The following is a 144,179-nucleotide window of genomic DNA, read 5'->3' on the forward strand; positions in this document are numbered from 1 at the left end:
TCATTGTTCATTCAGTATTGTTGCAAATGTCATTATTACAAAAATGTGTGTGTGTGTATGATATATATATATTTAAAAAAACATTTTTTTTTAAATAAATCGGCCGATTAATCGATATCGGCTTTTTTTGTCCTCCAATAATCGGTAGCGGTATCGGCATTGAAAAATCATAATCGGTCGACCTCTAGTTCAAAGCCAGCGATAGATAGTTTAGGTTGAGAAAAAAAAATCTATAAGCCTATCTCAAACCTTAACCCTTATCTTAACCATTCAGTGTTAATGCCTAACCTTAAGATTACGGAGTTAATGCTAAAACTTAACCCTAACCTTAATGCACTACCTTCGACCTCTTCACGCTCTCAATACTAGAAGCGCCGATGCTATCACTAGCGCTTATAGCAGGACCATTATTTTTATTTTTCCTTTTACCTTTCACCACAGATCATCCAGGTCCTTGACTCTCATCATCCCCACCCATACCATCAGAACTATCATCTATGTATACCACATTCCAGCATTTCCACCTGGCTACCCCTACCCCGGTCAACTGCCCGGCACCCTCCACAGCAACCCGCCAAAGCCCCCCCATTTCTCCTTCACCCAAATCCAGATAGCTGATGTTCTGAAAGAGCTGCAAAATCTGGACCCCTACAAATCAGCCGGGCTAGACAATCTGGACCCTCTCTTTCTAAAATGATCTACAGACCTATATCTATCCTACCCTATCTTTCTAAGGTCTTCGAAAGCCAAGTTAACAAACAGATTACCGACCATTTCGAATTCCACCGTACCTTCTCCGCTATGCAATCTAGTTTCAGAGCTGGTCATGGGTGCACCTCAGCCACGCTCAAAGTCCTAAACGACATCGATAAGAGACATTACTGCGCAGCCGTATTCATCGACCTGGCCAAGGCTTTCGACTCTGTCAATCACCACATTCTTATTGGCAGACTTGACAGCCTTGGTTTCTCGAATGATTGCCTCGCCTGGTTTACCAACTACTTCTCTGATAGAGTTCAGTGTGTCAAATCGGAGGGCCTGTTGTCCGGACCTCTGGCAGTCTCTATGGGGGTGCCAGAGGGTTCAATCCTCGGGCCAACTCTCTTCTCTGTATACATCAATGATGTTGCTCTTACTGCTGGTGATTCTCTGATCCACCTCTAAGCAGACGACACCTTTCTGTATACTTCTGGCCCCTCTTTGGACACTGTGTTAACTAAATGGACACTGTGTTAACTCTTTGGACACTGTGTTAGCATCAACCGGACGGGCGGCAGGTGCGGGCAGCGATCGGTTGAAGAGCATGCATTTAGTTTTACTTGCATTTAAGAGCAGTTGGAGGCCACGGAAGGAAAGTTGTATGGCATTGAAGCTCGTCTGGAGGTTAGTTAACACAGTGTCCAAAGAAGGGCCAGAAGTATACAGAATGGTGTTGTGGAGCTAGGTGCTGCAGGGCCTGGATTAACCTCTACATCACCAGAGGAACAGAGGAGGATAAGGGTACGGCTTAAGGCTATAAGAACTGGTCATCTAGTGCGTTCGGAACAGAGAGTAAAAGGAGCAGGTTTCTGGGCGCGGAAGAATAGATTCAAGGCATAATGTACAGACAAAGGTATGGTAGGATGTGAATACAGTGGAGGTAAACCTAGGCATTGATGAGAGAGGTTTTGTCTCTAGAGACATCATTTAGACCAGGTGAGGTCACCGCATGTGTGGGAGGTGAAACAAAAGGGCTAGCTAAGGCATATTGAGCAGGGCTGGAGTTTCTACAGTGAAATAAGACAATAATCACTAACCCAAACTGCAATGGACAAGACATATTGACATTAGGGAGAGGCATGCGTAGCCGAGTGACCACAGGGACCAGTTGGAGGCTAGGCGAGCTGGAGACACAGCGATTCAGACAGATAGCGGGCCGGGGAAAGCAAACTATCAGAAGGGCCTTAGGGGGGACTTCGTGACGGAAGAAGTCTGTTGTAGCCCCCTCGGACGGTTATGTCGGCAGTCCAGTCGTGTTGGATTGGCAGGGCTCCGTGTAGGCAGTAAAAGGGTCCAGGCCAATTGGCAAAATATGTATTGTAGCCCAAGGAGTGGCTGATGGACCTCTTCAGCTTGCCGGGGGTGGGCCTAGCACGAGACTAGTTCCAGGCTCACTGGTGCTTGCTTTGGGACAGAGACGTTAGCCAGGGGGTAGCCACTCGGATAGCAGCTAGCTGGCTGCGATGATTCAGGTGAAAAGGTTCAGAGCTTGCGGTAGGAAACCGGAGATGTGGAGAAAGAGCAGTCCGGTATGCTCTGGGTTGAAACACGCTGTGCAGACTGGCAGAGCTTGACCAGGCTAAGGTTAGCTGATGACCGCTAGCCATGGCTAACTGACTATTAGCTAGTAGCTAGTTAGCTGGCTAACTTCTGTTGGGGGTTTCGGTTCTAAAGTATAGAAAATAGCAGATTCATACCACATTGGGTGAGGCGAGTTGCAGAAGAGTATGTTGAAACTGAGGTTAAAATATAAAAATATATACAAAATATATACGAAGGGGAAAAAAGGTATATACACGGGACACGACAAGAGGGAGACAAAGACGTCTGAACTGCTACGTCATCTTGGATTTGGAGTATGGTGTTGGAGTCGTGCATGGACATGCAGTTGTGGGTGAACAGGGAATACAGGATGGGACTAAGCACACACCCCTGTGTCGCCCCCGTGTTGAGGGTCAGCGTCGCGGAGGGGATGTTGCCTACCCTCACCTCCTGTGTTCGGCCCGTCAGAAAGTCCAGGATCCAGTTGCAGAGGGAGGTGTTCAGTCACAGGGTCCTGACCTTGGTGACGAGCTTGGAGGGGACAATGGTGCTGAATGCTGAGTCAATATACAGCATTCTCACATAGGTTTTTCTCTTATGTAGGTGGGTGAGGGCAGTGTGGAGTGCAATTGAGATTGCGTCATCTGTGGATCTGTTGGGCTGGTATGCAAATTGGAGTGGGTCTGGGATGATGGAGTTTATGTGTGCCATAACCAGCCTTTCAAAGCACTTCATGATTACAGATGTAAGTGCTACAGGGCGGTAGTCATTGTGGAATGAAGCCTTAGAGTTCTTGGGAACAGGAATGATGTTGGCTATCTTATTAAGACGTGGGGATTACAGACTGGGACAAGGAGAAGATGAAAATGATTGTGAATATGCCTGCCAGTTGTTCTGCGCATGCTCTGAGAATGCGCCCCGGAAAACCATCCTGCTAGAGTTGACCTGATTAAAGACCTTACTCGTGTCGGTGAGCGATATCACCCAGTCCTCTGTGTCCTCGGTCCAGTTATGCATTTCTGATGCATTGGATGTACATGTTGTATCTTTAAATTCCTGGCTGTAATAAAATGCTCTTGAGGAGTTTATGACATGCCAACATAGGGTGTGGCTCAGGCTCAGTGCAGAAAAGCCCCAACTGATAGGCTACAAGTGTTATTTTCACATGTAGGCATAGTGTGAACCATTGATCTATGGCGCCCCCAGGTGTTCTTTTCAAGCACCATGGAGATTTTGGGATTGTCAGTCATATGCAGAGTATGTGAGCTGAGATGAGCAGTCAGAAATACCACTCATCACTCACGGAGCGACTTCCTTTCCCCGCCTCTGCTAATGAACTGAGGTCCACACTCCAGTCCAGGTGGAGGTGGTAATGCACCTTGAAGTTGGTTGCCAACTGCCATATAAAGTCCAAAGAAGAAGAAGAACCCTGAAGGAGGAGAGATTACTAGAAAAAAATTAGGTTTACCCTTTTATCTGTGTATACATTTTTGGAGTAGAGGACTTTGTGCATTTCAGGTAAATAACAAACCCTAGCTAAATTTCCATGAATGTTAATGCTTTCGACCTGTCCCCAAATGAATATACTTGGTTCAGAGTTCGTTTTGATATTTAAACCTGTGTGTTCTGATCGTGTCTGGTGTGGGTGGACAAAATCAACATGCGTGCGATGGCACATGCGGACGCACGCGTGTGAGCAGTGTGGTCAGCATGTTCGACTCCTCTTTTTTTTAACAATAGCCTGATGCATGGACTCATTTGCACTGGCGTACCGGACACCCCCACAGCCCCCGCCAGTTAGGGGTCCACGATCTCTGGGGTGCCATGGGCCTGTCATCTACTGTATGTCAATGTTTTTACATTTAATAAATCTTTTTTTCAGTAACCCTCTAAAAAGTAATTCATTAACCATTTAATTTCCATATGTACTAGAAAGCTTAGCATTTGTTTCTTGGGTTTCAAGAATGTGACTGATCAAAGTGTCTCTGGCCGTGAAAAATAAATAATGGAACTAATTTAAAATAAGGGTATATTGGCTAACAAATGCCATGGTCAAAAGGCTAAGACGGCGCCAGTGCAAAGTGGAGCTTACTCAAGTGTTCAAGAGCGCATATCAGACCGAGAAGCATTTCGTTCTAGGCTAGAAATGACAGTTACATGGATGGTTAAAAACAGCTTTATTGCCCTAGCAACATCACGTAAACTGGGCAGAAGGGAGTGGTGATTCAAATACAGCAGTTCTGCTACATCTTTAATAGAGCTTCTCCCATCCTCTGAAATTGCGGCCTGAACACTTTATTGAAAGAGATGAGCTGTATATATAGGAATCTCTGGAACAGACCGTTTGGATACTGGACAGACAGCCAATAAATGCGAACAGATCATCTTCAGAGGAATATAGTTCTTTGCTATTTTCTTCATACTGGTGAACCGGTTTTTGAGTTGTGTGTTTGCAATATCAACAGACCCTTATCTCTGGTATATCTTGACCAGTGGTGTAAAGTACTTTAAGTAGGCTAGTTATTTTGAGTATCTGTACTTTACTTTACTATTTATATTTTTGACAACTTTTACTTTTACTCCGCAACATTCCTAAAGAAAAATAATGTACTTTTTACTCTGTACATTTTCCTTCACACCCAAAAGTACTTGTTACATTTTGAATGCTTAGCAGGACAGGAAAATGGTCCAATTCATGCACTTATCAAGAGAACATCCCTGGTCATCCCTACTGCCTCCGATCTTGTGGACTCACTAAACACAAATGCGTCTTTGTAAATTATGTCTAAGTGTTGGAGTGTGCCCCTGTCTATCTGTAAAAACAACAAGAAAATCGTGCCTTCTGGTTTGCTTAATATAAGGAATTTGAAATCATTTATACTTTTACTCTGATACCTAAGTATATTTTAGCAATTATATTTACTTTGGACTTAAAAGTTAAAGTCACCCAGTAAAATACTACTTGAGTAAATGACAATTGGGTACTTTTTCCACCCCTGATCTTGGCATACATCATTCAAGACTTCGTTTAAATTGGGTGCAATGCAATGGACATATAGGCTAACGCACAATATCTCTGGACTTCATAAGACCAGGGGTGTCTCAAGTTGGATTTAATTTAATTTACCTTGATTGCAGCCCATTTGTGTAGGCTATTAGACAGACAAAACCTGCTGAATTCAACAATAAATAGTGGCTAGATTTATCCTCAAGTCGACGACTTTTTTCATCATTGTTAGGATATTTGATGTGTAATTTGTATGGATGTTTTATAAATAGCAACTTAATAACAGCTATAAACATAACATGCAACAATTTCATCGATTTTTCTGAGTTACAGTTCATATGAGTAAATCAGTCAATTGAAATAAATTCCTTAGGCCCTAATCTATGGATTTCACATGACCTGGGAATACAGTTATGCATCTGTTGGTAACAGATACCTTTAAAAAACAATGGGCCATAATATCTTGTCACGCTATTTTTGTGCATTCAAATTGCCATTGATAAAATGAAATTGTCTTCTTTCTCCGTAGCTTATACCTGCCCATACCAAAACCCGACTGCCACCGTGGGGCACTCTGTTCACAACATTGACATCAGCAAACCGCTCACCCACACAATCAATCAATCAAATGTATTTATAAAGCCCTTCTTACATCAGCTGATGTCACAAAGTGCTGTACAGAAACCCAGCCTTCAACCCCAAACAGGAAGCAATGCTGGTGTAGAAGCACTGTGGCTAGGAAAAACTCCCTAGAAAGGCCAGAACCTAAGTAGAAACCTAGAGAGGAACCAGGCTATGAGGGGCAGTCCTCTTCTGGCTGTGCCAGGTGGAGATTATAACAGAACATGGCCAAGATGTTCAAATGTTCATAGATGACCAGCAGGGTCAATTAATAATAATCACAGTGAATGTACAGGGTGCAACAGGTCAGCACCTCAGGATTAAATGTCAGGTGGCTTTTCATAGCCGATCATTCAGAGTATTTCTACCGCTCCTGCTGTCTCTAGAGTTGAAAACAGCAGGCCTGGGACAGGTAGCACGTCCGGTGAACAGGTCAGGGTTCCATAGCCGCAGGTAGAACAGTTGAAACTGGAGCAGCAGAAGCATAACCAGGTGGACTGGGGACAGCAAGGAGTCATCAGGCCAGGTAGTCCTGAGGCATGGTCCTGAGCCAGGTCCTCCGAGAGAGAAAGAAAGAAAGAGAGAGAGAATTAGATAGAGCATTCTTAAATTCACACAGGACACCGGATAAGACAGGAGAAATACTCCAGATATAACAGACTGACCTCAGCCCCCGACACAAACTATTAGAGCATAAATACTGGAGGCTGAGACAGGAGGGGTCGGGAGAAGCACAGGAAGCAGCTCTTTCAGTAGTTTAGTTGGAATAGGGTCCAGTATTCAGCTTGAAGGTTTAGAGGCTATGATTATTTTCAGCAATGTGTCAAGAGATATAGTATTAAAAAACTTGATTGTCTCCCTTGATGCTAGGTGCTGGCAGAGTTGTGCAGACTCAGGACAACTGAGCTTTGGAGGAATACGCAGATTTAAAGAGGAGTCCGTAATTTGCTTTCTAATGATCTTTTCCTCAAAGAAGTTAATGAATTTATCACTGCTGAAGTGAAAGCCATCCTCTATTGGGGAATGCTGCTTTTTAGTTAGCTTTGCGACAGTATCAAAAATACATTTGGGATTGTTCTTTTTTTCCTCAATTAAGTTGGAAAAATAGGATGATCGAGCAGCAGTGTGGGCTCTTCGATACTGCACGGTACTGTCTTTCCAAGCTAGTCGGAAGAGTTCCAGTTTGGTGTAGTGCCATTTCCGTTCCAATTTTCTGGAAGCTTGCTTCAGAGCTTGGGTATTTTCTGTATGCCAGGGAGCTAGTTTCTTATGACAAATGTTTTTTGTTTTTAGGGGTGCGACTGCATCTAGGGTATTGCGCAAGGTTAAATTGAGTTCCTCAGTTAGGTGGTTAACTGATTTTTGTACTCTGACGTCCTTGGGTAGGTGGAGGGAGTCTGGAAGGGCATCTAGGAATCTTTGGGTTGTCCGAGAATTTATAGCACGGCTTTTGATGATCCTTGGTTGTGGTCTGAGCAGATTATTTGTTGCGATTGCAAACGTAATAAAATGGTGGTCCGATAGTCCAGGATTATGAGGAAAAACATTAAGATCCACAACATTTATTCCACGGGACAAAACTAGGTCCAGAGTATGACTGTGGCAGTGAGTAGGTCCGGAGACATGTTGGACAAAACCCACTGAGTCGATGATGGCTCCGAAAGCCTTTTGGAGTGGGTCTGTGGACTTTTCCATGTGAATATTAAAGTCACCAAAAATTTGAATATTATCTGCCATAACTACAATGTCCGATAGGAATTCAGGGAACTCAGTGAGGAATGCTGTATATGGCCCAGGAGGCCTGTAAACAGTAGCTATAAAAAATGATTGAGTAGGCTGCATAGATTTCATGACTAGAAGCTCAAAAGACAAACGTCGTTGTTTTTTTTGTAAATTGAAATTTGCTAACGTAAATGTTAGCAACACCTCCGCCTTTGCGGGATGCGCGGGGGATATGGTGACTAGTGTAACCAGGAGGTGAGGCCTCATTTAACACAGTAAATTCATCAGGCTTAAGCCATGTTTCAATCAGGCCAATCACATCAAGATTATGATCAGTGATTAGTTCATTGACTGTAACTGAGTGAGGGATCTAACATTAAGTAGCCCTATTTTGAGATGTCTTTCAATAATGGCAGGAATGGAGGTCTTTATTCCAGTGAGATTGCTAAGGCGAACACCACCATGTTTAGTTTTGCCCAACCTAGGTCGAGGCACAGACACGGTCTCAATGGGAATAGCTGAGCTGACTACACTGACTGTGCTAGTGGCAGGCTCCACTAAGCTGGCAGGCTGGCTAACAACCTGCTGCCTGGCCTGCACCCTATCTCATTGTGGAGCTAGGGGAGTTAGAGCCCTGTCCATGTTCGTAGATAAGATGAGAGCACTCCTCCAGCTAGGAAGGAGTCCGTCACTCCTCAACAGGCCAGGCTTGGTCCTGTTTGTGGGTGAGACACAGAAAGAGGGTCAATTATCTACAAATTCTATCTTTTGGGAGGGGTGATTGAGTTGTGAGACTCTGCTGTAGAGCTCATCACTCCCCATAACTGGGAGGGGGCCAGAGACAATTACTCAATGCCGACACATCTTTCTAGCTGATTTACACGCTGAAGCTATGTTGCGCTTGGTGACCTCTGACTGTTTCATCCTAACATCGTTGGTGCAGACGTGGATAACAGTGTATGTTCGCTGGATGATTCGTTTTAAGTCTAATACTGCGGGTAATGGAGTCGCCAATGACTAGGGTTTTCAATTTGTCAGAGCTAATGGTGGGAGGCTTCGGCGTCTCAGACCCCGTAACGGGAGGAGTAGAGACCAGAGAAGGCTCGGCCTCTGACTCCGACCGGTTGCTAAATGGGGAGAACCGGTTGAACATTTCTGTTGGCTGAATGAGCGACAATGGTTGAGCATTCCTACAGCATTTCCTTCCAGAAGCCAGGAGAAAATTGTTCGGCTGCGGGGACTGTGCGAGGGGATTTAAACTACTATCTGTACTTACTGGTGGCACAGACGCTGTTTCATCCTTTCCTACACTAAAATTACCCTTGCCTAACGATTGCGTCTGAAGCTGGGTTTGCAGCACAGCTATCCCTGCCATAAGGCGATCGTTCTCCTGTATATTATGAGTACAGCGACTGCAATTAGAAGGCATCATGTTAATGTTACTACTTAGCTTCGGCTGGAGGAGGTACTGGCGAACCACGTACAGATAAAGTGTCCGGGTTGAAAAAGTTTAATGAAAAAAGTTGAGCGAGGGAAAAACTAAAAATATAAACGGTACTTAAAAATAAAAAAACGGAAAGTCGGCAGGTAGCAAAGTAAGGTTAGCAACGAACCGCACAGCAGCACGTAAACAAGTCTACAAGTTGTGACCTCCGTTTGCTACTATACCAGCCTCCACTCACAAGGCCATATACATGGTCTGCAGTTGTGATACCAGTTGGACGTACTGCCAAATTCTCTAAAACGAAGTTGGAGGCAGCTTATGGTAGAGAAATTAACATTAAATTATCTGGTAACAGATCTGGTAACAGATCATTCCTGCAGTCAGAGTACCAATTACATACACCCTCAGAACTTGAGACATCTGTGGCATTGTGTAATGATCATGATGTTTAATCAGCTTCTTGATATGCCACACCTGTCAGGTGAATGGATTATATTGGCAGAAGAGAAATGCTCACTAAGAGGGATGTGAACAAATTTGTGCACATAATTTCAGATAAATAAGATTTTTGTGCATTTGGAAAATTTCTGGAATCTTTCATTTCAGCTCATGAAACATGGCACCAACGCTTGACATGTTGCATATTTATTTTTGTTCCGTGTGGCTATAGATAGTGATGAAACAATCCATAATAAGCTAGAGTTTTGATGGTGGACTGACTGTATTATTTGGAAATAATAAACTTTCCATCCAAGCTGGGATATGTAGGTTCATGTCTAGGTAAAAAATAAATATATATTTTTTCCTTTTTTTTGTTATTTAAATGAGAAAATGACAAACAAATACCAGTTGAAAAAAATTATTGAAGTATACTGCATATGGAGACTGTTCAGTGCCAAAAACAAGGGGTTAATTACTAAAAAATAAGGGGTTAATACATTTTTTGTAAAAGAATAAAAATTCTTACACTACATGACCGAAAGTATTTGGACACCTGCTCATCAAACATCTCATTCCAAAATCATGGGCATTAATATAGAGTTGGTCCCCCGTTTGCTGGTCCCCCGTTGGTCTTCCCAGAAGAGCCTCCACTCTTCTGGGAAGGCTTTCCACTAAATCTCGGAACATTGCTGCGGAGACTTGCTTCCATTCAGCCACAAGAGTATTAGTGAGGTTGGGCACTGATGTTGGGCGATTAGGCCTGGGTCGCAGTCGGCGTTCCAATTCATCTCAAAGGTGTTCGATGGGTTTGAGGTCAGGGCTCTGTGCAGGCCAGTCAAGTTCTTCCACACCGATCTCAACAAACCATTTCTGTATGGATCTCGCTTTGTGCATGGGGGCATTATCATGCTGAAACATGAAAGGGCTTTTCCCAAACTGTTGCCACAAAGTTGGATGCACAGAATCAACTAGAATGTAATTGTATGCTGTAGCATTAAGATTTCCCATCACTGGAACATAGGGGCCTAGCCCGAACCATGAAAAACAGCCACAGACCATTATTCCTCCTCCACCAGATTTTACAGTTTGCACTATGCATTGGAGCAGGTAACGTTCTCCTGGCATCCGCCAAACCCAGATTCATCTGTCGGACTGCCAAATGGTGAAGCCTGATTCATCATTCCAGAGAACGCGTCCAGTGGCGACAAACTTTACACCCCTCCAGCTGACGCTTTGCATTGCGCATGGTGATCTTAGGCTTGTGTGCAGCTGCTCGCCCATGGAAATCCATTTCATGAAGCTCCCAATTAACAATTCTTGTGCTGACGTTCCTTCCAGAGGCAGTTTGGAACTCGGTAGTAAGTGTTGCAACTGAGGATAGATGATTTTTACGTGCTATGCGCTTGTGTAGCCTACCACTTCACGGCTGAGCCTTTGTTGCTCCTAAACATTTCCACTTCACAATAACAGCATTTACAGTTGACCGGGGCGGCTCTAACAGGGCAGAAATTTGACTAACTGACTTGTTGGAAAGGGGACATCCGGAGAAGAAGGTTGACATTTTACATGTGCCTAACTAATTGTGTTTTTTTGTTTTTCTTTGGGTTGTTTGTAACTTATTTTTTTACTGATTTTGTGCTGTTACCGTCTCTTATGACCGGAAATAACTTCTGGACATCAGAACTGCGATTACTCAGCACGAACTGGCAAAATCTTTTTTTTCCTTTCAATAACGAGTCCGACGAGATCGACGTGAATGACATACTGCTTTCCCGGGAACAGGCCCAGATCCCTGTCATTTGCATGAAGAGAAGGCGGAGAAAAAGGGGCCGGAGCGCGGGCTGCCTTCTGAGAATTCATAGGCGATGGAATAAACCCTCACTGCCTTCCATTCTGCTAGCAAATGTGCAATCTTTGGAAAATAAAATCGATGACCTACGCGGAAGATTATACAACCAATAAGACATTCCAAACTGTAATATTTTTTGTTTCACGGAGTCGTGACTGAACGACGACATTATCAACACACAGCTGGCTGGTTATACGCTGTATCGACAGGATAGAACATCGGCGTCTGGTAAGACAAGGGCCGGGGGACAATGTATTTTTGTAAACAACAGCTGGTGCACGATACCTAAGGAAGTGTCGAGGTTTAGCTCACCTGAGGTAGAGTATCTCATGATAAGCTGTAGACCACACTATCTACCTAGAAATTTTTCATCTGTATTTTTCGTAGCTGTCTACATACCACCACAGACTGATGCTGGCACTAAGACTGCACTCAATGAGCTGTATTCCACCATAAGCAAACAGGAAAACGCTCACCCAGAAGCAGCGCTCCTAGTGGCCGGGGACTTTAATGTAGGGAAACTTAAATGCATCTTACCAAATTTCTATCAGCATGTTAAATGTGCAACCAGAGGGGAAAAAAACTCTGGACCACCATTACTCCACACACAGAGATGCATACAAAGCTCTCCCTTGCCCTCCATTTGGCAAATCTGACCATAATTCTATCCTCCTGATTCCTGCTTACAAGCAAAAATTAAAGCAGGAAGCACCAGTGACTCGATCAATAAAAAAGTGGTCAGATGAAGCAGATGCTAAGCTACAGGACTGTTTTGCTAGCACAGACTAGAAAATGTTCTGGGATTCCTCCGATGGCATTGAAGAGTACACCACATCAGTCATTGGCTTCATCAATAAGTGCATCGATGACGTCGTCCCCACAGTGACCGTACGTACATACCCCATTCAGAAGCCATGGATTACAGGCAACATCCGCACTGAGCTAAAGGCTAGAGCTGCCGCTTTCACAGAGTGGGACTCTAACCCGGAAGCTTATAAGAAATCCCGCTATGCCCTCCGACGAACCATCAAACAAGCAAAGTGTCAATGCAGGACTAAGATCGAATGGTACTACACCGGCTCTGGTGCTCGTCGGATGTGGCAGGGCTTGCAAACCATTACAGATGACAAAGGGAAGCACAGCCGAGGGCTGCCCAGTGACGCGAGCCTACCAGACGAGTTAACTACCTCTATGCTCGCTTTGAGGCAAATACCACGCTCTCCACAGCCGATGTGAGTAAGACCTTTAAAAGGTTAACATTCACAGGGCCGCAGGGCCAGACAGATTACCAGGACGTGTACTGCAAGCATGCGCTGACCAACTGGCAAGTGCCTTTACTGACATTTTCAAACTCTCCCTGTCCGAGTCTGTAATACCAACATGTTTCAAGCAGACCACCATAGTCCCTGTGCCCAAGAACACTCAGGTAACCTGCCTAAATGACTGCCGACCCGTAGCACTCACGTCTGTAGCCATGAAGTACTTCGAAAGGCTGGTCATGGCTCACATCAATACCATTATCCCAGAAATCCTAGACCCACTCCAATTTGCATGCCGCACTAACAGATCCACAGATGATGCAATCTCTATTGCACTCCACACGGCCCTTTCCCATCTGGACAAAAGGAACACCTATGTGAGAATGCTATTCATTGACTACAGGTCAGCGTTCAGCAACATAGTGCCCTCAAAGCTCATCACTAAGCTAAGGACCCTGGGACCAAACACCTCCTGCAACTGGATCCTAGACTTCCTGACGGGCCAACCCCGGGTGGTAAGAGTATGTAAAAACACATCCGCTACGCTGATCCTCAACACAGGGGCCCCTCAGGGGTGCGTGCTCAGTCCCCTACTGTACTCCCTGTTCACTCATGACTGCATAGCCAGGCACGACTCCAACAACATCATTAAGTTTGACTTGTCTTGAAGCCACTCCTGCGTTGTCTTAGCTGTGTGCTTAGGGTCATTGTCCTGTTGGAAGGTGAACCTTCACCTTCATCTGTACAGGTGTTCGAAAGGTGATTTGATAGTTTCTGATCTACCCCCTGGGAAAGACCTCACCTTTAATGATTTTATTTGTTAAGCATCTTGAAATGCATTTGTTGTAAGAAATGTGCCATATAAATAGTTTGATTGATTGGCTGACGACAACATTGGTTCCTACCATTAACAACTACACAATACAATGTTTATTTATTCATGACACAAACATTCTTTAGTTTCTCAATAAACACTTGTAAATCGTCATTAATTTAGCTTTTATCACTCAATTTGTCATAATTTACACACACATGTCACCAAACTAAGTAGCCTATTTATTTGTAGGATGTACAAAGCAATTATAGTTGCCTCTCCTTTTAGGCTTTTCAATTATTAAAGTGTAGCTAATAATGCAACTGTAACGGATGTGAAATGGCTAGCTAGTTAGCGGGTACGCGCTAGTAGCGTTTCAATCAGTTACGTCACTTGCTCTGAAACCTATTAGTAGTGTTGCCCCTTGCTCTGCAAGGGCCGCGGCCTTTGTGGCGCGATGGGTAACGATGCTTCGTGGGCGACCGTTGTTGATGTGTGCAGAAGGTCCCTGGTTCGCGCCCGTGTCGGGGCGAGGGGACGGTTTAAAGTTATACTGTTACAATTGATGCTGTTGACCCGGATCACTGGTTGCTGTGGAAAAGGAGGAGGTTGAAAGGGGGGTGAGTGTAAGGGATGTGAAATGGCTAGCTAGTTAGCGGGTACGCGCTAGTAGCGTTTCAATCAGTTACGTCACTTGCTCTGAAACCTATTAGTAGTGTTGCCCCTTGCTCTGCAAGGGCCGCGGCTTTTGTGGAGCGATGGGTAACGATGCTTCGTGGGTGACCGTTGTTGATGTGTGCAGAGGGTCCCTGGTTCGCGCCCGAGGTCGGGGCGAGGGGACGTACTAAAGTTATACTGTTACACAACATCATGTTGAATTTGTTTTAACTCCTGTGAAATGTATAACGGTTGTCTTAAAAGGCAATAAAGTATTGCAAGAGTCTACAATCAGCTTGTTTCTGAAATTCACAAAGAGAGCTCCATAATGGGACTTCCTGACCAATAGTGGAAATCCATTGTGCACCAAAGTGCTGATGGACATAGCTTCTTTTGTCCATGGCCAGTCGGCTTTCTTTTTCATTCTGACCATGCTCACAATATGTAAATGACCATATCTCCACCAATCTGTTCAGACTAGGATATGTTTATTTCGCAGAAGGTTTACTTTGCAGGCAGCATCAGACAGGTTGCCTGAAGAGTGTGACACTGTGCAGCTCTCTCGTGATGCCTCCTCCCTCCTGTGTCAGCTAGCCAAGTGAGGACTTGGGGCGTATGGATTCACATATGAGCTAAATCTGTATCAGACCTGGGTTTCTTATTGAAATGGAAATTAGATTTGACAAAGAAGTACAGTACACGACATACAATATAATCAAAATATGTGTTAATGCACTTCCACAAATACCCAGCAGGTAGCACAAGAGATCCATAATAGAACCAGGGAGATTGTTTTGAGTTCATACTCGAACTACGGTACTAGATTACCTACCAAGTACTCTGAGAGTGTATTTGTGAAAAAATGTGACAGACATGCTGGTAGGTAATAAACCTATTTGGCTGCATGAAAATGCCACTGAAGTGTGCTGTTCTAAAGTAATCCGTGTTGTTGTTTTTCTGAACAACTTTGCAGCGTCTCAAAAAAAATCGACAACCGGATGATGGCAGCCGAGTTTAGCGCCGCAGTGTCCCGGATGTAGTAGTGGGAGGGGGGACCTGCAGGCTGAGCTTCACCTTTCGGTAGATAGGGGCATAGCTAGTTGGTGTGCGCGCGAGTGGGAGATGGACCGAGAGCGTTCTTCCGATTAGCAACTGAAATACTCAGAACTATTAAAATAATATAACCGGTTGCTGAAACAAAAAGAAAACATAACTTAGTCCATCTTTCACATCCAATCCACACACACTAACACGGCATTGATGGTAATGTATGCAAGGAAACAACCGAGACTCAGCGATGGGTAAACAGCTCTAACGTTACTTCTATTCAGTTTTTTCTTCTCAGTTTTGACAATCCGCCATTTTTATTGCAATAAAAATAAGTAGAAACTTATGGAAGCTATTCAGCTGTTGCAGATTATTGAACTGTTTTTTCATTGATGTTTGAGATCATCTTTACAACCTGTTTCTTATTTTTTTTAGGTGCAACGACCGAAGGGATTCACAGCCCTACCAGGTACTTGTTAGCTAGCAACAAATAAGATTAAAATGGATACTCTAGTGCAGGCTTGTTGAGTACTACAGGCCTCGGTGCGGAAAATCGCAAAGTAGCGAATTTCCTTTGGGTTTGAACAAAAAACAATGCCGTATGTTGGTTAACATTACCATTATGTCTGGTAGATTGTATAAATAATTTAAACGTCGAATTTTGCTTTGTGAACACATTTGCTAGCGAGTTTTATTGGAACCCATAGTTAACTATAATTCCGGCCTATTCGTAATGTCAGTTTGCGCGATATAAGATTAAGGAGCAAACTTCAGAAAAATAAATGTAGTTAACTAAATAACCTTCATGTTGGTAACATCCAAATAGTATAATAAATTAGGTTTTCTTTGCAATTTTAAGAATTAACGTTAGTAGCTATCTATATATGGTCGGCATTAACGCTAACTAATGTTAGCTAACGTTATATGATAAGACAGAAAAACACTTGAATAAGCTGTCTACCACATCTATTGATTTCAAAATGTGGCGTTACACCCCACGTTTAGTTTGAGTCTTACATGCGCAGGGTTTAGGTAATCAATTGTCAATGCCCATCCATGGAGCCAATAGCTTGTGACGTAGCCACAGCTGATCTAGCTAACTACAAGATTAAGTCACGACTTTTTAGAATTTGCAAGACATTGTAAACACATTTTCATGGCATGCGTATTATTTGGCTGCATAATTTTGGGGCTAACAAGCTTTTGTGCTATGCAACTTGTAATGATATCACAGACACTCAGTCAGACGTCTAGATTCAACTCGAGCATTTCGAATCGATCGCCGTTCCAGAATCTATTGATGTTTGATTTGTGTTTTCAGACTCTCAAGTACTCATCGAAGAGTCACCCCGGTGGTGATCACCGCCATGACAAGATGCGAGACTCCGCAGATGCCACTCCGCCATGTAAGATGCTTCGGCGATCTGACAGTCCTGACAACAAACACATTGACAGCACGGGGCATGGCAGGGCAAAGGCAGTCCACGTGCAGCGGGCCAGAGAGAGGGATGGAGGTGAGAAATGCATATAAGATCTAAAAAAACTTTAAAAAAAACTGTTCAAGTAGCTAACCACCAGTGTCTTACTTAGTTTCTCTCTATGCTAATTTTACTACTGACATGTATTCTGCATTCATTTGTTAAGCTGTATGGTGTAGGCCGAGTCAGAAATATTGCGTTGCTAAGATCAAGCATACATGTAAGTCGCTCTGAGTGTCTGTCTGCTAAATGACTAAAATTTGAATGTAAACAGTACTTTCTCTCAAATTATGTTGCCATTATAGATCTGAAGCACACGGCAACAGCTCTGTCTAGTAGTGTTTGGTCACATGCCTTAAATCTATCTTTAAAGATGCACTATGCAGAAATGGCTCCACCATATCCTGGTTGCTAAAATTCCATTAGTTTGCCTAATTTCAGTTTGTGACAAAACAAGCAGTCATTGTGTAGAGCATAATTGAACCATCTAAACCGCTGTGAATTATATTTTCCAAAACAAACATTTTTGTATATTCAGCTGTTTGAAGCTTGTGTACAAAACCGAAAGTAAAAGACAAAAATGAAACTTCTGAACAGGAGGCATAGAAATAGCACATAGATGGTTTAATGACACACTTATTGGAAGTGAAAGACTGCACAGTGTCTCATATGTGCTGCTTAGTATACCTATAAGACAGTGACGAAATCAAGTCCAGCATATTAGCCAGGACAACACATGTAATAAATCATGGCAGAGGTGTAAACCATAAGACTGATCATCTAACAAATCAGAAGTGTCTGTCTAAACCCAGAATCATATTCTTATCCTCTCGCTTCTCCTGTTTTCTGAGTTTGGGCTCTGAATGAGGATCATTATCCCTGGTATTTTGATCTTGAATTGAACACTTAAGTTACTCTACCTTCTGCATTGTCAAACAGTAGTCGGATGGCACTCTCTAGGATAGGTAAGACTAGACAATATTCTGAGTGCTGTGGTGAAACTAGACAATTATGTCAGATTCATGAAAAGTAGCTAGCTGGCGGAAGCCAGCTCTGTAAAGTGCATCTCCTTCTTGAACTAGCACTTCATTCCACTGTCTACACTAGTCAGCCTGCTCATTGTACACTGAGACACTCATATGCTTACCTAAAACTGTGTTTTGAATATGGTTACCAGTTGTGCCTTGTTACAGATTTTATGTGATATCTGTTAGCATTGTGTTTTTCATTCAAATTCTAAATATGTCCATAACCAACAATTTGCAAATGCACACTATTAATATTATGACTAGTTTTGTCAACTATTAGCCTCTATTTGGATGTAGCCTCTTTAACCATTGACCAAACTGCTAATGTTTCATTGTAATATTCTTTTAAGAATAGTATTCACTATAGACTTGGTCATGAGATAATAGCATTATAGTGCTCAACCTTCATTTCCCATTATACTGTACTTCTGGTCTGCTCTGTACCTGGTTAAGTCTAGCTGTGCATTATTTAAGCCTATTTACTGGCAGTGTGTTTGCCTATTTCTTGCAGGGCCTAAAATGAACACCTGTACAAATGCGGGTAGATTTTGTCATTGGCGGGTAAGATGTCTATTTCACCTACCACGTTGGTTGCATTTCACTCTAATTTGTGAATACAAATAAATGCTGCAGTAGCGGTTTTCAAAGTATTTCTGCGGCCTTGTTTCATAGCTGGTAAATTAATTGCTCAAAGAACTACTATAGCCTATCCACCTGGCGCTGCAACACTGCCTGGCTTGGGTCTGTGTGCATGTGAAGAGCTGAGTGAAGGATACATTTTTAGAAGCGCTGCGCAGAGGTACAAAAGTTGGTCTAATTTACTTGTCTACTGAAGTGAGACTGCCCTTGTGTTTCTTGGCTATTTACATTGTTTTGTTAACAAGCTAGGTTTTCAATGTTAAAGTTTCAACTGTTAGGGAAGAGAAGACGACTCCGGCACAAACATGACATTTCCTCAGTAACCTCCCACCCTTAAAGGGGCAGGTGAAATGTTTGTTTCTGTGATCTTTTGGTTAACTTCTTAGTGATCCCTTCACGCGCCAATCCCATTAACGGGATTGATTTGACAACACCCAGTAAAATAGCAGCGCGCCAAATTCAAAAACAGATATTCATAATAAGTCATAAATCATACAAGTGTTATACACCGGTTTAAAGATGAACTTGTTAATCCAGCCACAGTGTCCGATTTCAAAAAGGCTTTACGGCGAAAGCAAACCATGCTATTATCTGAGGACAGCACCCCATCAAACATACACATGAAAATCATAATTCAACCCGCCAGGCACAACACAAAAGTCAGAAATAACATATAATTCATGCCTTACCTTTGAAGATCTTCTTTTGTTGGCACTGCAATATGTCCATTAAACATCACAAATTGTCCTTTTGTTCGATTAATTCTGTCGTTATATCCCCAAAATGTCCATTTATTTGGCGGGTTTGATTCTGAAAATACACTGGTTCCAACTCACGCAACATGACTACAAAGCATCTAATAAGTTACCTGTAAACTTGATCCAGACATTTCATACAACTTTCCTAGTACAACTTTAGGTATTTTTTTAACGGGATAAACTGCGTTCAATAGCGGATAAAAACAAAGTGGAGCGAGCTTTCAGGTCACGCGCCTCTAACAAACAGTACACTTCACTCGACCCTCATTCTGAACTGCCTTCTTAATTTCTCAAAGGAAAAACATCAACCAATTTCTAAAGACTGTTGACATCCAGTGGAAGTGATAGGAACTGCAAGCAAGTGCCTTAGAAATCCAGATCTCCATAGAAAACACATTGAAAAGAGAGTGACCTCAATTTTTTCCCCCCTGGATGGTTTGTCCTCGGGGTTTCGTCTGCCAAATAAGTTCTGTTATACTCACAGACATCATTCAAACAGTTTTAGAAACTTCAGAGTGTCTTCTATCCAAATCTACTAATAATATGCATATCCTAGGCCTGAGTAGCAGGCAGTTTACTTTGGGCACACTTTTCATCCGGATGTGAAAATAGTGCCCCCTAGCCTTAAAAAGTTTCATTTAAGATTCAGGTCACAAATTAAACAATATACCACGTTACTTCTTACTAGTAGCACATTTATTGTTTTAGAAAAATTACTAAGCATGTTCATCTAGTTTTTGTTGGTGCAGTTTTAAGGAAAAAAATCTTTTGTTTGGGGGAAAAGATATGAGTGTCTGGTAGGTTTTTAAATCTACCTGCCACTGGCTGGTGGACCAAAAATACATTTTTAGGCCCTGATTTCTTGGCTTTGGTCACTATCCAAAATGGCTCTTTTTCCCTGCCCTGACTGGAAATCGGTCGTTGTTTGTCTTGACCCACAATGAGAATGGCATAACCAATCTAACCTAGCCAGACATGTATGAACAGTGAAAGACCAGTGTATAGATTTGTTTACTTCAATATCATGCTGAACATCTGTGGCACATACGCTATATGCAAGGGACATCTGGGCCTACATTCATCAAGCGTGTCCGATTAGGAGTGCTGGCCTAGAATCGGGTCTCTCCTGTCCATGTAATTTTCGTCATTACGATCTAAAAGGCAAAACTTATTGTGTATCACTCTTCTGAGATACTTTATACAGGCCCTGAATTAAGCCCCCCTCTAAGTCAGTGCACACTGAGTTCTTGCCTGTACCATACACTGTAAATACTACACAGAAGGAAGCATGCCTAATTACATATGATTTAAATGAATGACTGTGGTTGGCTCATCATACACTGAACAAAATTATAAATGCAACATTTTAAATTGTTGGTCCCATGTTTCATGAGCTGAAATAAAAGATCCCAGAAATGTTCCATATGCACAAAACGCTTATTTCTCAAATTGTGCACATCCCTGTTACATGCTGACCGGACACGTCGCGTGCGCGAGCGTCGCAAAATAAATTTAGAAATCCATGTTATTCAATTATTGCACCCACACTGCTCGCGCGCGCCAACGAGCATCTGCGTTGCCAAGGGCTAAAATAGAAGTCATTACTATTTCTGATGCAGATCGCACTGCAAGTCCTGCCTCTCCCATCTCCTCATTGGCTTATAGAAGCAGGTACCCACGTGCCATCTCCTCATTGGTTATACCCACGTGGGTGATTGAAAGATTAACTGTTTTGCCGGTCGTCGTGGTAATACTATGAAAGTTTAGATGCCAATCACCATATAAGTTGAAAAATGAAAAAGCCTGGAAGGAGGAGAGAACTAGAAACGATTCGGTTGACCTTTTTATGTGTGGATTAATTGTCGGAGTAGAGGACCTTGTGCATTTCAGGTAAAATAACAACTATGTTTATATCCCAGGACAAATTAGCTAGCATGTGCAAGCTAGCTAGCTATATTGCCATACATGTTTAATGGTTTTCAACCTGTCCCCAAATTAATGTAATTGGTTCAGAGTTTGTTTTGATATTTTAACCTGTGTGTCGTGATCGCGTTTGGTGTGGGGGGACAAAATAAATTTATGCATGCGCGCAGCCGGTTTGGGTTCCGTGTCAGTGAGCATTTCTCCTTTGCCAAGATAACCCAGATTTGGCATATCAAGAAGCTGATTAAACAGCATGACCATTACACGGTGCACCTTGTGCTGAGGACAATAAAAGGCCATTCTAAAATATGCAGTTTTGTCTCGCAATACTGTCCTGTGTGGCTCAGTTGGTAGAACATGGCACTTGCAATGCAAGGCTTGTGGGTTCGATTCCCACGGGTGACCAGTGCAAACAAAAATATGGAAATGTATGCACTCACTACTACTAAGTCACTCTGGATAAGAGCATCTGCTAAATGACTAAAATGTAAATGTAATGCCTCAGATGTCTCAAGTTTTGAGTGTGTAATTGGCATGCTGACTGCAAGAATGTCCTCCAGAGTTGTTGCCAGAGGATTGAATAAAACGAATTTGGCAGTACGTCCAACCGGCCTCACAACCGCTTTCTAGGGTTAAAGCGTGGTGTGGGCAAGCGGTTTACTGATGTCAGCTTTATGAACAGGGTGTCCCATGGTGGGGTTATGGTATGGGCAGGCATAAGCTATGGACAACAAACATGATTGCATTTTATCGATGCACGTTTGAATGCACAAAAACACCGTGATGCGATCCTGAGGCCCATTTTCTTTAAACGTACCCGACCAACAGATGCATATCTGTATTCCCAGTCATGTGAAATCCATAGATAAAGGCCTAATGAATTTATTTCAATTGACTGATTTCCTCATGAACTGTAACTCAAATAAAACAATTTCATTGATTTTACTATGTTCAGTATATTTCTTCTAGGTAAAACATGCCTCTGCCATGACATACAAACTCATCCTGTGATATACTCACTTTACTCCCTAGGCCCCTCGAAACTCTCTAGGCCTGTTGCGAGAACAATTTTTTTAAGGTGTGAGTAATTCTGACAAGTGCTAGGAAATGGCAGTGAATTTCTGATTTGAGCCGCTTAAATTATACATGCATTCTTTCCCCAATCTCACTGTTGGTAGGAGCTAACTAGCGTTCACCCCATACTGTTACCAGGGGCTGCAACCAAAAGTATATTCTTGTAAACTATGGAGCGATATGGGATTGGCAAAGATTTTCAGCTTGCAGGCAGATGCTGGAATAAGTTTGAGTGACAGTGAGTGCTTTGCATAGGCCCTTTGTTTGTTTTTTTTATTTATTTTTTGAAACTAGAAAAAAATGCCTAGAACGTAAAATAACGTTATTAGCCAGTTTCCATGTTTTTAAAATAACGGTTCTGTTCCGGGACAGTATGGATCACTTTCGTTCCGTTTCTGTTCCTTGAAATTTTTTGTTATTGTCCTGTTTGTTGGTTCTGTTCCCTGAACCGGTTCCAACCCCTGATTGGCCCTGTGTGTTGCAGCCTGCCACCCCTTCTATCATTTTCCATCATGCCATATAACAAACAATAGTTGGCCACAGCACCTAGGCCTACAGCATGGGATGAGGAGTTAACTTGTAGGGCTAGGGCCCTATTAGTATGCTTTTAAAATGTAGAAATACTTGAAATTGCTCATCTGACATGACATAATTGTTAAAAGCAATGCAATGGCAAGCTTGCTAAAAACTATTTAGTAATGTCAGCTCAATGATCACTTCAATGAAGTAAAGATGCATGTTAGGAGTATTCGAACCGTGCCAAAGTTGGTAGACCTAGATGTTGACAGCTACTTATTGCCCCATAGTCTCTTTCATGCACAGTGACCACAAACTAAGCCTCAATGTTCTGTTTTTCTTGTCAGCCATGAGGTTTTCAGACTTGTAATGCAGTTTCACCATCTTCAGGGGAGCATAATGAAATCCTTGTCAGTGTAAATAGTCTAGTTCAACAGTCTTATGGCTTGGGGGTGAAGCTGTTATGGAGCCTTTTGGTCCTAGACTTGGCTCTCCGGTACCGCTTGCTGTGCGGTAGCAGAGAAAACAGTCTATGGCTTCGGTGACTGGAGTCTCTGGCAATTTTTGGGGCTTTCCTCTGACACTGCCTAGTATATAGGTCCTGGATGGCAGGAAGCTTGGCCCCAGTGATGTACTGGGCCGTACGCACAACCCTCTGTGGTGCCTTACGGTCAGATGCCGAGCAGTTGCCATACCAGGTGGGGATGCAACCAGTCAGGATGCTCTCGGTGGTGCAGCTATAGAAACTTTTGAGTATCTGGGCACCCATGCCTAATCTTTTCAGTCTCCAGGGAGGAAAAGGTCTTGTGCCCTCTTCACGACTGACCATGATAGTTCGTTGGTGATGTGGACACCAAGGAACTTGAAACTCTCGACCCTCTCCACTACAGCCCCGTCGATGTTAATGGGGGAATGTTCGGCCCGCCTTTTCCTGTAGTCCACGATCAGCTCCTTTGTCTTGCTCACATTGAGGGAGAGGTTGTAGTCCTGGCACCACACTGCCAGGTCTCTGACCTCCCTATAGGCTGTCTCATCGACGTCGGTGATCAGGCCTACCACTGTTGTCGTCAGCAAACTTAATGTTGTTGGAGTCGTGTTTAGCCACGCAGTCGTGGGGGAACAGGGAGTACAGGAGGGAACTAAGTACACACCCCTGAGGGGCCATATGGTGTTGATTGCTGAGCTGTAGTCAATGAACAGCATTCTCACATAGGTGTTCCTTTTGTCCAGGTGGGAAAGGGCAGTGTAGAGTGCGATTGAGATTGCATCATCTGTGGATCTGTTGGGGTGGTATGCGATTTGGAGTGGGTCAGGGAATCTGGGGGGATGCTGTTGATGTGAGCCATGACCAACCTTTCAAAGCACTTCATGGCAACTGATATGAGTGATAAGTTGTAATCATTTAGGCAGGTTACCTTCGCTTCCTTGGGCACAGGGACTATGGTGGTCTGCTTGAAACATGTAGGTATTACAGATGTCAGGGAGAGGTTGAAAATGTCAGTGAAGACACTTGCCAGTTGGTCCGCGCATGCTTTGAGTACACGTCTTGGTAATCCGTCAGGCCCTGCGGATTTGTGGATGTTGACATGTTTAAAGGTCTTGCTCACATTGGCTACCGAGAGCATTATCACATAGTCGTCCAGAACTGATGGTGCTCTCGTGCATGCTTCGGTGTTGCTTGCCTCAAAGCGAGCATAAAAGGCATTTAGCTCGTCTTGTAGGCTTGCATCACTGTGCAGCTCGCATCTGTGTTTCCCTTTGTAGTCAGTAATAGTTTTCAAGCCCTGTCACATCCAAAGAGTATTAGAGCCAGTGTAGTATAATTCAATCTTAGTCCTGTATTGACACTTTGCTTGTTTGATGGTTCGTCTGAGGGCATAGCAGGATTTATTATAAGCGTCCGGATTAGTGTCCCGCTCCTTGAAAGCGGCAGCTCTAGCCTTTAGCACGATGCGGATGTTGCCTGTAATCCATGGCTTCTGGTTGGGGTATGCACGTACATACAGTCACTGTGGGGATGACAAACTTCTACATGTGGGCTTTGTATTTATTTATTTATTTTAATATTTTTTTTACTCTTTCCAAATGCTCTGTGTTGACAACGTGGTTGTTGAAATATACATTCTTACCCGCCAATGACAAAATATACCCGCATTTGGCGGGTGTTAATTTCCAACCTTGAATGTTCACATGATGGTTTTGCCTGGACAGAATAAACAAAAACATGCTAAATGTAACTCGAGCCCATGGCAGCAGGATGGTCCAGTTATGGAGCCGAAAGACAGAGCTTGTATTCAGAGTGTCTGAAACTAGGAGAGATGATCTAAGATCAGGTCCTCCCTGTCCATCTAATCTTATTCATTATCTAAAAAAAAATATCCTAAAACAGTACTCTTCCTCTAAGAGCCATAGGACTCTGGCCAAAAGTAGTGCCCCACATAGGTAATAGGGTGCAATTTTGGACACAACCATTGACCTTTAGGAGTTATCCCTTTAAGTTAAGCGCTTTTCAGCATCCCCTATTATTCTCACTCTCAAATGTCCACTGTTGATACTGCTGTCAGTACAGAGTTGCCACAGCTAATCGGTCCTCTGGGCTGAAGCTTGCCTTTTTGTTTCCATCGATATTGGAGTATTTGTGACATATCTACTTCCTCCACCTGCTGCGTTTGGTGATGCTATGTCCCTGTCCCAAATGGCTCCCTATTCCCTATATAGTGCACTACCTTTGATCAGAGCCCTATGGTCTCTGGTCAAAAGTAGTGCGCTAAATAGGAATTAGGATACCCTAGGTTCCCTTAGGCTTCTGCTTCTGATTCACACCTGCCGCATGGGACAAGGAGCTCTCTCACTGACACACACACACACACACACACACACACACACACACACACACACACAACAACCTTCCTCCTCCATCTGGGCCTGCAGCCACAAGCAATATGGCCCACTCAATGTAAACACACAATTGTATCTGCATCACAAGGAATTAAAAGGAATAAACTTATGAGATACAGCAAACACTATCTATCTGCTTGTGACAAGTCTTTTTTATTTGGCATTGGTTTCCAGTAAAACACTGTTAAACATAAGGTTTAACTTTTGAATTTGTGAATTGGAAATATGTGTATTTCTGGCAAGTCAGTTTTCCTCTAACTGCGTTTTGGATTTGCAAGCCAGTGCTGTGTTTGATAAGCTACATATTAAAGTAGCCTAGTAATTTAAATAGTTTACCTTCACAAATTTTGATTAGCTGAGTGCCTCTGTCAATCTCTGGATGTTAGCCTATAAACTACTTCACTTCTGCCTCTTTAGTTTCAAACCTCCTATGTCAATACAACTAGGCAATCAGTATTTGTTCTCAAAAGTTTATAAAAATGATCTCAAAAGTTTATAAAAATGGATTTAGTTACATCATTCCAAGACAATCGCAATTCACCACAAAAAAAGGTCAATTTGTAGCCTCACTTAGGGTATAACACAATGTTCTGTGTAACATTTTTTATTTGCCTTGTCAAATGTTTAACTGTGACCTTTCCTTGATGCTTATCTGATTTTGGGGATGCCTCTGAGGTCTAGCTACTAGTTAAAATTCTTCTAGAAATAGATTGGCAGATTCAGTTGTGCATTAACAATGTTTCATCAGTAACTTTTTTTTGAGAAGTGGTTTACTTGTAAGGTGAATCTGCGTAATATTTATACCCCAAAATAAATACTGCAGTGCAGTTTTGATTCCAATTGAGGCACTGGTTTCTTCTTCTGATGGTAGTTGGATGCACTTATCAGTCAGCGATGATACTTATTAGGCCGATGTCTGGCTGATGTATGCTAAGCTTACCAAAAAAGTAAGGCTACCTTAATGTATTATCTTGAGTTTCTGTTACAGACTGAATTGGACAAATGGAAGGACTTTATTGTTCCATATCTAGCAATTTGATACTTGCCTGTTGGTTGAATAAAAACCATCTACTTTTTTGTTCTTTCTAGGGACCAGTTATTCTCCACAGGAAAATTCACACAACCACAGCACCCATCATAGCAGCTCCAATTCACATTCGAACCCCAGCAAGACATCAGACGCAGTAAGTATATTACACGCTTACCACCTCTGTGTTGTTGATGTTAAAGCATGGTGGACTGGACAATGTCCCAATCTCTCCTTTCCTCTGAAGTGTACACTTGTTCACTTCCCTGCGTGGATTTGAAAGGAAATTATTGGTTTTAAGAAATAAGCTGCAAACTCCCTTTAGCAGATGCCTACAATAGTCCAATGATTTGACATTTGTGGGAAGGAGTGTACAAGTGCACACGTTTCCCTTATCATTTGCTGAACATCTTCAGTGTGCTAAATGCGTCAGTCTGTCTCTTTTGAGTGGGACTCTACAGCCAGACACTGGACCAGACCAGGGTTCGTATGTATCAAGCATTTTAGACAGGGTCCAACATAAACTATTGTATGCTGGCCTGTGGCCTGGGAATAACATGTTGGGCCAGTGGATCTTGTCAGTCACTGGCTTGTCCAGGCCAGTAAATTCTCAGCACATTTTGCATTCCAGTTTGACATTTACCTGCTCTGACACAGTCTGCCATCTGAAAACCATTGAAGACCACATGCTGAAAAGTCATACTATTTGTATTTGAGCAATATGATTGGGTGGTAAAGCACCACTCTCATAACTTCTTGTTCTCAAGCAGTACATTGCCAGGTGATGCGCCCACGAGCTGTGCAGAGCAAAAAGAAGCACTCATCAATCCACCCGCTGATCTTATTTTATTTAGGTGAACATACTCGCAATAGGCTGGCTACTATTGATTGTTTGCAAAAAAGTGTATTGATATCTCTTTTGAAATGCAGATGTCTCTTTAAAGGGGCAACGTCTTATTCTTAAAATGTGACTCGTTTCAGGAAACTAGGCATATGTCGCGTGTCACTACTTCACAAGAGAGCCATTTGAGAGTCTATGTTTTTAATCAAAATGTATTTTTTGGCAGAAATGCCTTCTGGAACATGTGAACTTTCATGTGCCTTAACAGACTTGTATGCCATCTGTAAATACGAATGCAATTAAATTACGAGCCTAGTTGGTTTAGCCACAGAAAAAGGCAGCACCCTTCCTGCTAGCCATGATTGGTTGAGATAATGAGTGGGCTGGACATGCTGAGAGAGGAGTTCAGATTGGTCTGCCATATAGCACGCTTCTGTCTATTTGAGCTGGTCAGTATATGTAGGTAATCCTGTCTAACGCGGCTTAAAAAAATATATATATGTATCACGTCAGTGTTGCTCTCCACTTTCTGGAGGACCGAGTTTTGAAATCAGTGGAATTCGAGTATGATGGCTAAGGAGATGGCGAAAACACCTGTCTCCGAATTACATCTTCAAACTAAGGGCAACCATGGCATCTGTGACCGGCAGAGGCGTCCATCCATGATAGTCTAGCTAGCGGCATTTTCCGATATTACACGTTTCTAATTTTGACAGTCGTTTTCATTTCAAGTTGGTGTACTGTTAGCTGGCTCTCAAGCTAACGTTACGTGTATGATATTATTTGTATCTCAGAGCCATTTGCTTTGCTAGTTATAGCCTAATGCTAGCTAGCTAACATTGAACCTGGTTGGTTAGCTACCTGCAGATTTATGCAGGGTAGTAACATTATGAGTTGCGATTATGGTTCATTGTTTACCTAGCTAGATACATGTTTCAACAAAAGACTCCAAGTAACCATTTCAATAGAATGTCAATACGTCAACTGTTGCTAGACATAGCCAGAGCAAATTTATCAGCTATCTACTCTGATTTCAGAGCACTCTCGTCTTAGTGTGCCAGAGCGCAGAATAACTGACGATTTATGAACGGTCAACACCTGTTGAATATGGCCAGTGTCAGTAAACGTTGGCAAGAAAGCGCAAATTGTTGCCAGCAGCACAGTTGCAATCACCAATGCTCTGGATAACATAAAAACAGCCTAACCAGCACTGCGAGGGCAAGTAAAATGGTCAGTGAACGGTTCTCTCACGTTAGCCAGTTAGCTTGAATTGCTTGACTGTTGTTTGGACAGAACGCTCGGCTCAACCCTTGAAGAGAGATGGTTGGGGCTAAAGCTTAAGAGGATTGGAACGATGCTGAATGGGTGTAGACAAAGAAGGGTTCTCCAGTAGTAGTAGTACCACCAAAACATTCAAAGGGCATTTTCTCAAAAGTGAGGTTACAAGTTTATCAACTTTAAAAGCAGAATTACTTTCCCATTGTTCCTCAAATGCAGTGCATGATATACTATTTTGTAGCTCTGTCTCTGCTTTTATCCAATGTAAAAAAACACCACTTCAAATTTTGCTACAAGACCAAATCAAGGCGGTCGGTCACAAATGACATATTATACAAACAAAAATGAATGCTATTAATACAGTGCAATATTAAAGAATGGATTAATGTCTCAAATTGCTAAATTATATTAAAGGCTTTTTAGTACCTTAAACAAATGTAGCCTATTACTTGCTGAATATAGAGAAAGCATGCAAGCCTATAGGCAATGCATTTATAAACAACCCCATGTCCGGGTGAGTAGAAATTATTTTTGGGCCAGTAGAGTTTTGGCCTACTAGCCTGACCAGGCCATAGGACCACGCAGCCGCCATACCGCTCAGGAAGGAGACGCGTTCTGTCTCCTAGAGATGAACATACTTTGGTGCGAAAAGTGCAAATCAATCCCAGAATAACCGCAAAGGACCGTGTGAAGATGCTGGAGGAAAAAGGGGAGGCTTCTGAGCCGAACAACACCTTCCCAACCGTAAAGAACGGGGGTGGCAGCATCATGTTGTGGGGGTGCTTTGCTGCAGGAGGGACTGGTGGGACAGAAAAGATTATTTAAATCTGACAATTGACTTGATTTCGTTACACATTTCAAATATGGACAGTCCAGGGATATTTTACCCCCGATCTTGATAAAAATGACCGTTTCAGACAATTATTTTAAAGACTTGTATTTGATTGATTAAATTGGAAACAAATAAAATAAGGGTAGGATTCACCAACATTAGTTTTCCATTCATACGTGTCGGGTAAATTGTCACCATTTGCCTTGGTAAACGAGAAAATATTCTTTCAGTGGTACAGAATGATTGTCAAACGGATAGATAAATTGTCCTTTCGTCTGCTCAAAAAGTAGGACTTTGATAGCAAGCAGGACCAAGGTAACACCGATATCAAGTGAAGACCTACAGGGGGAAACAGTCCTTTGCTTCTATCAGCTGCTAGGCTAATTCCTCTCCTACTTCCGTTTTCATTTAAAATATGTTAAGTGTGTGTCAAGTGGCTGGCCTCTTCAGTCAGTAATGAGCTGTGAAGCTGCTGTCTTGGATGAATTCATTAACATTTTCCCCAAAAAACGGAACCTGAACACAGCCTTGCCTTGCTTTATTGTTGTCCATAGACCCTAGTCCCTAATTATTGGATGACATTGAACATAATTCTTTAGGTTATAATTCTGTGTCACTTGTCAAAAATAAAGATTAGCGAAATGCGTTTTATTTAACTTTATTATATTTAGTTGACTGTTACTATGCACACCATTACTCAACAGGCCTGTAAATACAACAGATTTGTATCTGTAGTCCCTGGGCAGGTGGTTTTCTGAATCAGGAAACATTATTGCCATGCTACCAATGTTGCAAGGAATTTGTCTTGGTTTTGTACATGGAAGCATCCACCTCAACATTAACAAAAACACCAATATTTTGAAATCTTGAGAAGCCTTCCTAGTTGTCAGTTGGGTTAGCCAGCATCCGTCCCTCCGTCTCATCTCCCAACCAGCCCTGGTATCGGAGCCAAACCTTCATGTCCAGAGACCCACACATCCTTTACATCTCACATTGCAAGCTCTTGCATCAGACCTAATCCCTCTCTTGTCTCTTGCTGCGGTATATTTTTTCCGCCTCAACTCTTGATGGGATAACATGCATCCTTGTATTTTCTCCTATCCTTACTTAATTGTCCCTTCTCATGCTCTTTCCTTTCCCGAATGTCGTCATCTTCTTGCCAAATGTCCCGTTCTCTCTCTCTCTCCCTTCTTACCGAAGATGTCCTCTTCTCTCCCCCTCCCTCTTTACCTAAATGCCCCCTGCACCTCCTTCCTGTTCACTGTTCTCTCTCCCCCTTCTTACCTAAATGTCCTCCTCCCTCTCTACCCTACAGTGCCTTCATAAAGTATTCAAACTCCTTGACTTTTTCCACATTTTGTTACTCTGAATTTAAAATGGATTCCATTGAGACTTTGTCACTGGCCTAAACACAACACCATATGCACAAAAAAAAAATGTATATATATGCACAAAAATATTATTTTGCTCAAATTTTGTGCACAGATCTGTTTACACCCCTGTAAGTGATTATTTATTATTTGCTCAAATAATCCGTCCACCTGACGGGTGTGCCATATCAAGAAGCGTATTAAACAGCATGATCATTGCACAGTTGCACCTTGTGCTGAGGACAATAAAAGTTACTCAACAATACTAACCTAAATGACAGAGTGAAAAGAAGGAAGCCTGTACATAATATAATATTCCAAAACATGCCTGAGTACCACACTCCATATTTTTGGGATATAAAGAAACAGATTAGAGCTAAGCACAGGCAAAATCCTAGAGGAAAATCTGGTTGTCTGCTGTCCAACAGACACTGGGAGACAAATTCACCTTTCAGCAGGACAGTAACCTAAAACACAAGGCCAAATATACAATGTTTACCAAGACTATGCTGAATGTTCCTGAGTGGCATCTATGGCAAGAGTTCAATGGCTGTCTAGCGACAACCAACTTGACAGAGCTTGAAGAATTGTTTTAATTCATGTGTAAATATAGTACAATCAAGGTGTGCCAAGCTCTTAGACTTACCCAGAAAGACTATGTGATTAACATTTCTTGACTCTGGTGTGAATACTTATGTGAATCAGATATTACTGTATTTCAATAAATTTGCTAAAACTTATAAAACATGATTTGTCTTTGTCATGGGGTATTGTGTGTAGATGGGTGCGAAATAAATGTTATCCATTTTGAATTCATGCTGTAACATAACAAAGTGGAATAAGTGAAGGGGTATGAATACTTTCTGAAGACATTGTAAATGCCCTCGGTCTGCTTGCTTGCTTGTGGCGGCACAATGCACCGAATGATGGCTTGCCATAGCTCTCTGTGGTTCTTGACACCTGGTAGGTCCGCTGTTGTGAGACCAGTGTCTCGGCAGATGTTGGCATCCTGTGGTATTCCTGTCTCGGGAGGTCCTCAACATAAAATGTTCCCTTCTCCCTCACTAACCTTTTTCCTTTCTCCCTTACATAAATGTCCTCTTCCCTACTCCTCAGCCATATGAAGATAAAGATGACTGGTCAGAGCACATCAGTTCCTCTGGGAAGAAGTACTACTACAACTGCAGGACCGAGGTCTCACAGTGGGAGAAACCCAAAGAGTGGCTGGAGAGGTACGCATTATGCCATTTTCATTAACATAATACCGATTTCACACTACTGAGCCTAGTTGAGCTGACCTGTGCTGGCTGGCCTGGTTTTCTATTCATTTTTAAAATGCTTGTCTCTTCAGTCCTTGATGAGCTGTGAAACTGATGTTTGAATTCATAAACACCGCTTACCAAAAAACTGAGACTAAGATGGCTTTGCTTTGCTCTACCCTTGTCCTGATTTGTTATTGAATTAAATGTAACATAACAAGCCATATTGTTTGTAAGTTACCATTCCCTTTGTAGGGCCTTAAAAAAATCCAAATTTCGGAGAACGCGGACAGAATCTTGGAATACAGACATTTAAAACTGGTATTCAACAATATTCAAAAATGTATTGAACTTAGGTTAGTAGGAAATCAACTACATTTGTTGAAATTATTAGAAAATGCATTCATTAAGTTAATCATAAGACATTAACAAAATTCATCAGTTATTCATATATTTCTGGAACTTTCTGAAGCCGCGTGTTGTATGATTAAGGCAGCCCCCCGCACCTCTCTGATTCAAGGGGGTTGGGTTAAATGCGGACGACACATTTCATTTGAATGCATTGTTGTTCCACCGACTAGGTATCCACCTTTCCCTTTCTACATTTTGTGTAGCCGTTAGCGATGATGCTAATAATTATAAAAGTTCTGGTAGAGATGAAAAGGCTTTACAAAAAACCTTCTCCAGTTAAATGTTAACTACAAAGTAGCCTTCTCGCGAACCAGGCTTCCCTGAAACAGGAAGCATGGGGAAGTTCCATGGCAGTAATCCTCTAAAGAGAGTTTGGAAACCTGGTGCATGCGCAGCCACCTCCTGTACTCCCTGTTCACCCATGAATGCGTGGCCACGCACGCCTCCAACTCAATCAAGTTTGCAGATGACACAACAGTAGGCTTATTACCAACAATGACGAGACTGCCTACAGGGAGGAGGTGAGGGCTCGGAGTGTGGTGCCAGGAAAATATCCTCACTCAACCTCAACAAAACAAGATTATTGTGGACTTCAGGAAACAGCAGAGGGAGCACCCCACCTATCCACATTGACGGGACCGCAGTGGAGAAGGTGGAATACTTCAAGTTCTTTGGCGTACACATCACTGACAAACTGAAATGGTCCACCCACACAGTGTGGTGAAGAAGGTGCAACAGTGCCTCTTTAACCTCAGGAGGTTGAAGAAATTTGGCTTGGCACCTAAAACCCTAACAAACTTTTACAGATGCACAATTGAGAGCATCCTGTCGGGCTGTATCACCGCCTGGTATGGCAACTGCACCGCCTGCAACCGCAGGGCTCTCCAGAGGGTAGTGAGGTCTGCACAACGCATCACCGGGGACAAACTACCTGCCCTCCAGGACACCTACAGCACCCGATGTCACAGGAAGGCCGAAAAGATCAAGGACAACAACCAACTGAGCCACTGCCTGTTCACCCCGCTATCATCCAGAAGGCGAGGTCAGTACAGGTGCATCAAAGCTGGGACCGAGAGACAGAAGCTGTTTTTCAGTCTCAAGGCCATCAGACTGTTAAATAGCCATCACTAGCACGTTAGAGGCTGCTGCCTATATACATAGACTTGAAATTACTGGCCACTTTAATAATGTTTACATATTTTGTATTTCTCATCTCGTATATACTGTATTCTATTCTACTGCTTATTAGTATATGCCGCTCTGACATTGCTTGTCCATATATTTATATTTTCTTAATTCCATTCCTTTACTTAGATTTGTGTGTATTGGGTATATGTTGTGAAATTGTTAGATATTACTCCACTGCTGGAGCTGGGAACTATCATTTCGCTACACCCGCAATAACAGCTGCTAAACACGTCTATGTGACCAATAACATTTTATTTTTATTTGATCAGTGACGCCTCGCAATCAAATGCATTGCTTTGGCGGAGCTCCAAAGTCGCTCACCAGATTAGTGCCTTAGGAGCAACCGTGCAAAAATGTATCAAATAAAATTAACATCTAATGCTAATCTCCAGGAAGCCTAATTGTCTCCTTATTTTCATGCTGTACTTACATGACAAGGGTTGGATTTCCGCGAAACAATTTTATGTCCGCACTTACAAGGCATGTACAAACCTGGTATATGGTTTGCCTCATACTGAACATTGTCTACTGGTATCATTTTAAACTGAACATATAACACAACGTGTAAACAGTGTATGAATTTAGCTATTCTCTGCTTCAGATGAGATGCCCATAAGGCCAGTATTGCCATCATACTGTAGGCTTATGGGTGCATTGGCGATGCATGCCTTATGATAAGCTGCAAATAGATTCACATAGCTAATATACTGAGTGTGACAATGAAATAAAACAGATTGGAGTTCTACAACTACACAAAAAGGACATGTTCATTTGGGAATACAACAGACACATTAGACAGAACACCACCCCCTCTTGATTGTGATGTGATTCATCAACATTGACACTAGTTCATTTTTAATAATGGTTTAACACAATGCAAATAGTCCGGGTAGCAATTTGGTTACGTGTTCAGGAGTCTTATGGCTTGGGGGTAAAAACTGTTGAGAAGCCTTTTTCTCCTAGACTTGGCACTCCGGTACCGCTTACCATGCGGTAGTAGAGAGAACAGTCTATGGCTGGGGTCTTTGACAATGTTTAGGGCCTTCCTCTGACACCGCCTGGTATAGAGGTCCTAGATGGTAGGCAGCTTAGCCCCAGTGATGTACTGGGCCGTACGCACTACCCTCTGTAGTGCCTTGCGGTTGGAGGCTGAGCAATTGCCGTACCAGGCAGTGATGCAACCGGTCAGGATGCTCACAATGTTGCAGCTGTAGAACCTTTTGAGGATCACAGGACCCATGCCAAATCTTTTTAGTTTCCTGAGGGGGAATAGGCTTTGTCGTGCCCTCTTCACGACTGTTTTGGTGTGTTTGGACAATTCTAGTTTGTTGTTGATGTGGACACCAAGGAACTTGAAGCTCTCAACCTGTTCCACTACAGCCCTGTCGATGAGAATGGGGGAGTGCTCGGTTAGGTGAACAAAGACTCCAGACCAGTGGTGGCCAACCTTGCTCCAATGATCCCTGATCTACAGGGTGAGCATACTTCAATTCCAGCCCAGCAATAGCGCACTTGCCTATCAACTCATAAGGTTGAATCAGGTGTGTTATTGCTTGTCTGAAATAGAAGCCTGCACATCCAGCAGACCTCCAGCATGATTGGCCTGCTCCAATTGTTGTAGATTTTAACTATTTTTGTATACAACATTTGCTGACATAGGTAGGCCTACACATGTAACCCATGCCCTTAGTCTGTTGGGGCCTCTCCATCTGCAAACAGGCGTTGACAGCTTTCCATGTCTGAAGACAGAAAACATCACAGAAATCGGCTTCATAATACTCAAATTAGACAGAACTGAATATTATGTTGCCATTTATCGCTCTGTCCTCAGTTTTCCCATCTAGGGACTGGAACTGGAGAATTTTTTCATAATGTCCTCCCACAAAATGACCTGCCCTATCCAATAGCTAGCCTAGGCAGCCAATAGTGCATGGGCGCTAGATCTGCACAATCTGCTGCCTAGGGTATTAGCCTACACTATCCCTTTAATGACAGCAGCAATTTCACCCTCTTCCATGGCTGTTATTTACGCTTTTGGTGACAATTTTTTTGCTAGCTAATAGGATGTTAGGTGATTACATTTAATTCACTTAGCTAAATAGTGTGGAAAGTTGGCTAGCTAGCAGCTCAGTTGTGTTAGCCTACAAAGTGGCCTACTTGTAGCCAGCTAGCTAGCTAATAATACATGGTTTAATAAAGAAAAACATGTATTTACTTGAGTAGGTTCTCCCATTGCCTCTGCTGTTTGACCAAGGACCCAATCTTAATGTTTTTGGTGGTAGCACAGCCAGTGGCCACGTGGACGAATGGAGACTAGGGAAAAACGTTTTTGTCATCAGAGCGGTAAAGAACGTGCTGTGATGTTTGACTTTTACCAGCGTAATCCACTTTCAATTTCTATAAATAGCAGACTATCGGCCACACTTAAACTAGCTTAGGCAACAACTACCCGGACGGAAAACAGTGACGTATATAACACACAGCACCCGTTCTATGGGCGTGTGGGTGGAGGGTTCTTGAAATGTAACATCCAATCAAAATCCCAGTCGACCATTCAAAAGGTTTTTGCAATACAAAATTCTCCAGACTTTAAAGGGAGGCGTGACGACGTGATTTGAGGTATGGCAACGTGAGACTAACTACAAAGTAGCCTACCTGACAGAATTATATCATTATTTGCATCAATCCTGTGGCCATTTTGTTTTGCAAACTTTGCAATCACAGGAGCGCTACAGAAACATTGCTAACCAAACAACAGTCTCTGACTGGTACACACTTGAATTAAAGGGTAACTACACCCAAAACCCAGACATTTCTTTAGATTTGTTTTCCCATCATTATAATTTGAACACTGCAAATTGACCACAACTAAGCCCAACAATAGATTGTATTTGAAAATAACATTTTCATACCTTGATTGAGACGCGATCACGTCTTTTATTAGGTAGAACACTAACAGATTTCCTAAATTAATTGCCAATCCATGATTTAGAACATATTTTGTTTTCTATTAAAAGGGTAGGATTTTTGTGAGCAAAAACGGGGAAAAACAAAAACCTGGACTAAAAGGAGAAAATGGAATTTGGTGAGAAACTAAACTCAATGAAATTTATTTATAAAGCCCTTTTTACATCAGCCGATGTCACAAAGTGCTATAAAGAAACCCAGCCTAAAACCCCAAACGGCAAGCAATGCAGATGTAGAAGCACAGTGGCTAGGAAAAACTCCCTAGAAAGGCATGAACCTAGGAAGAAACCATGCTCTGAGGGGTAGCTGGTCCTCTTCTGGCTGTGCTGGGTTGAGATTATAACAGTACATGGCCTAAATGTTCAAACGTTCATAGATGATCCGCAGGGTCAAATAATTATAATAATAGTGGTTGTAGAGGGGGCAACAGGTCAGCACCTCAGGAGTAAATTTCAGTTGGCTTTTTCATACAGATTAAACTGAATCGGGCAAAAAATTCAAACATATTATATAGGGCTCTACCTTTGCGCAGATCTTCCTCATCTTTGAGTGACAATGTATTTTACTTACCTTAGGGCCCTGGTCAAAAGTAGTGATGGATGGATGATGCCATTTGAGATGCAAACTTGAGCTCTAACTTGACTGTTTGTTTGTTTCCCAGAGAGCAGAGGCAGAAGGAGTCCTCCACTAAGTTGACGCCGGTCAACAGTTTCCCCAAAGACAGGGACTACAGACGGGAGGCCATGCAGCAGGCTACATCAGCCACTGGCTTTACTGCTGCTAGTAAGTCTTTAAAAAATGTTTAATTTTTCTTTTCTTTTCTACAAGGTCTCCCATTGAGGTACAAAAGTAGGCTTGGGCGGTGTCATGCCTTCATACCGACCCTGTGCCATACTGGGATATTCGGTAATACCTGCACTAAGCACAAGGGACGCTATTTTCTAACAATGCTAACAAGTACATGTAAAATCCCATAGAGAATTCTAAATAAATGGTAACGAGCGCATTGCAAATATTTTATACTGTCTCTGATCTAAACTATTTAAGGACAGACATCCCAGTTCATACAAGTAACTCTAAAATGCTACTCAGTTTGCTGCATGCCCAAAACATATTAGACTGCAAGGCTCTTGATCCAGGAGGGGGTTCTCTGCGACGCTTGATTTTGGTAGAAGCTAACCGCTTAGCTAGATAGCTAACTAGCTACTAAATTAGCAAACCAAATGCACAACTGCAGAGCATTTAGAACATTTTAGACAGTTAACTTAATAGTTAAGATATCTAGCTGGCAAACATTTAGTTGTGAATTGCATACTGTAACTACATCTAGGGTTTTAAGCCTTGAAATTTTGCTTAAATTCATGAAAAAAGTTGCCTTTTTTTGTTGGATATACATAAGGCAATTCTAGGTCTTGTGGCATATTTTGGTTAAACTATCCCCAATTCAATGGAATTGCAACCCTCTGCATGCACAGTGCATTCTTCCATCACATGTGCCAGTGCACTCTTCCATCACATGTACAGCTGATTCTCAAGGTCTTGCACACTAATGAGATGCTATTGAGCCCACACTACTACACTCTGAGCCAAGGACTACATGCTTTCTGGTAAGTTTTGATTACAATAGTGGGTGGGGTGAATATATTTTATGACATACTCTACCGTTTTGAAAGTTTGGGGTCACTTAGAAATGTCCTTGTTTTTGAAAGAAAAACACATTTTTGTCCATTAAAATAACATCAGATTGATCAGAAATACAGTGTAGACATTGTTAATGTTGTAAATGACTATTGTAGCTGGAAACTGCTTTAAAAAAAAATTAAAAAAAATGAATATCTACATAGGTGTACAGAGGCCCATTATCAGCAACCATCACTCCTGTGTTCCAATGGCACGTTGTGTTAGAAAACCCTTTTGCAATTGTTAGCACAGGTGAAAACTGTAGTGCTGATTTAAAGAAGCAATACAACTGGCCTTCTTTAGACTAGTTGAGTATCTGGAGCGTCAGCATTTGTGGGTTCGATTACAGGCTCAAAGTGGACAGAAACAAAGGACTTTCTTCTGAAACTCGTCAGTCTATTCTTGTTTTGAGAAATGAAGGCTATTCCATGTAATTGCCAAGAAACTGAAGATCTCATACAACGCTGTGTACTACTCCCTTCACAGAGCAGCGCAAACTGGCTCTAACCAGAATAGAAACAGTGGGAGGCCCCGGTGCACACCTGGGCAAGAGGACAAGTACATTAGAGTTGAGTAACAGACACCTCACAAGAACTCAACTGGCAGCTTCATTAACCTCTCTGGGGTAGGTGGGATGCAATCGTCCCACCTGGCCAATAGCCAGGGAAAATACAGAGCGCCATATTCAAATAACATGATATAAAAATCAAACTTTCATTAAATCACACATGTAAGATACCAAATTAAAGCTACACTCGTTGTGAATCCAGCCAACATGTCAGATTTCAAAAAGGCTTTTCGGCGAAAGCATAAGATTATCTGATGATAGCACAACAGTTAACAAAGAGAGTAGCATATTTCAACACTGCAGGCACGACACAAAACACAGAAATAAAGATATAATTCATGCCTTTGACGAGCTTCTTCTGTTGGCACTCCAATATGTCCCATAAACATCACAAATGGTCCTTTTGTTCGATTAATTCCGTCGATATATATCCAAAATATCAATTTATTTGGCGCGTTTCATCCAGAAAAACACAGCTTCCAACTTGCGCAACGTCACTACAAAATATGTCAAAAGTTACATGTAAACTTTACCAAAACATTTCAAACTACTTTTGTAATACAACATTAGGTATTTTTAAACGTTAATAATCGATCAATTTGAAGACGGGATGATCTATGTTCAATACAAAAAGAAAACAAACTGACCCAACTTTTTTGGTAATGTGCCTCTCTCAAACAATTTACTTCAAATGACCCTCATTTACGATGGCCGTACTTCTTCATTACACAAAGGAATAACCTCAACCAATTTCCAAAGACTGGTGACATCCAGTGGAAGCGGTAGGAACTGCAAACAAGTCCCTTAGAAATCTGGTGTCCCAATAAACTCATTGAAAAGACAGTGACCTCAAAAAAAAAAAAAAAGAATTCTGAATGGTTTGTCCTCAGGGTTTTGCCTGCTACATAAGTTCTGTAATACTCACAGACATCATTCAAACAGTTTTAGAAACTTCAGAGTGTTTCCTATCCAAATCTACTAATACTATGCATATTTTATATTCTGGGGAGGAGTAGCAGGCAGTTGAATTTGGGCATGCTATTTATCCAAAAGTGAAAATGCTGCCCCCTACCCCGAAGAAGTTAAATAGTACCCGCAAAACACCAGTCTCAACGTCAACAGTGAAGAGGCGACTCCGACAGCTCCTCTGTCCAGTGTCTGTGTTCTTTTGCCCATCTTAATCTTTTATTTGTATTGGCCAGTCTGAGATATGGCTTTTCTTTGTAACTCTGCCTAGAAGGCCAGCATCCCAGAGTCGCCTCTTCACCGTTGACGTTCAAAACCACTCTTATAATTCTCTGGTATTTGTGACTTGGTGTTTTCATCTAATCTATGGCTGTCATTGTCTCAGTGAAAGTGTAGTCACTTACTGGAGATACTGCGGGAGTGGTGGTGGCTCGTGTTGGTGAGCGTGTGCCTGTGCTGTACAGCCAGATTGGGAGGACAGTCTAGCAGGGGCTTCTAACCAGACTTCGAAAGCCTGTTGATTTGAGATGGTTTGAATCATTAGAATATTTATCCAAGATAGAACTACTTTGTACAGTGGGGTCCGAAATTAACACCCTTGATAAAGATGAGCAATAATGACTGTGTAAAATAAATTATTCAAATACTGAGCTATATTGTATGCCTAAGAAAATGGGTAAAGTATATTTACAATTTGCTCAAATACATTTCGTGTAACAAGTAATATTAAAAGTTAGGTAGGGGTCAAAATTGACACCCCTAAAGATTATTATAAATAAAGTAGCCAAACGTTTATTTGATCCCGTATTCCTAGCATTCAATGACTACATCTCTTGTGACTCTACAAACTTGGATGAATCTATTACCCACAATACCACATAGTGAGAAAGCAAAAATAGTAATAATTTATTAAAAATAAAAACCTGAAATATGACTTTTCCATAAGTATTCAGACCCTTTACTCAGTACTTTGTTGAAGCACTTTTTGCAGCGATTACAGCATCAAGTCTTCTTGGCACACCTGTATTTGGGGAGTTTCTCCCATTTTTCTCTGCAGATCCCCTTAAGCTCTGTCAGGTTGGATGGGGAGCGTTGCAGCACAGCTATTTACAGGTCTCTCCAGAGATGTTCAACCGGGTTCAAGTCCGGGCTCTGGCTGGGCCACTCAAGGACATTTGGAGACTTGTCCCAAAGCCACTCCTGCATTGTCTTGGCTGAGTGCTTAGGGTCATTGTTCTGTTTTTATCATGTGTTTTTATTTAACTAGGCAAGTTAGTTAAGAACAAATGTATTTACAATGATGGCCTACCCTGGCCAAACCCTGACGGCGCTGGGCCAATTGTGCGCCACTCTATGGGACTCGCGATCACGGCCGGTTGTGATTACAACCTGGATTTGAACCAGGGTCTGTAGTGAAGCCTCTAGCACTGCGATGCAGTGCCTTAGACCGCTGCGCCACTCGGGCGCCTGTTGGTGAACCTTCGACCCAGTCTGAGATCCTGAGCGCTCTGGAACAGGTTTTCATCAAGGATCTCTCTGTACTAGGCTACCTGGGGAGGCAGGTAGCCTAGTGGTAAGAGCGTTGGGCCAGTAACCGAAAGGTTGCTGGATCGAATCACCGAGCTGATCTGTTGTTCTGCCCCTGAACAAGGCAGTTAACCCACTGTTCCCCTGTAGGCCGTCATTGTAAATATGATTTTTTTTCTTAACTGGCTTACCTATATAAAGGTCCCACAGTTGACAGTGCATGTCAGAGCAAAAACCAAGCCATGAGGTCGAAGGATTTGTCCGTAGAGCTCCGAGACGGGATTGTGTCGAGGCACAGATCTGGGGAAAGGTATCAAAACATTTTTGCAGCATTCCCAGCGAAACTGAGCAATCGGGGGAGAAGGGCCTTGGTCAGGGAGGTGACCAAGAACCTGATGGTCGCTCTGACAGAGCTCTAGAGTTCCTCTGCGGAGACAGGAGAACCTTCCAGAAGAACAACCATCTCTGTAGCACTCCACCAATCAGGCCTTTATGGTAGAGATGCCAGACGGAAGCCACTCCTCTGTATAAGGCACCAGCCCCCTTGGAGTTTGCCATGAAGGCACTTGAAGGACTCAGACCATGAGTAACAAGATTCTCTGGTCTGATGAAACCAAGAAATTTGGCCTGAATGCCAAGCATCACATCTGGAGGAAACCTGGAACCATCCCTACGGTGAAGCATGGTGGTGGCAGCATCATGCTGTGGGGATGTTTTTTTAACGAAAGGGACTGGGAGACCAGTCAGGATCGAGGCAAAGATGAACAGAGCAGACTTTTTTTTTTTTTTTTTTAACCTTTAACTAGATAGGTGTGTGCCTTAGCAAATCATCTCCAATCAATTGAATTGACCACAGGTGGATTGCAGGTGGACTGCAATCAAGTTGAAGAAACTTCAATGATCAATGGGAACAGGATGCAGCTGAGCTCAATTTCGAGTCTCATAGCAAAGGGTCTGAATATTTATTTTATATTGTGTGTAGATTGAGAAATGTTTTAATCAAATTTTTAATAAGACTAACGTAACAAAATGTGGAAAATGTCTGAAGGCACTGTCATAACAGGTGTAAATATCTGTCATGACAAGTTCTCAGCTGTTATGACCATGTCATGTGTTATGACACCGGGTGTCAAGTTAAGTGTTACCCAATTGAGCATACAATATATTTTATACAGTCTTTATTGCTCATCTTTATCAAGTGTCAATAATTTCAGACCCTACTATATGAATGTCACTTGCTCGACACACCCACTTGCTGAGTTGTCATTTGAAAATGCGATTCCACTTTTGAGGCAGTTTCCACTGGAGCGGACCCTGTCTTTAATAAACGTGTCTGTTGCCCAGACAGAGGCATTCCTGTACACTGCACTTGCCAGTATTAACTGTGTATATTAGGCTAAGCTTTCGTCAACGTTTCCTATTCTGCACCTGCAAAAAAAATCGTGAAGAATCAGATGTGCCAATGCTTTTCACATTTGAGATCTGACAAAGCTGCCTCCCTCACTCCTTCCCCTTCCTCCTCTCCTCCCTCCCTCCCTCCACAGAATCGGCCCAGGCGGAGAAGCAGCCAGCATTGGCGTCCTCCTCAGGCTCGGGCCTGAACCCCACATCGGTTACCCCCGGTTCCTCTTCGGCCTCCACCACGGTGCCCGTGTCCCCGGTCCTGCAGTCCCCCGTCCATACCCCCCTGCTCCAGGACCCCTCACTGCTCAGACAGCTTCTCCCAGCACTTCAGACCGCCCTACAGCTTAACAACGCCAGCGTCGACATGGCCAAGATCAACGAGGGTAAGAGAGTCACGTGCGCACACACCATGTCCTCTGACGAGTCTTACATGTGAGGGTTATGGTGGTAAATGCTTTCGTAGCCAGCAAATTATGGGTCAGCGCCATCTGTTATCTCTTAGACCCAGTATTCTCTTACCCTTCTATCCACAACACTGTAATAGCTCAGACACACACACAATAGAGGGTACTGAATGCTTCTGAAGCAAATTAAGATTGGAGTGTTTGTTTTGGTCATGATGGTGACTCAGACCAGTAGTCTTTCAACCTTTCTTTTACTGCCCTCTGAGGACACTACACAGGTACTAGGCAGGTACAGTTGAAGTCGGAAGTTTACATACACCTTAAACAAATACATTTAAACTCAGTTTTTCCACAATTCCTGGCATTTAATTCTATTAAAAATTCCCTGTCTTAGGTCAGTTAGGATCACCACTTTATTTTAAGAATGTGAAATGTCAGAATAATAGTAGAGTGATTTATTTCAGCTTTTTCTTTCATCACATTCCCAGTGGGTCAGAAGTTTACATACAAATTTTGTGTATTTGGTAGCATTGCCTTTAAATTGTTTAAACTTGGGTCAAACGTTTCGGGTAGCCTTCCACAATAGGTTGGGTGAATTTTGGCCCATTCCTCCTGACAGAGCTGGTGTAACTGAGTCAGGTTTGTAGGCCTCGTTGCTCGCACACGCTTTTTCAGTTCTGCTCACACATTTTCTATGGGATTGAGGTCAGGGCTTTGTGATGGCCACTCCAATACCTTGACTTTGTTGTCCTTAAGCCATTTTGCCACAACTTTGGAAGTATGCTTGGGGTCATTATCCATTTGGAAGACCCATTTGCAACCAAGCTTTAACTTCCTGACTGATGTCTTGAGATTTTGCTTCAATATAGCCACACAATTTTCCTTCCTGATGATGCCATCTATTTTCTGAAGTGCACCAGTCCCCCCTGCAGCAAAGCACCCCACAACATGATGCTGCCACCCCGTGCTTACGGTTGGGATGGTGTTCTTCGGCTTGCAAGCCTCCCCCTTTTTCCTCCAAACATAACGATGGTCATTATGGCAAAACAGTTCTATTTTTGTTTCATCAGACCAGAGAACATTTCTCCAAAAAGTACGAGCTTTGTCCCTATATGCAGTTGCAAACCGTAGTCTGGCTTTCTTATGGCGGTTTTGGAGCAGTGGCTTCTTCCTTGCTTAGCGGCTTTTCAGGTTATGTCGATATAGGACTCGTTTGACTGTGGATATAGATACTTTTGTACATGTTTCCTCCAGCATCTTCACAAGGTCTTTTGCTGTTCTGGGATTGATTTGCGCTTTTCGCACCAACGTACGTTCACCTCAAGGAGACAGAACGAGTCTCCTTCCTCAGCAGTATGACGGCTGCGTGGTCCCATGATGTTTATACTTGTTTACTATTGTTTGTACAGATGAACGTGGTACCTTCAGGCGTTTGGTAATTGCTCCCAAGGATGAACCAGACTTGTGGAGGTCCCATTTTTTTTCTAGGCTGATTTCTTTGCTTTTCCCAAGAGGCACTGAGTTTGAAGGTAGGCCTTGAAATACATCCACAGGTACACCTCCAATTGACTCAAATGATGTCAGTTAGCCTATCAGAAGCTTCCAAAGCCATGACATAATTTTCGGGAATTTTCCAAGCTGTTTAAAGGCACAGTCAACTATAAGTGAAATAATCTGTCTGTAAACAATTGTTGGAAAAATGACTTGTCATGCACAAAGTAGATGTCCTAACTGACTTGCCAATACTATAGTTTAACAAGAAATTTGTGGAGTAGTTGAAAAACACTTAGGTTGGAGTCATTAACTTGTATGTAAACTTCCGACTTCAACTGTATGTACACTTGACTAACAGGTTACCTGTGTATGCATATACGCACAGGTTGTCCAACATAGGAGTGAGAGCGGCCTTTTCTGAGGTCTTCCATATTGGTAGTGGTGCCTGACTGTGGTAATGTTGTCATGATACCAGAATTTTGACTTCGATACCAATTTTAGTATCAGGATACTCGATACCAAGGCATATTAGCCAAAGTCACAGAATGGCACTTGATTCTGACAGATAAACTCAGCTACTTCTTACTTCAGTCGTTTGGCGTCTTGAGTTCAATATCATTACATTTGCATTTAAAACAATATATATAATAATCAGTGACAGCCATGTCTGCATTAAAGGAAATGTTCACCCATTTTGAGTGTTATTGTTTTGTGCATCTAATGATCTCTGGGTCATTTCATGTTTTCACGTGTATCTGAGTTATTGGCGTTCAAGCTGAGTTACATCCGGCCTGTATGACTTAGAACTGTGGTAAAGTAGCTCTCACTACACTGGAATTTTAATAGGAATACGACTTTCAGATATCGTACATGTCAGATTTCAATGCTGGCTGATGTCACAACTCCAGGATGTCTGATCTCGATTGAGCCATTTATCATATTTTGCGACATTCCTACCTTGAGGAATGTGTAATTTAACGGAGTCTAGCCCATTTTTCCTATTTGTCTGCCTCTTTAGTCCAGGGTGCATTGCATGGTGCTGTTGCCTGAGATGTTATAGAAAGTAGATGGGAATCCAGTGAATGGAGGAACGTAGAATGTCTCCATCATACCTATGGCGTCATTGTGCAAAATGGTACGCAGAATCATCTGGATATGTGTGCCACAAAAGTTCAACATTCACCTTGTACCATTTCTGTCAAGCTATCTACGCATAGTTTGACGCGTACGTTCGATAAATACAACGTATGCACCCCACAGAACGCACTGCAACTGTCTCTGCTACTCAATGCTGCAAGGAAAATGCTGCGTTTCATTGGAAATGAAGGTAGTTCTGGTGCACCAAAATGCTATGACGCTGTCAATGTAACGCCCGACCCAGCACTGTCGACCAATCACGTTCACGTTGTCATGCAGCGTCACACAGTTGCTAAGCTACTCGTCACGCAATCCCTTCTCAAAGTCGGTATATATGTTGAAACGTGCCTATTTTCCTCAGTACGTATTGTCAAGATTCCAAAGCTATACAATATTACAGATAGCAAGTTAATTCTCACATCTCTGAAAATATTTGTATTTCTTGTTGAAATTCGTGCTAATGTTGGGTTTTTGAGAGAATGCTCAACAGACTCCCATTCACTCAGAATCGCCCAGAATGCACCGTCCGGCCCATTTGAAGTAGCATGGGCAATGTTTCCCATCTCCTCAACGGTGAAAGAGCCGTTCATTTGTCTCCCTGATTTGCATACTGCTTTTTGAGGTCAATGTTTTTCTGCAGATATATAATGCATCATTCTCTAAAGAGGGTGAATACTCACTGCAGAAACAATAAGTATTGGGGAGAGCGTGTCAGTTTGGTCCACACTGATTTTTACAGTGTGCAAGAAATAAGTACATTTTTGCAGACCATCTAAAAATTTGTCAAGGAATTTTTTTATTTGAATGCGCATTCCACGATCTGACACAATCTTTCCGTCTCCGGTCTCTTTCCTCTCTCTTGGTGGAGTTTGTATCATGTTTACAAAAGATAGCAGATGCTCTTATCCAGAGCGACTTGCTTAAGGGCTCATCGTCAAATTTTTCTCCCAGTCGGCTTGGTTTCAAAACCGCAACCTTTCGGTTACTGGCTCAATGCTCTTAACCGCTAGGCTACCTGCCGCCCTGTGTTCTAATGCTACTATTAGTCAGGGTCTGGTTGGTTGGAGGCTGACCCTGTCTGGCGTGTCATGCCTGGTGCTTAAGTGCTCCAGAGCAAATGTGCTCTGCGGGGCCCTCTGTCACACAGATCGGGGCTCTGCAGCAGCCCAATCCTGCTTCTATATGCACCGATGACTGGCCATGCAGAAAAGAACATGGCTGGCACTGGCTGTCTGGGGCGAGCGTGTCATCCTGTCTGACTGCTTTATGATCCCTGAGCCTGGCCCAGAATGCAATATCTTTACTTGAAGCCAACATAAGATACTCAAAGCCATCGTAATGCTTTTATTACTTGTCTTCAAGCATGCGTGCCTTCGGGTTTCGAATTGTATTCTGAGCCGTGACCATTTCAGATTTGTTAGAAACATTGCATAACTATGAGATGCTCTTTATGTTTTGAGGAGCACTCTCTAAAAAAAAAAAACACACGTGAAATCGCATATTGATGTAGTGTTGCACGGTATACTGCAATTTTAGTTCGTTTCTATACTAGGACATGAAACTTTCTGTACTTCTGTCATGTTTCACGTCGTCTACTAATTGAGAGATCGTCTGTCTATCAGCACAGCCGATGTCCCCTTATAGTGCGAGTGCACCGTGCCTGCTACACTTACTCATTGCTAGCTCTAGCCTGTCCTGAGGAACCACTTCACTCACTGGGAATCTGGGCTGCATCATGTTATCCCCACTCATGCTGCACAGAAGTTAACACACTTGAATAATGCAACACAGGATGTAGAAATGTTGCAACTGTTAATTACTGTTCGCAAAAGAGTCCATTACAGGCTAGAACACAATGCAAGAAGATACCAGTAGCTTCCAGCTTTGTAGGCTAATTTTCCTTGCTAGCTTACAGCTGAAGCTAACATCCATTCACTCCCCTAGTACTTTGTTTGTGATTATATGCAAACCATAATGCAAAATATGCTGATTTTCAATCACTGCCAAAAACGTTATTCGTTCACTTCGTCTCCCTTGCCTCACATCTGTGCTGTTTCTCTGGGGGGTGTGTGTGTGAGAATGAGTCATTAGGTCTTAAACAGACAGCACACGCTGTTATAAAAAAAAGAGTGCTTCTTCTATGCATGTTAAGTACAATAAAATAAGTCCCAAATGGAAGGCAAATAGATGTAGCCCCATGAAATCAGCCAATACAAGCTCAATAATTCAATGTATGCTCATACTCCACTTGATGGAATCAAGTCTGTATTGTGAATTGGCCTTGGCTACATCTTGATTTACCAAGTTTATCAACAGAGATTTACCATTCAAATAAATTATTACTGTTATGTAGTTTGGTAAAAGCAAATGTATTAATGAATGCATACATAGCGTTCTCTGAAAAATTGACAAAACAATTAAAATATAATGATATTGAACTCAAAAGATCTGTCTGGATCAAGTGCCATTCTGTAACTTTGGCTAATACGCCTTTTTATCCAATGGTATCGAGTATCGTGATACTAAACCTGGTATGGGTATCGGAATCAAAATGATGGTATCGTGACAACAATAGTGAGGTACAAAGGGGGGCTTGTATATGTCTGTGGTCTGTTGCACCAGTAAGCCTCTGAGTCATTGAAGATGGTCTATAGTTAGCCTGGTCCCAGATCAGTTTGCGCGGTCTTGCCTACTCCTCTATGACATGACAACGACCATAGGAGTTAGCACGACCGCACAAACAGATCTGGGACCAGGCTACTGTTGAGTAAAGCCTGTTTGGTTTAGCATGTGTGTTTTGACTTCCTCGGCCTTAGGAGTGATGTACTACTTTTGGCCAGACAGTGTTTTCCTGCTGATGCTCTGGTCTCTTCCAGGGCTGGTTTCCCTCACTCAGTGCTACACACCTAAACCTAGAGAAATCTCTTAGTCACTGGTGCTCCACTTAAGGGTCTTAATTAAATCTAAAATGGCTTTTCTGTTAGCAAGCCACTATAAATTGACCTGGAATCTAAACCGAATACTGCTGTTTGTTATAGGGTTGGGTGATTTCCTGTAGGGCTGTCCCCGACTAAAAACAATCTTGGTCCACCGAGAGTCGTCTGTCTGTCCAGAGCTCATTTAAGGGCTTTAACAGGGTGTCTCTATATGGAAAAATACACATTTGAAATTTTAAGCTGTGTATTTTTCCATAGACACCCCATGTTTGAATAAAATCAACTATATATGCAGTCTACTGAGCTTTTCTGATGCTTTAGGAACTGCCATTTAAAAATGAAGACACAAATTACTAGAGGGTGCCAGAGATCAATATATGCTAACCAGAAAAAAACAATTGTTCCTGAGCCCCCCTCTACATAAAGCAAACAAATAAAAACATTGTAGGTAGGAAATATCCTGATTTAAAATAAATATTCTATAAATCACATTGGCTACGCATGGACTATCTGCAAGGAACTTGAAACGTTGTATCAACTATTAACTTGGTCCTGCCTGAAGCTTTCTCTAGCAAACTTGCAACCATTGTATAAATTATTCTGGGCCCTCAATGCGCTCTGGACAGACAGACCCAGCTGTAGGCTATTTGCACAAGGGATAAGTAATCAGGTAAGCCTGTTTTATGATGTTTCCACCGGATCGGAGCATGCCACCCCCCCCCCCCCACGTTCATGCTTAGTGGTTATTGAAAGGGAGAGCACTGGAAAGATTTTACAAACGGGCTACTTTGACAACAGTTCCTCATTCTCAATGGATGTAAAAACAGACTTTGTTTACTTGCTGTTTGAGGGAGATTTTTTTTCTCCATTTGAGTAGCTCCACAGTGAGTAGCGGAACCCCCCCCCCCCCCCCCCACATTCCACTGAAAAGGCAGCGCGCGAAATTCAAAAAATATTTTTGGGAAATATTTAACTTTCACACATTAACAAGTCCAATACAGCAACAAAAAAATAAACACCACGTATATTTATGTTAGCTCACCACCAAATACAAAAAAGCACAGACATTTCTTTCACAGCACAGGTAGCTTGCACAAAACCCCCAAATAGAGAGATAATTAGTCACTAACCAAGAAACAACTTCATCAGATGACAGTCTGATAACATATTTATTGTATAGCATATGTTTTGTTCGAAAAATGTGCATATTTCAGGTATAAATCATAGTTTTACATTGCAGCTACAATCACAAATGGCACCGAAGCAGCAAGAATAACTACAGAGAGCAATGTGAAATACCTAAATACTCATCATAACATTTATGAAAAATACATGGTGTACAGCAAATGAAAGATAAACATCTTGTGAATCCAGCCAATATTTCCGATTTTTTTTAAAAAGTGTTTTACAGCGAAAACACAATATAGCATATTAGCGTACTACAATAGCCAACCACACAACCGCATTCATTCACCGCAAAGGTAGCGATCGCAAAAAAACAGCAAAAGATATAAAATTATTCACTAACCTTGACAAACTTTATCAGATGACAGTCCTATAACATCATGTTACACAATACATATGTTTTGTTCGAAAATGTGCATATTTAGCGGTACAAATCGTGGTTTTACAATGTGAATACGTAGCCAAACTGCACAAAATTATCCGGATATATTTCTGACTCACCTAATCTAATCAAAGAACTCATCATTAACTTTACAAAAAAATACATGTTGTACAGCAAATGAAAGATACACTAGTTCTTAATGCAATTGCCGTGTTAGAATTCTAAAAATAACTTTAGTACGACATACAGCTTACGTTATAGCGAGACAGCGCCTGCAATGAGGGCGGAAAATAGTACGAAACATTTTCCACAGAAATACGAAATAACATCATAAATGGTTCCTACTTTTGCTGAGCTTCCATCAGAATCTTGTACAAGGAGTCCTTTGTCCAGAATAAATCGTTGTTTGGTTTTAGAATGTCTTCTTCTCCTGTCGAATTAGCAACCAAAGCTAGCCAAGTGGCGCGAAGTTGTCCTTCTTCACCAAACGCAGAGAACGGAAAACGCCAAAACTCCCGATAAACGTTCAATAATCTGATAAAACTATATTGAAAAAACATACTTTACGATGATATTATCACATGTATCAAATAAAATCAAAGCCGGAGATATTAGCCGTCTATACCGAAAGCTTTTCAGAAGGCAATCCAGGGTTCCTTCCCGCGCCTTGCTGAACAAAGGAAATTTGGGGTCACGTCATTCCAAGAGCTCTTGTTCGACATCAGATCAAGCTAGACACCCCATTCCACCTCCCACTGCCTGTTGACATCTAGTGGAAGGCGTATGAAGTGCATGTATATCCATAGATTTCAAGCAAATGAATAGGAAGTCCCTGGAACAGAGCCTCGATTTCAGGTTTTTCACTTCCTGACAGGAAGTTTGCTGCAAAATGAGTTCTGTTTTACTCACAAATATAATTCAAACGGTTTTAGAAACTTGAGTGTTTTTTATCCAATAGTAATAATAATATGCATATTGTACGATCTAGAATAGAGTACGAGGCCGTTTAAATTGTGCACGATTTTTCCCCAAAGTGAAAATAGCGCCCCCTATCCCAAAGAAGTTAAGACAATCAAATGGGGACATTTATACGCCTACATTTGTGCACAGGCCAGGTAGCCTAGGCCTACTTCTATGTTTAAGCAGGTGCATGTCCTTACTCAAGATTGATAGCAGCGCTCCAAACAAAAGACAATGAATAAATTAACAATGTAATGAAATAAACCAAAACATTCTCACAAGTGAAGCCTAGGTTGTGCACTCTGCAAACGTGTCCACTCCTACAAAGACTAGTAATGATAATCTATTGAATGCATTAACAGGAATTACCATAACCAAACATTTTTAGATGAGGAATTATGGGAATTTGAGGTAAATGTAATACTGGCGTGCCATCCCTGCGGCTTCCAATGGTTTAGTCCTCTCAGACAGGTGCCATAATTTAAAAATAATTTATTTTCCACAGCTCGACCTCCAAACATTTTTGGGCCAACCAACAGCCTATCGACCATGCAACTTAATGAGGTCAGCCCGAATGTCAAATCAAATTGTATTTGTCACATGCACAGAATTCAACAGGTGTAGACTTTAGTGACATTTTTACTTACAAGCCCTTAACCTCACTAGGGTATGTGGGACGCTAGCGTCAACAGCGAGTGAAACAGCAGGGCGCCAAATTCAAAACAACAGAAATCCCATAATTAAAATTCCTCAAACATACAAGTATTTTACACCATTTTAAAGATACACTTGTTGTAAATCCAGCCACAGTGTCCGATTTCAAAAAGGCTTTACGACGAACGCACACCAAACGATTATGTTAGGTCAGAGCAAACTCACAGAAAAACACAGCCATTTTTCCAGCCAAAGAGAGGAGTCACAAAAAGCTGAAATAAAGTTAATCACTAACCTTTGATCTTCATCAGATGACACTCATAGGACTTCATGTTACACAATACATGTATATGTTTTGTTCGGTAAAGTTCATATTTATATCCAAAATTCTGTTTACATTGGAGCGTTATGTTCAGTAGTTCCAAAACATCCGGTGATTTTGCAGAGAGCCACATCAATTTACAGAAATACTCATAATAAACATTGCTAAAAGATACAACTGTTATGCATGGAATTTTAGATCCACTTCTCCTTAATGCAACCGCTGTGTCAGATTTCAAAAAAGCTTTACGGAAAAAGCACACCATGCAATAATCTGAGTACAGCGCTCAGACACAAAACCAAGCCATACAGATATCCGCCATGTTGTGGAGTCAACAGAAGCCAGAAATAGCATTATAAATATTCACTTACCTTTGATCTTCATCAGAATGCATTCCCAGGAATCCAAGTTCCACAATAATTGTTTGATTTGTTTGATAAAGTCCATTTATGTCCAAATAACTCCTTTTTGTTCGCGTTTAGTTCCAAAATCCAAACTCGCGAGGCGCGGGCAAGTCCAGGCAAAAGTTCAGACAAAGTCCTATTACAGTTTGTAGAAACATGTCAAACGAAGTATAGAATCAATCTTTAGGATGTTTTTATCATAAATCTTCAATAATGTTCCAACCGGAGAATTCCTTTGTCTGTAGAAATGCAATGGAGCGCAAGCTAACTCTTATGTGAACGCGCGTGGTCAGCTCATGCCACTCTGGCAGACCTCACTCATTCAGCTCCCATTCCCCCCTCCTTCACAGTAGAAGCATCAAACAAGGTTCTAAAGACTGTTGACATCTAGTGGAAGCCTTAGGTAGTGCAATCTGACCCAATAGACACTGTATATTCGATAGGCAATGACTTGAAAAACTACAAACAGATTTCCCACTTCCTGGGTGGATTTTCTTTCTCAGGTTTTTGCCTGCCATATGAGTTCTGTTATACTCAGACATCGTTCAAACAGTTTTAGAAACTTCAGTGTTTTCTATCCAAATCTATTAATAATATGCATATATTAGCAACTGGGACTGAGTAGCAGGCAGTTTACTCTGGGCATGCTTTTCATCCAAACGTGAAAATGCTGCCCCCTATCCATAACAAGTTATAATAGGTTTTAATATTCACAGTGGGTACAACATGTCCTATTCAACCAACGGGCCGAACGGACTATCCTCAGAGCCATGTTTCTGTGAAACAGAGTATGTTACATTCCCTGATTACTCTCTGGAAGGAAATCCTTGACCTGAGCTCATAAACTTTATTATCCACAGAAGGAACATTAGCGAGTAATCTACTCGGAAGCGGTGGGTGGTGTGTGCGCCTCCTGAGTCGGACTAAAAGTCAGCTCCGAGTGCCTTTATTCCGCCTGCGGAGTTTTGGAACAGCCTCTGGCATCAGTTCAATTGCCCTGGGTGATACGAACAAAGGATCCGGTTCGGGGAAGTCGTATTGCTGTTGAGTTACCGCCACTCTGATTTCCTGGGCAAATAATGTAAATACTGCAAAGTTTCTTAAGAGCTTGAAGCACGGCAGCCCTTTACATTGGCGCCATTATTGCAACAGTGGATGAATCATTACAAAAGATAAGTGCGGGAAAATCCTTTCTAATATTACTTTCTGGTGGAGTTTCAGTATGGAACAGGTGTGTCTGATGGAACCAAGTGACAGTCGGCTAATGAGGAGCGGGCTAAAGCTGGCGTCATGGACAAAAACCTATATTGTAATTGATAAATTACAATCTATTTTTTGGGTTGAGGTGCACAGTTACTCTAGCCTGGCTGACTTGCGCCTCACGTGACTACACAGCGAGCTGCAATGATGTAAAGGCTGGTGTTAGCAAGACTACAGGTACTCTCCATTAATTCCCTTTTTAGACAATGTCAAATAAATTGCCATATTAGCCTAAGTTACCAGGTGATCCATCATATGATTTATAAGATTAATTTAACGCTGCTACAGAAAGAGCCCTGTATTTTAAACATTCATTTAGTTATGCATTGATTTCTTAATTCTGATTTTGAATGTAATATTTCGAACCAAGTTCAAGTCTGTCAGTATATTGGTGTTTGGTAGTTGCAGCATATTTGCTCCAAATACAATCAAAATGTAGGCCTGTAACTTTTTACCCGATTTTATTTAACTTGATTACAATACATACCGATCGCGTGGGGAAGTCGATGGCCAAAACACAGCAACCTCGTTCATCCATTTCGGTTGGTGGCTTTCACAACGTTTGATGCTTTTCCTTTGGCTGATCCCCAGGCTTCTAACGAGTCTTGCAGCCCCTGGCCTGGGCTATTATCTCCCCAGTGTGGTCGTCTGCAAACACCGGCTGCGCAGCTTCTAATCGGCATCGATGTAGTGCAGTGTCAATTACATGTAGGGCTCCAGTTGTTGTCACGAAATAGTACACCGTTTTCAGCTCCAATGTTATTTTGGCATGATATTTCTTGTACATGGCATTTTGTATTTCTTGTCCAGAGTGTGAACCATCTTCTTGAACCCGCTGTTCAATTGTTTAAATTGAGGCCATGTCTTTTGCAATGTGGTACGTTATGGCATCTTATTTCATTCATTCCTTCAGTCAGAATGTGTTCAAATCAAATTATCAATTGTTATTAGTCACATATATTTAGCAGATGTTATTGCGGGTGTAGCTAAATGCATGTGTTGCATAGGGAGGTGTGTGTGTGTGTGTGCAAACGATTCCATAATGGATTGTTGCCTGGGCTTTGCTCTTGTCATGACGCTTGTTGGCCTCTGCCTCATTTTTCTTCGTCATGCATTCGTCATGCTGTATTACATGCCTGTGTTTCAAATGGTAGGTTAAGTTGCTTGTGTTTCCTGGAGTGGTTGCTATAGTTTTGCGACAGTACAAGCACACTGCCTCACACTGCTCAATGTCACTAGGTAAGTAGCATCCTCCTTTGGCAGTATTTGTTCTTGGGTTTCCGGGACTGCATTTTCTTCATCGCTGTTAATTTCCCCCCCGCTAATGAGCGAAGCTACTTGCAACATCACTTGAGATCTGCCAACAGGTGTGGGAAGCATGGAACAGAACACAGCTCTGGTTGGCTGCTGTAGTCTTAGTTCAAATGAAACGACATAGATTGAGCTCTGGGAGCGCAAAGATTTTTTTCCCTGTGCTGTTTCGCTTTCAAATATGCCGCGCTGCTCCATAGGCTATTGTTTAATGCATGAAGGAATATTGTGTAATCATCGAAAAATACCGACATATGCAAAATTGCTTCAGTATGACTCAAATGTCAGTCATTTTCGGTTTATCGTCCCAGTGAGTTACATTATAAATCATGGGTTGGATAGAAGCAAAGTCTACAGTCTAAAGAACTGGATACTAATTGCTTTGCCTCATCCTCCTCTCTTAATAGGCTATTGTTTGTTCCAGTTCTCATAAAGCTGTGATTGAGAATAGCCTCTGACTTTCAAAAAGAGCCAGACTGAAAGTGGCAACTTTAGGACAACAGTACCTTCTTCAAGAGCTATTAGGAAAATAGTTTGTCGTAAAGCTTCTATGATAGGCTATATTGGACATTCAGTTTTTAACCTTGCATGCCTGTGTTTCATGCAAAGAACGATGAAAGCGTAGTAGCCCAAAGTCAGATTCATATTGAATAAAGCCCTTTTCCCTTTCTTTTTTTTTTACCGCTAGGCACAATATACAGTGGGGCAAAAAAGTATTTAGTCAGCCACCAATTGTGCAAGTTCTCCCACTTAAAAAGGAGAGAGGCCTGTAATTTTCATCATAGGTACACTTCAACTATGACAGACAAAATGAGAAAAAAAATCCAGAAAATCACATTGTAGGATTTTTAATGAATTTATTTGCAAATTATGGTGGAAAATACGTATTTGGTCAATAACAAAAGTTTATCTCAATACTTTGTTATATACCCTTTGTTGGCAATGACAGAGGTCAAACGTTTTCTGTAAGTCTTCACAAGGTTTTCACACACTGTTGCTGGTATTTTGGCCCATTGCTCCATGCAAATCTCCTCTAGAGCAGTGATGTTTTGGGGCTGTTGCTGGGCAACACGGACTTTCAACTCCCTCCAAAGATTTTCTATGGGGTTGAGATCTGGAGACTGGCTAGGCCACTCCAGGACCTTGAAATGCTTCTTACGAAGCCACTCCTTCGTTGCCCAGGCGGTGTGTTTGGGATCATTGTCATGCTGAAAGACCCAGCCACGTTTCATCTTCAATGCCCTTGCTGATGGAAGGAGGTTTTCACTCAAAAGCTCACGATACATGGCCCCATTCATTCTTTCCTTTACACGGATCAGTCGTCCTGGTCCCTTTGCAGAAAAACAGCCCCAAAGCATGATGTTTCCACCCCCATGCTTCACAGTAGGTATGGTGTTCTTTGGATGCAACTCAGCATTCTTTGTCCTCCAAACACGACGAGTTGAGTTTTTACCAAAAAGTTCTATTTTGGTTTCATCTGACCATATGACATTCTCCCAATCTTCTTCTGGATCATCCAAATGCTCTCTAGCAAACTTCAGACGGGCCTGGACATGTACTGGCTTAAGCAGGGGGACACGTCTGGCACTGCAAGATTTGAGTCCCTGGCGGCGTAGTGTGTTTTTCTGATGGTAGGCGTTTGTTACTTTGGTCCCAGCTCTCTGCAGGTCATTCACTAGGTCCCCCCGTGTGGTTCTGGGATTTTTGCTCACGGTTCTTGTGATCATTTTGACCCCACGGGGTGAGATCTTGCGTGGAGCCCCAGATCGAGGGAGATTATCAGTGGTCTTGTATGTCTTCCATTCCCTAATAATTGCTCCCACAGTTGATTTCTTCAAACCAAGCTGCTTACCTATTGCAGATTCAGTCTTCCCAGCCTGGTGCAGGTCTACAATTTTGTTTCTGGTGTCCTTTGACATCTCTTTGGTCTTGGCCATAGTGGAGTTTGGAGTGTGACTGTTTGAGGTTGTGGACAGGTGTCTTTTATACTGATAACAAGTTCAAACAGGTGCCATTAATACAGGTAACGAGTGGAGGACAGAGGAGCCTCTTAAAGAAGAAGTTACAGGTCTGTGAGAGCCAGAAATCTTGCTTGTTTGTAGGTGACCAAATACTTATTTTCCACCATAATTTGCAAATAAATTCATTAAAAATCCTACATTTTTATTTTTTTCCCTCATTTTGTCTGTCATAGTTGAAGTGTACCTATGATGAAAATTACAGGCCTCTCATATTTTTAAGTGGGAGAACTTGCACAATTGGTGGCTGACTAAATACTTTTTTGCCCCACTGTAGTTGAGTGTCCAATTTATTGAAAAAAAATAAAAAAAATAAAAAAAAAATGAATGGTTTTCAGCTATAAAAGCCCATGCATATGACAGAGCGAGGAAAAAGGGAAACAATATTTTCTGACTGGATATTTTGCACTGTCTTGGTGAAATTCACCGCTCTGTCTAGCCTACATTCCCCTCTTGTGTTCTGCTCTATTGAAACAGATTGAGTAATCTGCCTATTCCTATTTGGTACAATGTCACTCGGGCGCCAGCCGACTCCGTTCTTAGGCCTTCTGCGCGGCGCCAGTCAAGTTCAAATAGGGTAAACCATTGTCTGTCATATCACGATGTCGTCACCATCGTCAATGGCTGTCAATCATCATCGCTAGACGATACTATCGTAATATTGCCCAATCCTGATTCAGTGTGCTCCTATGTCAAGAGACATTTGTACCAGCTAGAGAGTAGTTAGTCATAGAATTTAATTTCTCCATTGTTTACATTTTGTTTGGTCACGCACTTAGTGGGGCTGATCTGATGGCTCTAAAACAGGGGTGATGTTAGGGATCATGTTATGGTTTTAGATAAATGCCCATATTTCCAAGCTTTCCTCACTCATCTTTATTTTTTCCCCCTTCTCTTTCCAGTCCTCAAAGCTGCTGTCACTCAAGCGTCGTTACAGTCGTTGCTTCATAAGATCCTCACAGCCGGCCCGTCAGCCTTCAACATCACTACTCTGCTCTCCCAAGCAGCCCAGCTCTCCAACCAAGGTAGGCCTTCAGCCACCCTGTTGTTTTATCTGGCTTCCTTGTTTGTTTTTAGATCCACAATGGCAACCTTCCTATTCCAACTTGCCACTGTTGATTTTTAAAGAATCTAAACCAGATAGATGTCTAAGCATTCTCCACCCTTTGTTACCCCCAACAGCCCAGCAGTCGAACCAGTCCCCCATGTCGTTGACGTCAGACGCCTCCTCTCCCCGCTCCTACGTGTCTCCCAGGATCAGCACGCCGCAGAACAATGCTGGTCACCACAAAGCCCTGCTCAGCACGCCCCCTGTAGCCTCACAGACCAAGGTACTGTCTACTACTACCACTCTGGTAGGCCATGTCTATTTGGCTGTTTTTAGACATGCAGCCCAATTCTAATATTTTTTTCACTAATTGTTCTTTTGACTAATCGTATCAGCTCTGAAAAGATCTGATGTGATTGGTCAAAAGACCAAGTAGTGGAAAAAAATATCAGAATTGTGTTGCCTGTCTAAATGCAGCCTTGCCAGTCTAATGTAGAGTCATATACTAACTACTGCCTGCCTAGCAGCCTACATCCTGCCTAGGACCTCTGTGTCTAAAGTAGGCAAAGCCATGTCTACCTCAACTCTAGCAACTCTGTTCAATCCATCTGTCGCATTACAAGTATTGGCTGTCTTGTTCTGTATGTAATGTAAATGAGTGAAGGGGATGGTAGTATTTGTGTTGGCTTTATAACCTAGCTGGTCTGGGCCTATGAGTATTTTCTGTTGGTGTTTCACAGCATCACACACTGGCCTAAATCATACCCAGGTTCAGTGTTTAAGTGATGTAGTGTTGTCACAATACCAGAATTTGGACTTCCATACCAGATTTAGTATTACGATACTCAATACCAAAACAATACCATGGCAAAAAAATATGTATTAGCCAAGGTCAGAGAATGGCAATTGATCTAGACAGAAACTCTGCTACTGCTCTGTACAATCATTGGGGATATTTTGAGTTATATCATTATATTTGAACATTTTGATGTCCATTTTCTGAGACAGCCATGTCAAATCAAATTTTGGCACGTGCCAAATACAACCGATGTGGACCTTAACATGAAATGCTTATTTACAAGCGCTTAACCAACTATGCAGTTTGATTAAAAAATATATATATACAGTTGATGTCATAAGTTTACATACACTTAGGTTGGCGTCATTAAATACACTTAGGTTGGCGTCACAAAAACCTTGTTTTTGAACCACTCCACAAATTTCTTGTTAACAAACTATGGTTTTGGCAAGTCGGTTAGGACATCTACTTTGTGCATGACACAGGTAATTGTTCCAACAATTGCTTACAGACAGATTATTTCACTTATAATTCCAGTATCACAATTCCAGTGGGTCAGAAGTTTACATACACGAAGTTGACTGTGCTTGGAAAATTCCCGAAAGTTATGTCATGGCTTTAGAAGCTTCTGATAGGCTAAGTGACAGCATTTGAGTCAATTGGCGGTGTACCTGTGGATGTATTTCAAGGTCTACCTTCAAACAGTGCCTCTTTGCTTGACATCATGGGAAAAGAAATCAGCCAAGACCTCAGAAAAAAGGATGAACCAGACCTCCACAAGTCTGATTCATCCTTGGACCGCAATTTCCAAACGCCTGAAGGTACCACGCTCATCTGTACAAACAATAGTATGCAAGTATAAACACCATGGGACCACGCAGTCGTCATACCGCTCAGGAAGGAGATTCGTTCTGTCTCCCGGAGATGAATGTACATTGGTGTGAAAAGTGCAAATCAATCCCAGAACAACAACAAAGGACCTTGTGAAGATGCTGGAGGAAACAGGTACAAAAGTATCTATATCCACAGTAAAACGAGTCCAATATCGACATAACCTGAGAGGCCGCTCAGCAAGGAAGAAGCCACTGCTCCAAATCCGCCAATAAAAAAAGCAAGACTATGGTTTGCAACTGCACATGGGGACAAAAAGTACTTTTGGGAGAAATTTCCTTTGGTCTGAAACAAAAATAGAACCGTTTGGCCATAATGACCATCGTTGTGTTTGGAGGAAAAAGGGGGAGGCTTGCAAGCCGAAGAACACCATCCAAACCGTGAAGCGCGGGGGTGGCAGCATCATGTTGTGGGGGTGCTTTGCTGCAGGAGGGACTGGTGCACTTCACAAAATAGATGGTATCATGAGGTAGGAAATTATGTGGATATATTGACGCAGCATCTCAAGACATCAGTCAGGAAGTTAACTTCTTTCGGATCAGTGGGACACTAGCGAAAGCAAACCATGCGTTTATCTGAGGACAGCGCCCCGCATACCAACACATGAAAAACATACACTGCTCAAAAAAATAAAGGGAACACTTAAACAACACAATGTAACTCCAAGTCAATCACACTTCTGTGAAATCAAACTGTCCACTTAGGAAGCAACACTGATTGACAATAAATTTCACATGCTGTTGTGCAAATGGAATAGACAAAAGGTGGAAATTATAGGCAATTAGCAAGACACCCCCAATAAAGGAGTGGTTCTGCAGGTGGTGACCACAGACCACTTCTCAGTTCCTATGCTTCCTGGCTGATGTTTTGGTCACTTTTGAATGCTGGCGGTGCTTTCACTCTAGTGGTAGCATGAGACGGAGTCTACAACCCACACAAGTGGGTTGTAGACACTCTTAATGATCGGCTATGAAAAGCCAACTGAAAATTATTCATGATTATTATTTGACCATGCTTGTCACTTATGAACATTTTTGAACATCTTGGCATAGTTCTGTTATAATCTCCACCCGGCACAGCCAGAAGAGGACTGGCCACCCCTCATAGCCTGGTTCCTCTCTAGGTTTCTTCCTAGGTTTTGGCCTTTCTAGGGAGTTTTTCCTAGCCACCGTGCTTCTACACCTGCATTACTAGCTGTTTGGGGTTTTAGGCTGGGTTTCTGTACAGCACTTCGAGATATTAGCTGATGTACGAAGGGCTATATAAAATAAACTTGATTGATTGATTGAAGTGGCTCAGGTAGTGCAGCTCATCCAGGATGGCACATCAATGCGAGCTGTGGCAAGAAGGTTTACTGTGTCAGCGTAGTGTCCAGAGCATGGAGGCGCTACCAGGAGACAGGCCAGTACATCAGGAGACGTGGAGGAGGCCGTAGGAGGGCAACAACCCAGCAGCAGGACCGCTACCTCCGCCTTTGTGCAAGGAGGAGCACTGCCAGAGCCCTGCAAAATGACCTCCAGCAGGCCACAAATGTGCATGTGTCAGCATATGGTCTCACAAGGGGTCTGAGGATCTCATCTCGGTACCTAATGGCAGTCAGGCTACCTCTGGCGAGCACATGGAGGGCTGTACGGCCCCACAAAGAAATGCCACCCCACACTATGACTGACCCACCGCCAAACCGGTCATGCTGGAGGATGTTGCAGGCAGCAGAACGTTCTCCACGGCGTCTCCAGACTCTGTCACGTCTGTCACATGTGCTCATGTGCTCAGTGTGAACCTGCTTTCATCTGTGAAGAGCACAGGGCGCCAGTGGCGAATTTGCCAATCTTGGTGTTTTCTGGCAAATGCCAGGCGTCCTGCACGGTGTTGGGCTGTAAGCACAACCCCCACCTGTGGACGTCGGGCCCTCATACCACCCTCATGGAGTCTGTTTCTGACCGTTTGAGCAGACACATGCACATTTGTGGCATGCTGGAGGTCATTTTGCAGTGCGTGGTGGCCTGTCCGGAAGTCCAGGATCCAGTTGCATAGGGAGGTGTTTATTCCCAGGGTCCTTTGCTTAGTGTTGAGCTTCGTGGGCACTATGGTGTTGAACACTGAGCTGTAGTCAATGAACAGCATTCTCACATAGGTGTTCCTTTTGTCCAGGTGGGAAAGGGCAGTGTGGAGTTTAATAGAGATTGCGTCGTCTGGATCTGTTGGGGCGGTACGTGAATTGGAGTGGGTCTAGGGTTTCCGGGATGATGTTGTGACCAGCCATTCAAAGCATTTCATGGCTACCGACATGAGTGCTATGGGGCAGTAGTCATTTAGGCAGGTAACCTTTGCTTTCTTGGGAACAGGGACTATGGTGGTCTGCTTGAAACATGTAGGTATTGCTGACTTGGTCGGGGAGAGGTTGAAAATGTCAATGAAGACACTTGCCAGTTGGTCCGCGCATGCTTTGAGTACACGTCCTGGTAATCCATCTGGCCCCGTGAATGTTTACCTGTTTAACGGTCTTGCTCATTTTTGCCAAATTAAAAAAAAAAATGTCCGATCCTTAACCTCTGGGATATGTGGGACGCTAGTGTTCCAACTGGTGTCCCAGTTGGAACACTAGCGAAAATGCAGAGCTCCAAATTCAAATAAATTACTATACAAATTTAACTTTGATGAAATCACACATTCAATATACCAAATTAAAGCTACACTTGAATCCAGCCAACGAGTCAGATTTCAAAAATTCTTTACGGCGAAAGCAAACGATGCTATTATCTGAGGATCGCACCAAAGCAAACACAGACCATCATAATTCAACCCTCCAGGTGCGACACAAAACACAGAAATAAAGATATAATTCATGCCTTTGACGAGCTTCTTCTGTTGGCACTCCAATATGTCCCATAAACATCACAAATGGTCCTTTTGTTCGATTAATTCCATCGATATATATCCAAAATGTCCATTTATTTGGCGCGTTTGATCCAGAAAACACCGGTTCCAACTTGCGCAACGTGACTACAAAATATCTCAAAAGTTACCTGTAAGCTTTGTCCAAACATTTCAAACTACTTTTGTAATACAACTTTGGGTATTTTTTAACGTAATTAATCGATAAAATTGAATACGGGATATACTGTGTTCAATACTGGAGGAAAACAAAGTGTAGCTAGCTTTCAGGTCACGTGCCTCTAACAAACAGTACACTTCCCTCTACCCTCATTCTGAACAGTGTTACTTCTTCATTTCTCAAAGGAAAAACCTCAACCAATTTCTATAGACTCTTGACATCCAGTGGAAGCGATAGGAACTGCAGGAAGGTCCCTTAGAAATCTGGATTCCCAATGAAAACCCATTCAAAAGAGTGACCCCCCCCCAAAAATGTATGGTTTGTCCTCGGGGTTTCGCCTGCCAAATAAGTTCTGTTATACTCACAGACATGATTCAAACAGTTTTAGAAACTTCAGTGTTTTCTATCCAAATCTGCTAATAATATGCATATCTTAGTTTCTGGACCTGAGTAGCAGGCGGTTTACATTGGACACGCTTTTCATCCGGACGTGGAAAAACTGCCACCTATCCCAGAGAAGTTAACTTCTCGCTAGCGTCCCACCTAACCATCAGCCAGTGAAATTGCAGGGCGCCAAATTCAAAACAGAAATCTCATAATTAATATTCCTCAAACATACAAGTATTATACACCATTTTACAGATAAACTTCTCGTTAATCCAGCCACAGTGTCTGATTTCAAAAAGGCTTTACGGCGAAAGCACACCTTGCGGTTATTATAGGTCAGCGCCAAGTCACAGAAAAACATACAGCCATTTTCCAAAGGAGAGGTGTCACAAAACTCAGAAATAGCGTTATAAATATTCACTTACCTTTGATCTTCATCGGAATGCACTCCCAGGAATCCCAGTTCCACAATAAATGTTTGTTTTGTTCGATAAAGTCTGTCCAAATACCTCCTTTTTGTTCGCGCGTTTAGCCCAGTTATCCAAATGCACAGTACGCGAGCAGTTAGTTCAGACAAAGTCAAAAAAGTTATTACAGTTCATCGAAACATGTCAAACGATGTATAGAATCAATCTTTAGGATGTTTTTATCAAATCTTTTTTTTTTTTTTTTTTAATCGTCCTGTACAATTCCTTTGTCTTTAGAAATGAAAAGGAACAGAGCTCGCTCTCACGGCCGAGTGCCTGACTTAGCTCATGGCATTCTGCCAGACCTCTTAGTCAAACAGCTCTTATTCTCTCCCCCTTCACAGTAGAAGCCTAAAACAAGGTTCTAAAGACTTGACATCTAGTGGAAGCCATAGGAAGTGCAATGTGACCCCATAGACACTGTGTATTGGATAGGCAAAGACTTGAAAACCTACAAACCTCAGATTTCCCACTTCCTGGTTGAATTTTTTCTCGGGTTTTTGCCTGCCATATGAGTCCTGTTATACTCACAGACATCATTCAAACAGTTTTAGAAATTTCAGAGTTTTCTATCCAAATATACTAATTATATGCATATTCTAGCTTTTGGGCCTGAGTAGCAGGCAGTTTACTCTGGGCACCATATTCATCCAAGCTACTCAATACTGCTCCCGTTCCCAAAGAAGTTAAGAGGCTAATGGTCTTGCTCACATCTAATACGGAGAGCGTGATCACACTGGCGTCTGGGAACAGCTTGTGCTCACATTCATGTTTCAGTGTTGCTTGCCTCGAAGCAAGCATAGAAGGCATTTAGCCCGTCTGGTCGGCTCGCGTCACTGGGCAGCTTGTGGCTGGGTTTCCCTTTTGTAGTCCATAATAATTTGCGAGCCCTGCCACATCCAATGAGCGTCAGAGCCGGTGTAGTAGGATTCCTTCTTAGTCCTGTTTTAAACGCTTTGCCTGTTTGATGGTTCGTCTGAGGTCATAGTGGGATTTCTTATAAGCTTCCGGGTTAGTCCCGCTCCTTAAAAGCGACAGCTCAAGGCTTTGTCTCGGTGCGGATGTTGCCTATAATCCTAGGCTTCTGGTTGGGATATGTACGTATGGTTGCTGTGGGGAACGACGTCATCGACGCACTTATTGATGAAGCCAGTGACTGAGATGGAATACTCCTCATTGCCGTTGGATGAATCCCGGAACATATTCCAGTCTTTGCTAGCAAAACAGTCCTGCATCCGTGTCATCTGACAACTTTTGTATATATTGATATAACTATTATATCGAAGTAAACTTGGCGTCACGTGATGACATGTTGTGTGGTCCTCCCACTACAACTCGAAAGCATTTCATTTATTAGTCTGCTGATGAAATAGTGCCTTCAGAAAGTATTCATACCTCTTGATTTATTCCTTGTTACAGCCTGAATTCAAAATTCTCACCCATCTACACAATACCCCATAATGAGAAAGTGTAAATATGTTTATAGAAATGTTTGCAAATTAATTGACAATAAAATAGACATCTCATTTACATAAATATTCACACCCCTGAGTCTGTACATTAGAATGACCTTTGGCAGGGATTACAGCTGTGAGTCTTTCTGCGCAAGGCTCTAAGAGCTTTCCACACTAAATTCTTCAAGCTCTCAAATGAGTTATTGATCAAGATGAATTCATATCCCAGTGACTGGTAGAAAGCAGACTGAACCAGGTTTTCTTTCAGGATTTTGTCTGCTTAGCTCAATTCTGCTTTTTTATCCTGAAAATCTCCCCAGTCCTTAATGATTACAAGCATACCCATAACATAATGCAGCCACCTCTATGCTTGAGGCAAATGTTTGGGGCAAATCCATTACTACACTTTATATTCTGGACAAAAAGTAAATTACTTTGCCATATTTTTTGCAGTATTACTTTAGTGCCTTGTTGCAAACAGGCTGTTTTGGAATGTTTTTTTATTCTGTACAGGCTTCTTACATTTCACTGTCAATTAGGTTATTATTGTGGAGTAACTACAAAGTTGTTGATCCATCCTTTGTTTTCTCCTATCATAGCCATTAAACTCGAACTGTTTTGAAGTCACCATTGGCATCATGGTGAATTCCCTAAGCGGTTTCCTTCCTCTCCGTCAACTGAGCTAGGAAGAACGCCTGTATATTTGTAGTGGCTGGGTGTATTAATACACTGTCCAACACTGTCCAAAGTGTAATAACTTCGCCATGCTCAAAGGGATATTCACCATCTGCTTTTTTTATTTTTGCCAGTCTTTGCGAGTCATTGGAAAACCTCCCTGGTCTTTGTTGTTGAATCTGTTTGAAATTCACTTCTCGACTGAGAGACCTTACAGATAATTGTATGTGTGGGGTACGGAGATGAGGTAGTCATTCTAGTCATGTAAAACGCTATTATTACACACAGTCATGCAACTTATGAGACTTGCACATTTTTACTCCTGAACTTATTTAGGCTTCCCATGACAAAGGGGTTGAATACTTACTGACTCATGACATTTCAGCTTTTAATTTGTTTTACTAATTTGTAAAAACATAATTCCACTTCGACATTATGGGGTTTTGTATGTTGGCCAGTTTAATCAATTTTAAATTCGGGCTGTAACATAACAAAATGTGGAAAAAGTCAAGGCGTGTGAATACTTTCTGAAGGCACTAAGTTATAATGACCTTCACAGTGTGACGAAAATGCACGGTAATGAGCTTGATGGGTCTTTTTGTATGATATTTTATTATGAGGATTTTAGAATATTTGCATGAAAATCTGTCGCTAATTGGATGGAAACTATAGCTACTGTCATTTTTATCCTATAACATCCCATCCCCTTGTGTTTGTGTCAAGAGTCAATCAACAGCAAGTGAATTTCAGTAAAATTATGGTCTGTGCCAGTCTAATCTGGGATTTAAACCTTCCTCCCTGTCTTTGTGTGGTTGTGGTGAACCTCAAGGGTTCTGGTGTGTTTCCTCTCTAACCCTTCTCCGCTCTCTGTCTGGTCCAGGTGAGCAACACGCCGGTTGTGAAGCAGCAAGGATCAGCCCCTCAGCCCTCCCCCCAGCAGCCCCATCCCAACGACAAACAGCACGGACACGACATCGCAGCCTCCCCAAGGACTCTCCAGCGTCAAGGGTGAGCTTTTCATTTACATTTTTAGTAATTTAGCAGACACTTTATTCATTTATGGGCTGGAGCACTGTACAGTACATTCGGAAAGTATTCCCTTTTTCCCACATTTTGTTAAATTACAGCCTTATTCTAAAATGGATTAAATTATTTTTTCCCTTCAATCTACACACAATACTCCATAATGACAAAGCAAAAACAGGTTTTTAGACATTTTTCCAAATTCCATTGATCATCCTTGAAGTTTCTACGACTTGATTGGAGTCCATGTGGTAAATTCAATTGATTGGACATGATTTGTAAAGGCACACACCTGTCTATACAGTTGAAGTCGGAAGTTTACATACAACTTAGCCAAAGACATTTAAACTCTTCTATACTTTTTCACAATTCCTGACATTTAATCCATGTACAATTTTCCTGTCTTAGGTTGGTTAGGATCACCACTTTTATTTTAAGAATGTGAAATGTCAGAATAATAGTAGAGTAATTTATTTAAGCTTTTATTTCTTTCATCATATTCCCAGTGGGTCAGAAGTTTACATACACTCAATTAGTATTTGGTAGCATTGCCGTTTTAAATTGTTTAACCTCTCTAGGGTACGTGAGACGGTAGCGTCCCACCTCTTCAACAGCCAGTGACTGCAGGGCGCCAAATTCAAATACAGAAATACTCATTATAAAAATTCAGAAAACAAAACATATTTTACATAGGTGAATCCAACCACTGTCAGATTTTTAAAAAAAAAATGCTTTACGGCGAAAGCATACCTTATGATTATTTGAGAACATAGCCCAGCAGACAAATCATTACAAACAGTAACCAGCCAAGTAGAAGAGTTACACAAGTCAGAAATAGAGATAAAATTAATCCCTTTGATGATCTTCATATGGTTGCACTCAGCAGACATTAATTTACTCAATAAATGTTCCTTTTGTTCGATAAAGTCTCTTTATATCCAAAAACCTAAGTTTTGTTTGCATTTTCTTCAGTAATCCACAGGCTCAAACGCAGTCAAAACAGGCAGACAAAAAATCCAAATTGTATCTGTAAAGTTCATAGAAACATGTCAAACGATGTTTATATTCAATCCTCAGGTTGTTTTTAGCCTAAATAATCGATAATATTTAAACCAGACAATAACGTCGTCAATATAAAAGGTAAACAAGAAAGGCACTCTCGGTTGTGCGAATGAAAAAGCTCTAACACGGCAGGGTCCACTCATTCAGACTGCTCTTACTCCCTAATTTTTCAGAATACAAGCCTGAAACAATTTCTAAAAACTGTTGACATCTAGTGGAAGGCATAGGCACTGCAATTTGAGTCCTAAGTCAATGGATACTGTAATGGCATTGAATAGAAAACTACAAAACCAAAAAAGAAACTACTTCCTGGTTGGATTTTTCTCAGGTTTTCGCCTGCCAGATCAGTTCTGTTATACTCACAGACACTATTTTAACAGTTTTGGAAACTTTAGAGTGTTTTCTATCCAAATCTACCAGGTATATGCATATCATATCTTCTGGGCCCGAGTAGCAGGCAGTTTAATTTGGGCATGCTTTTCGCCCAAAATTTCAAATGCTGCCCCCTACCCTAGTAAAGTTAACTTATGTCAAACGTTTCGGGTGTCTTCCACAAGATTCCCACAATAAGTTGGGTGAATTTTGGCCCATTCCTCCTGACAGAGCCGGTGTAACGGAGTCAGGTTTGTAGGCCTCCTTGCTCGCACGTGCTTTTTCAGTTCTGCCCACAAATTGTCTATGGGATTGAGGTCAGGGTTTGGGATGGCCACTCCAATACCAATACATTGACTTTGTTGTCCAGAGTCAATCAACAGCAAGTGAATTTCAGTAAAATTATGGTCTGTGCCAGTCTAATCTGGGCTTTTAACCTTCCTCCCTGTCTCTGTGTGGTTGTGGTGAACCTCAAGGGTTCTAGTGTGTTTCCTCTCTAACCCTTCTTCGCTCTCTGTCTGTGGTCCAGACCATTTTGCCACAACTTTGGAAGTATGCTGGGGGTCATTGTCCATTTGCGACCAAGCTTTAACTTCCTGGCTGATGTCTTGATATGTTGCTTCAATATATCCACATAATTGTATTCCTCATGATGTCATCTATTTTGTGAAGTGTACCAGTCCCTCCTGCAGAAAATAATCCCCACAACATGATGCTGCCACCCCCGTATTCCCATTTGGGATGGTGTTCTTCGGCTTGTAAGCCTCCCTTTTTCCTCCAAACATAACGATGGTCATTATGACCAAACAGTTCTATTTTTGTTTCATCAGACCAGAGGACATTTCACCAAAAATTACGATCTTTGTCCCCATGTGCAGTTGCAAACCGTAGTCTGGCTTTTTTATGGAGATTTTGGAGCAGTGACTTCTTCCTTGCTGAGCGGCCTTTCAGGTTATGTCGACATAGGACTCGTTTTACTGTGGATATAGATACTTTTGTACCTGTTTCCTCCAGCATCTTCACAAGGTCCTTTGCTGTTGTTCTGGGATTGATTTGCGCTTTTCGCACCAACGTACGTTCATCTCTAGGAGACAGAACACGTCTCCTTCCTGAGCGGTATGGTGGCTGCGTGGTCCCATGGTGTTTATACTTGCTTACTATTGTTTGTACCGATGAACGTGGTACCTTCAGGCGTTTGGAAATTGCTCCTAAGGATGAACCAGACTTGTGGAGGTCTACAACTTTTTTTCTGAGGTCTTGGATGATTTATTTTGCTTTTCCCATGATGTCAAGCACTGTTTGAAGGTAGGCCTTGAAATACATCCACAGGTACACCTCCAATTGACTCAAATGATGTCAGTTAGCCTATCAGAAGCTTCCAAAGCCATGACATAATTTTCGGGAATTTTCCAAGCTGTTTAAAGGCACAGTCAACTATGTATGTAAACTTCTGACCCACTGGAATTGTGATACAGTGAATTATAAGTGAAATCTGTCGGTAAACAATTGTTGAAAAAATGACTTGCCATGCACAAAATAGATGTCCTAACTTACTACTTGCCAAAACTAGTTTGTTAACAAGACATGTGTGGAGTGGTTGAAAAACAAGTTTTAATGACTCCAACCTAAGTGTATGTAAACTTCCGACTTCAACTGTATGTGGTCCCCACAGTTGGCGGCGCATGTCAGAACAGAAACTAAGCCTTGAGGTCGAAGGAATTGTCCGTAGAGCTCAGACAGGATTGTGTCGAGGCACATATCTGGGGAAGGGTTCCAAACAATTTTAGCAGCATTGAAGATCCCCAAGAACACAATGGCCTCCATTATTTTGAACCACTCAGACTCTTCCTAGAGCTGGCCGCCCGGCCATGCTGATCTATCGCAGGAGAAGGATCTTGGTCAGGGAGGTGACCACGGTCCTGATGGTCCCTCTGACAGAGCTGCAGAGTTCTTCTGTGGAGATAGGAGAACCTTCCAGAAAGACAACCATCTCTGCAGAACTCCAATCAGGCCTTTATGGTAGTGCTCAGATGGAATCCACTCCTCAGTAAACGGCACCTGACGACTCTGACCTTGAGAAACAAGATTCTCTGGTCTAATGAAACCAAGATTGAACTCTTTGGCCTGAATGACCTCAAGCGTCACGTCTGGAGGAAACCTGGCCCTACTGTGAAGGATGGTTGTGGCAACATCATGCTGTGTGGATGTTTTTCAGCTGCAGGGACTGGAAGACTAGTCAGGATCGAGGGAAAGCTGAACAGAGCAAAGAACAGAGATCCTTGATGAAAACCAGAGTGCTCAGGACCTCAGACTAGAGCAAAGGTTCACCTTCCAAAAAGACAACAAACCTAAGCACACAACCTAGACAACGCAGGAGTGGCTTCAGGACAAGTCTCAATGTCCTTGAGTGGCTCAGCCAGATCCCGGACTTGAACCCGATCTAACATCTCTGAAGAGACATGAAAATATCTGTGCAGCGACTCTCCCCATCCAATCTGACACAGCTTGAGGATATGCAGAGAAGAATGGGAGAAACTCCCCACATAGATCTGCCAAACTTGTAGCGTCATACCCTAGAAGACTCAGGTGCTTCAGCAAAGTACTGAGTAAAGGGTCTGAATACTTGTGTAAATGTAAAATTTCAGTTTATTTATACATTTGCAAAATAAATCTTAAAGCAAAACGTTTTTGCTTTGTCATTATTGGGTATTGTGTAGATTGAAGAAACTAATACATTTGAATAACATTGTGTGGCATTGAATGTGTTCATTGTGTGTGTCATGTTAATTTGTGTTTTTAGTGTGAAAATCTATTTTAAAAAATCGTAACAGAGCAGACACTCCTATCTATAGAAGACAAAACAACCACTTATTGCTAGTAAGATTCTTCAAGCAACTCTGTTGGTCTGGCTGATGTGAAGCAAAAACAGAACAATGCCATCCATGATCCTGCCTTGTAGGAGACAGTTTAATTTGTCAATATGTCATTTTGTGGCACCACCTGCTGGCGGTTTATAGAACAACACGTTTTTCATAAGTCGTTGCATTGTATCGCTACACACAAAGATAATGGATGCACCATTGTTTAACCAAAGAAATCAAGACGACATCAAGTTAAACACATCTGATATGTATTGGAACTGTTAAGTGGATTTAACCAAATATCACGATTCACAAGCCACTGAGTGAATACAGTATTGCAAAAATAAGTATTACAATGTAGATTACCCCACCCTGACTGTAGTCAGACACTGGACTTCATGGATGTTTTGAGCTTAAAATAATATGCAGAATGTGTCAGTCTTGTCTGATGTGGAGCCTTTTTTCTGGTTGTATTTGGTCAGCAGAATCTCACATAATATGCACAATTGTTTAGTTATATTTGATTTCTAAGAACCTTAATTGTTGATATTATGCTGTGTTGGTCTGTTTTGTCTGATATATTGGTTTGACCCTCCTGTCTCCTCTGTTACAACAACAAAGTTGGTGATAGTGTTATTACAGCAGAATATCATTGACATATAATATGCATAATTAGTCTGACCCTCTCGTTGCGCCTCTGTCATTCCACAGCAGTCAGAGGAGTCCATCCCCAGGTCCCAACTACGTCCCCCCCAGCAGCAGCAGTGCCACCACCTCCACCCCCTCCAACTCCTCTTCCTCCACCCGACCAGCCTCCTGCTCCTTCACCCCCACCCTAGCAGCACACTTCAATGAGAATCTCATCAAGCATGTCCAGGGCTGGCCCGCCGACCACGCAGAGAAACAGGTAGGATACGCATCTAAGTAATTGTATGCATTGTTTGTTATTATTTCACCAGTAAAGAGCATAGAGATTGTATAGATTTTAGCAGTATTGGGTAACCTATTCATTTCATTATTTTTATGGGAACCTAGATTCATTATGCATTGATCAGTGCCATTGCTGCTGTTTTTTATTTTCTTTGATTATTTGAAACTTTTTTTTTTTCTCCCCCCCCCCCCCCCCCCCCAGGCTTCCAGACTACGTGAGGAGGCCCACACCATGGGAAGCATCTACATGTCTGAAAATTGCACGGAGCTCAAAAATCTCAGATCCTTAGTTCGAGTCAGTGAAATTCAAGCGACATTGCGCGAGCAGAGGTAAGAGTCCAGACCCTAATTGCCTGCGATATGCATGTTAACATCCATGTGTTCTATTATTACAAATATTTTAGCATGACAACTAATACATATTTTTTTCTACTCTTGTCTAGGATATTATTTTTGAGACAACAAATTAAAGAACTTGAAAAGTTGAAGAATCAGAATTCCTTCATGGTCTGAGAACTTGAGTTGAAGAGTGGAGAGGATAGGGTGGAGAGACCCATTGCACATGGTTGTAAGAGAGCCGTTGGTTGGGGGAACTGTTCTTGTTCTGTGCCCAGTCTTAACACAAGCTGCAGTTGGATTGGCTTTGGACCGTTGGGCATGGAGAGTGCTGGGCTTGTGGGAGAGGGTCTGAGTGGTTGGTTGGTTGGGGAAGAGGGGAGAAAAAGGGTTGATACAAGACATGGAATGTGTCCCAAATGGCACCCTATTGCCTTTATAGTACACTATGTAGTGGATAGGGTGCCATTTGGGATGCACCCATGGTTGGTTTTGTATGTGCCCTGGATATGTAGATTTCTTGTAGATGTTATTCATGTTGTAAATATGTTTTGTAGATTATTGAGACCATGGAAAGCCATGCTTATCAAAGCTTTTGACATCCAAACTAATCAACGTTATGCCGAGGAAGTAATCGCTTAATTTCATAGCCTCCTTCATATTAAACTCGTCTGTCAGTGGGTATGTCCCAAATGCCACAATATTTCCTCTATAGTGCACTACTTTTAACCAGAACCCTATGGGCCCTAGTCAAAAGTAGTGCACTATATAGGGAATATGATGGCATTTGGGACGGCACTGTCAGTCTGCAGACTTGAAGCTTTTGTTTTAGATGGGTGAACCATTGCCTTGAGCACATCTATGACCTGCATGGAAATGGTGGAGTATAGTGTTATACAGTCAATAATAACTGAAACATTAATAATACCTTAGTGTAAAACAAGCAAGCAAGGTAAAACAAACTCACTGGTTTTTCTCTGCTCTTGAATAATAATAATGCTCAATGGATTAAAGTTATTTTCCCTATTATCCCCCTTTGGGGATCCCCCTTTGGTTGAAGTATAATGGTTACACACACACAGGATGTGTCCCAAATGGCACACTATTTCCTATGTGTATTGAACTACTTTTGGTTAAAATGTGTGCACTATATAGGGAGTAGGGTGATATTTGGGAGACGGCCGCACACAGCTACCCATCCCCACCTTCCTCCTGCTAAAAGGTACATAATGTCTGGTCGCAATGGTTCAGATCTGTTTGTTCACAGCTCCCAGTGGCCCTGTCCTGCATTGCATTTCCTAAAACGAAAAACAAACAAACCAGTGCCTGGTGGTGTGATGGGGGGGGGGGGAGAAAGAAGGTGCCACAATTGTGTGCTGCTTTGAGATCAAGGACCATTCCCACTGCTAGCACCCCGTAACTCCCACCCTGGTCATACACGTTACACGCAGGAGCACAACCCCGTGGTCTAGCTCCTATAATGTAGAGGAGCCGGGAAGAGTAAAAACCCTCCTGGGTTTTTTTCTCAAACTTTCCAGCAAGTTTTGGGGGGGGGGGGGGGGTGGTGTTACTTTTATTAAAAGCGAGGGCACCGTCTTGGTTCATCCGAGAGTTCATTCCTATGTACAGTTGATAAAGTAATAATGAAGTTTAAGAAGTAAAGGAAAAAAGCTTTATTAAAAAGTTGCAGTGCTACTAGTATATCAGAATATGTTATTAATAAATTATTGCTACACTTTTCTTTGCACACTGTTTCGAATGAGTGCTACTGGGAGCTATTAAAGCAGCTGAAATGGCACCGTATTCCTGATTTGGTACATTACCTTTGACCAAGGCCCGTAGTCAAAAAGACTAAAAAGGAGAAGATGTCATAATTCTCAAGATTTTTCAGGGAGTGCAATGGGAGGCAAATGGAACTGAATTGACCTGAATGACACAATTAGAACTACTGGCTCCCATTTGTACTTCTTGCTCTGTCATTCCACAGCAGTCGCTTCTCCTTTTTAGTCTTCTTTCCCAAAGGTCCTGGTCAAAAGTGGTGCACTATATAGGGAACAGGGTACCATTTGGGATGTAGACATGGAGTTGCTGGTCACTAACCCCACACACCAGGGTCAGAGGTTGAGCAGAGCAATGACATGTGATATGTGCGTATTGTAATAAACATGCTAAACTCAAGTGAGCACTGGTTATTTTATTGGAGTTCTGTTAGTGTTTTGTTTATTACTATTAATGCTAGTGCCTTGTTGAAAGTCTTAAGTCACACAACCTCTGACATGGAAATAAATATACCATGTTTTTTTTCTATTTGATCCAGTAACAAAAAGATATTCAACAAGCGTTTGTCATGCATCGATCTATAGGGTTGTTTTTGGCACTCCCGTCCATACTTGCATCTTTGTATTCCCCCCCTGTTCACTCCGAGTCAGTACAGAAAACTGGCTTTGTCCCAAATGGTGCCCAATGTATAACAATAGTGCTCTATATAGGGAATGGGGGTGCGATTTGAGAAGTAAACGGTGTCCTGAGCTGTGACTGCCTGATTTTTCTCCACTGTTCTAATCTTCTATTCAGTCTGATTTGAGATGCACCAACACATTCAGTAAAGCTGACCACATCATTGCTTTGTATATTGTTTTCCTCTGAAGTATATTGAAAAAATAAATAAAATATGCCTCTACAGAACCAAGTTCCCTGTTTTGACCTTGTCAGTTCAGTACTTTGTTTATTAATGTTATTTGTTCAAAACTAGCCTGAGTGCCAGTGTATGCTGTCATGTTTACTCATTGTCATGTCCAACATGTTTGGTTTGACGATGACGCAATGGAGTAGACAAGAGCTCAAACAGATCTGGGACCAGGGTAGTTTGTTCCAATGTTCCCACAATGAACAGGTTGAATGTTTCCAATATGTCAATGCGTTCAGTATGTCTAGGGTAACCAAAATAAGTTACCACAGAAGAACGACAGTTGTTGAACCCTTGCAACATTTAACCATTTGTGTTCTTGTCATTGTGACAGTTCAAGTTAGTCCTTTATGTTGACTGAATATACAGTGCATTCGGAAAGTATTCAGACCCCTTGACTTTTTCCACATTTTGTTACAAAGCCTTAACCTAAAATGGATTATAGTAATTGTTCCCTCATCAGTATACACAATACCAAAGCCAAATTGTATTAAAAATTAAAAAATGCCTTGTTTATATAAGACTAAGATACTTGAAATTGAGCTCCAGTGCATCCTGTTTCCATTGATCATCCTTGATGTTTCTACAACTTCATTGGAGTCCTCCTGTGGTCAATTTAATTGATCTGACATGATTTAGAAAGCACACACCTGTCTATATAAGGTCCCACAGTTGACATTGCATCTCAGAGCAAAAAAATGAGGTTGAAGGAATTGTCTGTAGAGCTCAGAGACAGAACTGTGTCGAGGCACAGATCTGGGGACTGGTACCAAAATATTTCTGCAGCCTTGAAGGTCCCCAAGAACACAGTGGTCTCCATTCTTAAATGGAAGAAGTTTGGAACCACCAAGACTCTTCCTAGAGCTGGCTGCCCGGCCAAACTGAGCAATCGGGGGAGAAGGGCCTTCCTTAGGGAGGTGACCAAGGTTCTGATGGTCACTGACAGAGCTGCAGAGAACCTTCTAGAAGGACAACCATCTCTGCAGCACTCCACCAATCAGGCCTTTATGGCCAGATGGAAGCCATTCCTCAGTAAAAGGCACGTGACAGCCCGCTTGGAGTTTGCCAACAGGCACCTAAGGACTCTCAAACCATGAGAAACAAGAATCTCTTATCTGATGAAACCAAGATTGAAGTCTTTGGCCTGAACCTGGCACCATCCCTATTATGGTGAAGCAATTTAGTGGCAGCATCATACTGTGGGGATGGTTTTCAGTGGCAGGGACTGGGAGACTAGTCATGATCGAAGGAAAGATGAATGGAGCAAAGTACAGAGAGATCCTTGATGCAAACCTGCTCATGACCTCAGACTGGGTGAAGGTTCACTTTCCAACAGGACAACGACAGGAGAAACTCAGGAGAGTGGAGAATTTCCCAGAATACAGGTGTGCTAAGAAGAATCCCAAGAAGAATCGAGACTGTAATTGCTGCTAATGGTGCTTCAACAAAGTACTGAGTGTAGGGTCTGAATACTTTTGTAAATGTGATATAAAAAATATTTTAAAAATAATACATTTGCAAAAATGTCTAAAAACCTGTTTATGCTTTGTCATTGTGTGTGTATTGTGTGTAGATTGATGAGAAAAAAACACAATTTAATCAATTTTAGAATAAGGCTATAATGTAACAAAATGTAGAAAAATCAAGGGGTCTGAATATTTTCTGAATGCACTGTAAGTGGACTGCTGCCGTTAGGTATCTGGCGATGCTTGCCAGTCCTCACTTTCGTCTTTCTCCCCTCATGTCTCAGAGTTGTCACTCTTTCCTCTACCCAATGATTCTTTATTTAAGATTCCTCTTTTCCTTCCCTTTTCCCAGTTGCTACTTTAGATGTCTTTCTCCTATGCAGAACGGAGAAACCCCCATGAAAATCAGTAGGTCTACTAAGAAGGGCTCTGAATGCCATGGATGAATAAATATGCAGACCCCAACAACATTGTTGACCGGAGGTAACAAGGTAGATTTGAAATTGAACAGAAGTACATAAATGAAATCAAACGAATGTCAAGAAGTGTTGAACCTTGAGTGAGTCTGGCTACTGCAGCGTCACAGATTCCACTCATCACTAGATGGCACTGTTGTCTTTCCAGTTGAATTGCACCTACATACAGTGCATTTGGAAAGTATTCATGACAGAAATATCACATTTACATAAGTATTCAGACCCTTTTCTCAGTACTTTGTTGAAGCACCTTTGGCAGTGAATACAGCCTTGAGTCTTCTTGGGTATGATGCTACAAGCTTGGCACATCTAATAATGACGCCGGAGGGGATGGCATTAAAAACTGTAATATACACTGCTCAAAAAAATAAAGGGAACACTTAAACAACACAATGTAACTCCAAGTCAATCACACTTCTGTGAAATCAAACTGTCCACTTAGGAAGCAACACTGATTGACAATAAATTTCACATGCTGTTGTGCAAATGGAATAGACAAAAGGTGGAAATTATAGGCAATTAGCAAGACACCCCCAATAAAGGAGTGGTTCTGCAGGTGGTGACCACAGACCACTTCTCAGTTCCTATGCTTCCTGGCTGATGTTTTGGTCACTTTTGAATGCTGGCGGTGCTTTCACTCTAATGGTAGCATGAGACGGAGTCTACAACCCACACAAGTGGCTCAAGTAGTGCAGCTCATCCAGGATGGCACATCAATGCGAGCTGTGGCAAGAAGGTTTGCTGTGTCTGTCAGCGTAGTGTCCAGAGCATGGAGGCGCTACCAGGAGACAGGCCAGTACATCAGGAGACGTGGAGGAGGCCGTAGGAGGGCAACAACCCAGCAGCAGGACCGCTACCTCCGCCTTTGTGCAAGGAGGAGCAGGTGGAGCACTGCCAGAGCCCTGCAAAATGACCTCCAGCAGGCCACAAATGTTCATGTGTCTGCTCAAACGGTCAGAAACAGACTCCATGAGGGTGGTATGAGGGCCCGACGTCCACAGGTGGGGGTTGTGCTTACAGCCCAACACCGTGCAGGACGTTTGGAATTTGCCAGAGAACACCAAGATTGGCAAATTCGCCACTGGCGCCCTGTGCTCGTCACAGATAAAAGCAGGTTCACACTGAGCACGTGACAGACGTGACAGAGTCTGGAGACGCCGTGGAGAACGTTCTGCTGCCTGCAACATCCTCCAGCATGACCGATTTGGCGGTGGGTCAGTCATGGTGTGGGGTGGCATTTCTTTGGGGGCCGCACAGCCCTCCATGTGCTCGCCAGAGGTAGCCTGACTGCCATTAGGTACCGAGATGAGATCCTCAGACCCCTTGTGAGGGGGGTCTCAGCATATGGTGCTGGTACGGTTGGCCCTGGGTTCCTCCTAATGCAAGACAATGCTAGACCTCATGTGGCTGGAGTGTGTCAGCAGTTCCTGCAAGAGGAAGGCATTGATGCTATGGACTGGCCCGCCCGTTCCCCAGACCTGAATCCAATTGAGCACATCTGGGACATCATGTCTCGCTCCATCCACCAACGCCACGTTGCACCACAGACTGTCCAGGAGTTGGCGGATGCTTTAGTCCAGGTCTGGGAGGAGACCATCCGCCACCTCATCAGGAGCATGCCCAGGCATTGTAGGGAGGTCATACAGGCACGTGGAGGCCACACACACTACTGAGCCTCATTTTGACTTGTTTTAAGGACATTACATCAAAGTTGGATCAGCCTGTAGTGTGGTTTTCCACTTTAATTTTGAGTGTGACTCCAAATCCAGACCTCCATGGGTTGATAAATTTGATTTCCATTGATAATTTTTGTGTGATTTTGTTGTCAGCATATTGAACTATATAAAGAAAAAAGTATTTAATAAGAATATTTCATTCATTCAGATCTAGGATGTGTTATTTTAGTGTTCCCTTTATTTTTTTGAGCAGGCTATTATGTTTCACTGAGTTGTGGCTGAACGACAACACAGATAATATAGAACTGGTTGGGTTTACTGTGCATCGGCAGGACAGAGAAGCTACGTCTGGTTGTCAATAACAGCTGGTGCGCGATGTCTAATATTAAAGAAGTCTCGAGGTATTGCTCGCCTGAGGTAGAGTACCTCATGATAAGCTGTAGACCACTCTATCTACCAGGAGAGTTCTCATCTATTGTAGAAAAGGCCCATGGAGTTGGTGGAATAATCCTTTAAATCATGGCCACTTACTCAGCTGGGCCAGGGGCGCTTTAATTAGGTCAGGTGGAAATGACCGACAGATCTCATCCCCATAAAAGGAGAAAATCGCCATCGCCCGATCTCACTGCTTTCTCTCCCTTAACTCCGTCTATTCCAGAAGTTCTGTGCATTCATGAATCCACACAAGTCCACCGACTCTTACCTTTCATCTGAACTATCTGTTGCGATCGGGAGAGTGGGCCATCAGTTATTGTTTATAGTTATTACCGCGGAGCGCGGCTTGGAGCGCACGCTTCAAACATATTGTGTAATGTGAATGGTCAATGATCACGGCCCTACGGATCATCAAAGGCCAATTATGCAATCGATATGGTTAATATGTAATGAAATTAATTGCATGTACACATGAAGACACTTGAAAGGGTGAACTGAGAAACGTCATTGTTTGCTGAACTGATCAATTCTGATATCAAACTAATGGGGATTATAGATTGAATAACCGATCACTGTTTGTATTATTCTTCTCCTGATTATGATAAATAGTTACGAGCATAAATGACTCAAGGATGATTCCTATTGACTTCTTAATGACCTGGATTGTTGAATTCCCTAATTATGTTAATCATGAATGATTGTTATGATTTGATCTTTGTGATTATGAATTTGATTGGATACCTGTTATTCTGTTTCCTTTGTTATGCAACACAGACTACTCAGTAAATATACCACTTTATGGTTAAAGGAATTCCTGCCTCAGTCTCATCCATTCCTCTGTCACATGACACGTGACCACCTGTTCACCTTCACTGTCAGTCATCCTACCTGTCCAGCTACCCACACAGATTCCACTAATCTTTCATCTATATCATTCGTGGCCGTCTATTTACCACCAAAAACCGATGCTGGCACTAAGACCGCACTCAACGAGCTGTGTAATGCCATAAGCAAACAAGAAAATGCTCATCCAGAAGCAGCCCTCCTAGTGGCCGGGGACTTTAATGCAGGAAAACTTAAATCTGTTTTACGTATTTTCTACCAGCATGTTACATGTGCAACCAGAGGGAAAAAAAACTCTAGACCACTCTAAAACTCCACACACAGAGACACATACAAAGCTCTCCCTCACCCTCCATTTGGCAAATCTGACCATAAATCTACCCTCTTGATTCCTGCTTACAAGCAAAAACTAAAGCAGGAAGTACCAGTGACTCGCTCAATAAGTAAGTGGTCAGATGACGTGGATGCTACGCTACAGGACTCTTTTGCTAGCACAGACTGGAATATGTTCAGGAATTCCTCCAATGGCATTGAGGAGGTTACCACCTCAGTCACCGGCTTCATCAATAAATGCATCGACGCCGTCATCCCCACAGTGACCGTACGTACATATCCCAACCAGAAGCCATGGATTACACTCAACATCCGCATCGAGCTAAAGGCTAGAGCTGCCACTTTCAAGGAGCGGGACACTAATCCGGACGCTTATAAGAAATCCCACTATGACCTCAGACAAACCATCAAATAGGCAAAGCGTCAATACAGGATAATGATTGAATCCTACTACACCGGCTCTGACACTCGTCAGATGTGGCAGGGCTTGAAAACTATTACTTACTACAAAGGGAAACCCAGCCACAAGCTGTCCAGTGACGCAAGCCTACCAGAGGAGGCAAGCAACACTGAAGCATGCATGAGAGCACCAGCTGTTCCAGACAACTGTGTGATAACGCTCTCCGTAGCCAATGTTAGCAAGACTTTTAAACAGGTCAACATTCACAAATCCGTGGGGCGAGACGGATTACCAGGACGTGTACTCAAAGCATGCGCGGACCAACTGGCAAGTGTCTTCACTGACATTTTCAACCTCTCCCTGTCTGAGTCTGTAATACATACATGTTTCAAGCAGATCACCATAGTCCTTGTGCCCAAGGAAGCGAAGGTAACCTGCATAAATGATTACCGCCCCGTAGAATTCATGTCAGTAGCCATGAAGTGCTTTGAAAGGCTGGTCATGGCTCACATCAACGCCATCATCCTGGAAACCCTAGACCCACTCCAATTCGCATACTCCCCCAACAGATCCACAGACGACGCAATCTAAATCGCACTCCACGCTGCCCTTTCCCACCTGGACAAAAGGAGCACCTATGTGAGAATGCTGTTCATTGACTACAGCTCAGCATTCAACACCATAGTGCCCACAAAGCTAATCACTAAGCTAAGGACCCTGGGACTAAACACCTCCCTCTGCAGCTGGATAATGGACTTCGTGACGGGCCACCCCCAGGTGTTAAGGCAACAACTGATTTGCCACACTGATCCTCTACACTGGGGCCCCTCATGTGTGCGTGCTTAGTTCACTCCTGTACTCCCTGTTCACCCACGACTGCATGGCCAAACACGACTCCAACACCATCATTAAGTTTGCTGATGACACAACAGCAGCAGGCCTGACAACAATGAGACAGCCTATAGCGAGGAGGTCAGAAACCTGGCAGTGTGGTGCCAGGACAACAACCTCTCCCTCAATGTGAGCAAGACAAAGGAGCTGATCGTGGACTACAGGAAAGGTGTGCCGAACAGGCCAACATTAACATTGACGGGGCTGTAGTGGAGCGAGTCGAGAGTTTCAAGTTCCTTGGTGTCCACATCACCAACAAACTATCATGTTCCAAACACACCAAGACAGTCGTGGTGAGGGCACAACAACACCTTTCCCCCTCAAGAGACTGAAAAGATTAGGCATGGGTCCTCAGATCCTCAAAAGTACTACAGCTGCACCATCGAGAGCATCCTGACCGGTTCTATCACCACCTGGTATGGCAACTGCTCGGCATCTAACCATAAGGAGCGACAGAGGGTAGTGGGTACGGCCCAGTACATCACTGGGACCAAGCTTCCTGCCATCCAGGACCTATATACTAGGCGGTGTCAGAGGAAGGCCCAAAAATTGGCAACTCCAGTCACCTAAGTCATAGACTGTTCACTTTCTAGTGAACAGTCTATGACTTAAAGCTTCTACCCCCAAGCCATAAGACTGCCGAACAATAAACAGCCACTATGTTTAATATATTTATCTTCACTGTTGACGTTGAGACTAGCGTTTTGCGGGAACTATTTAATGAAGCTGCCAGTTGAGGACTAGACACTCTAATGTACTTGTCTTCTTGCTCAGTTGTGCACCGGGGCTTCCCACTCCTCTTTCTATTCTGGTTAGAGACAGTTTGTGCTGTTCTGTGAAGGGAGTAGTACACAGCGTTGTACAAGATTTTCAGTTTCTTGGCAATTTCCCGCATGGAATAGCCTTAATTTCTCAGAACAAGAATAGACTGACGAGTTTCAGAAGAAAGTCCTTTGTTTCTGGCCATTTTGAGCCTGTAACCGAACCCACAAGTGCTGATGCTCCAGACACTCAACTAGTCTATAGAAGGCCAGTTTTATTCGTTTTTTAATCAGCACTACATTTTTCAGCTGTGCTAACATAATTGCAAAAGGGTTTTCTAATGATCAATTAGCCTTTTAAAATTATAAACTTGGATTAGCTAACACAACGTGCCATTGGAACACAGGAGTGATGGTTGCTGATAATGGGCCTCTGTACGCCTATGTAGATATTCCATAAAAAATCTGCCGTTTCCAACTACAATAGTAATTTACAACATTAACAATGTCTACACTATATTTCTGATAAATTAATTTGATGTTATTTTAATGGACAATTTTTTTTCTTTTCTTTCAAAAACAAGGATATTTCTATGTGACCCCAAACTTTTGAACTGTAGTATATATATATATAAATATATATATATATATAATGGTGTGTATAAACCATACGGACAGGATATTAATAGAAGGATATTAATAGAAAATAGAAAAGTCTCTCAGTCCCAGCTTTGATGCTCCTGTACTGTCTTCGCCTTGCAGATGGTTGCGGGGTGAACAGGCCCGCACACAAAAAACACACATTGTTTTGTTTTCTTAACCATTCTCTTTTGTGTAATCTATTCTACCCCATAATGTGGAAATGAATGACCATCATAGGCCAGATGCATAGCATAGTTTGTCTTGTCCATTCTCAATGTCCTCCCTTGCACCAACTGCTTGAAACTAAACAGCCTGTCATATTAAAATCAAATGTTATTTGTCACATGCGCCAAGTACAACAGGTGTAGTAGGCCTTACAGTGAAATGCTTATCTACAAGCACTTAACCGACAACGCAGTTTAAAGAAAAATACTTTAAAATAAAAGTAACAAATAGTTAAAGAGCAGCAGTAAAATAACAATAGCGAGGCTATATACAGGGGGTACCGGTATAGAGTCAATGTGCGGGGGCACCGGTTAGTCAAGGTAATTGAGATTATTCAGGTATTAAAATGACTGAACAGTGATTTGAGTTAATTGATTGGTTTGAGATCATTTGAGTTAAGCTGATTGCTTGATTAATTGATTGATTCATTCAACAGGAAATGTTTCATGCAAGAGAGAAAAAAGTATGTAAACCTGTCTATCCGTGACTACCATCCACAGTTTGTAGGGGACAGTTCACTCTGAGCCAGTAGATGGCATTATTCAACCATACAACTGAGGTCAACCTAGTATCACAGATTATTGTGAAATAGACACAAATTGCTTATGGGAAATTTGTGGCAGGCACACAAAAAAGTGTATTTTTTATTGTGCAGTGCACGAGTTTGTATACAGTGCATTTCAATCACAGATAACGACAGTAGGTTACTTAAGACAGATATGGCCATATAATACGAATGTCTAGCAACCCAAAGGTTGTGTGTTTGAATCTCATCATGGATAACTTTAGCATTTTCTCTAATTAGCTACTTTGCAACTACTTACTACTTTTGAGATACTTTGCAACTACTTAGCATGCTAGCTAACCTTTCCCCTAACCTTAACCCTTTAACCTAACTCCTAAACCTAACCCTTTAACTACTTAGCTAGCATGTTAACTATCCCTAACCTTATCCCCTAACCCTGACCTTAACCCCTTGCCTAGCTAACGTTAGCCACAACACATTGGAATTAGTGTAATGTACACTAATGCATTATTAAGAAAGAAAATCACTTAATGCACGAGTTTCGAATAAGTAATTTGTGTCCATTTCACAATAAGATGTGATAGTGTGTTGCCTGAGATACAGACAAAAGGCCTACCTTTCATGCAGGGAACATGCCATTCATTCTGGTTCATTCATAGAGCACCTCAAGGCCTTTTGGATATAAGTAGAGTGTGAAAACAGTTGCAAGGATAAGAGTAGGCCTATATCGAACATTTCTAAAATGGTGTAACTACTTGTCATTTCTAGAGGCAGATCAACAAGTTTAGGTTTAGCCTAGTTTGTTCAACAGATTTGGGTGGATGATGCAAAGCAGGTGTAGGTCTGGCGTCTCTCAGGAAAGCTTTACTCTTTGACATTGTGTCTATGACCGTCTGTTGGGCAAAAATGTGTCTCAATTCAATTCAAAGGGCTTTATTGGCATGGGAAACATATGTTTACATTGCCAAAGCAAGTGAAATAGATAAGCTAATAAACAAAAGTGAAATAAACAATCAGAAGTTAGGTGTAAACATTGCACTCACAAAAGTTTCAAAAGAGTAGAATTATGGCTATGGCTATGTAATAGCGAGAGACAGAGAGATGTCTCTCGCTATTCTTCGTAGGCTGTAGAATTTATTTTCCATTTAGGCCCAGGCCTAGCATTTTCTTTTGGTATGAATATTTTTCATATATGGCTTAGGCTACTAGTTGGCTTGACATTTTCACAGAATATGTGACTGGGCATTTAACTACCGTCATGAGAATGTTGCCATTGTTTCCTTTTCTGGAGATTCCGCCTGAAGGTGTTAATTAGGGGATAGAGACAGACGAAAACTACTGCTGCATAGTTTACCACGAGAATGTTTGATGCTATCAGTATAAAAGCTTACCTAGCTAACATTCCATGTAGCCTATAATCCTGTTCGTTCATGGAATTCTGAAATAAACAAATTCTCAAGTTGAACACTTTAGCCTAAAATAGGTATTCAATATCCTAATATTCCTAACCCATGTAGGCCTATAGCCCACAAACCAGACATGGGATGGCTGGCTGCTGAGGCTGCTACATAGTAGGCATACGACATTGGTGAATAACACTTAACCTTTTTCCTGAATAATGTAATTTATGATTGTTTGGTTGTAATTCTTTCTTGTCAATCAACCTTTAAAAATAAAATAAACATTATTTGTTATTTATTTAATCCAAACGTCAAACTGTCTTGGACTACAGTTTCCAAAGTAATCAGAATCAACAGATAGGCTAGTGGCGGTTTGATTTGGGCTGGTTGGTTTTGATATCGAACGGAGACGAGTGCTGCTGTGTGTTTTGCATGGGATTGTTTCGAGAGTAATTGAGTGTCAGTGTCTGTCTGTGTCGTCTCAGTGGCGCCAAGTGTCTTTTTGGATTGCTAATTTCTCTAACCGCCTATTAACCACCCATAACATCCATTTACACAGGTAGCAGCAATCTATACTGAACACAAATATAAACACATCATGCAACAATTTCAATGATTTTACTGAGTTACTGTTCATATAAGGAAATCAGTCAATTGAAATAAATCAATTAGGCTCTAATCTATGTATTTCATGACTAGGCAAAGGCACAGCCATTGTTGGGCCTGGGAGGGCATAGGCCCACCCACTGGGGAGCCAGGCCAAGCCAATCAGAATATTTTTTTACCCACAAAATGGCTTTATTACAGACAGAAATACTCCTCAGTTTCATCATCTGTCTGGTCTCAGACAATCCCGCAGGTGAAGAAGTCGGATGTGGAGGTCCTGGGCTGGTGTGGTTACACGTTGTAAAGCCGGCTGGACGTACTGCCAAATGTTGGAGGTGCCTTATGGTAGAGAAATTAACATGAAATTATCTGGCAACAGCTCTGGTGGAAATTCCTGCAAGTCAGCATGCCAATTGCACACTCCCTCAAAATCTGTGGCCTTTAATTGTTCACAGCACATGGTGTACCTGTGTAATGATCATGCTGTTTAATCAGCTTCTTGATATGCCACACCTGTCAGATGGATGGATTATCTTCGCAAAGGAGAAATACTCACTAACAGGGATGTAAACAAATTTGTGCACAACATTTGAGAGAAATAAGCTTCTTGTGCTCATGGAAATTTTCCATGATGTTTTATTTCAGCTCATGAACATGGGACCAACACTTTACATGTTGCGTAATAGATCTCTCTGGGCTGGCATAGGCTGGGGAACCTGCTCTTGGTGGCGTCAGCCTAACAAGGCAATTTGGATAGCCTAACTTATAAATAGACTAGACCATGTTTTCATTATTAGGCTATTCAGGTAGAATATAAACTAAGGCATGTATAGGCCTATTTTATGCTACTTTTTATTAAAACAATGTAGCCAACACTCACTGCTACATTGATTGACCCAAACTGTAACACTGTTACATTGCATTGACTAGTCAGTATAAGAGAGTGTATGGCACTTACAGTAGAAGGAATGTTAAATTGTGTGAATGCAATGGAAATCAATGCAAATCTAAAGTTTATAAAGTATGCAAATTGGGCTAGGGATGACCCAATGAGCACTCAGGGGGCGGACTTAGGTTACGTATCGAAGTCTGGCTCAGATATTTCTTCGACTCAAGAGCCTCTACCCGAAGTCGACTAGTGAAGTGTTGATGCGAGAGTGAGCAACCGTTTATTCACATTTCGTTGGTTTCGGAGTATAAATGTTATGCACAACCATCATCGCGGATGTGTGTGAAGTCGGAGTGGACAAGATTTATCACTTTTTCTACTCATGGAATGTATTTTTTCCCCTTATTTTCAGCAGCTATAAACATTCAGTTTTTTCCTGCAGGGCTATCCAAGTAAGGTAAACAAGTCGGATTTTAGGGCTATTTCTCATGTAACCTAGTTTTCTCGATGCAGGGACAAGCCATTCGTTTTTTTGTTATTATTTTCTTACGTCTTCCAAAGGATTGTGATTGTGGCAACATTTGTTCGCAGTCCAACGCTAATTTCTGTAGCGTTCATGTAACATTGTCTTCGAGCTCAGCCCTACGGGTTTTGCTACTGGGATAAGGGGACTAAAAAGTTACTTGTCATAAATGGATCGCCATTCCAGTTTCATTTGCATTTGGCTACAACTGGAACTGTGTGCCATGGCTGTTCTTCTTACTAAAGGTAAACCTTTTATGTTAGCTTTTTTGGATATATGTTTCTAAATGTCTCTCAATCAACAATACGTTTTATAATTCTGCCAGATATTCCAACACGAGAGGTGTCTTAATTGTTATAACTAAGAAAACGCAGCTTTCTATACAGTAGGTGTTCTTCTGTGTGTGTCCCATGAGTTCATATAGCAAGGCCTTTCCATTATGGTAAAATTGGCACAAAACAGACTGAATGACTCAAATGGTTATCATAGTTCTCGCGTTTGTGCACACGCACTATTTGATATTATGTGATATTATGTAGCCTATAGGCTATAGCGGTTAATGTAAATAAATAAACTCGAGTCTCCAAATAACTTAAAATCAAAGCTCAGTAGCTAGGCCTAGGCTACTATAGTATACTGGTGATTGTCTGGTATATACAGCATTTGGCATTTATAAGACAGTAATGTGTTAGTGTATTAGAGCGCCATAATGCTTTTATAATGTGTTGTTTAGGGCCCAATGTAGTGCAGGTCCCTGTCAATGGTCAGCTCATGATGTTTTAATAAAATGACAGCATGTAACTGAGACTCTGAAAGTAGCCTACACACAAACAGCTTGTAACAACATACAAAGGCCCGTATTTACTTGGGTGCATCTCTGTGTTTTTATGTTTGTTGCTGTCTTGTAACAGTGTTAATAAAGATAAGGATTTCTATTGAAAAGTATAACAACTCGATACAAATAGCCTGTGCCATATTTAACAGTTTTAAAACCACAGCCCAAGAGTATCCTAAAACATCTGATTATAAGTGAAACGCTACTCATAACATTTGCAACGCTTTTTTATCACTCTTTTTATTTCTATAAAGAAAAGGTGCAAAAAATAATAATGATAAGATTGTTTGGTGGAAGCTTTTGAGATGAGAAGCCAGGGGAACACCCAGCCCATCCTGACCACACTAAAGCTTGCGTGCAAGCTGAAAAGGGAGTCTCCTGCACCACTCTCACCCCCCTTTACAAGTTTCCATTTGGGTTGATTTAAAAAAAAACTTTGGCACACAAACCACTAATTATAAGCTACACAGTTCCTGTTTCATAATACGGACTAAAAGGACCATTTTGCACGGAAAGCTCTTAAACTCGGCTTATTTGCTGTAATTTAAACAGAGAAATACTTCTCAAAGTATTTCAGGGTTTACCTTGTCATTTACATGTATTTTGACAATGTTGCCAATGTCACTTCAGTCCTAATTTGGGAGTCTTAAAAAGACAAGTAGTCTGGTTTCTGGGTCTTGAAATAGCGAGGTGACATTATAATTTGATTTTAAAAGCAAAGTAGGTAGACTATAGGCAAGGCTATTGACCTTATTTTATTCTGGGATATTACAGCGCTGTGTGTGACTAACTCATATAGCCTACGTCCAGCTGACAAGTTTATAACATTTCACTTATTTTACTATGAAACACAAGATTTCTCCCCTGTCGGAATGCGTTTGATTTCCCAAACTGCTAACGTTACCCTGTTAGAAAACATAGGCATAGTCCGTGCATACATTTCAAATCTGTGAATTAAGACGTTATTATTACTAGATAATAATAGGTAGAATGTGTGGTCTGACATGTTGGTGGTGGGTAGGCTATAGCCTAATATTTAGCCTACAAGACTTCATAAACAAAGACTTACATGCATTTTTTTTTATTTTTTAGGAGAAATACGGTGTTACTGTGATGCCCCCCACTGCGTGGCCACAGGCTACATGTGCAAATCTGAACTAAACGCTTGTTTCACCAAGGTGTTGGACCCTATGAACACGAACTCGCCTCTCACGCACGGCTGTCTAGATCCCATAGCAAACGCTGCCGACGTGTGCAGCGCTAAGAACACAGATGCCCTGAGTGGGGGCTTGTACACACTAGAATGTTGTCACGACGACATGTGTAACTACAGAGGACTACACGACCTGGCGCACACCAGAGAATCTACAGGTAAGGAAGGGGAGAGAATGGAAACGTTCAATTGCTCTACTGTGGCTCTGTAAACTGTACGGATACTGAAGTTATTCTATTATTTTCTATTCTACTCTTTTGATAAGGTTCATAATGTGTGATAGACAGAGCAACCAAAGTGACGATTTGTAGTGTAGTCTACTGTTTACATCTGTCATAGTCCTATGTTGTAACTCTATCGACAACAGCGGTTCTTAAATGGCCTACTGTAAGGACATGCTGTCCATACACTTTTTTCATTAACAATTCCGTCTTTAACAAAACTTCAGATTGACTTTTAATCGGCAGCAGCAGTGCCTTGTAGAATATCCCTTCTCAGACTGTATGTAGCGGTGCCTAAATACTAGCTTCATTGAGTTATGGAAAGGTGCATACAGCCTTACAGAGAGGAAGGGAGAGCTCTCAAGTAGGGATTTCTGTTATGACAGTCAAGGGAGTTTAGCTCGTTTAGTAGCTGAATAATTTTTTGGGTGGCTCTTATTTTAGAAAGACGACTCATTGCATTCACCTTCTGAAAGCAGAAGACAAGTTTCCATTGGACACCAATGTACATTGCACAATAAAATAATCGTATTTTCCCTCCACCTCCAGATCACGGCAGGTACCAGCCTGAGAGCAACAACCATAACCTGGTCACGCGGGTACAGGAGCTGGCCTCTGCCAAAGAGGTGTGGTTCAGGGCGGCAGTGATTGCGGTGCCTATCGCGGGAGGCCTCATCCTGGTTCTTCTCATCATGCTGGCGTTAAGGATGCTCCGCAGCGAGAACAAGCGGCTGCAGGACCAGAGGCAGCAGATGTTGTCACGGCTCCACTACAGCTTCCATGGCCACCACACTAAGGGCCACGTGGCAAAGCTAGACTTGGAGTGTATGGTGCCCGTGACGGGCCACGAGAACTGCTGCCTCACCTGTGACAAGATGAGACAGGCAGACCTGGGAAATGACAAGATACTGTCACTGGTACACTGGGGGATGTACAGTGGGCACGGGAAGCTGGAGTTTGTATAACTTACTTTTCTAAGATCGTTTGACTTCACTTTGTCCCACCACACGCTACCCCACCCGCCCCCAAAAAACAGCCAAGACTGCCTCCTCCACTCGTTGGGGTTTCTCTTTTAACTTAAAAAATGAATCCCCTTTTTTGTCCATTGTACTTATCTGTTTTCTTCAATGGAAGAAAAAGAGGACTGAATTGAACGCAAGCCTTGTGGTTTTTGCTAAAGGAGCACTTTACTTGAAAATGAAAGGCAAACCAATGAGGAGCTGAGCGGGCAGGACTGAGCTGACGGACTGAAAGAGCTCTGTCAAGACTCTGTCTGCCTGTGCATCCTGGACTTTACACAGACCGCTGAAGGATTCCAAATCTGTCTTATTTGCACATTTGTAAAAACAAAAAAACGTTGTTTTGCTTAAAAAAAAGCTAAATAGGAGAAGAATTTAACTGACACCAGGGTACAAAACATTTCTTTTTGAGGAGTATAGGTGACTGTAGGTGTGTACACTCCTCTGTATGTTTCTTGATCCAAGCTTATTGTAAAGATTTAAAATATATATATTTTTGTCTGAAAGAAAGACCCTGTTCTGTGTGTTCTTCCCTGCTATGTGTGTGTGAGAGAGCGAGAAAGAGAGATGAGAGCTGTGGCTCATGTCAGAGAGGGCTTTTTTCTAGCTGTTTCTTTCTGGGGTGTGTGTCAGTACAGTAGTATGTGAGAGGATGTGTGGCGAGAGAGGAACATGCTGCCTCGGTGATGTATGTTGGTCCAGGCAGAGTGTGTCTGTGTGTGTGTGTGTAGGGCTGACTTCATAGTGAGGCCATGTTTCACAGTAGTGCACCACATGACTCAGTCATTCTTGAACTTCCTCCAAAGGTTAGGATCTCAGCTTCCAACAAATGTTGTTTATTTCATTGCACATGCTGGATTTCTCCTGGAAGTAGTGTGGATATTTATTTTATATTCAGTCTAAGGCCAGTATAAGCCCTCCCCATTCAGCTTCTCTGGATGTGTTTCAGCCGACACACTAACCCTCCTGTATCCAACCTCGTGTTGATGAAGAGGGCTTTTTCCCCTGCCAAGCAACTAGGCTAGCGATTATACCAAATTTACCACTCTTATTACACCACTTAGAAATAGATCTCAAGTATGATGGTGGGGTTTGTTTTATTAAGAGAGTTATTGATGAGCTATTAAGATAGTTAATATGGAACCTACAGAGTTATGGGTTTAATAATGTGAAGCCTGTATTTTTTATTGTTGTTGTGTTGAAAACCCCATCACTTCTTTTCCCAGTATGTGTTCCTCTCCCATCGATTTGGCCTTCTACTTTATTACATAGTAATACTTCCCTGATGATGTCTGAGAGGGGAGGGATGAACATGCAGGAGCACATAAACACACACAGTATACACACACAGTATGCACTCACCCACGCATGCAAGCTCACACACACACACACACACACACACACACACACACACACACACACACACACACACACACACACACACACACACACACACACACACACACACACACACACACACACTCACTCACTCAGGGAGACTAGTAGAGCCTCTTCATGCCACATACAGACCGGATGCACCGTCACACTGGCTCTACAATAAAAGTATTCTCCAGGCCCATTAGGATAGGCTACCATTTTGCTGAGAGGCTGGCGGTCATGCTGTTTGTATTGACATGCACACGTAATGAGGTGGTCGACTGGCTTCCTTCAAAAGCCCAATTTGTCACTTCAAACTCCTCCCTTTCTAACTTGCCAGTGAATTTTTATTAATGTACAGTACCAGTCAAAAGTTGACACACCTATTCATTCAAAGGTTTTTCTTTATTTTCTACATTGTAGAATAATAGTGAAGACATAACAACTATGAAATAGCACATGTAGAATCATGTAGTAACCAAAAAAGTGTTAAACAAATCAAAATACATTTTAGATTCTTCAAAGTAGCCACCTTTTGCCTTGATGACAGCTTTGCACACTATTGGTATTCTCTCAACCAGCTTCACCTGGAATGCTTTTCCAACAGTCTGGTAGGAGTTCACACTTGTTGGCTGCTTTTCCTTCACTCTGGTCCAACTCATCCCATACCATCTCAATTGGGTTGAGGTCAGGTGATTGGGGAGGCTAGGTCATCTGATGCAGCACTCCATCACTCTCCTTCTTGGTCAAATAGCCCGTACACAGCCTGGAGGTGTGTTGGGTCATTGTCCTGTTGAAAAACAAATGATAGTCCCACTAAGTGCAATCCAGATGCGATGGCTATGCTGGTTAAGTGTGCCTTGAATTCTAAATAAATCACTGACAGTGTCATCAGCAAAGCACCCAACACCATCACACCTCCTCCTCCTCCATGCTTCACGGTGGGAACTACACATGTGGAGATCATCTGTTCACCTGCACTGCGTCTCACAAAAACATGGCGGTTGGAATAAAAAATTTGGACTTTCCAACAGTCTAATGTCCATTGCTCGTGTTTCTTGGCCCAAGAAAGTATTTTCTTCTTATTGGTATCCTTTAGTAGTGGTTTCTTTGCAGCAATTTGACCATGAAGGCCTGATTCACGCAGTCTCCTCTGAACAGTTGATGTTGAGATGTGTCTGTTCCTTGAACTCTGTGAAGCATTTATTTGGGCTGAAATGTCTGAGGCTGGTAACTAATTAACTTCTGCGGGAGCGGTAACTCTGGGTCTTCCTTTCCTGTGGCGGTCCTCATGAGAGCCAGTTTCATCATAGCGCTTGATGGTTTTTGCGACTGCGCTTGAAGAAAACTTAAAAGTTCTTGAAATGTTCCATATTGACTGACCTTCATGTCTTATTTGAGCTGTTCTTGCCATAATATGGACTTGGTCTTTTACCAAATAGGGCTATTTTCTGTATACCACCCCTACGTTGTCACAACACAACTGATTGGCTCAAACGCATTAAGAAGGAAATAAATTCCCCAAATTAACTTTTAACAAAGGCACACCTGTTGAATTGAAATGCATTCCAGGTGACTACCTCATGAAGCTGGTTGAGATAATGCCAAGAGTGCACCGCTGTCATCAAGGCAAAGGGTGGCAAAGGATGTCCAAACTTTTGACTGGTGCTGTACAGTGAGGGAAAAAAGTATTTGATCCCCTGCTGATTTTGTACGTTTGCCCACTGACAAAGAAATTATCAGTCTATAATTTTAATGGTAGGTTTATTTGAACAGTGAGAGACAGAATAACAACAAAAATATCCAGAAAAATGCATGTCAAAAATGTTATAAATTGATTTGCATTTTAATGAGGGAAATAAGTATTTGACCCCTTCTCAATCAAAAAGATTTCTGGCTCCCAGGTGTCTTTCATACAGGTAACGAACGGAGATTAGGAGCACACTCTTAAAGGGAGTGCTCCTAATCTCAGTTTCTTACCTGTATAAAAGATACCTGTCCACAGAAGCAATCAATCAATCAGATTCCAAACTCTCCACCATGGCCAAGACCAAAGAGCTCTCCAAGGATGTCAGGGACAAGATTGTAGACCTACACAAGGCTGGAATGGGCTACAAGACCATCGCCAAGCAGCTTGGTGAGAAGGTGACAACAGTTTCTGTGATTATTCGCAAATGGAAGAAACACAAAAGAACTGTCAATCTCCCTCAGCCTGGGGCTCCATGCAAGATCTCACCTCGTGGAGTTGCAATGATCATGAGAACGGTGAGGAATCAGCCCAGAACTACACAGGAGGATCTTGTCAATGATCTCAAGGCAGCTGGGACCATAGTCATCAAGAAAACAATTGGTAACACACTATGCCGTGAAGGACTGAAATCCTGCAGCGCCCGCAAGGTCCCCCTGCTCAAGAAAGCACATATACATGCCCGTCTGAAGTTTGCCAATGAACATCTGAATGATTCAGAGGACAACTGGGTGAACGTGTTGTGGTCAGATGAGACCAAAATGGAGTTCTTTGGCATCAACCCAACTTGCCGTGTTTGGAGGAGGAGGAATGCTGCCTATGACCCCAAGAAACCATCCCCACCGTCAAACATGGAGGTGGAAACATTATGCTTTGGGGGTGTTTTTCTGCTAAAGGGACAGGACAACTTCACCGCATCAAAGGGACGATGGACGGGGCCATGTACCGTCAAATCTTGGGTGAAAACCTCCTTCCCTCAGCCAGGGTATTGAAAATGGGTCGTGGATGGGTATTCCAGCATGACAATGACCCAAAACACACGGCCAAGGCAACAAAGGAGTGGCTCAAGAAGAAGCACATTAAGGTCCTGGAGTGGCCTAGCCAGTCTCCAGACCTTAATCCCATAGAAAATCTGTGGAGGGAGCTGAAGGTTCGAGTTGCCAAACGTCAGCCTCGAAACCTTAATGACTTGAAGAAGATCTGCAAAGAGGAGTGGGACAAAATCCCTCCTGAGATGTGTGCAAACCTGGTGGCCAACTACAAGAAACGTCTGACCTCTGTGATTGCCAACAAGGGTTTTGCCACCAAGTAGTAAGTCATGTTTTGCAGTGGGGTCAAATACTTATTTCCCTCATTAAAATGCAAATCAATTCATAAAATTTTTGACATGCGTTTTTCTGGATTTTTTTGTTGATATTCTGTCTCTCACTGTTCAAATAAACCTACCATTAAAATTATAGACTGATCATTTCTTTGTCAGTGGGCAAACGTACAAAATCAGCAGGGGATCAAATACTTTTTTCCCTCACTGTATATTCTGGTTGCTTTGGACCCTGGTTAAAAGTTGTGCACTTTATAGGGAATAGGGTGCTATTTGGGGGGGCACTCTCTCTCGCGTAGACTTGTCAAGAATCATAGGCTCATCTACTCCAGTCTCATGTTTTACGACTAGCAGCTATGAGGGTGAGATATTCAGCTTTTATTGGTATGTGACATTTTTCAACCTCATAGCGGGGAAGGTTAACTACCGTGATTTAAATCAGAGGTGTTTTTATTTTTTTCTCCCCGCCTCACTGACGATCAACATTCATGCAGTCGGTGCTGGGTGTGTGTGTATGTAAAGGGCTCTCATGGACTATGCTGTGGCCGAGTTAAACAATATACTGTATGAAGTGAAAACACACATAGAACCTGTTAACACCTGCACATGGTAGTGGATATACACATACTGTTACACAGCTTTTTATAACCTTCTATATTATTCTTGTTTTTTCCTCTTCAGCAGACTCTATAGCAGGGATCATCAACTAGATTCAGCCGTGGGACGATTTTTTTTTCTTGAGCGGATGGTCAGGGTGCCGGAACATAGTTACATATAATTTGTAGACTGCAAATTGACCACAAGAAGCCCAAACAGATATACTATTTGACTAAAACATAATAATTTAAATCCTTGCTTACATTTGTATACGATCACATACACTACATGCCCAAAGGTATGTGGACACCTGCTCGTCGAACATTCCAAAATCATGGGCAATAATATGGAGTTGATCCGACTTTCCTGCTATTAACAGCCTCCACTCTTTATTTTTTATTTTAAGTTAATCTTTATTTAATTAGGCAAGTCAGTTAAGAACAAATTCTTATTTACAATGGCGTCCTACACCGGCCAAACCCGGACGATGCTGGGCCAATTGTGCGACCGCCCTATGGGACTCCCAATTACGGCCGGTTGTGATACAGCCTGGAATCTAACCAGGGTGTCTGTAGTGACGCCTCTAGCCCTGAGATGCAGTGCCTTAGACCGCTGCGCCACTTGGGAGCCCAAGGTAAGCCTTCTTTTCGGAAGGCTTTCCATTAGATGTTGGAACATTGCTGCAGGGACTAGCTTTCATTCAGCCACATGCATTAGTGAGGCCGGGCATTGATCTTGGGCGTAAGGCCTGGCTCGCAGTCAGCGTTCCAATTAATCCCAAAGGTGTTCGATGGGGTTGAGGTCAGGGCTCTGTGCAGGCCAGTCAAGTTCTTCCACACTGATCTCGACAAACCATTTCTGTATGGACCCCGCTTTGTGCGCGAGGGAATTGTAATGCTGACATAGGAAAGGGCCTTCCCCAAACTGTTGCCATAAAGTTGGAAGCACAGAATCGTCTAGAATGTCATTCATTGTATGCTGTAGTGTTAAGATTTCCCTTCACTGGAACTAAGGGGCCTAGCCCGAACCATGAAAAACATCCTCCAGACCATTATTCCTTCTGCACAAAACTGTACAGTTGGCGCTATGCATTGGGGCAGATAACATTCTCCTGGCATCCGCCAAACTCAGATTCGTCCGTCGTACTGCCAGATGGTGAAGCGTTGTTGCTCCTAGACATTTCCACTTCACAATAACAGCACTTGCAGTTGACCGGGGCAGCTCTAGCAGGGCAGAAATTTGACAAACTGACTTGTTGGAAAGGTGGCATCCTATGACGGTGTCACGTTGAAAGTCCCTGAGCTCTTCAGTAAAGCCATTCTACTGCCAATGTTTTTCTATGGAGATTGATTGGCTGTGTGCTCGATTTTATACACCTGTCAGCAACAGGTGTGACTGAAATAGCCGATTCCACTAATTTGAAGGGGTGTCCTCATACTTTTGTGTATATAGTGTATATCTCTCTATTATGCATGGGAATACTTTGCAACAGATTTCGAAAATTAAAATCACTTGGAGTTGATTTGTTGGTGTTTTTACAGTCTTTTATGTACAACAACAAAAAATGTGGTCAGAAAACTGCGGTCTGCTCTATAGAGAACCCTGCTCTGTAGAGATGTAAGGTTATCCATATTAACTATTGATCATGAGTGGTTTATTACTCAGGATTTATCCTTAGTGAAGGTTACAGGTTATTATGTATCTTCACTCAGCATTGACTACAAAGGTGCATTACTCTTAATGCACATACATTTATAACATATTCAAACAAGTCTACACACTATAAACGGTTTCCCAAACGAACTCTTGAACCTTTTACCGTCTCTGAAATAGTTCTTGTCACTCCCCAGGCCTTTCTTGAAAACATACTGTATAAACGTCTCACTGAAGATGATTTACTTGTTATCCATTAAAATAAAAACAGAATAAAATCATACATTCTGAAAAAACTAACAATTCATCATTTTAGAAAACAACAATTTACAAGTCAAAGAAAGGAGGATGTACATTAGTGTCATTCTGCCCTGTGAGGAATGGACATTCTTTAAAATAAGACACGGAATAAATATTTATTCCACACAAAGCAAATTCATTTCCTTTGAATGGATAAAAATATGTGTTGGTCCCTGTCCTAATTTACCCATCTAAATATTTATCCCTGCGTGTTGTTAACATTTAGATATAAATCTGCCTCAAGAGAAAAATTATTTGGTTGGGAATGTTTACGAGATCTGACTGGGACTCTTGAAGCTTAATGTCACCGTCTGTAAATAGATGTCTTGTTATTTTTTAAAAAGAGGGCTTTTCAGTTGCATTTCAACCACGGTTAAATCAGCACAATATCTCTCCAAATGAAAGATAATTCATTAAAAGATGGAGACAGAGATGATAATGATTAAATTACATTAAATTTCAAGTTCCAAATAGATATTCCAATGTCTGACTTTGTATATCAGTGTAGCTAACAACCCGTGCTGCTAGTCAAGAGTCCTGCTGGTTCGTTTTGTGTCACTGAGGCAAGGCTGAGAGAAGTCGTGCTCGTGAGGAGAAGGAGGAGGAGAGGAGGAGGTGGGAGACAAGAGGAAGGAAGAGGGGTCTGGAAGCGGCCAAGCCAGTCCTCATGAGATGTGTTGAGACTCTGGCTATTAACTTACTGACATTCAGGATCCAGACTAGGCCCAGTAGTGACCTGTCCCCACCAGACCTTAACTGAACTGAGATGAACACAGCCCTGGGCCTCTGGGACTGTGCCCCTCAGACAGACTCTTTTCTCCATTCAGCACTCTGTGGACGTGACACCCTCATCATCCATGCTACTATAAGGGCACTTATGGGCCCTTCTCTGTCAGTTGGAGATCAGGTCCTAAAGACAGATGGCAGAACAATGTTTAACTCTCCTGAGAGACTGACATTTCTTACCCTCTGAGTCCCACCTCCTACAACCACTCATCTCTCCAGTCATGGATGACAGAGATAGGCTCATATGGCATAACAATTTTTTTGTGGTTAAAAACTCTCTTTTGTAGTTACGATGTTATACAAGTCAGATGGGCCTAGTCATAGATGTAGGCATACGGAAGGGACATGTTTATAGTGGGACAGCACAATGTGCACCAGTTTGATTGCTTTTCATCTTGCTAGAGGACCACCTCCCACCTTTATGCCACATCCTGCTGTTAACGTAATCCCTGTACATCCATACAGACTTCTGTAGTAGAGGAGAGATTAAGTACATTATCAGGTGCCAACCGTGAGCACATTTAATGAACACAGAGTGTGACAATGGAGGCAGAACCTGAACAGAACTGTTAAATAAGCCCCCCCCCACACACACACAAGAAAAAAAAGAGGGAGAAAAGCTAAAAGGTTGCGTGCATACTAAGGACTAATAATAATGGCTTTCACAAAGCTTATTGGCAGCTGGCCAGAGCCAGGCTTCTCTCTTCAAGAGTACAGAGCAGGGACGGTGAGCAGCGGCAGCACCTTGAGTTGGCAGCCATAGCCCTTGGGTTGTGTGTGTGTGTGTGTGTGTGTGTGTGTGTGTGTGTGTGTGTGTGTGTGTGTGTGTGTGTGTGTGTGTGTGTGTGTGTGTGTGTGTGTGTGTGTGTGTGTGTGTGTGTGTGTGTGTGTGTGTGTGTGTGTGTGTGTGTTAGTTGGCAGCCATAGCCCCAGGTGGGACACTGCTCTGTGCAGGGAAGTTATACTGTGTGTGCATTGTGAGTCCTACATCCTAGGGATTACCTGATTGAAAGGAGAGATGACTGTGTTTCAGTGCATCTCCCTGACACTATTCCCTACTGTATGGAACATTTAAAAGGATGGCAGGCAGTGAAATGCCCACAGGATCTAGCCCCACAGTAACAGGTAAGACTGTGGAACTGCCTCCCAAAGGGCAATCTATTCCCTGTATAGTGCACCAGCCAACAAAACAAAAACATAACAATGGCCACGGGGCGGAGAGTGGCGCTGTTTCCCCTACTGCAGATTTAATCTTTAAGACCACGTCAGAGCAGATGCTATCTGGTTCACTAAGTCTCTGGGAGATTTGATAACATGAGCAGCACTGGTGTTAAGAAAGCTATTTTTATAAAAATCAAATTGATCAGTTTCAGTTTGGGTGAGTGGCCATTGTCAAGCAACACCCAAAAACATGCTACGGAAAAATGTGTCCAATGTATTTCACAGTAAGAGGGAGCCTACTAAGTCAACTACAGACAGACAACTGAAAGAAGGAGTCCATAAGTGATAAAACTTAGTGGAGCGATAAAACCGCTCCTGACAAAATGGATTTATCTATTTGTTTCTGTTTGAGAAATCACTAACTGACACAGCGAGCACATGTTGGAGGACTACACTGCTGCAGGGCAAAGTATGCCATTTAGACTGCTATGTTCCAAAACACTGGGGTAAACGCTGGGTAATTATTCTCTCTCTGAGAGCTTTACGACACTTTCTGGGGAACGTTCAAACGGCAGGGTTTGTTTGGGGAAAGTGTCCCATTAACCATTTAAAATAAAGGTTGATGCATCCCAAATGGCACACTATACCCGGTATAGAGCACTACTTTTGACCAGGGCTTGGGCCTTGGTCAAAAGTAGTGCACTATATTAAGGATAGTATAAAGGATAGGGTGCCATTTGGGATGCAATCAGGGACAGACATGCAAAGACATTAGGTGTAAATATGTTTTTTTATACAGTACATACACACATGGAAAATCATGTTTGGCATATAGGCCTACATGTGATTCTTGTTATACATTTCACAAACATGATATTTATTTGGAGTATAAAATTCTTGGTTGAGATTTGTACATACTATAATGGCAGGAGTCAGCATTCCTGTATGCTGATAGACTACAGTATATAGTAGATCCTCAGAGCTCTACCACCCCTCTCCTCTCCACCTCTTTGATGATAGCTTATAGCCTATAGAACTGAAAACATTACATTTGGACATTTTGGACATTTAGCAGACACTCTTATCCAAAACGACTTAAAGTCAGTGCGTTCAAATTAGTTAGGTAGGACAACCACACAGTCATGAAACCTCCTCTCCCTGACCTCCTCTCCACCTCTCTCTACCTCTTCCCTCTCTCCACTCCCCCTCTTCCCCCTTTCCTCTCCACCTCTTTGCAGATACTCTAGAACTTCCCCTCCCCTGTCCATCTCTCTCTAGCGGGAGACAGGCCACTTTTACTTGGGTAATGGCTGGATCCTTAATGCCCAGTGATCCAGCACATGAGGTCATTAACCTGTCCCCTGCCTCCCTGAACCCCCTGTCCCCCATCCAACCCACCCAGATACCTAGAGGTCACCACTCCCTGCTTCCTCTAGCCCCCTCCACTACATCCTACATTAAGTGCATATTCACGAGGGCCATTTACCAGTCACAGGCTGCGTACTAAATGGCACCCCCACACATTGACATTGACTCCGGTGACCCCCCTGTGTAGCCCCACTGTTGTTATTTCCTGCTGCTCTTTAATTATTTTTCATTCTTATCTCTTTTTTTAGGTATTTTCTTAAAACTGCATTGTTGGTTTAGGGCTTGTAAGTAAGCATTTCACTGTAAGGTCTACACCTATTGTATTCGGCACATGTGACAAATACAATTTGATTTGATTTGATTCCCTATATCCTTCAAACTCAACTCTGGACCTAGAATCCAGTTCCACTTAATTTTTTCATTGTTCCCCTCTAGTCAGGGACTGATTTAAACCTTGGACACCAGGTGTGTGCAATTAATTATCAGGTAGAACAAACCAGCAGGCTCCGGACCTCATAGTGTAAGAGATGAATACCCCTGCCCTATAACTAACTCTGGTCAAAAGTAGTGCACAACATAGGGAATAGGGTTCCATTTAGGACGAAGCCACAGTCCCTCTGAGTCCCCATAGCTCAGTCCCGGAGAGTTTAGTTTGTTGTAAACATGATTCACTGCCCTCCAGACCTCTCCTCTCAGTCCTAATGTCTGTTTGGAAACTCTAGAGTGCAGGAGTAAACAGTGCTTCACTTTGCCAGACCAGACAGGCTGCCTCTCCCTCCCTGGTGTCCTGGTGCATCCGGTGGAATGGTGAAGCCGCCTGCCGCCTGGCTAAAGCCCACGGCTCATAGCCAGGCCCATAGCCAGGTCTGAGTTGACCTGAGTATTGCGGTTATTGGGAAGGGTGTCTCTGTTTCCGAGGTGTGGTGTGTTTTTAAAGCAAGGTCCGGTGTGGTGAGCAGGTAGGTCTCAAACTGTGGCGGTCGGTGCCGTTTAAGATGAGGATGGCTTTATTTTTACACAGCATACTGTCATTCATATTTATTTCGAGGCACACTTAACCAGCATGGCTACCACAGCATTCTGCAGCGTTACCCATCCCATCTGGTTTGCGCTTAGTGGGACTATCATTTGTGTTTCAACAGGACAATGACCCAACACACCTCCAGGCTGTGTAAGGGCTATTTGACCAAGAAGGAAAGTGATGGAGTGCTACATCAGATGACTTGGACTCCACAATCACCCGACCTCAACCCAATTGAGATGGTTTGGGATGAGTTGGACTGCAGAGTGAAGGAAAAGCAGCCAACAAGTGCTCAGCATATATGGGAACTCCTTCAAGACTGTTGGAAAAGCATTCCAGGTGAAGCTGGTTGAGAGAATGCCAAGAGTGTGCAAAGCTGTCACCAAGGCATCGGGTGGATACTTTGAAGAATCTAGAATATAAAATCTATTTTGATTTATTTAACACTTGTTTGGTTACTACATGATTCCATATGTGTTATTTCATAGTTTTGATGTCTTCACTATTATTCTACAATGTAGAAAATATGAAAAAATATGAAAAACCCTGGAATGAGTAGGTGTGTCCAAACTTTTGACTGGTACTGTATGTGACCTGGCGAAAAAAACCTTTCCAAGCCAAACCATATCATAACCGCTACACACAGTCTACATTGTTGTCACCATATTAGCTAAAGTAATGTCATAGTCAACATAGCTAATATAACTAACGTGTTAGTAAACCCGCTGAAATCAGTAAGTAGTTTAGCAGTTACACCGTCGGACCCCGTGGCAATTAAATTAGTAAAATCAAAAGCTCACCTTGACTTGGAAGAGTTCCAGTGTTGTGTTGGATAGCAATAGCCAGCTAGCTAACATAGCATCCCTCTGTTTGAGCCGAGTGTTTGAGTAGGCTAAACTAGCTAGCTGCATTTGCTAGCTAATTAAGTGAAAGTGAGTAAGTGAAAGTGAAAAAAATTGTCTTTCTCTTTGAGTCAATTACTTAACACATTTTATGCACTGTAGTGCTAGCTAGCTGTGGCTTATGCTTCCAGTACTAGATTAATTCTCTGATCCTTTGATTGGGTGGACAACATGTCATTTCATGCTGCAAGAGCTCTGATAGGTTTGGCGGATGTCCTATTAGGTTGGGGAAGTTGTCATATTTACCCTGTAAGTCTATGGAAGAGGGTTAGAACCATAAGCCTCCTAGGTTTTGTATTGAAGTCAATTTATCCAGAGGAGGATGGAAGCTAGCTGTCCTCCAGCTACACTATGGTGCTGCCCTACAGAGTGCTGTTGAGGCTACTGTAGAACTTCATTGCAGAATAGTGTTTTATTCAATTATTTGGTGACGTGAAAATATTTAGTATAATTTTATCTAAAGGATAACTTTTTAAATGTTTAATTATTTAAAAAAAAAGTTCACAAAGGAAGATGATCCTCCTCTTCCTCCTCTGAGGAGCCTCCAGTCATCTCACACTACTTATGGTGATTTTCCATCTAAGACTTACCCAGTCCAGGTAGTTACTATTGTGAGTCTGAGGCTCCATATTGAATTCACTACCTCTCAATCTCATAAATCGTCCAAGTTTGGGAAAAAATACCAAATAGTTATCCATGTGGTCTGGTCTGGCTCCGCACTGCTAGGAGGATGTGGCTCTTGAGAAGAAGAGTGAAGTTCACTTCCAAACATAAATATGTTTAAATGTAGGACAGTCCCCTTGGGTCACTGAGAGCAGGGCAATGGAAAATAAACAGGACAAGAGGCTTCCTCTGCTCTGTGCCTAGTGTTTTAGCCTGAGTCCCAAATGGCACCTTATTCCCTACATAGGGCACTACTTTTGACCGGTGCACTATGTAGGGAATAGGGTGCCATTTGGGATGTGGATTTCAGTGGAGACGGAAAAGGGGGACGAGGGGTGAGGAGGTTCCCCCATCCAGGGTTCTGTAATCCTATACTCCATTAATTAGAAGTGTAGAGGGAGAGGTGGGGCATGGGGGAACAGGAGCTAGAGCTACAGTAATCGCAGTTTACCAATGTGCTGACCTGGTTTGATGGTCAAATAGTAAAAGAGAGAGATGTTGGGAGAAGAGGAGGGGGGCGGGTATGTGAGATGGAGAAATAGAGAGAGTGAGGGAGAGAGAGTTAATTTCTTCTTCTTTCTATTTATTCCAGAGAGGACCAGCTAACAACAAACATTCGTACTACTTTAAAGAACATTCCACTGAGAGTCTCATTAGGTCATTACCTAATGTTTTCATAGGAATGTTCCAGTGATGTGCAAGAACTGTTTCCAAGAGACCATTCCCTTCATGTTAAACAGAACTTACTCAGAACGTGGTTACCATGTTCTCAGAATATTCAATATTAATGTTCTAGGCATGTTTCATTGGAACGTTGCAAGAGCATTCATGTGTCCAGTTTTCTGAGGGATAGGAGAATAGTCCATCAACATCACAACAAACGTACACAGAACATGGTTGCCATGGTCTCAGAGTTGCAAAAACATTCCTGTGTTCAATGACATCATGTGTCTGTTAGGTGTTATGTTGATTGAATGTTCTTCCAAGCCTCAGAAAACTAGAAACATGAATGTTCTTGCAACGCTCCCATGAAACATGTCATGAACATTAATATATTTTATTTTGGGAACATGGAAACCATGTTCTGTGTATGTTTGGTGTGACGTTGATGGAATATTCTCCTAAACCTCAGGAAAAAACTGGACACATGAATGTTCTTGCAATGTTCTTCCTTTCTGTTTTCTGTTTCCTCCTGCTCTACCCAGCTCCTAGCTCAGCTAATCATCACAGTGGGTAAAGCCTGTTTACTACTGGGGTCAAGGTCCCAGGCACATATTTACTGCTGCTCTCATAAGAGCCATTGTTGTTCAACTTCACCCAGTACATGCTATGGCCACATTAAGATCCTAACAGCCCCCTGCCTCTGTTTGTTTGTTGGTTTGCTCCCTCTCTTTGTCTCGCTAATTAATGTTCCTCAAAATCAATCATGCTTTATTAAAATTCATACATTACTTCCCTTCTGAATGCTTCATGAATTACAGATACATTATGCTAGAATAATATGCTTAAAGCAGAGGTTTCTTATTTCTCCATTTGAGTGTGGGAGTGTATGTGGCCTCTTTGTTCTTGTATTTTTTTTAAAGAGATATTTACAATAATTCCCTGCTTTTCCCCTCTCCTTTGATTCCACTGTGGGGCTTATAGGGAAACACATTTACAGCACTCCTCTCCTCTCCTCTTCTTCCCCCTCTCCCCTCGTCCTGTGTGGTTTAGGCAGTGATGGCAGCCCTCATCTGTACAACATTAAGAGTTAAGAGTGAACATTGGGCAGACCACTGAAGTCTGAGAGGGGGCGAAGGGGGGACAAAGGTAGGGGGTAAGGGGGACAGGGGGGTGGTGTGGAGGGGGACAGACAGGCATAATTCAGACCAGAGGTCTGTGGAGTGGTGGAACCTAAAAGGGCCTGCAGTCAGACAGGAAGCGCTGTGTTAACTCCTGTCCCATTTAGGATCTGACATTGGGAATGAGACTGAGGCTGGGGCTGGTCTGCATTTGGCCAACCCTGCCTCAACCCAACCCAGCCCAGTGCAGCCAAGGCTCCAAATAGGACAGGATTTAATTCTAGTGAAAGTTAATTACATTGTATCCATTACTGATGTGTAATTAATGTTTAATAATACAGATGTGTTTAGTTTGTAAATGATTCATTCTAATGCACAATAATTGTACAGTTGTGTAAAACATCTTTTAGATGTTGTCTGATTAAAAACCCTGTCTGTCTCACTAAGTGATCGACACAAGCGTTTATGTTGTTATTAATACGAGTATAAACATTTGGGGCTGGATGACAAACAGATTAGAGCTGTGTTGAAGACTTGGGCCTAGGACAGTGGAAAACATGTTCTCCACTATTGAGCCTGTAGTGTGTGTCCGCGTGTGTGTGTGTGCTTGAGTGTGTGCATGTATGCGTGCGTGTGTGTTCCTCCACTATTTAAAAAAGTCATTTTTGGCGTGATGAAACCTTGAATTTGACCTTACTGCTATTAGCCCATAGAAACACATTTAATAACGCATTTGTACATGGCAAAACAGATTGTCCCCCCCAAAAACCTAAGGGATGTATGGTTTGAGGTCTCTGAAATGCATCTGCGAGATAGAAAAGCATCAGGACCTGAAAAAACAAGCAATAAAAAGGGTTACATGTGTAACCCTGGTCCTAAAAAAGCCTATTAGTTTTCATACATTTTTTACCGGTCGGTACTGGGTTACCTTGAGATGAGTCCCGTGAAGCTTGTGGGTGTCGTAGAGCAAAACGGAGAACACATGTGTTTGTGAGCTTTATAGAACAGGGTAGTTTCTAGAAGTAGTCCAAACCTTTCGGACGATACAGACGTTGTCGTGAGAAGACCAATTTTCAGGAAGTCTCCTGGTCTGACAAACATCGCTGTAGCTCTGCCACCTTCCACCGCAGATGAGGAAGGCCGACATTGATGGATGTGGTGAATTTAGCTTAAACAGAAGGACTTCAATGGCACATGTTTGATTATGCTAATTAGATTTCCGTGAGGGACTCGAGAGAGAGAATCTGCTCCTGTAAAAAATGCTTTGTTAAAACCAAACTGTGTGGAGTCCAATATTGTTCACTCATAAACACAGAATAAAGGGGAAACTGTCAGAAGTAATACAATGTACACTACCATTCAAAAGTTTGGGTTCACTTCGAAATGTCCTTGTTTTTGAAAGAAAAGCTAATTTTTTGTCCATTAAAATAACATCAAATTGAGCAAAAACATTGTTAATATTGTAAATGACTATTGTAGCTGGAAACTGCAGATTTTTTTATGGAATATCTACATACAGTAGGCGTACAGAGGCCCACTATCAGCAACCATCACTCCTGCATTCCAATGGCACGTTGTGTTAGCTAATCCAAGTTTATAATTTTAAAAGGCTAATGGATCATTAGAAAACACTTTTGCAATTATGTTAGCACAGGTGAAATCTGTTGTGCTGATTAAAGAAGCAATAAAACTGGCCTTCTTTAGACTAGTTGAGTATCTGGAGCATCAGCACTTGTGGGTTCGATTACAGGCTCAAAATGGCCAGAAACAAAGGACTTTCTTCTGAAACTCGTCAGTCTATTCTTGTTCTGAGAAATTAAGGCTATTCCATGTGAGAAATTGCCAAGAAACTGAAGATCTCGTACAACGCTGTGTACTACTCCCTTCACAGAACAGCACAAACTGGCCCTAACCAGAATAGAAAGAGGAGTGGGAGGCCCTGGTGCACAACTGAGCAAGAGCACAAGTGCATTAGAGTGTCTAGTTTGAGAAACAGATGCCTCATAAGTCCTCAACCGGCAGCTTCATTAAATAGTACCCGCAAAACACTAGTCTCAATGTCAACAGTAAAGAAGCGACTCTGGGATGCTGGCCTTCTGGGCAGAGTTCCTCTGTCCAGTGTCTGTGTTCTTTTGCCCATCTTAATCTTTTATTTTTATTGGCCAGTCTGAGATGTGTATTTGTCTTTGCAACTCTGCCTAAGTGACCCTAAACTTTTGAACAGCAGTGTATATTTAATTTTAATCTGTCCGTCTGAATATTTCAAGACTGTAACGATCGTCTGTTGAATTAGGTGTGGACCAAAGCGCAGCGTGGTAAGTGTTCATGTTATTTTTTATTTAAACAGAACACTAAACAAAATAACAAAGAGAATGAACGAAAACGAAACAGTCCTGTCAGGTGCAGCAACACAAAACAGAAAACAACTACCCACAAAACACAGGTGGGAAAAGGGTACCTAAGTATGATAGACAGCTGCCTCTGATTGAGAACCACACCCGGCCAAACACACAGAAATAGAAAACATAGAACACAAAACATAGAATGCCCACCCCAACTCACGCCCTGACCAAACCAAAATAGAGACATAAAAAGGATCTCTAAGGTCAGGGCGTGACAAAGACATGGCATATGAGAGTGCAGTGACGATACTTTTGTTGTCATTCATCTTCAAAAAACGTATGCTTATAAACTGGAAATCAACCAAACCTCCATCGTTAATACAATGGAAAGGTTTAAAGCCATGTGGCGGAGAGTGGTGCGGGAGCTGGAGATGTGGGTGTGAGCAGGTGGGTCTGGGTAGTGGTGATGTCGTTAATGTTTGTGTGCGTCTGTATGCTGTCGTTTGTATGTCTATGTTTTGTATTTAAAAAGATTGTAATTATAATAATTAAAAAAAAAAATCAACTGTAGCAGTAAGTCTGGGGTTATTGCCCTGTATCTGGGGGTTTCTAAATGTCAAAACGGTTTGAATCCCAAATGGCACCCTGTTCCCTTTATAGTGTACTACTTTATAACAGGGTCTAAAGAGCGACGGTCAAAAATAGTGCACTATGTAGTGAACAGAGTGCTATTTGGAACAGACCCATAGTCTTCTAAATGTCTCCTGTGTCTCGGAAAGGAAAGTGTGGTCCATTCTCACATTGGTTAGCTGTATGTGTGTAGTTTTAGTGCAGGATTCTAAGTGTGTTTGACTTGATGTATTTTAAACCACTTTGTATATTTCCTATTGACATGAGAGAGTGTAGTCTTACTCTTTCCTTCCAAAGCCTCAGCCTTTTGCAGAGATGGCCTGGCCTTGATCACTAACAGGTTATCATGTAACACAGTAGCCAGGCACGCACGCACGCACGCACGCACGCACGCACGCACGCACGCACGCACGCACGCACGCACGCACGCACGCACGCACGCACGCACGCACGCACGCACACACGCACGCACGCACGCACACACACACACACACACACACTGTCAGTTGCCTCAGCCTTCCACACAAAATAACACTCCCACAATTTCCACTCCTTGGCAGAAATCAAACATAGGTCACCACGATGACCAAAAGCGACGGCAAACATCCGTAAAGCCCAAAAATGCATCAATTTCCCCCAAACAGAATATGTGTGTGTGTGTGTGTGTGTGTGTGTGTGTGTGTGTGTGTGTGTGTGTGTGTGTGTGTGTGTGTGTGTGTGTGTGTGTGTATGTGTGTGTGTGTGTGTGTGTGTGTGTGTGTGTGTGTGTGTGTGTGTGTGTGTGTGTGAGAGAGAGAGAGAGAGAGACACAGCACATCCGTTGTTTGAAGGACCTTTCCGTTCTCACAACAGTGTCCAGGAATTCTTCATCGTCCATTTCACTGTTTTTGTAGCCTGGGTTTGTAATGTCATCCACTCACCCCCGAACACAATCCCAGCAAAGGGCACGCTGCTCTCTTAGCAGAGTGTTGAAGCCCAAACTCTGTATATGTGGGTGGGGGAATAAGGCATAATAGCAGCATGTAGTAGTAGGTTATTGGTTGCTCGCAGTACTATACTGAATTGTACGGCAATACAATCGTAGATTGTATATAAAGTGTGTGGCCTTTTCTTTCTTACTGTAATCATCACTTCTCTCTGACTCCCTGTGGTTCTGATACTGTCACAATTCCGATGGTGAAAATGAAGGAGTCAGGTGCAGAGAGCAGGGTAATAATGTGCAAGTGGAAATTTATTATTTCACCCAGAAATAATCTCTGAAGCGGCTACGCCACACAACAACGGGCGCGTCAAAATACTGTCCAACATAAATCAGGACCGAATCCACTATACAAAACACACCACCACAACAAACAGAATAACAAGCCCGCACAAAAGTCGGCGGGCCAACTGGGTTTAAATAACCCCCTACCCTAAACACAAAACAGGTGATAACAATTAGACAAACCTAAATGAAAACAGAAAAGGGGATCGGTGGCAGCTAGTAGACCGGAGACGACGACCGCCGAGCGCCGCCCGAACGGGAAGAGGCACCATCCTCGGCGGGATTCGTAACAGATACTCCTTATCCTCCATCCTCCTTTAACTCTGGCCAGGGCTTCTCTTATCCCCCTTCTCCACTTACCACCTAGGAACAAGCAGCTTAACTTATCTTTCTATCTCCACTATCTCCACTATACCCCAGTCTTCTCCTCTCTCCAGAGGAGTGTTCAGTGGCCTTCAAGCCATTCCTGTTACTGGGATTCCTGTTACTGGGATCAGCTCTCATTTAGTTGAGTGTGTGTGTGTGTTCGAGGGCTGTACCTATGTTTGTGTATGTGTTTGTGTGTCTACTTCCATCTATCTGGTGTGTGCGCGTCTGTGTACGCAGCCATCTGGATGTGGGGCCAGTGGGGCCGGCCCCGTAAAACTGCAAACAGGAAACACATGAAATCTGATTAGCGTTGTCGAGGCGATGACAGGCAGCCTGCCTCTGTAGTAGAAGTGCTTCCAAGGTTCTGAGGGGAAACTAATGTTTCACTCAGACAGTCTTAGCTTAGACTTCCTTATTCGTTTCTATGGAGAGCATCATCACGATGACTGTCATTCACAAAGTGGGAGAAATGGTGATGGTGATAAGAGTCATGATGACTATGGCCCAAATGGTAAAGCAATCTAGGGATAGAACATGGGGAAATGGGTTTGTCCTAAATGGCACCCTATTCCCTATATAAAGTGCACTACTTTCGACCAGGGCTCATAAACGTGTGAGGGTTTGCATAGGGGAAAGACTGCAGCACATAGAAAGTTGTTTAAAGTTCAAGTTATGGTTAGAAGAAGAAGAGAAGTATTGTACCTGGTGCTCTGAAGTCAACCCCACTCTCATAGACCAAGCATTTCCAACCAAATCCCCCTACCAAATCCTCTACCATTCCCCTACCACCAGAACATTCAACTCGTGGAGTTTTCCATGGCGTTATTGTAGTAGAGACTGAACTCTTTATTGAGGAGTGCAGAAGTCTCACACTATGGAGAATAGAGATGTACTCTCAACAGGCTACGTCCCAAATGGCACCCTATTCCCTATATAGTGCAGAACCAAATGGGCCCTGGTCAAAAGTAGTGCGCTATAAAATGGATAGAGTGCCATTTGGATGCAGGATTAGTCTCAACACAGTTTGCTTCAGGCAGTACAGACATAGAGAGCTCCCTCTGAACTGGACTCTAATTAATTAGATTCGAGAGGGAGACACCAACACTGCCTGGGTTTAATGGTTCCCACCAACTGAGGGGAAGACGGACAGAAGTGTTCTACAACACAAATTCACATTCACATTTACAGTACAAAGCAGAATTGTCATAGTACCGTCAATACCTTCATTGAAATCATACTTCATGCTAGTTCTTGTTCAGAATGAACACTGCCAATATTTGCTCATGGGGCCTTTAACGCACCTGAATCACAACTACTGTATTCAACACTGCTTAGACTGTGAATGACAGGTGCTGGGTCTCCACGGTAGCTGCAGATACTCCAGCACAGCTATCTGATTGAGAACGCACACACACTCACTCACACACACACACACACACACACACACACACACACACACACACACACACACACACACACACACACACACACACACACACACACACACACACACACACACACACACACACACACACACACACACACACACGTTACACTGCCAATCAGCTGGCACCTGCTTCTCATAAAGGGGAGAAACACACCCACCCACCCGACATTGCTAGAATTACAGAGGATGAGGGAAGCATGCCGCCATGTTGACATGTAACTACTGGGTGGGCCTCAGGCACATGCTATTGCTAACCACAAAGAACACAATGGCGGATAAAAGAGTTCCTTTATTTGTCATGTTGTTCTGCTCCAAGTCGGTTCATTCGCTGTATGTGTGAGGAGAGAGAGAGAGAACGTTGAGCTGCTTGTTTCAGATGTAGGCTCCTCCAGGCTGTAACAGGATATCATAATAAGGCCTGTCTCCCGCTGGGCATTTCTCTCTAGTCTACTCTACACTACACCGCTCTGACTGGGAATGAATTACCTGAGGTCAGGGTTCTCTCTCTCTTTTTGACTCCCTCCCTCCCTCCTGGCTTTTTATTGTGCTGGATGATCATGCGTCATTGCTGTCGCCCTACCTTTTTATTTCCTTGCAGTTAGTCCCAATTACACACACACACACACACGCACACGCACACACACACACACACACACACAGAGAGCGAGAGAGGAAAGGAGAGAGAGAGAGAGGGTAAGATATATAGAGAGAGTAAGATAGAGAGAGGAAAGGAGAGAATAATAGTTATTAGTTAGTAGTTACTGGATTTCTGACTGCTATTCTTTTTTTTTGCAACACGAAATCACTATCAGTTACCATGTGGAACATTCAGGGCCTAAACTCATCAACCTTTGGACTGAAGAGTTTAGCACTGGAGTTCAACAAAATCTTAAAGATGTTGACGTCATCATTCTGCAGGATGTAAGGCAGACATTGTCACTCACTGTCCCACAGGCTACAAAGAGGTAATTGTGCCATCACAGAAAGACAGCTCTGTCAATAGAAGCAGAGACTCTGGAGGACTGATCATTTGGTACAAATCCGAACTACAACATCTAATTGATCCCCTCAAAATTGGTAAATATCACATTTGGTTAAAACTGAAAAAAGAACTTGTACTGACAGAAAAAATATGTGTTCCTTTGCGCAATATATATCCCCCCCCTGAAATTGATAAAAAAATAAAACAAAAACGACAACAGATGACACCTGGTTTGATGCAGATTGTAGAATTATAAGGTAAAAACTTAGAACACTATCCAACCAAAAGCACAGAGATCCAAATAATGGTTAATTACGCCTTCATTACTGTGAGACTTTAAAACTCTATAAACGTACACTCAGAACTAAAAAAGCACAGTACAACAGCAAGCAGCTGACGCTAATTGAGGAGTTCATAAACACAAACAACTTCTGTCAAAATTGGAAAAAACTAAAAAAATCTAAACAAGAGGAATTAGCGATACAAAATGGTGACATATGGACAACCCATTTTAAAACACTCTACAACACCGTTCAAATTGACACAAATGCAGAACAATGCCAAATTCATGTTTAATGGATTAGAAAAAGCTATAAAGCACAATACAAATCCATTGGACTCCCCAATTACTGACCAGGAGCTCTATAAGAAACTTCAGGCCCTCAAATTTAAAAAATCATGCGGACCTGATGGCATCCTAAATGAGATGCTCAAACTCACTAGTGAAATTTTTTAATTGACTATATTAAAACTGTTTAATTTGATCCTGAGTGTAGGTTATTTCCCTGACATCTTTAAGAACCAATCTTTCCCCAATCTTTAAGAACGGAGACAAATTTGACCCTATCAATTACAGAGGCATTTGTGTGAACAGTAACCTGGGGAAGGTTTTCTGTAGTATTATAAATGTAAGAGTTCTAAACTTCCTTAATAAGCACAATGTCTTGAGTAAAAGCCGAATTGGATTTATACCAAAACATCGCATGACTGATCATATTTACACCCTACACACCCTTATAGATAAACATGTCCACCAAAATAATACCAAAATACGCTTGCTTTATCGACTTCCAAAAAGCATTTAATTCTATTTGGCATACAGGACTGTTCTACAAAGTTATTGAAAGTGATGTATGGGGTAAAACATATGACATAATTAAATCAATGTATACTGGCAATACGTGCATCATTAAAATTGTCAAGAAAATAACATAATCCTTTAACCAGGGGCGGGGCCTTCACCAGGTTTGCAATCTGAGCCCTGCACTCTTCAATATTTACATCAACGAATTGGCCACTATTATAGAAAAATCCTCATCCCCTGGTGTTAGTCTCCACAATTCAGAGGTTAAATGCCTACTCTTCGCAGATGACCTATGCCTGCTGTCACCCACAGCACATGGCCTACAGCAGAGCCTGGACCTGCTAGAGCAGCACTGCCAGACCTGGGCCCTGGCAGTAAACCCCAAAAAGACTAAAATTATAATTTTCCAGAGAAGATCCAGATCTCAGGGAATTAGACCAAAGTTCTCAATTGGTACAAAATATATAGAGTACTGCACACACTACAATTACTTAGGTTTAAAAATAAGCTCAACTGGACACCTTAACTTGAAGCTAGGGGGCAGTATTTTGATGGTTGGATAAAAAACGTTCCCAAAGTAAACTGCCTATTTCTCAGGACCAGAAGATAGAATATGCATATAATTGGCAGATTAGGATAGAAAACACTCTAAAGTTTCCAAAACTGTCAAAATATTGTCTGTATATAACAGAACTGATATTGCAGGCGAAAACCTGAGGAAAATCCAACCAGGAAGTGCTGTTTTTCTGAAACTACTTTGTTCCATTGCAAGCCTATCCTCCATTTAAAGGGATATCAACCATATTCCTTTCCCTATGGCTTCCACTATGTCTTTAGACATAGTTTCAAGCTTTTATTCTGAAAAATGAGCGAGAATGATCACATCGCGTCAGTGGATAGCCAGATGTCCTTAGATTTGTTCATGCGCGCGCAACTGGTAGCGAGACATTTTCTTTCTCTCTTGTATTGAAAAGTTAAGTTGAAATATTATCGATTATTTATTGTAAAAACAACCTGAGGATTGATTATAAAAAACGTTTGACATGTTTCTACAAACTTTACGGATAATATTTGGAATTTTCGTCTGCCCGTCGTGACCTGCAAGAGCCTGTGGATTACTCAATAAAACGCGCCAACCAAATGGAGGTTTGTGGATATAAAAATAATCTTTATCGAACAAAACAAACATTTATTGTGTAACTGGGAGTCTCGTGAGTGCAAACATCCGAAGATCATCAAAGGTAAGCGATTAATTTGATTGCTTTTCTGACTTTCGTGACCAATCTACTTTGCTGCTAGCTGTTTGTAATGTTTTGTCTACTGAGAGCTGTCCTCACATAATCGCATGGTTTGCTTTCGCACAACCCAAGGGGGGGCGCCGGCCCAGACAGGAAGACCACGTCAGCGACTCAACCCACTCAAGTGACGCACCCCTCCTAGGGACGGCATGGAAGAGCACCAGTAAGCCAGTGACTCAGCCCCTGTAATAGGGTTAGAGGCAGAGAATCCCAATGGAGAGAGGGGAACCGGCCAGGCAGAGACAGCAAGGGCAGTTCGTTGCTCCAGAGCCTTTCCGTTCACCTTCACACTCCTGGGCCAGACTACACTCAATCATAGGACCTACTGAAGAGATGAGTCTTCAATAAAGACTTAAAGGTTGAGACCGAGTCTGCATCTCTCACATGGGTAGGCAGCCCATTCCATAAAAATTGAGCTCTGTAGGAGAAAGCCCTGCCTCCAGCTCTTTGCTTAGAAATTCTAGGGACAATTAGAAGGCCTGCGTCTTGTGACCATAGTGTATGTGTAGGTATGTACGGCAGGACCAAATCGGAAAGATAGGTAGGAGCAAGCCCATGTAATGCTTTGTAGGTTAGCAGTAAAACCTTGAAATCAGCCCTTGCCTTAACAGGAAGCCAGTGTAGGGAGGCTAGCACTGGAGTAATATGATCACATTTTTTGGTTCTAGTCAGGATTCTAGCAGCCATATTTAGCACTAACTGATATATATATATACAGTATAACCTAGAAATCAAATCAAATCAAATTTTATTTGTCACATACACATGGTTAGCAGATGTTAATGCGAGTGTAGCGAAATGCTTGTGCTTCTAGTTCCGACAATGCAGTAATAACCAACAAGTAATCTAACCTAACAATTCCACAACTACTACCTTATACACACAAGTGTAAAGGGATAAGGAATTTGTACATAAAGATATATGAATGAGTGATGGTACAGAACGGCATAGGCAAGATGCAGTAGATGGTATAGTGTACAGTATACATATGAGATGAGTAATGTAGGGTATGTAAACATAAAGTGGCATAGTTTAAAGTGGCTAGTGATACATGTATTACATAATGATGGCAAGATGCAGTGGATGATATACAGTACAGTATATACATATACCTATGAGATGAGTAATGTAGGGTATGTAAACATTATATTAAATGGCATTGTTTAAAGTGGCTAGTGATACATTTTTACATAATTTCCATCAATTCCCATTATTAAAGTGGCTGGAGTTGAGTCAGTATGTTGGCAGCGGCCACTAAATGTTAGTGGTGGCTGTTTAACAGTCTGATGGCCTTGAGATAGAAGCTCTTTTTCAGTCTCTCGGTCCCTGCTTTGATGCACCTGTACTGACCTCGCCTTCTGGATGATAGCGGGGTGAACAGGCAGTGGCTCGGGTGGTTGTTGTCCTTGATGATCTTTATGGCCTTCCTGTGACATCGGGTGGTGTAGGTGTCCTGGAGGGCAGGTAGTTTGCCCCCGGTGATGCGTTGTGCAGACCTCACTACCCTCTGGAGAGCCTTACGGTTGTGGGCGGAGCAGTTGCCGTACCAGGCGGTGATACAGCCCGACAGGATGCTCTCGATTGTGTATCTGTAGAAGTTTGTGAGTGTTTTTGGTGACAAGCCGAATTTCTTCAGCCTCCTGAGGTTGAAGAGGCGCTGCTGCGCCTTCTTCACAACGCTGTCTGTGTGGGTGGACCAATTCAGTTTGTCCGTGATGTGTACACCGAGGAACTTAAAACTTTCCACCTATTCCACTACTGTCCCGTCGATGTGGATAGGGGGGTGCTCCCTCCCACAATCATCTCCTTTGTTTTGTTGACGTTGAGTGTGAGGTTATTTTCCTGACACCACACTCCGAGGGCCCTCACCTCCTCCCTGTAGGCCGTCTCGTCGTTGTTGGTAATCAAGCCTACCACTGTAGTGTCGTCCGCAAACTTGATGATTGAGTTGGAGGCGTGCATGGCCACGCAGTCGTGGGTGAACAGGGAGTACAGGAGAGGGCTCAGAACGCACCCTTGTGGGGCCCCAGTGTTGAGGATCAGTGGGGTGGAGATGTTGTTACCTACCCTCACCACCTGGGGGCGGCCCGTCAGGAAGTCCAGGACCCAGTTGCACAGGGCGGGGTCGAGACCCAGGGTCTCGAGCTTGATGACGAGTTTGGAGGGTACTATGGTGTTAAATGCTGAGCTGTAGTCGATGAACAGCATTCTCACATAGGTATTCCTCTTGTCCAGATGGGTTAGGGCAGTGTGCAGTGTGGTTGCGATTGCGTCGTCTGTGGACCTATTGGGTCGGTAAGCAAATTGGAGTGGGTCTAGGGTGTCAGGTAGGGTGGAGGTGATATGGTCCTTGACTAGTCTCTCAAAGCACTTCATGATGACGGAAGTGAGTGCTACGGGGCGGTAGTCGTTTAGCTCAGTTACCTTAGCTTTCTTGGGAACAGGAACAATGGTGGCCCTCTTGAAGCATGTGGGAACAGCAGACTGGGATAAGGATTGATTGAATATGTCCGTAAACACACCAGCCAGCTGGTCTGCGCATGCTCAGAGAACGCGCCTGGGAATGCCGTCTGGGCCTGCAGCCTTGCGAGGGTTAACACGTTTAAATGTTTTACTCACCTCGGCTGGCGTGAAGGAGAGCCCGCAGGTTTTAGTAGCGGGCCGTGTCAGTGGCACTGTATTGTCCTCAAAGCGAGCAAAAAAGTTATTTAGTCTGTCTGGGAGCAAGAACACCCCCTAGTCAAGCCCTGACCTACTACACCATAGAGAACCAAGGGCTCTCTATGGTCAGGGCGTGACAGTACCTCCCCCAAAGGTGCGGACTCTGGCCGCAAAACCTGAAACCAAATGGGGAGGGTAGGGGGGGTGATTAGTGTCGGTGGCGGCTCCGGTGCAGGTCGTAGCCCCCGCCCAGACCACGGATCCGGCCATGGCGCCGGGCTGAACGCCGTGCCTGGACTGGGCATCGGCGCAAAGGAAGGCTCCGGCCATGGAGCTGGGCTGGACGCTGTGCCTGGACTGGGAACCGGCGCAAAGGAGGGCTCTGGCCATGGCGCCGGGCTGAACGCCGTGCCTGGACTGGGCACCGGCGCAGAGGGCTCCGGCCCTGGAGCTGAGTTGGACGCTGTGTCTGGACTGAGCATCGGCGCAGAAGAAGGCTCCGGCCATGGAGCTGGGCTGACCGCCGTGCCTGGACTGGGCACCGGCGCAGAGGAAGGCTCCTGCCATGGAGCGGGACTGGATGCCGTGCCTGGACTGGCTACCGGCGCAGAGGAAGGCTCCTGCCCTGGAGCTGGACTGGACGCCTTGCCTGGAAGCTTCGGACCATTGACCGCCGCTGGAGGTTCCGGACCGTGGACCGTCGCAGGAGGTTCCGGACTGTGAACCGTGGCCGGAAGCCCCAGACTGTGGACCGTCACCGGAAGCTCCAGACTGGGGACTGTCACCGGAAGCTCTGGACTGTGAACCGTCACCGGAAACTCTGGACTGTGAATGCGCACTGGACGGTCCACCTAGTGCGTGGAGCCGGTACAGGTGGCACTGGACTGGTGACACGCACTTCAGGGCGAGTGCGGGGAGCAGGCACAGGACGTACCGGACTGGGCAGGCGCACTGGAGGCCTGATGCGTGGGGCCGGTACAGGTTGCACCGGACTGGTGACACGCACTTCAGGTCTAGTGCAGGAAGCTGGCACAGGACGTACCGGACTGGGAAGGCGCACTGGAGGCCAGATGCGTGAAACCGGTGCAGATGGCACCAGACTGGTGTCACGCTCTTCAGCACCGCTGTGCTGCAGCATTCTCATCGCTACCACCTCTCTCCGGAATCTTTCATCAAATTCCTCCTCCGACTCCCAAACAGGCTCTGGCACTCTCCGCTGCTCGACCGCCAGCTCCATGTGCCCCCCCAAAAAATCTTTGGGTTTCTGTGGCCGTGGTCCCCGGCGTCGTCGCTGTCCTTCCATGCTCCTTGGCGACTCCCGCCAAGGAATGGTCTCGTGTCCTCTCATGTCCTCCCATGTCCAAAACTTCCTTACCTCATTTTCACGCTGCTTGGTCCTTTGTTGGTGGGATATTCTGTCACGATCGTATGCAGAGACGGACCAAGGCGCAGCGTGATTGGAGTTCCACATCTTCAAACAAGGAAACAAACAATGACCGTGCAGTACTGAGGTGCAACATGCACTCACTCAAAAACAATATCCCACAAAGCAGGTGGGAACAGGGAACCCTTAAAACTTCTTGTCAATAGGGGGGCGCTGTTTTCACTTTGGAAAAAATCGTGCCCAAATTAAACAGCCTCGTCCTCTGTTCTAGATCATACAATATGCATATTATTATTACTATTGGATAGAAAACACTCAGAAGTTTCTAAAACTGTTTGAATTATATCTGTGAGTAAAACAGAACTCATTTGGCAGCAAACTTCCATACAGGAAGTGAAAAATCTGAAAACGAGGCTCTGTTTCAGGGCCTGCCTATTCAACTGGCTTTTATTTATCGATATGTATGCACTTCATACGCCTTCCACTAGATGTCAACAGGCAGTGGAAGGTTGAATGGGGTGACTAGCTTGATCTGAGGCCGAATAAGAGCTTTTGGAGTGACAGGTCCGGTATTTTCTTTGTCTTCGACGGCGCGCGCGGGAGCTCGACATTGTCTTCTGAAAAACGTTCGGTATACACGGCAAATATCTCCGGCTCTGATTTTATTTGATACATATGAGAAAAACATCATAAAGTAGATTTTTTCAACCTAGTTTTATCAGTTTATTCAACGTTTAATGGGACTTTTGGAATTTTCCGTTCTTTGCGCCAAGAGAGGATGGGAATGTGCGCACCACAATGCTAGCCAAGGTTGCTAATTCGACAGAAGAAATTGACATTCTAAAACCAAACAATATAGGATATATATAAATAGGACTCCTTGTACAACATTCTGATGGATGCTCAGCAAAAGTAAGAAAACATTTATAATGTTATTTCGTATTTCATATTTCTATAATATGTTGATGCCTATTCTCCGCCGTGTTGGTGAGCGCTGTCTCACAATAACCCAAGCTGTATGTTGTGGTAAAGTTATTTTTAAAAATCTAACACAGCGGTTGCATTAAGAACCAGTGTATCTTTCATTTGCCATACAACAAGTATTTTTATGTAAAGTTTATGATGAGTTCTTTGGTCAGATTAGGTGAGTGTCCAAAATATCTCCGGACATTCTGGGGAAATGTTGCTACGTATTCACAATGTATAACCACGATTTGCAGCTCTAAATATGCACATTTTCGAACAAAACATAAATGTATTGTATAACATGATGTTATAAGACTGTCATCTGATGAAGTTGTCCAAAGGTTAGTGATTAATTTTATATCTATTGCTGGTTTTTGCGAAAGCTACCTTTGCGGTGAATAAATGCCTTTGTGTGTTTGGCTATTGTGGTAAGCTAATATAATTCTATATTGTGTTTTCGCTGTAAAACACTTAAAAAATTGGAAATATTGGCTGGATTCACAAGATGTTTATCTTTCATTTGCTGTACACCATGTATTTTTCATAAATGTTTTATGATGAGTATTTATGTATTACACGTTGCTCTCTGTAATTATTCTGGCTGCTTTGGTGCTATTTTTGATGGTGGCTGCAATGTAAAACTATGATTTATACCTCAAATATGCACATTTTCGAACAAAACATAAATGTATTGTATAACATGTTATAAGACTATCATCTGATGAAGTTGTTCAAGGTTAGTGATACATTTTATCTCTATTTTGTCAGTTTTGTGAAAGCTACCTATGCGGTGGAAACATGGTGAAAATATGCGGTTGTGTGTTTGGCTATTGTGGTTAGCTAATAGAAATACATATTGTGTTTTCGCTGTAAAACATTTTAAAAATCGGAAATGATGGCTGGATTCACAAGATGTTTATCTTTCATTTGCTGTATTGGACTTATGATTTCATGAAAATTATATTATATGATATCCCTGTCCCGTTAGGCTAGGCTATGCTAGTCAGCTTTTTTGATGAGGAGGATCCCGGATCCGGGAGGGTGATGAAGTAGAGGTTTTTAAGTATGATCCCCAATTAGAGACAACGAACATCAGCTGCCTCTAATTGTGGACCATACCAAGAGCACCAACATAGAAATATATAACCTAGAACACCCCCTAGTCACGCCCTGACCTACTACACCATAGAGAACCAAGGGCTCTCTATGGTCAGGGCGTGACAAATCGACCATGGTTACTGATCAAAACCTTAGAATAATCTTGACAAAGTACAGGCTCAGTGAGCACAGCATTGAGAAGGGTAGACACAGGAAAACCTGGCTTCCTGTAGAGGAAAGGCTGTGCAACCACTGCACCACAGTAGAACCTGAGACGAAGCTGCATTTCCTGACAAAATGTCAAAAACATCAAACAATTAGAGAGTGTCATTTCCCCAAATTTGAAACTCTTATTCAAGGTTTCAAAGACCTCTCTGATGAGAGTAGGCTACCCGTCCTATTGGGGGAGGACACAGAGAGCTATGGGTTGGCAGCGCACTACATTGCTGCCTGCCATAAGATGAGGGACAGTGCCTGACAGACCAATCAACCTGCACATGTCCTCTACCGTATGCTTATTGTTATTGTTCAATGTATGGTTATTTTGACCTTTGGTTATTGTTGTTACTGTTGTCCCATTGACAATTTTGAATCTTATTATTTTCATATTGTAAATATCCAAAGTAAGCTTTGGCAATATGTACATTGTTACGTCATGCCAATAAAGCAAATTTAATTGAATTGAGAGAGAGAGAGAGGAGAGAGAGAGAGAGGAGAGAGAGTGTAAGATGGAGGGAGAGAGAGAGTAAAAGAGGGAGTGAGAGAGAGAGTAAAAGCGAGAGGAAATGAGAGACAGAGAGAGGGTAAGATATAGAGAGAGAGTACGATAGAGAGAGGAAAGGAGAGAGAGAGAGAGGGTAAGATATATAGAGAGAGTAAGATAGAGAGAGGAAAGGAGAGAGAGAGAGAGAGGGTAAGATATATAGAGAGAGTAAGATAGAGAGAGGAAAGGAGAGAGAGAGAGTAAGATAAAGAGAGAGGGTAAGATAGAGGAAAGGAAAGAGAGAGAGAGAGAGAAAGCTAAAGAGAGGGTAAGATAGAGGAAATGAGAGAGAGAGAGAGAGAGAGGGTGAGAGAGAGATTAAGATGAAGAGAGAGAGAGGAAAAGAGAGAGGAAATGAGAGACAGAGAGAGGGTAAGATATATAGAGAGAGTAAGATAGAGAGAGGAAAGGAGAGAGAGAGAGTAAGATAAAGAGAGAGGTTAAGATAGAGGAAAGGAGAGAGAGAGAGGGAGAGAGAGAGAGAGAAAGATAAAGAGAGGGTAAGATAGAGGAAAGGAGCGAGAGAGAGAGGGTGAGAGAGAGAGTAAGATGAAGAGAGAGAGTAAGAGAGAGAGAGCGAGAGTGTAAAAGAGGGAGAGAGAGAGTAAAAGAGAGAGAGGAAATGAGAGAGCAAGAGAGAGATAGAGGGTAAGATAGATAGATAGAGAGAGAGGGTAAGAGAGAGAGAGAGAGATGGTAAGATAGATAGAGAGAGAGAGAGTAAGATAGAGAGAGGAAAGGAGAGAGAGGGTAAGATAGATAGAGAGAGGGTATGATAGAGAAGGAAAGGAGAGAGAGAAGGAGAGAGAGTGAGAGGGTACGATAGAGAGTGAGAGAGAGAGGGGAAGAGACAGAGAGAGAGTAAGAGAGAGAAGGAAAGGAGAGAGAGGGTAAGATAGTGAGACAGAGAGAGGAAAGGAGAGAGAGCAGGGTAAGGTAGAGAGAGAGTAAGATGGAGAGAGAGAGATGGTAAGATAGATAGAAGAAAGGAGAGAGAGAGGGTAAGAGAGCAAGATATAGAGAGAGAGACAGTAAGATGGAGAGAGAGTGAGAGAGAGAGAGAGAGAGGGTAAGATAGATAGAGAGAGAGGGTAAGATACAGTGATGAAAGGAGAGAGAGAGGATAAAAGAGAGGAAAGGAGAGAGAGAGAGGGTAAGAGAGAGAGTGAGGGAAGGAGAAAGGGTAAGACAGAGAAAAGGAGAGAGAGAGAAGGAGAAGAGAGTGTATGATAGAGAGAGAGGGTGAGAGAGGAAAGGAGAGAGATAAAGAGAGAGAGAGGAAAGGAGAGAGAGAGGGTCAGAGAGAGAGAGAGAGAAAGAGGGTAAGATAGAGTAAGATGGAGAGAGAGAGTAAGATAGAGATTGGAAAGGAGAGAGAGAGAAATGGTACGATAGAGAGAGAGAGAGAGAGAGAGAAAGAGAGAGTAATAAAGAGAGATAGTGACGGTAAGATAATTAGAGAAGAATGGAGAGAGAGAGAGCGAGAGAAAGAGAGAGAATTAATGGAGAGAGAGAGAAGGAGAGAGAGGAAATGAGAAAGAGAGAAGAGAGAGAGAAAGGGTAAGACAGAGAGAAGGAGAGCGAGAGAGAGAAGGAGAGAGCGAGGGTACGATAGAGAGAGAGAGGGTAAGATAGAGTAAGATAGAGGAAAGGAGAGAGAGAGTAAGATAGAGATTGGAAAGGAGAGAGAGAAGGAGAGAGAGAGGGTAAAATGAGAGAGAGAGAGTGAGATAGAGGAAAGAAGAGAGAGAGAGTATGATAGAGAGAGGAAAGGAGAGAGAGAGAGAGGGTAAGATAGAGAGTAAGATTGAGAGAAGAAAAGAGAGAGAGAGAGAGCGAGAGGGTAAGAAAGCGAGAGAGAGGGATTTAAAGTAGAGAGAGAAAGAGAGAGAGAGAGGAAAGGAGAGAGAGAGGGTAAGAGAGAGAGAAGGATAGAGGAAAGGAGAGAGAGAGGGTAAGACAGAGAGAAGGAGAGGGAGAGAGAGAGATATGGAGAGAGAGAGGGTGCGATAGAAAGAGAGAGAGTGTAAGAGTGTACTGTTGCTGTAATGTATTGTTGTTCTGATTAATATTGTTGTTGTAGTTGTTGTTAATGGTAATCCCATGTCCACTGCTACTATTATTATTGCTGTTGGTCCCACCATTTATTTATATATAAATATATATAAATATATATATATTTTGTATATATATACATATATATTTGATTTGTATTTTTCGATATGTATACTTTGACAATGTAAGTAGTAATGAACTTGCCATGTCAATAAAGTCAATTGAATTGAATTGAATTGAGTGTAAGATAGAGAGAGGAAAGGAAAGAGAGATTGTAAGATAGAGAGAGAGGGAGAGAGAGGGTAATAAAGAGAGAGAGTGACGGTAAGATAGATAGAGAGAGAGGGTAAGATAGAAAGAAATAATTAAAGTAGAGAGAGAAAGAGAGTAAAGGAGAGAGAGGGGGTAAGAGAAAGAGAGAGGAGAGAGAGAAAAGAACAGAACCAATTTGAAATTCAAGAAAATTGAACATCCTTGAATCAGTCATTAAAAACAACCAAAATCCATTAGATTACCCAATAACCCCAAAAGAACTAAATTAAAAGCTAAAATCTATAAAATCAAAGAAGGCTTGTGGTCTAGATAACATCAGAAATGAAATGCTGAAAAACAGCACACCTGAGTTGCAAAATGCTGTGCTTAAATTGTTCAACATGGTTTTAACTTCTGGCTGCTTCCCTGATGTCTGGAACCAGAGGCTCATCTCCCCTATACACAAAAGTGGAGACAAATCAGATCCCAATAATTACAGGGGAATTTGCATAAACAGCAACTTGGGAAAGGTTTTCTGTAGCATTTTGAATTCAAGAATCCAAACCTTTCTTCAAGAATTTTTTTTAATAAGTAAATGTCAAATTGGCTTTCTCCCCAACCATCGCACTACCGACCATATATACATCTTACACACACTAATTAATAAACACGTCCACCAAAAAAAGAGGGCAAAATCTTTGCTTGCTTTATTGACTTTAAAAAAGCATTTGATTCTATTTGGCACGAAGGGCTATTCTACAAAATTCTCCAAAGTGGGCTTGGTGGTAAGGTGTATGACCTAATAAAATGTATGAACACAGAAAACAAGTGTGCAATAAAAATCTAAAACCAAAGAACATAATTATTTTCACAATGTCGAGGTGTGAGACAAGGCTGCAGTATGAGTCCAAATCATTTATATATACATTTATATTAATGAATTAGCAGACATGTTGGACCATTCTCCAGCCCCAGGACTCACACTATTTGACACAGAGGTAAAATACCTGCTAAATGCTGATGATGTGGTACTTCTATCACCAACCAAAGAAGGTCTTCAACAGAACCTTAACATTCTAGAGCTATATTGCCATAATTGGGCCCTGGCAGTAAATAAAAAAATAAAAAAATCATGATTTTCCCCTCCAAAAACATGTCAGAAACACAAATATAAATTCACCCTGAACAACATCATAATTGAACTCACAAAAAATTACACATACCTTGGTCTGACCATATCTGTATCGGAATACTTTAATATGTATGTGAATGCACTCAAAGAAAAAGCCCGCAGAGCATTGTATACAATAAAAATACAATTATTCAATATGAACATCCCAATTAGAATTCGGGTCAAAATATTTGACAGTGTAATCCTACCAAAAGCTCTTTATGAAAGTGAGGTTTGGGGGCCAATCAATTAACTGGACTTTGATATGTGGGACAAACATCCAATTGAAGCCCTACATGCAGAATTCTGTCGTAAAATTCTACAAGTCCAGAGAAATACACCAACTAATGCATGTAGGGCAGAATTGGGCCGCTTTCCAGTGTTAATGAAAATACAGAAAAGATGCTAAAAATGTTGGCTACATCTAAATTCAAGTCCAAATTCAAGTCTGCAATTTAAAGCACTTCAAACTCAAGAGCTGAGCCCATAAATGAGTTCTCTCAGTCAGCTGGTGTTGGACCTAACCAACCAAGCTGACACTAGCACTGCTTCAAAAGAAAGAATTCCAATAAACAAAATCATGAACCAATCAAATGACTCATATTTACAACATTGGAAAAATTAAACAAAATCCCAAAGCTGGCTAAATTGCTATCTGACCCTAAACAGAGAATATGAATTGGCTAAGTCTCTACTCTGTCAGAGATACGAAGCAGAGACAGATCCTTACCAAGTACAGGCTGAGTGACCACCAATTGGCAATAGAAACTGGCAGACATAAAAAGACATGGCTACCCAAAGAGGATGTGGTCACTGCACGACAGTGTTGTGTATCATGTTGTGTATCATTCCAAATTGTAGTGGTATGGGTAGTAGGGTGATGGTAGTGATAGCAGGTTAATGATGGTGGTGGTAGTAGTAGTAATGATGTGATGGTGAAGATGACAGTCATTTAGTTATAAGTTAGTTATAGTTTTTTTTCTCCATGTTTAGCTTTTTATATTTATTTCATTTCTAATATATTGTTATTGATGTTATTTTTGTATTTAATTTTGTATTATTATTTACTTCCATTTTATATGATCATTTGTTATTGTTTATAATTGTATTACCAATGTATATTGTATACATTGTTGATTTGGCAATATTGACACAATGTTTTCATGTCAATAAAGCAGCTTGAATTTGAATTTGAATTTGAGAGAGAGAAGGAGAAAGAGAGAGGAAAGAAGAGAGACAGTGTAAGATAGACAGGAAAGGAGAGAGAAAGAGAGCGAGAGAGAGAGAGGGTAAGATTGAGAGAGAGAGAGGAAGGGGGAGAGAGAGAGAAAGAGAGAGAGGAAATGAGAAAGAGAGAGAGAGAGGAAAGGAGAGAGAGAGAGAGGAAAGGGGAGATGGAGAGAGAGAGGGGGTAAAAGAGAGAGAGAGAGGGTAAGATAGAGAGAGAGGGGGTGAGAGAGAGAGGGTTAGAGAGAGCGAGAAAGGGGTAAGATAGAGAGAGAAAGAGGGTAAGATAGAGTGAAGAAAGGAGAGAGAGAGAGAGAGAGGGAGAGAGAGGGTAAGATAGAGAGAGAGGGTAAGATAGAGAGAGAGGGTAAGATAGAGAGAGAGAGAGAGAGGGTTAGATAGAGGGAGAGAGAGAGAGAGAGAGAGAGAGAGGGTAAGATAGAGGGAGAGGGTAAGATAGAGGGAGAGAGAGGGTAAGATAGAGGGAGAGATTGAGAGAGAGGGTAAGATAGAGGGAGAGAAAGAGAGAGAGAGGGCAAGATATAGGGAGAGCGAGAGAGAGAGAGAGAGAGAGAGAGAGAGAGAGAGAGAGAGAGAGAGAGAGAGAGGGGGGGTAAGATAGAGAGAGGGTAAGATAGAGGGAGAGAGAGAGGGTAAGATAGAGGGAGAGAAAGAGAGAGAGAGAGAGAGAGAGAGAGAGGGTAAGATAGAGAGAGAGAGGGTAAGATAGAGAGAGAGAGGGTTAGATAGAGGGAGAGAGAGAGAGAGAGAGAGAGAGAGGGTAAGATAGAGGGAGAGAGAGAGAGAGAGGGTAAGATAGAGAGAGAGGGAGAGAGAGAGGGTAAGATAGAGAGAGAGGGAGAGAGAGAGAGAGAGAGAGAGAGAGAGAGAGAGAGAGAGAGAGAGAGAGAGAGAGAGAGAGAGAGAGAGAGAGAGAGAGAGAGAGAGAGAGAGAGAGAGGGTAAGATAGAGGGAGAGAGAGAGGGTAAGATAGAGGGAGAGAGAGAGGGTAAGATAGAGGGAGAGAGAGAGGATAAGATAGAGGGTAAGATAGAGGGTAAGATAGAGGGAGAGAGAGAGTAAGATAGAGGGAGAGAGAGAGGGTAAGATAGAGGGAGAGAGAGAGGGTAGGATAGAGGGAGAGAGAGAGAGGGTAAGATAGAGAGATAGAGAGAGAGGGTAAGATAGAGAGATAGAGAGATAAAGAGATAGAGAGAGAGGGGGGTAAGATAGAGGGAGAGAGAGAGGGTAATATAGAGGGAGAGAGAGGGTAAGATAGAGAGAGAGAGAGAGAGAGAGAGAGAGAGAGAGAGAGAGAGAGAGAGAGAGAGAGAGAGAGAGAGAGGGTAAGATAGAGGGATAGAGAGAGGGTAAGATAGAGGGAGAGAGAGAGAGGGTAAGATAGAGAGATAGAGAGATAGAGAGAGAGGGTAAGATAGAGAGATAGAGAGATAAAGAGATAGAGAGAGAGAGGGTAAGATAGAGAGATAGAGAGATAGAGAGAGAGGGTAAGATAGAGAGATAGAGAGATAGAGAGAGAGGGTAAGATAGAGAGAGAGAGAGAGAGCTGAGCTAACATCTGCTGGTGCGGTGGCATTTCACAAATATCTTCTTGGGTCTTCAAAGAATGCAGTAAAAGTATCAACCAGACACATCAGTTATTCTAGTTTGTTCAGTTTGTTGCTTGTTTGGCTGTTTAGACAGAAAACACATGAATGTCTGTTTCAATTTGTACATTGCAAATTTACCGCAAGAAGCACAAACAGATATAATATTTGACGAAAAGGTAATCATTTCAAACCTTGCTAAAATTTGTATGCGATCACATATGTATTTCTCTCTATTAAGCGTGGGAATACTTTGGAACAGATTTCCAAAATGTAAATCACTTGGAGCTGATTTCCTGGTGTTTTTACAGTCTTTATGTCCCTCAGCTGCCAGTTGGGGAACACTGATATAGCGAATAGACTGCCATTTGGGACGCAGCCACAGACTCCAATCCACCTCTGGTAATTGGTTGCCACAGACTTCTTAACCAAAATCGAATTACTTAAGGGTTCATGAGATTTGGTCTCTTGGCATTTATGAGATGTGGCCTCATAGCAGTTTTGCTAAGTGGCAATATTCAGAAGAGGCCTATCACATTCTCCTCACACACATGCAACATCAAATCAGAGTCAGACAGAGCTGGAGAAACTAGTGGGTTCAGACGAGGCAGTGAGATTACATCCAGCCAATAGACAAAAACAAAGCCTGCCTGTGTTTTTTTCTCATTGCAGCTAAATTACATGTAATAGCACAGAGCCTAATTAAATTAAACTATTATTTTGGTTTCAGTAACAGAGAAAGAGAGCATCCCAAATGGCCCCCTGGATGCTTGTCTTGCACTATATAAGGAATAGGGTGCCATTTGGGATGCACACAGAGAGACCTCCTGCTAGAAATAAAGCCTGTCGAATTTGTCAAATGGGAGACCCTCAGAAAGATACAACATTCATTGACTGTTGTCAGCGATGGATAAAAATGACAGAACTTCATAGAGTAGATGTTTCCACACCAGTTCCATAGCTCTGTAATGAGGCTACTGTAATGTAATGGATACTCTTATAGTAATATAAGCAATTTAGCAAATGATCTTAGCGACTCACAGTCGTGTGTGCATACATTTTTGTATGGGTGTCTCCAGCAGGAATCGAACTCAAAACTTTGCATTGCAAGTGCTACGCTCTGTGACAGTGATGGCGTATTTCCACTAAGGACTTAACCCAGTGTTTTACCCAAAAGGCTTAGACTTTTGTGTTTCCATCTCCATGGCTTGGCCCCAGTGTCTCACTGAGCCACGTCCTCAGTGGACCTACTCTGACGTGAAGCCAAGACCCAGGCCTCTAGTACTTTTTAGCTGGCATTTACACCTTCTCACAAATAACTATCTTAAAGATGCAGAGGTTGTTAAATCTGCTCTTCACAAGTCCTCAGTGTCAGCACTAGCTATAGTTCCCAAAGAATAACACACATTTTGGCAAAACATATTTGTAAACAAATACAGGGGCACTGCTCACTTTGGCCTCTAGTTAGGGCTGTCTGTGGTTTCTTGCCAGATGGGCCTATCTGTATGTCTGTCCTGATACCTCGTTCAGTTCCCCTAGGAATGTTTTATCATTCTAATTAGTGTTTGTAAACACCACTGGAGAAATGTGAACAAGCACCTGGCGACTGGGTCATCTTCGGATGCACGCCAGGGATGCCCTTTAGGGGTGCCCTTTAGTTTGGAATGTCAGCTGGGAAAGAACAAGAACAAGGTACGGTTTCATCCCAAATAGCGCCCTATTTCCTACATAGTGCACTACTTTTGACAAGTAGAAGAACGTGAAGTTTCAACAAGGATGGTAACAGAACCTCTGCTCTGAACAGTGTAATTCCAGCTGCCACGAGACCTGTCATTTCCACAAACTGGTTTAATCTCTCTCTCTCTCTCTCTCTCTCTCTCTCTCTCTCTCTCTCTCTCTCTCTCTCTCTCTCTCTCTCTCTCTCTCTCTCTCTCTCTCTCTCTCTCTCTCTCTCTCTCTCTCTCTCTCTCTCTCTCTCTCTCTCTCTCTCTCTCTCTCTCTCTCTCTCTCTCTCTCTCTCTCTCTCTAGGGGGGATGATGGTCCTTTAAAGGGGAGGTAATAGCGAATAGGGTGCCATTTGGGACTCATACCCTTATTTTTGTGGTCCCAAGGATTCCAAACCCACAATTAGTTTATTGTTACCTTTCCTTTCCTTTGAGGGTAACATCTTTCCTTCAGGGGGAAAAAAAACAAGAAGAATTTGGGGGGAGGACTTGGCTGTTCCCTCGTCTGGGAGGTTGTGGGGTGTGGGTGGGGAGAGAATGTGACCCAGTCCCACATAGGGGTGTGTTAATTTGGGTATGAGTGTATGTGTGTGGGGTTCCCAAAACAGGGTTGTTGTTGGGTGTAGCATGGGTGTGGGTTGTGGGGGGTAAGATGTGGTGACTTGCTCTGGTATGGACAAACCCAAGTGAATTGTGTGATTTTTTTGTTGTTGCCCTTTATTGAACTAGGCGAGTCAGTTAAGAACAAATTCTTATTTACAATGATGGCCTACTGGGGAACAGTGGGTTAACCATCTCCTGAATGAAATACCATTTATTCTGTATCTATAATGGAAAGCGACCATTTGTACCCTCTTTCTGTCACTTGCATATGAGCGAAGACTTGTATAACGCACAGCATTGTCAGATGTCCTCTCCGTCTCCCTCTCCTCTAATCAGCAGTACAGCTGTGTTAAGCTAAGGAGGAACGAAAGTCATCTGGAGCCCTGTATGGCCTCTGGCTATGTGTTTACTTTGACATCTGTGCCCACTTTGGCTTTGCCATCCTGTGTCACACACCACTCCCATATACTCCCATAGCCCAGACTCTTTGATTTGCCACATGAGACCCTGTCTCCTGCTGGGTTGGACTCATTAGTGTGTCTCTACAACCACCATCACCATGAAGACATTCTGGTTTCACCTGCTGTAGGCTTACCCTCTCTGACTGCACCCACAACATGGAAGAGAACTTGATAGATAGCATTGATTTTGACTCTTATCTAACCATGCATCTACAAACTGTTTCACATTTCCTTCTCTTCTCTCTCTCTCTCCCTTTCTCTCTTTCTCTCGCTCTCTTTCTCCATCAGTCAGACAAATTTGTGACCTAAAACAGATTCATTTAACTGAGGTTCTCTCTTTGAATGTGATTGAAACTTCACAAAATACATGTGTTGATTGTCACAATCGCACTTACTCTGTCCTTTAAAGCCCCTGGAAACACACAGCTATTTTCAGACTCGTCTTTCTCACCCTGAAACCCCCGTTTCTCATCCTCCTCCCTTTCTTCGCATCTATTCATCCATTCTTCTGCCTTCTCTGTCTTTTCTCTCTACATGGGTTTTGTGCAAATGCAAACATGGAATGGTAGGGCCCTAAATGTACGCTGTATTATAAATAGACAGTGGTCTTTAATAAGGAGAGTCTGTGGTATAAAAAATGCCATTTGAAGAATTTGCCTTTCTTAGGCAATAACATGTATGCTGGATATTTCACTCATATGGATAGTTAAGCATTAACATAAAAAGTGTCCGGGTGACTGTTTAGCTCAGTGTCAGTGTTTCCATTCCAATACAACTCCATGATGTCAAAGGCTGAGGTGCCATTATGTGCCCGCTAACATTACAAGCTCGATCTGTTAGTCCACACACACACACACACACACACACACACACACACACACACACACACACACACACACACACACACACACACACACACACACACACACACACACACACACACACACACACACACACACACACACACACACACTACAGGCTCAATATGTTTCTCTGGAGTAGAGGCTACAGTAACAATATGGACATAAATCATATTGTTATCTATTCCCTATTGTTCGCTCAGTGCGTGTGTTTACGGGGCATTTAGTGTGATGGCCTCTGGTCAGTGAACTGAACGGTACATTACAGCTTGGAACACAACAAACTGTTCAGAGGACTTACTGTTGCATGTGATCGCCACTCTGCTCTGTATAGCATTTGCTCTGTATAGCATTCACAAGCCAACCTTTTGCATATTAGCTTTGAATACATTGTTTTTCGGTGTGTCGGCCTGGCTCTCTACTACAAATGTGACCAGAGAAGAAGAACAAAAAACTGCAGGATCAACAAACCTCTGTGTGTGTGTGTGTGTGTGTGTGTGTGTGTGTGTGTGTGTGTGTGTGTGTGTGTGTGTGTGTGTGTGTGTGTGTGTGTGTGTGTGTGCGTGCGTGCGTGCGTGCGTGCGTGCGTAGGTGAGAGAGCATATGTACGCCATGCGTGAGCACATGTGTGTGTGTCAGCCAGCTAGCATTAAGGTCAGACAGATAGTAACTAAATATTTATCTTTCTGTCCAGCTGCCTACCCGGCAGTCCTACCTAATGAAAGACGAGGAGTATTTAGAGAGAGTGTAGCCATTCAATTACCATCTCCAAACAAGACTCAGACAGTAGTTTACGAACAGTCTTTAGTCTTTCTGCTCTGGAAGGAAAGGAAAGGAGGGGTGGGTGGGGTGGGTTGAGACCGGTAGGGGAGGTCAGGGTAGTAGCTCTATTACGTAAACAGTATTTACATTGGCCATTGAGAACCCCCCAAGGGGTGTTTAGAGACAGTCCTTCATCAACTACCGCTAAACCCTGAGCCATTAGAAACAGCCTTTCCCACACTTCTTTTCACAAGGGCTTCCAGGACTGCTAAGGCACACACACACACACACACACGCACGCACACGCTCACGCACGGACTTGGAGAGTCTATGGTAGAGGAGTAGCTATAGAGAAGATAAAGTAATGAGACTAACTGATTGTCAGTTGGTAAGGGAGACCTTATCGCTGACATTGTTAACCCATCCACCACACCCCCTGACCATACACATACTCACAATCAACTACCTCAGTTAACCTAGAGGACACATTGTGCGGGAGTGTGTGTGCGTGTCCGTGTGTGTGCGAGTGTGTGTTTGTGTATGTGTTGGGGATGTCTAATCAGCTTAACACATAACGTTACAGTATTTTTCAATAAAGTATTCTCTCTTAGCGACACACCAGAGAACAAGAAACACATAGATCAACCAAACAGTCAGGCAGAAAGGCAGTGAGTGCTACATAGGGTTTTAAGCCAACCAACACAATACCATTCTCTCGTAGTCACTGGTTACCCTGCCTAAAACCGTTCCTAAAACAGTGGGTATTGTTTAAAGGAACATTCTCTCTCCATCTAACCAGAACCATATTTGTCTACAACTGAGTCATTTAATTCACATACTGAATGTTGTAGTTGATATTCATTAACACATATAGCATGTACTGTACACTGTTAAAACACCAAAACTAGTGGCAACTGAGCTGCCGCCAATGTGAAGGAGACAAAACCTTAGCTTTCCTGGAGTATTGAAACACATCATCCTGAGACACTTTGAAACATTACACTTAATCAAGAGTTGTGCAACACCTTGCCAGGGACTGGAAGCAAAAGGTTGAAATACTATTTTGGTGTTTCGAGTTCTGCTAAGTGCAGAATTAGATACCTTCTCTTTCGGTGTTGTTTCCTCTCTCTACAACCTGGACTCGGGGGTAGACGTAACATAGTAAATGTAAATCCGGGACACCAATTAGTATGACATGCTACATTTCGCATGGTATGGTATTAATTAGTGGATGTCCACATCCATTTCATAGGATATGTTCCGAAATACAATACGTATGATATGCTACGAAGTGCAATTCGTACTATATGTTCCAAATTTGCAAACGTATGATGTTTTACGAGTTCCAATTTGTTGTGGCTAACATTAGCTAGGTGGCTAAGTGGCTAATGCTAAGGTTAGCTAGGTGGCTAATGTTAGATAGTCTAGGGGTTAGGGTTAGGAGTTAGGTTAAAGGGTTAAAGTTAGGGTTAGGGGAAGGGTTACCTAACATGCAAAGTAGTTGGAAAGTTGCTAAAAAGTAGTATCTGGTTGCACATTTGCTAATTAGATAAAATGCTCAAGTTGTCTGTGATGAGATTTGAACACACAACCTTTAGGTTGATAGACATTTGTGTTATATGCCTACTAGGCCTGTCAGGAACCAGGCTTCCATAAATGGGAAGTCTAGGAAAGTCCACAGCACAAAATCAGCTAAAAAGCGGACCCGGTGTAAATCAGTGACACCCTGCAACACGTCAAACCAATCAAATACCTTGCTAAGGTGCTCACTAGATTAGTGTCGTAGGAGGCGTGAAATCGCTGATTAAAACCCCATCAAAATATGTTACACCTAAAATATGTGGTGAATTGTACGACTGTAACAGGAACAAACCCAACCTTCTCCAAGGTAAATCGTTTTTATTGCGAAGAGGCTTTAGAAGAGATAACGGGACCTGTCACGCTGAGTAATGGGTTTTCAAAAGCAGCCTTTTCCAGTGCGCCTCCTCGGTCCAGGATATCCTGTGCCGGCTCTACGCGCTGTATCTCCGGTGCGCCTTCACAGCCCAGTGCATCCTGTGCTAGGTCCCCGCACTTGCCGTACGAGGGTGGTCATTTGTCCAGGACGCGTTGTGCCAGTTCTAGGCTCCAGACCTCCAGTGCACCTCCACGGTCCAGTATATCCTGTGCCAGCTCCATGCACCCGGCCTCCATTGCGTGTCTCCAGCCTGGTACGTCCTGTGCCAGCTCCACGCACGAAGCCTCCAGCGATGATCCATGGCCCGAAGCCTCCAGTGATGATCCATGGCCCGGAGCCTCCAGTTATGATCCATGGCCCGGAGCCTCCAGTGATGATCCATGGCCCGGAGCCTCCAGTGATGATCCATGGCCGGGAGCCTCCAGTGATGATCCATGGCCCGGAGCCTCCAGTGATGATCCATGGCCCGGAGCCTCCAGTGATGATCCATGGCCCGGAGCCTCCAGTGATGATCCATGGCCCGGAGCCTCCAGTGATGATCCATGGCCCGGAGCCTCCAGTGATGATCCATGGCCCGGAGCCTATAGTGATGATCCATGGCCCGGAGCCTCCAGAGACGATCCAAGGTCCGGAGTCTCCAGCGACGGTCTGCAGTCCAGAGTCTCCAGCGACGGTCTGCAGTCCAGAGTCTCCAGCGACGGTCTGCAGTCCAGAGTCTCCAGCGACGGTTTGCAGTCCAGAGTCTCCAGCGACGGTCTGCAGTCCAGAGTCTCCAGCGACGGTCAGCAGTCCAGAGCCTCCAGCGACGGTCGGCAGTCCAGAGCCTCCAGCGGGGGTTCCCAGTCCAGAGCCTCCAGCGAGGGTTCCCAGTCCGGAGCCTCCGGTGATGATCTACGGTCCGGAGTCCCCGGGGACGATCCACGGTCCGGAGTCCCCGGCGACGATCTACGGTCCGGAGTCCCCGGCGACGATCTACGGTCCGGAGTCCCTGGCGACGATCTACGGTCCGGAGTCCCTGGCGACGATCCACGGCCCGGAGACCCCAGCGACGATCCACGGCCCGGAGACCCCAGCGACGATCCACGGTCAGGTTCCTCCGGCGACGATCCACGGCCCGGAGACCCCAGTGACGATCCACGGTCCAGTTCCTCCGGCGACGATCCACGGTCCGGAGCCTCCGGGGACGATCCACGGTCCTGAGACTCCGGCGACGATTCACGGTCCGGTTCCTCCGGCGACGATCCACGGTCCGAAGTCCCCGGCGACGATCTACGGTCCGGTTCCTCCGGCAACGATCCACAGTCCGGAGTCTCCGGCGACGATCCACAGTCCGGTTCCACAGAAGCAGAGGGATCAGCGAGCGGAGCGTGGTCTACGTCCCGAACCGGAGCCGCCACCGAGGCTAGATGCCCAACCGAACCCTACCCCATAGAGTCAGGTTTTGCGGCCGGAGTCCGCACCTTTGGGGGGGGGGGGGGTACTGTCACGCCCTGACCTTAGAGAGCCTTTTTATTCTCTATTTTGGTTAGGTCAGGGTGTGACTAGGGTGGGCATTCTAGTTTTGTTATTTCTATGTTGGCCTGGTATGGTTCCCAATCAGAGGCAGCTGTCTATCGTTGTCTCTGATTGGGGATCATATTTAGGTAGCCTTTTCCCACCTGTTTGTTGTGGGATCTTGTTTTTGTATAGGTGCCTTGAGCACTGCATGTTTGTTATATTCTTTGTTGTTTTTGTTGTAAGTTTCACTATTAAATATAATGTGGAACTCTACGCACGCTGCGCCTTGGTCCACTCATTTCAACAAGTGTGACAGTAAGGTCTACACCTGTTGTTTTTGGCCCATGTGACTAATACAATTTGATTTGATTTGATTGGATTTAGTGCTGAGACCCTAGAAAGCAAATTGTTATCTTACATAACACAGTTAGAGAATTAATGTAAGAAAGAGGAAAGAAAATGTTGCACTGAAACCAATGACAATCTAGACTCACAAAACATCTGTATTTACTTGTGTAATGTTACATTCTTTGTTGCATTTAATTCTGAAAAAAATATTCTATGTACTTTTTTTCATTTATTTGTGTAATTACTTTTACTTTTACAATGTTATGTAGTCTTAACATTCTTCCTGTTGTTGCTGTCTGAAATGTTATATAGGAGTACGTTTTATGGGCTGTGAAGTGTACACTGTGTCGAAGCAGTAACCGAGCAGTTGGGTTATAGCTTACCAATTCTCTAGGCCAACACTGGGTGGAAAGCGCACACTTTTTCTACTTTGAAAATTGTGTAAAGTGTATAGTTAAATCACATTAAAGGTATACAATCCACTGAGCATTGATGTTTCAAATCTGGATTATACACTGAAGTCAAGTGAAGGAGAAAAGTGAAAGATAAAAAAATGCACTGTGGGTGGCAGATCACATCTTGGCCCACTCTGCACATTAGATGACTGAAAAGTAGTATTAGATCAAATGTTTTAGCTAAATGACTTATTTAAAATATGTGTATGGCATAACTTCTACTATTCCATACAGCTCAATGGTGAAAGGGCCTGTTTCCACAAAAATAATATCCTGGACTATATACCGTAAGTCTGTTGAAGTGTTAAGCAGATGAGACAATACCTACAGTATTAATTAACACAGCATGTAAAAGTCATCATTGTATACAAAGTAATGTTTGCCAAAGCCCCAAGTTGACCCAACACTGAATCATCATCATCATCACTCAAGTGTTCATCATCCCCCAAAAACCATAGTGATAATAGACAGTAGGGCTATTGCATGTCTCATGTCAGTAATGGACAGAGCAGAAAACAAATCCTAAAGTCAGAAAAGTAAGGGAATTGAGCTCAGAATGTTGTCAATGATTTTGTCAGTGTTACCCTCATTGGCTGATGTGCAATAAACAGAGACACTCCCATGAACACCAGTGTGCGCAATCTCAAGTGCAAGGTCATGTAATTTCTCTCTCAGGTTTTGCCTATGCTCTTCACTGACCAGCCTATGTCTTGGTTGTAATTGTTGTCCTGCATGCCACTCCAAATTGAATGCCCCCCCCCCCCCCCCATTGGTTGAGTGACCTCACCTTCAAAGAGCTGTAACAGTTTCACCCGCCTGCAGCTGATACTGATTAACACATACATTCTCATATTTTCTGAAACTCCAACAAGCTGTCTTACATGGTAAAGGATAAGTGAATGTTGACTTGTGCCTTCCCTACCTGCTCTTCCATATGCCTGCATGTAGGACTCAAGATCTTGAGGTGGTCCATAGTTGACTACATGATGGAGACCCTTAAAGTCTACCTCCATACCCAGTGCTGAAGTAGCCATCATAACTCTGAGATTAGATTACTCATCTTTCAAGGATGCAATAATGTGCAGTTTTATGTGCTCGGGTGTCTCTGAGTGGTTAATGTCAAAAATCCTGTTTTCCAGTGAGTCCTCTGTTCCTGCTGGAAGCACAAATTTTGAAAAATTTGTTGTACAGCAAAGGACAGTCCTTGGGGTCTCAGGCCCACTCTGTGAGCAACCATGAACATTTCTCTACAGGGTCAGACGATACCTTCTTCACTGCCAGTCTGATGTTGTTCCTGTCAGGACTTTTCACCACCTCAACACATTGCTGCTTGCCAAGGTGCTCCATTATGCTCTCCATTGTAGCCTTGAATGCTGTAGCTGTGATGGCCGATACAGGAACTGGAAATGGCAGGAGTGACACAGCTCGCCAACCATTCCACACCACTTCCGAAACGCAGCCTCCTTCTTGCCTGAGAAAATAATGAATTAGTTGTCATAGTAGAGGACTAAATAATACTGGTTCAATGGCAACATTGTCATCTTGAAGGTTGAGCATGGCCTTTGTGTTAATTTAAAGGAGTGCCATTTTAAGAAAGGTCCAACATAATTTTTAAAAAGCGATATATACTAAAATGCACAGGAACACAACTGATCAAAGAATTAGCAGGTTTCAGACATCAGACACTTCAGGCATACCTCCATCAATTAATCGCTTGCCACCCCTTTCAACAGGCGTGTGGTGGGAGGATTCTTGAAATGTAACAGCCAATCAAAACCCAGTGGACCATTCAAACCATGTTTGCAATAGAAAATCTAAATCACTAACCTTTGATGATCTTCATCAGATGACACTCATAGGACTTCATGTTACATGTATGTTTTGTTCGGTAAAGTTCATATTTACATCCCAAAATATTATTTTACATTGTCGTGTTAGATTCAGTAGTTCCAAAACATGCAGTGATATTGCAGAGAGCCACATGAATTCACAGAAATACTCATAATAAATGTTGATGAAAATACAGCTATTATACATGAAACTTTAGATACACTTCTCCTTAATGCAACCGCTGTGTCAGATTTCAAAAAAACTTTATGGAAAAAGCATAATCTGAGAACGGCGCTCAGAGCCCAAACCAGCCAGAGAAATATCCGCCATGTTGGGTTGTCAACATTATTCATATTATTCATAGATAAATATTCACTTACCTTTGATGATCTTCATCAGAATGCACTCCCAGGAATCGCAGTTCCACAATAAATGCTTGTTTTGTTCGATAATGTCCATCATTTATGTCCATTTATGTCCAATAGCTTCTTTTGTTAGGGATTTTGGTAAACAAATCCAAAAGCGCGATTTGGTCCAATCGGACGAAACGTTCAAAAAGTTATAATACAGGTCGAAGAAACTTGTCAAACTAAGTATAGAATCAATCTTGAGGATGTTTTTATCATAAAAGTTCAATAATGTTCCAACCGGAGAATTCCATTGTCTGTAGAGAAGCACTGGAACGAGAGCAACCTCTCAAGTGAAAGCGCGTGACTGAGAACGAGGCTGTAGGCAGAACCCTTACTCAAACATCTCCCATCCGGCCCCCCTTCTCATGAGAAGCCTGAAACCACATTCTAAAGACGGTTGACATCTAGTGGAAGCCTTAGGAAATGAAAATTAACCCATATCCCACTGTGTATTCGATAGGGGTGAGTTCAAAAACTACAAACCTCAGATTTCCCACTTCCTGTTTGGATTCTTTCTCAGGTTTTTGCCTGCCATATGAGTTCTGTTATACTCACAGATATCATTCAAACAGTTTTAGAAAATTCAGAGGGTTTTCTATCCAATACTAATAATAATATGCATATATTAGCATCTGGGACTGAGTAGGAGGCAGTTCACTCTGGGTACGCTATTCATCCAAAAGTGAAAATGCCCCCATAGAGACTGCCAGAGGTCCGTATAACAGGCCCTCCGATTTGACACACTGGACTCTATCTGAGAAGTAGTTGATGAACCAGGCGAGGCAGTCATTTGAGAAACCAAGGCTATTGAGTCTGCCGATAGGAATGTGGTGATTGAACAGAATCGAAAGCCTTGGCCAGGTTGATGAAGATGGCTGCATAGTACTGCCTTTTATCGATGGCGGTTATGATCTAGTTAACCTCTAATGAGTCACCCTCCCGGATCCGGGATCCTCTTCATCAAAAAAGCTGACTAGAATTGCCTAGCCTAACGGGACAGGGATATCATATAGTATAATTTTCATGAAATCATAAGTCCAATACAGCAAATGAAAGATAAACATCTTGTGAATCCAGCCATCATTTCCGATTTTTAAAATGTTTTACAGCGAAAACACAATATGTATTTCTATTAGCTAACCACAATAGCCAAAGACTCAACCGCATATTTTCACCATGTTTCTACCGCATAGGTAGCTATCACAAAACCGACCAAATAGAGATATAATTAGTCACTAACCAAGAAACAACTTCATCAGATGACAGTCTTATAACATGTTATACAATACATTTATGTTTTGTTCGAAAAATTGGCATATTTGAGGTATAAATCATAGTTTTACATTGCAGCTACCATCACAAATAGCACCGAAGCAGCCAGAATAATTACAGAGAGCAACGTGAAATACATAAATACTCATCATAAAACATTTATGAAAAATACATGGTGTACAGCAAATGAAAGATAAACATCTTGTGAATCCAGCCAATATTTCCGATTTTTTAAGTGTTTTTACAGCGAAAACACAATATATATTTCTATTAGCTCACTACAGTATCCAAACACACAACGCAATTTACTCCCCGCCAAAATAGCTTGCACAAAACCGACAGAATAGAGATAAAATTCATCACTAACCTTGAACAACTTCATCAGATGACAGTCTTATAACATCAGGTTATACAATACACTTATGTTTTGTTTGAAAATGTGCATATTTAGAGCTGCAAACCGTGGTTATACATTGTGAATATGTAGCAACATTTCCCCAGAATGTCCGGAGCTATTTTGGACACTCACCTAATCTGACCAAAGAACTCATCATAAACTTTACATAAAAATACTTGTTGTATGGCAAATGAAAAATACACTGGTTCTTAATGCAACCGCCGTGTTAGATTTTTAAAAAGAACTTTACCATAACAAACAGCTTGCGTTATTGCGAGACAGCGCTCGCCAAAACGGCGGAGAATAGGAATCAACATTTTCCACAGAAATACGAAATAAAATCATAAATTGTTCTTACTTTTGCTGAGCTTCCATCAGAATGTTGTACAAGGAGTCCTTGGTCCAGAATAAATCGTTGTTTGGTTTTAGAATGTCCTTTTCTTCTGTCGAATTCGCGCCACAATGCTAGCCAAGCTTGATAACGTTCCCATCTTCTCTCGACGCAAAGAACGGAAAACTCCAAAAGTCCCAATAAACGTTGAATAAACTGATAAAACTCGGTTTAAAAAACCTACTTTACGATGTTATTATCACATGTATCAAATAAAATCAGAGCCGGAGATATTCGCCGTGTAAACTGAACACTTATCAGAAGACAATATCGAGGTACTTCGCGCGCCTTGGTAGACAAAGGAAATTCCTGACCTGCCACTCCAAAAGCTCTTGTTCGACCTCAGATCAAGCTAGTCACCCCATTCCACCTTCCACTGCCTGTTGACATCTAGTGGAAGGCGTATGAAGTGCATGCATATCGAAAAATATAAGGCAATTGAATAGGCAGGCCCTGAAACAGAGCCTCTTTTTCAGATTTTTCACTTCCTGCATGGAAGTTTGCTGCAAAATTAGTTCTGTTTTACTCACAGACATAATTCAAACAGTTTTAGAAACTTCTGAGTGTTTTCTATCCAATAGTAATACTAATATGCATATTGTATGATCTAGAAAAGAGTACGAGGCCGTTTAATTTGGCACGATTTTTTCCAAAGTGAAAACAGCGCCCCCCTATTGACAAGAAGTTTTAAGGACCTTGAGCATGGCTGAGGTGCACCCATGACCAGCTCGGAAACCAGATTGCATAGTGGAGATGGTGTGGTGGGAATCGAAGTGGTCGGTGATCTGTTTGTTAACTTGGCTTTCGAAGATTTTTAGAAAGGCAGGGCAGGATGGATATAGGTCTATAACCGTTTGGGTCTAGAGTGTCTCCCCCTTTGAAGAGACTGCTTTTCAATCTTTGGGGATCTCAGACGATACAAAAGAGAGGTTGAACAAGCTAGTAATAGGGATTGCAACACTTTCAGAGGATAATTTGTCTAGCCCAGCTGATTTGTAGTGATTCAGATTTTGCAGCTCTTTAACTTCTCTAGGCTAGGTGGGACGGTAGCGTCCCACCTGGCTAACATCCGGTGAAATAGCATAGCGCAAAGATTCTAAATACACCATTCGTAGTATTAAACGTTCTTGTAAATACATGTATCTAACATCATTTAAAAGCTTATGTACTTCTTAATCCAACCGTGTTGTCAGATTTCAATAATGCTTTTCGGCGAAAGCATACTTTACGATAATCTGACGACAGCGCGCCACACACACAAGTATAACTAGCATTTTCCAACCAAGCAGTAGCGTCACAAAAGTCAGAAATAGCAATAAAATAATCAATTACCTTTGAAGATCTTCTTCTTTTGGCAATACAAAAGGTCCAATCTTCACAATAAATGGTCGTTTTGTTCGATTAAATCCATTTTTATAGCATAACACGACACATTTTGTAAACGGCTTGTGTCATGAGTTCTGACTCCTTCAACTTTCGACGAAACAGTCGATGTAATTACTCACATTAAATGTACGTGTATCTAGTCATGGTGGGTTTCATTGCAATCCTCTGTTTGTTAGTAACACAACCATACATGATGGTTATTTTTACGGGACGTATTGACCGAAAGGAACTGATTTGAACACACCAAACAATGACCTCATTGCGCGCCAATGATATGGCCAGTGCTTCTTTGATTGACTGTATTTTGGCCCAATGACCACGGATCGTCTTGAAATCTAGCTTGGTAGAGAGCCAATGAGCTGAGGTAAACGCCAATATCTAATGGTTATATCCGGGAAGACCCGGTCTTGAACGAAAGTCGTGCGTTACGCAGACATTCGCCATTGAAATTTCTACCCGAAGGAGCCACGTTGTTTGTGCGTAGCAGTATTGAGTCAAGATCATTTTCCTCTATTTTATTGAAAGAATTATGGCGAGTAAATCAGGAAAATCGAAGGCAAAGTCCAGCTATACAGATCTACATGCAATTATTGACGAGATTGATAGAGAAAGTGACACAGATTTACAAGAAGATGTATCAGATTGTGTGTCAAGTTTGGACTCCCAATTTGAGGATATGTTTTTGTATGGAGAAGACGCAATTCTCGATTGGTAAGTAACTCTCATGCCGTTGTTTGAAAATAATACCAAAATGATTGAGTTTCCCTACTCTACATATAATCTGTGTGTCTGTATATATGAGATATTTTTTACATTTATTTTATCTAAACATGGAATAGAACCACAGATCCCCAAAATGATTTCGTTTCACTACTCTACATATAATCTGTGTGTCTGTATATATGAGATATTTTTTACATTTATTTTATCTAAACATGGAATAGAACCAGAGATCCCCAAAATGATTGAGTTTCCCTACTCTATATATAATCTGTGTGTCTGTATATATGAGATATTTTTTACATTTATTTTATCTAAACATGGAATAGAACCACAGATCCCCAAAATGATTGAGTTTACCTACTCTATATATAATCTGTGTGTCTGTATATATGAGATATTTTTTACATTTATTTTATCTAAACATGGAATAGAACCACAGATCCCCAAAATGATTTTGTTTCACTACTCTATATATAATCTGTGTGTCTGTGTCTTTATTTCACAGTCCCTCCAATTCTGATTGGGAGCCCCCACTGCCAAGTTGCCCATCCCCCAGGGGAGCTCGTTCATCTAGCCGGACCCCACAGACTTCATCAGCAGGACCCCTGCTGTCTCCGGCTCCACATCTACCCCCGCCCTGCCAGGTGTGAAGTCTGTGACAAAGAAGCGGAGATTGGGAAGAGATACACCTGCAATCAGAGAGGAGGGGGGTCGTTGGCACTCTGTGCTGGAGGAGGATGTGGCGCCTCCACCTCCATTATTCAGACCCAAGAGGCCATCAGGCCCTCAGCTGGATATGACATCCAAGTATAGCCCCATGCAACTTTTCCAACTGTTTTTCACCTCATCTGTTGTTGATTCCCTGGTGTTGAACACTAACAAGTATGGTGCTAAGAAGCAGGCAGGCAAGAAAGAGGGATGGAAGCCCATTTCCATGTCAGATCTTTTTTGTTTCCTGTCAATGGTCATTTACATGGGTATTGTGAAGCTGAAAACCCTGAAAGACTACTGGAAAACTGCTCCCCTATATCAACTGCCTTTCCCCTCCACTGTCATGTCTTGCAAAAGGTTTCTGACAATCTCACGGGCGCTTCACATTAGTGACCCAGAAGTTGATGAGGACAACGAGAAGAAGAGA

The 144,179-nt window shown here is 42.6% G+C and overlaps 2 protein-coding genes across 3 annotated transcripts; both read left to right on the forward strand.

Moving 5' to 3' along the window:
- Positions 1-15,203: 15,203 nt before the first annotated feature.
- On the forward strand, positions 15,204-75,306 carry LOC120051203 (WW domain-containing adapter protein with coiled-coil-like). Of its 2 annotated transcripts, none has more exons than XM_038997939.1 (13): positions 15,204-15,416; positions 15,598-15,631; positions 16,484-16,676; positions 26,566-26,660; positions 31,941-32,056; positions 37,311-37,432; positions 42,935-43,177; positions 58,164-58,286; positions 58,444-58,592; positions 66,918-67,045; positions 72,067-72,262; positions 72,488-72,615; positions 72,729-75,306. In XM_038997939.1, exons 1-13 carry the CDS (start codon positions 15,376-15,378, stop codon positions 72,796-72,798), a joined length of 1,638 nt encoding a protein of 545 aa, XP_038853867.1. In that variant the 5' UTR covers positions 15,204-15,375; the 3' UTR covers positions 72,799-75,306. The 2 variants fall into 2 exon arrangements, with proteins under 2 accessions (XP_038853867.1, XP_038853868.1); XM_038997940.1 differs by having other exon boundaries at positions 15,204-15,378.
- Positions 75,307-87,108: 11,802 nt separating this feature from the next.
- On the forward strand, positions 87,109-91,197 carry LOC120051204 (BMP and activin membrane-bound inhibitor homolog). Its single transcript, XM_038997942.1, has 3 exons — positions 87,109-87,644; positions 89,327-89,605; positions 90,218-91,197. Exons 1-3 carry the CDS (start codon positions 87,569-87,571, stop codon positions 90,631-90,633), a joined length of 771 nt encoding a protein of 256 aa, XP_038853870.1. The 5' UTR covers positions 87,109-87,568; the 3' UTR covers positions 90,634-91,197.
- The last annotated feature ends 52,982 nt before the right edge of the window (positions 91,198-144,179 follow it).

This window comes from Salvelinus namaycush, chromosome 7, assembly GCF_016432855.1.
Source record: "Salvelinus namaycush isolate Seneca chromosome 7, SaNama_1.0, whole genome shotgun sequence".
Classification (NCBI taxonomy): Eukaryota; Metazoa; Chordata; class Actinopteri; order Salmoniformes; family Salmonidae; genus Salvelinus; species Salvelinus namaycush.

Excerpts from the sequence above, each read along its gene's own strand:
- LOC120051203 (XM_038997939.1), top strand. The coding sequence starts at position 15,376 with ATGGTAATGTATGCAAGGAAACAACCGAGACTCAGCGATGG. Across the intron at positions 26,661-31,940 it reads CCAGCAAGACATCAGACGCA|CCATATGAAGATAAAGATGA; the intron begins GTAAGTATATTA and ends CCTACTCCTCAG. Across the intron at positions 67,046-72,066 it reads AGGACTCTCCAGCGTCAAGG|CAGTCAGAGGAGTCCATCCC; the intron begins GTGAGCTTTTCA and ends GTCATTCCACAG.
- LOC120051204 (XM_038997942.1), top strand. The coding sequence starts at position 87,569 with ATGGATCGCCATTCCAGTTTCATTTGCATTTGGCTACAACTGGAACTG. Across the intron at positions 87,645-89,326 it reads GGCTGTTCTTCTTACTAAAG|GAGAAATACGGTGTTACTGT; the intron begins GTAAACCTTTTA and ends TTTATTTTTTAG. Across the intron at positions 89,606-90,217 it reads GCACACCAGAGAATCTACAG|ATCACGGCAGGTACCAGCCT; the intron begins GTAAGGAAGGGG and ends CTCCACCTCCAG.